This window comes from Chaetodon trifascialis, chromosome 17, assembly GCF_039877785.1.
Source record: "Chaetodon trifascialis isolate fChaTrf1 chromosome 17, fChaTrf1.hap1, whole genome shotgun sequence".
Taxonomy (NCBI): domain Eukaryota; kingdom Metazoa; phylum Chordata; class Actinopteri; order Chaetodontiformes; family Chaetodontidae; genus Chaetodon; species Chaetodon trifascialis.
The window spans coordinates 8,339,521-8,453,729 of record NC_092072.1 but is presented as its reverse complement, the minus strand read 5'-3'; the positions used below and the strand labels follow the sequence as shown (position 1 = coordinate 8,453,729).

At 43.2% G+C, this 114,209-nt stretch overlaps 6 protein-coding genes across 12 annotated transcripts; 4 read left to right on the top strand and 2 right to left on the bottom strand.

Moving 5' to 3' along the window:
- Positions 1-33,393: 33,393 nt before the first annotated feature.
- efna1a (ephrin-A1a) lies at positions 33,394-47,727 on the top strand. Of its 2 annotated transcripts, none has more exons than XM_070985247.1 (5): positions 33,394-33,728; positions 44,293-44,588; positions 45,570-45,635; positions 45,752-45,847; positions 45,974-47,727. In XM_070985247.1, the coding sequence occupies exons 1-5, from the start codon at positions 33,631-33,633 to the stop codon at positions 46,099-46,101; spliced, it is 684 nt and encodes a 227-aa protein (XP_070841348.1). In that variant the 5' UTR covers positions 33,394-33,630; the 3' UTR covers positions 46,102-47,727. The 2 variants fall into 2 exon arrangements, with proteins under 2 accessions (XP_070841348.1, XP_070841349.1); XM_070985248.1 differs by having other exon boundaries at positions 33,502-33,728; positions 45,977-47,727.
- A 4,854-nt stretch (positions 47,728-52,581) lies between these two features.
- On the bottom strand, positions 52,582-53,966 carry dpm3 (dolichyl-phosphate mannosyltransferase subunit 3, regulatory). Its single transcript, XM_070983955.1, has 2 exons — positions 53,921-53,966; positions 52,582-53,706 (listed from the first exon to the last, which is right to left on the bottom strand). The coding sequence occupies exon 2, from the start codon at positions 53,658-53,660 to the stop codon at positions 53,382-53,384; it is 279 nt and encodes a 92-aa protein (XP_070840056.1). The 5' UTR covers positions 53,661-53,706; positions 53,921-53,966; the 3' UTR covers positions 52,582-53,381.
- Positions 53,967-64,215: 10,249 nt separating this feature from the next.
- Positions 64,216-79,023, bottom strand: trim46b (tripartite motif containing 46b). Of its 5 annotated transcripts, none has more exons than XM_070985464.1 (12): positions 78,589-79,023; positions 75,548-75,809; positions 75,051-75,240; positions 74,346-74,544; positions 72,710-72,856; positions 72,266-72,361; positions 71,239-71,492; positions 70,288-70,409; positions 69,714-70,052; positions 67,907-68,136; positions 66,391-66,458; positions 64,216-65,654 (listed from the first exon to the last, which is right to left on the bottom strand). In XM_070985464.1, exons 1-12 carry the CDS (start codon positions 78,646-78,648, stop codon positions 65,213-65,215), a joined length of 2,409 nt encoding a protein of 802 aa, XP_070841565.1. In that variant the 5' UTR covers positions 78,649-79,023; the 3' UTR covers positions 64,216-65,212. The 5 variants fall into 5 exon arrangements, with proteins under 5 accessions (XP_070841565.1, XP_070841567.1, XP_070841569.1 ...); XM_070985466.1 differs by having other exon boundaries at positions 78,601-79,023; XM_070985468.1 differs by having other exon boundaries at positions 79,004-79,022.
- A 7,049-nt stretch (positions 79,024-86,072) lies between these two features.
- LOC139346417 (protein S100-A1-like) lies at positions 86,073-87,823 on the top strand. The gene is made up of 3 exons (XM_070985471.1): positions 86,073-86,196; positions 87,292-87,437; positions 87,562-87,823. Exons 2-3 carry the CDS (start codon positions 87,297-87,299, stop codon positions 87,721-87,723), a joined length of 303 nt encoding a protein of 100 aa, XP_070841572.1. The 5' UTR covers positions 86,073-86,196; positions 87,292-87,296; the 3' UTR covers positions 87,724-87,823.
- Positions 87,824-91,702: 3,879 nt separating this feature from the next.
- On the top strand, positions 91,703-94,000 carry LOC139346419 (ictacalcin-like). 2 transcript variants are annotated; one of them, XM_070985473.1, is made up of 3 exons: positions 91,703-91,782; positions 93,216-93,361; positions 93,673-94,000. In XM_070985473.1, exons 2-3 carry the CDS (start codon positions 93,224-93,226, stop codon positions 93,814-93,816), a joined length of 282 nt encoding a protein of 93 aa, XP_070841574.1. In that variant the 5' UTR covers positions 91,703-91,782; positions 93,216-93,223; the 3' UTR covers positions 93,817-94,000. The 2 variants fall into 2 exon arrangements, with proteins under 2 accessions (XP_070841574.1, XP_070841573.1); XM_070985472.1 differs by having other exon boundaries at positions 91,712-91,782; positions 93,213-93,361.
- A 2,006-nt stretch (positions 94,001-96,006) lies between these two features.
- snx27a (sorting nexin 27a) lies at positions 96,007-107,653 on the top strand. Its single transcript, XM_070984290.1, has 13 exons — positions 96,007-96,454; positions 99,591-99,816; positions 100,033-100,225; positions 100,603-100,667; positions 101,410-101,514; positions 101,778-101,856; positions 102,157-102,320; positions 103,779-103,868; positions 104,772-104,921; positions 105,029-105,157; positions 105,442-105,501; positions 105,693-105,741; positions 106,787-107,653. The coding sequence occupies exons 1-13, from the start codon at positions 96,144-96,146 to the stop codon at positions 106,855-106,857; spliced, it is 1,692 nt and encodes a 563-aa protein (XP_070840391.1). The 5' UTR covers positions 96,007-96,143; the 3' UTR covers positions 106,858-107,653.
- Positions 107,654-114,209: the final 6,556 nt, after the last annotated feature.

The following is a 114,209-nucleotide window of genomic DNA, read 5'->3' as shown; positions in this document are numbered from 1 at the left end:
TCCAGACACTAACTAAGGACGACATCCCATTAGCAAAAGGAGATGACCTCTTCTCCGTTCGCAGGCATATTATCGTTTTCTGAATCATTTACTGTGAGATAAGCCATCTGTAGCATGGGCTCGCCTGTGCCGTCGAGAAGAATTCCCCTGACAAACTGCGCCGTCTGGCCCAAACAATGAAACAGATGCCTCCTCCTCAGAGAACTTGTTATAGCGCAGGACATCAGTGAGAAAATCAGTGAGACTAGCGCTGCCTTCAAGTGCTCCTTGCTCTCAAGGTTGGGAGTCATAAAAATGAGTTGTGGCGCACTCAAATGCCTCTGGCCACAAGATGATGTAATTGACAGAATCTGGGATTTTTAAGTGTTTTATTTTTGGAATAATGCAGCGCAAGAAAAGAATTTGGCAGATGCTTTCGTCCAAAATGTTCCCCCTACACGCAGTACACACATATCAGTGGTTGCTGAAATGTGAACAGAAGGAGGCGGGAAGTGAACTCTAACTCTATGGTTTATGAGCAGCCACCTGAGCTACTGCAAACCAGGAAATCTATAATTTGTGCAGGTATAATGATTAGTTTTTGCTCAAAGCTTCTACATGTTCGACAACTACACGTTGAAAACAGCCATCATGAACACGTACATTAACGCCAGTTATTTGCCCATGACTTCAGGGTCTACTTTCTTTGGAGCTCAGCTTAGATACGTGACATTTATTTTAATTGAAATGCTTTGCAGTCGAGAACAGCTGCCAAGTCCCTCTCTGTGTTCTTCATGTCATCAGTGCCTCAATGCCTGTGGACATATTAAATATGTTAATTCTTTTCATTTTCTTTTTTACAGTTTGTACTGGATTCTTGTTATTCTTGACAGTACTTTAAGGTGGCATATGCACGGTATACTACATGTGCAAGCGTGCGTTTATCATGTGTAACAAGTCCGTTTTTAGTTTCGTGTGCTCAGGTTTTCCAGCCAAAGACAAAAATATCATGATGTGGAAAACAGCTCTCCCAGATAACATGTTGCAGGACAGCAGATATTATGAGAATACTCCATACTTAAATCAGTGTAACCACCTGTTCTACTTTCCACCCATAGGTGTCGCCAAAGCTGTCTTTCAGCCGGCATCCCTGCTGGGGAAATTTCCAGTGAGATGCATACGGGACATCTGCAAAACATTATGCTACAGATTTACTGTAAGTATGTTTGCCTATGAGATAAAAAGTGAATTCACAAAAATAACAGCACCCGCTTGGTTTGTGTATTACGTGGCCTGTGTTCCCTGAAGATTTTACTTTATTCATCTAAGCAGGTCTGAATGCAGGTTAAGCTGCTGACGTTCAGTGGGACTAAAATTATTGTGTTTGATCCATATGAGGTTGCTGAGGGACACTCAGTCCTAACAACATGATGGAATATGGAGAGAGTTGAGAAAAATGGGCAAAGAAAAGTCGAGATAACTTCACAGAATCTCTTATGTAACTGCTGAAAGGTTGAGCTGACCTACTGCACTAACATTTGCTCTCCACATATCTGGATTATATTAGTTCAGGGGTGAGTCATCGCTGATTAAGAATAAATTTAGATTTCTACATGAAACATTATAATGTCAGCTATTTCTGATTTTCAGGGAAATCTAAATTTTTTCTTCTCTTAATCTGTGCATATTGGGACAGGTTTGTTGATGTTATTTTTTAATATTATGCGCAGACAGAATGTTGCCATGTGATTCTGTCAGTACAACAAAGTGCAGTACACAGGGCTGCACCTACTACTGCAAATGAGATCATGTCCTGAGTTTTCCTTCTGAAGATTCAACCTGAGGGGAGTTCACACTGCATATTTTATAAGCTGATTCCAGTATATTTTAGACTTTACATAATTTGTTTACGTCAATAAATCCTTCAATATTTTCCCACCACATTTTCCGTCCTGGTGGTGAGGAAGAGGCTTTAAAACAGGCATCATGTGGAAATGGGATGTTTATATGATGGATTAAATGTGAAAATCCAAATAATGAAACATGTTAGGGCCTCTTTTGGTGTCTGGTCAACATTTTCTTTGTATTCTTCAAATCCTGGCCATGACTCTGATGGTACTGTCTGAATTGTTTACCATGGTGAAACACAAAAATCTAGCAAATATGCAAGAATTGTTGTTTTGCAGTTGGTTGAAATGTTTGTTGTTGTCCCCCACTTTTTGCCCATCTTTCCCTAAAAGTTACCGTGAACAGGTACTGAAGTCACAAAAATCTCGTTTTTCACAACCTGCCTCAAATACCTTTTTTTCTGGAAGTTAGTTGGTGAGACAGTCGATACTCCTCTCATAACTGACACTAAAAGAAAACCCTGATCCAAAAAAAAGTTGGATCGCTGTGTGAACATAAACATAAATGCAATCATTTGCAAACAAACTGTGTTTACTGACAGCGGTTTTACAAAGTGCCCCTTTCAAACTCAGTCATGATACTCTCACCTGTCACCATTGAACCTGTTTACCTGTGGAATGATCCAAACAGGTGTTTTTGGAGCACTGCACAACTTCATATTTAGCATACAGACATAAGAATCAATATTTTCATCTAACTCTCAGCAAGAAAGCAAATAAGCACCTATCGAAACCCCAGGGTATTCCTTTAAGTGAAGTACTTGAGTAAATGTACTTATGTTGCATTGTTTCGTTTCAAATTTCTCCAGTTCTGGATTATCTCCAGCACTGAGTGAACTCTACTGACTTCAGTTCCACAGCTGCAGTATGTGTCTGTTCACCTGGTCACAGGTGGGATCTCACATCAGTGTCTCATCTGAAAGCATCCTAATGGGACCTTTTCAAATCTTGCCAGGATTTTGGATTCAACTTGACACTCGTACAGCTTCGGGTCACTGTGAGTCAACACTCCTCCTCTGCAGACAGAAACTGACCCAGGTGGGGGTTTGAGCTGAGATGAGGTGAGGAGGCATTTTGGGATACAAAATGACATCATTTAAACCTTGGGGAAATGTGATGCCAGCTTCTGCTGCAAAGACACTTCATAGCATAGGGGAGGATGACGTGACGGGCCGCCGGTGACGTGAGCAAGCCATCAAGGCAGGTAACGAGTGTGATGTGTCTGTGTTGATTTCATTATGATTCACAGCTGCTGATCTGATACATGCAGCGCTCAGGGTGAAAAGGATCTCAGGGGCTGGTATGCAATCTCATTAATAGTCTCTTTGGAGCTGATAATTGGCCCTCAGAGCAACAAGTCGTGCTACAATCTAAGTGTGTAATCTTAATGTAAGAACAATGTGGCTTCCTTGAAACAGGCAAAAACTTTGATTTACCAAACAGTCCAATGGACTCAAATTATATCAAAACGTCTAATTTCATAATGACAGCCCACTAATTTAAGGTTTTATGAGGCAGACGTTCTTGGACATGTTAAGAGAGGCAGGAAAATGTGAATGTGCATCTTAATTAGAACAGCGTTAAGCTTCCTAGAGGGCTTTGCTTTTGCGCACATTAATTTGGGCTCTTGCCAATCCTCTCCAGATCAGTTGACTAATGTGTTGACAAGTGGAGAAAAGTTATCGCAGAATATCAAACAGACCACATTTGCCCTCTGCAGCAGCCTGCACTCTCACACCAACGGTGTGTGTATGTGAAACTGTTTTGAATATTAAAGAGGGCAGGATTTGAATGTAACTCTGGGCTATAAGAAAAAGAGGTAAATATCAAGCTGCAAATGGAATAAGATTTTATTCCCTTTGAGTTGAGTTCTTCAATATGTATTTACATTTATAAACATATCACTGAAGTCTGACTCATATAACCTTTTTTCCGTGTAAACCGTTATCTGTTTTTCCATTTAACAGGCTAAAGCTTCTTATGAATTATAGAAAACACATTTGAACTCTCTGAAAGCTGCACTGTTTCTTTGCAGAAACTCTGTTAGCAAAAACATCCCTGGCCATCTCCCATGTGTGAGTATATTCATGGATGTGAGATTTAAGACGCTTTAACTGCAGCTTCCTCTTGCTGGCGTTGACACAGCCTTCTCGGCAGATTTGGGGGAAAGTTGAAGAAATCAATGAATTTGTAATCAAATAAGAAGAAACTTAAATAAAATGTGTGACAGCCTCACACATTCCCACCATGGGATAGTTTTTCTTCTTAACAGCAGTCTTTTTTCACCCCTCCAGCTTTCACTTGTTAAAAAAAAAACGTGCCTCTCATCTCTGCTTTCTTCCTGTGTTCTTTTGCTTTGCCACATTTTCTTGCATTTACTCTGCATCACACCGTACGCTCTGCCTGTGGCCTGTCAGGCATTGGGTCTAATCTTTCTATCATCAGGTTGCGTCTCCCATAGCCCCTCTTAACCCTTGTCTTCATCCTTTTAGACATACCTTCCCTCTAGTCTCCACGCTGTTCCCTAATCACCCCCACCCTCCTCCTCTTCCTCTCTCCCTCTAGATTTAGCTGTAATCCCTCATTTCTGGTTGCTACATCTGCACAGCTTTCAACAGCTGGGGACCTAGTCACACACACACAACACATAGACTGTGTGCTGTGCTCTGTATTTGTGTGTGTGTGCAGACACTTTGGGCATCTGGTCAAAACTTAAGTCCAGGAATAGCTAATGCTTGTCTCCTAAAAAGATGTTGTGACAGAGTACTTATGCCGGGCCGTTCTATCCAGGATGTGGCAGACTGGCACAAATAAGTATCAAAGGAAATTGATAACACCGTTTGGAATTAAAAATTTACAGAAAGCTGCAAAGAGAGTACATCTCGTCTGGTTTGTAAACAAATCTTAAAAAGGAAGTCTGGTCGAAAGATGACATGTTTTATTAGCAGGAACTCTGATTTCTCACTTGTGATTCGCGACTCGAAATAGCACTGTTTCAAAGTTTACCACAGATGAGCTGACATCACTTCATATCGCCATGAAAGACAAATTCTGTAGCTTCTTCACTCAAAGAGAACAAGAGACTTTCTTTGTAGTTCAAATGCAAGTCCCCAAGTGGTTTAATGTCCGTTAAATGTTGCCATTTTTTTACTGTGCTAAAGCAGCATTAAATAAATAATACTCATTCAACTCACTTGGATTGGAACAGGAGCCTACAGCCACGCTAGCAGCTCTGTGAGGCTGTACCTGGGCAGTATGTTGAGCTACATGTTAACTTTTGCATGCTAACATGCTTACAATGACAATGCTAACATGCTACTGTCTAGCACATATAAAGTTTACCACGTTCCAAAAAAGTGCCAAAAACTGCAGTTCCCCAAATGGCCACTTGAGGCTGGTTTCAAAAGTGAGTCAATCCCCATAGACCCCATATTAAAACGCTGAAATTTACAGCAGGAATAAAGATGGTTACAGCCTGATACAAAAAACTGTTTTGGTCTCTGTAGCTAATTTTCCCATTGATGACAACTGTACGGTGGTGAATTTATATTTATCTCACTCGTTTAAATTATATTATGTCTTAAAGTTATGCAAAGTTCTGGGCATGGCCAATATTACTATCCATAGAGTCATGCTGCTAGCATGGCTAAAAATCCTAGGATTACCAATGTCAAGATTCATCTTCTGGGAATCATACATGGTTCAATATTTCATGGCAATCCACCCAATACTTGTGGTGATGCTTGAGGAAAATCATCAAACTCAGTAGGCTTCATAGTTGATATTGTTTGGACAAAATTTCATGGTAATCCAATCCAATAGTTTGTTATCGAGATCATTTATTCTAGGCCAAAGTGATGTACAGCCCTATGCACAGCCATACCACCATCATGGGAAAACAAATTAAATTCACTCGGATGTCCATTACAGGCATAAATATGAAATAGACTGCATGAGATCATGTAGCATGAATATTTCTTGGGGGATTTTGGTTGAATGACACATTGGTTGTCAGCACCAATTTTGGACATTTCATCTGCTGAGCTCCTCAGCCTGATGACGAATCACCGATATGAAGGGGTATTTTATTAAAAGGTAAAGCGTGTTACACTTCATAACTATATTTTGTACCTTGTGTGAGCATGTGTCAAAGCTACTTACTTCAACTCACTGCTCAGATGTCACAAGGTATCTTGACTCACTTCCCACGGGGAATGTTTTCCCAAATGTCATATTGACAAACTAATTTTGCAACCGCCTTTCAGTTTCGTATTTTTTTTCTGGTCTTTGCAGCCTTTGATGCAAACTTAGACTGACACATTGTGTGGCTTAAAAATACACATTCAAAAAGAAACAGAAATATGGAAACCGATTTCATGAAAACATTCGTGAGTTCACAAACAATCTGTGTTTATAGGTTGTCAGCGTTTTCATCGTGTTTCATTGACAGCTATGCATTGGCTTAAACAGAGAAGTATTTCTTATTCTGGAGCATAAATAATCTTTGAGGCTGAAGCCAAATACCCGTTCACGGCACATAAGAGCTGTGCGAGCACCACATTACACCAGCAGGCTGCAGAGTGTTAATGGCCACAATGATAGATGAATTGTTAACACAGATTGGTGAAGCAAATGAAGTGAAAAAACAGGGTGACATCTCGTCGCTAGAACTTGAAAGTGTTGGAAATGCACACACTGAAAGTTATTTTTACAAATCAGCACATGCAGCAAGTCATTTTTTGTACAGCAGGCATAACAATTTCTGTAAAGTTGGACATAGAGTTTGCAGTGTTCACAGACTGCGTTGCACATTGTCCTCATAAACGAATGCTTTAGGTCGAGCCCTTAACAAGCTGCACCTGTGCCCAATCAAAGCCCTGACTTTATATCTTGAGTTTCAGTAAACACTGAGGGAGGCTGGAACTGAAATGCAGAACGACCTTTACTTTAAACACTACATGCAAAACTGTGGCACATGTGGTATGTTTCAGATGATGCAACCCCTCCAGAGTTAGCCACAGTGGTCTGCACCAGGAGGCTTTATACGAAACAATTAACCAGTAAAAATCAGTGCAAACATTTAACATTCATTGCCCTTGAACCCACTCCTTTAGCTGAATATCCTGCTGATGTACACTTTTGAAAGACTGACCTTCTTTCAGCAGGACATTTAAAATATTAAAGAAGATAGAAAGCTGTTGAATGGTGCATCAGTGATGACAAATGTTGAAGGTCTGTCCAGTCAGGGTTTATGTGGGTGGGTCATCCAGTAGGCTGCTAATCCCCTCTACGACCATCCATCTTGAATGTAATTTGATTCTGAATGGAAACAAAGCTACAGCTGACCAGCCTGCAGTCTGAAAGGCTGCTCAGACTCACTTTCTCCCTCAGCCATAAAAGGATCAATAATGTAGCAGCAGTAGTGGGTGTAACGTGTCAGCACTGTGATTGAAAAGTGTTTCACTGATGCATGTAAAATGTAGAGACACATAAAGGTTAATTAATGTCATGAGCAACATGCAAGCAGGTGATTTTACAGAAGGTCAGATGATGCAGGAGATTTAGATTAATCTCTGTTAAACATGGTTGAGATCAGATAAAGTGCATGTACGGTATATATTTGAGTCTGGTGAGTCATTGTTGATGCTTTTGAAAGAGCCAGTAAGTGAGCTTTGAGTTTGGATATTTTACCATATGTACATGTGTATGTGTTTGCTGCAAACACAAACCTTAAACCTGCGGTGACAGATTTTCTCTTCAGTTCAAATGTTCAAAGCCAACAGTTGCTTATTTACACATCCAATAGATATGGAGCAATATCACAAGATATTCCATCGATTTAGCATTGCACTCCTATGAAACTGACTCACAATGGACTGATAAAAGTCATTGCAGTGGAACCATAATGTCTTTTTTTTCCCCCGTCAAAGCTTGATGCCTACATACCTTGTGTTATGCTTGAAGCCCCTAACGTAGCCTCAAGCAGCGATGAGGAGCGAGCTATAAAGAGCTTGCTTGCTAAAGTAGATGCTGACTCATGTGATGTCAATTGAGGCTTTTTTTAATCAAACTTATCACATACGCTGTAGCTTAGACTTTAATGCGTAAAATCAGTGAATTGTCTTTTTAGTCTTGACTTGTTTTTAGCTCTGGTTATAATACTCCAGTATGCTCACCAGCTAGTCCTTAACTCTGTCTGGTCTTCGTTTGGTGCTGGGCAAGTAGGGCACAGTCTCAGAGTGACACTTTGAGAGCGGTGAGAGAGACTCAAAATGGCAAAGTTGAAAAGAAAAAAAAAAAAAAGAACATTGGCCTGAAACTAGCTATAAAATTATTGTCATTGTGAACAACCAGTTTCGTGTGCAAATTGATTACCTTGATGGCCAGTTTATAATTAACTTTTTATGCTGTCGATTAATGCCACTGGACAGTAGATGTGCTACACTTTGGTCATCTCTGGCACGTTGAACGCTGCACACGCTGATAAAACAGCTTATCAGTTAAACCAACAGGAAGGTCCTGATGAGTAAAACCTGACTGCCTGCAGGGTTGGAGGTCATGGCATGTTTTAGTTCCCATATCCATATTAATAACCACTAAAACGGGTTGTAATCCCAACCCCTCCCATGGAGCATTGATACAGCTATCAGATTATTTTTTATCACTTTTATTTCCCCCTTTGCATATGCACTTGATAGCAATAACACATCTTCATATAAATGGACAAATTAGATCACGGATGAGATGATTAACAGCCTGTAACTCACATGGGAAGTGCTTAAAATTAAGGCAGCACTTCCCATAAGTGAATTTCCCCAAGGTGAAGTGAATTCCCCTGGTGTGGGATCAATAAAGTTTATCTTATCTTATAAACACCTGTTTCCCATCGCAAAGGATGCTGCTACTTGTGGGTGTGTGTTTTCTTTCGCTTTCACTTCACTGAAGGCAATTCACATCCAATTTTTCTTTCTCTTGTTGCACCAGCAGCCATTGTGAGAAACTCTGACATCATTAGCAACTTATATGCTGAAAAGCTGCGATCTCAAAAGTAATTTTGAAGATTAATTGATGTTAAAATGCTTGTTCACAGTTTTCGCAGTCTTTAATGGAGCCAACTTTTTTTAATCTTAACATATCTTATTTCGCTTATATGATGGATGATAATGAGAATTTCTTATCCAATACATTTCTATGGGATTTACATAAAAAAGAGTTTTAACAGAGATCATGGGACTTCAAAGCTCATTTCCCCTTAAATGACCCAGAACAAGCTTCACTCCCACTGTGGCATCAAGGTCCCAGAATGGGCATGAGAGTCAATGCTGAGACACTGATGACAGTTTATCCCCCTACCACTAATGCTGCTATCCTCAACTACACCCTATTAACAAGAGTTTGAGAGCATTTTTGTTAATGAAAAACCTCGATGTGGAGTGATTAAAAGACCTTTATCCATAATCAACTAACCTATAGGAGGGAAGTCCGCAGTTGTGACCTCTGCCCAGACATGTGCGGGGTTAAGCCCTCTTAGGCCATCACGAGGTGTTATGAAATGCTGTTGATTTCACTGAGTGGGATCAAACGGAGGTAAAACTTACGCACACATCTGGAGCATTGTGTTTAAATCTATTAATGGAGAGCGAAAGAGCAAATGAAGTAGATGAAGGATGAGTAAAAAAGGATGATGTGTGAGATGTGTCTGTGTCAGTGGGGGCTCGTTTGACGGAGATGAGTGCAAATGTGGAAGTGCATGCGCGTTTGTGTGTGTGTGTGTGTGTGTGTGTGTGTGTGTGTGAGAGAGAGAGAGAGAGAGAGAGAGAGAGAGAGAGAGAGAGAGAGAGAGAGAGAGAGAGAGAGGATACATGCTTTAGGCTGTACTTATTCAACAGAATGAAAACAAGTCAGAACATGGTTACATGGTTCACCTGTCCTGGCAGTGCTGTTACACAATCCCTGCTCGGTTAAAAACACATCGCAGTGCAACAGAATAAAAACGAAACAGGCTGAGTTATTAGGCTTATTCATATCATATCATTATCACTTTATTAGGGGTCCTCTTTGGCGGTGGTAAATTGAAAATTTGTGTTAGCTTTGCATAGCAAAATCCCCTCCTTGCATTGCTCTCTATCGCAGGTTGTTTTTCTTTTTGAGGTGAATTTGTCATACTTTGGCGCCGCCCACAGAGGGATCAAATGATGCCTTGAAATGGGGTTGTATTTATTGTGTTAATCCAAAGACTTACTTACATTTGAACAAGTCAGTGATGTGGTATTCATCATTTCGTGAGTGGAAATTTTCTTATAGCTTAGTTCATTAGTTGTGACACACTAGTATCAATGGAACTATTCAAACATTTAAGCCACAGTATCTTTGTTGATCCCCTTGTTTGTTGTCTCTGAACTTGCTAACTAAAAAAGCAGTGTACATTCAATGTTCCCCTGCAGCTGACTTGAATGACAAAATGTGAACTTGACATCCCATGGTAAAAGTACAAGTTCATCTTGAAGGTTCATTTCACAGGTTTGGCTGCAAAACAACATTCCCAACCACAGACACTTCAGCCAAAGGGAGGCTTGTTGCTTGAACTCTAACCAGCTAATAACTGGCTGGTGGTAGCTTCATATTTAGCATACAGATATGAGAGAGGCATTGTAGTTGACCTTGTAGGGAACAGAATGAAAATGCTGCGTCTTGAGATCTGCAAGTGGTCAACCAAGCTTCCAGCACCACCTTGTATTTCATAAGCACACGTGAATTAATTTCACCATGCCACTTTCAGATGTTATTTGGCACTTTACCCTGCTGCCCCAGACAACAGGCTCTGCTGCAGTGAGATCACCAATCCATTAATAGCAGATCACCGTCAAGGAAGGTCTATCAAAGCTTCATGGTGCCCACTACCCCACTGGCCAACATGGACACTGATTAATCCTTCACTAATACGATTTTTCACTGCCACAGTGAAATTTGCCAATAGCAATAGGGTGATTTAGAGCACCAGACTGCGTTGAGCCTCTCATATCTCCTGAGATGAGCATAGCTTACTGTACATGCACTAATGCCTCCTTGATGCCTGGTGGTGGAAATCCAAATGAGGGCACATCATCCCAGATAGCATCCATATGTATTAACATACCAAGGGGTCCAGGCGAGGCTGCAAACAGACCATCCAGCTGTTGTGCCAGTTGTGTGGTAAACACAGCAAGGATTAGCCCCTGCTCTTAAGCTAGGAGATAATGATTCAAAATGGCCTGGGGTCAGAGGTCGATTGCATGTGTTCTGTTCTGTGGGCGGCATAATATGCTCCCTGTATCCTGTCTGCATTCTGAAATAGAAGGACCTCTGCTCCGTGTTGGCGCCTGAGTATCCGCCCTCACACCACAACTGCCAGGCTCAGATGGACATTTTGGAAGCACAGAAATGATACACTAATACATATGGTGCAGATCATGTGCACAAGCAAGCAGGCATACGCAAAACGATCATGTATATACATTATACAGCACATCATTGGCACCTTTTTCTCATTTGTGATGAAAAAGCCGAGAGTGACTTTACAGGCGCTCTAAACCTCTGGATAAAGTTTATAATTCACATCAGGGCATAAGAGGTCTTGAGAGGCATAATAGACATGAATGACTGCTCTAATATATGAGTACAGCTCAGGCCGTTAAGGTCAACTGATGAATATGACCTTAACTCTCCTAAATATTAAATGCTATTGCACAATATCAACAGACTGGAAAGAACAGTCTCTCTCCGCTCTAGTAGCAGCAGCTGTAGTTATTTGATATATTCATTGTCAAATTGCTCTGGTGCAGAGCTCAGAGAAATCCACACAGGGCTATAATGTACCTTTGGAGTTCAAAGCTGTGAGACGCTACAGCAATTGTTGATGGTGGAAAGCAGAATTTTGTCCCAGAATAAGGCCTGCTTCAATGACATCCCTTCTTTCATAATATCATATGGGCACAAAATGTTACAGGTTTAACAGGATTAGATTCACAAACTGTTAACTGACCCCATCTTGATAGTTTAATGATATTATCTGTGGTTAGCAGCATTTAGGTTAGTGCTGCACTACCCGTATTACATTAACACTGACTGAATTCATTCCAGTCTCTCCTGGCTGCCTGTCAAGACCTAACTTCATCTCAGTATTCTGGGTTTTAGCAGGGAATTTGTTTTCTGTCTACTTCAGCTCAGCCTCAGATTGAACTGTCTGTTGAGTTTCTGTTGCTGTTCAAACCATCAGGTTCAATCAGTTACTTACAAAACTAGGTCCACGTAAGCCTTGCTTTGCTCAACAGCCACCTGTGATTGTTTCTGTGAATTTGTCATTTCATAATTTTCATGACTGGCGAGGCGTAGCAATGCAGAGAGCTACTGATTCAGTGGTGATTCAGTATACTCGGATCAGCTGGAGGATTTAATGAGTCAGTTGTTTACGTACTGAATACCTGTAGAGTGTTAAGAAAGGTCATCCATCTCTTGCCAAAACTAAAACAACTCCAGCTCAAGGTCCACTCACCAGCATTTTCTTTTCATACTTTGGAGATGACTCTGTTGACGTGCCTGCTCTGTAGTTGTTTCATCCACATCACTTTGCCCATGTTGTCTTAAAAGTCAAATATCAAAGTCAGTTTTTGACCTTGGGAGTAGTAATTTGAAAACAAAAACAAAAAACAAAATTTAAAAGAACTCCCTCATCCAGATCCATCTCTATGATGAGGATCATGTTCTGTGGTTGAAAACCCTGGAAAAAAACTAGCACTTATACTTTGATTTATGACCTTCCCCTCAGCCTTAGCTGTATTTAGTGTTTGTTGCTAATTAGCGAATGTTAGCATGCTAATGTGCTGAATTAAGATGGTGAACATACTCCACATTATACCAACATATTAGCATTGTTACTGTGAGTGTGTTAGCATGCTGACATTAGCATTCAGCTCAAAGCTCTGTTGTGCATAAGTACAGCCTCAGAGAGCCGCAAGCAGTGCTGCAGACTAGTCCTGTTCAATCACTTTTTGTTTATCTCTTACTGTGTTTTTGCAACATTTACATTGTTCTCTCTTGTTTCACTATTAATATAACAACTTTTTTTTTCTGATTATTTGTGTATTTTTATGATCCAAGGTGCTAAGGAGGATTAGCAACAGCATTAACATAATTTAGTGCGAATCCTATAAACAATGAGAGACGTGTTAATATGATGATGTTTGGTTCCAAAAGGTGCACAACATATGGGAGTGCACCTCCTCAACAGCGATGACAAATGGAGGAACAGATGAGCTCTTTGTCTACTCTGTCATGTCCAGTCACTTTGTACTGAAAAACCTGTTCAACAGACAGGACTTGTCTCGCACTCCGCTCACACAAACAGCCTTCCCTGCACAAACATGTTTCTTTTTAAAGAGTCTCCTGTTCCCCTGAGGAGATAGTAAGGGAGCATGCATATTCATGGCGGGTGCATGTATTGTCGTGTTACAACTGCAGACAGGAAAGCAAGTACCCACTAACTCTTCCTCGGGTGAATCACTAACAAACACACAAAGTGCAGAGTGGTGAGGCTGCACAGGAGGCCATGCAGAAAGATAGATTTCGACAATAATGGATGCGTAGTGCCAGCAGGAGAATGCAGCCTGTTTAAGAATGATAGCTGAAAGCCAAGCCATTTTAAGGGGGCAGATCCATAATGCAGAAATCCCAAGGGGCAGCACCTGCCTGCTTATACAGGCAAGAACACACACGTTTCTTTCCCTACACACACATACATACACACACGCAGCATGCAGGGCCAGTGGAGGCTGTTGCTGCGGTGGTGTGAGGTGCAGAGTGGGGCCCCTCTTGGGCAGAGGGTCTTTGTTCCTCTTTCATGGGCTCTGCTTCCCTCTGATGATGGGCCCATTGTCCGTGCTTCCAGTGGACCTGCACCATTCAGGCCTGCTGATAAAGCCCCTTTTCACAAAACCAAAGCAGGGGAACAAGGAGGGAAACAGGGAGAAAGGGGAGAGGAAGGCGGTGATGGAAGTGTGGAAAGGCAAAGGAGATGGGAAGGAGACGAGAGGGTTAAAGGCAGGAGAGAAAGGGTTGTGATGGAAGAGAGAGTTCTGGAAGGGTGAGCAGGACGGGTGAGATTTTAAGAAGCTGGACTAAAAAACCATCAGTTTAAAAAAAAAGAAAAGAACAAAAGAATAACTGGATTGGAGTGGAGTATTTCAAAGTGGGTGAAAAAATGAAAGCCTCCACTCGCCTCCCTCACCGGCTCTTCATCTGTTGATCTGAGATTAGCCATCAGGCGAACAGAAGCTCTTGTCTCTCCAGTTGTTTCCAGCCTGTTAGATCACACACTGCGCAGTCAAAAACAGCACATATCCAGTGTGCAATGCATGACCCTGAATGTTTTTCCATCGCTGCAATCCTTCTGAACTTTGAGGGAAGCTTTGTGCCACCCTTGATGAGAGCTAGCATCAGCGCTTGACTCGCAACACTCTTGGCTGCCATTCAGCAAAACACCACTTACGTAATTATGCAGATTTATTTATTTATTGTGTGTAACCATGCGACTGAACCAAACATGCCCTTTTTTTTTGCTCGGAAAAGCTGGGGAGAGGAGGAGGAAGAGAAGTGACCGCTGTCGCTGTCATGCGGAGCCGGAGGGGATGCTGCCGAGAATGTCACACAGCGTTCGGTCATACCAGCAGGGCTTGGCCTTGAGGCAGCCTCTCCCCTTTCTCCTCCGCAGGATTAGAGGGGTGAGTGGTGAGCACTCATCATGGTCATGCGTTTTTCACCAGCTCGCTACACAAGCACACACAGGGAAAACGCACAAGCAGAAAGCAGTCAGAAGTGGTAAACAGTAGCCAAGTGCCACAGGAAGACATGGATTGGGGCCACAGGCCATAGACGGACAAGGAAAGAGTGAGGCAGCAGGCCACTTTAGATGGTTAATGACGCAGTCGCCTTTCGCTCAGGCCAGAAAGCAAAGGACCAGAAATAACAGACGTGAGCAGAGAGAGATATTAAAGCAGATTTTACCCGAAGATTTAATGAGATCTTTCACCCGTCGAGATCTTTTTACCAAGAAGTCCATTAATCTGCCCTGAAAAGTAATAATCTAAAAATAGCTGCCCTAACGATGAGAAAGTGTCAAACAGATTCTGTGTACTATTTTTGGATAAGCCTCGTGACGTGATGCATTGCAGTGGAGGTGGTCATCATAACATAATCTGTACTGAGCCTGTCCAGAATGCTTCATGTCAGAGCGGAATAGCATCACGCATTAATGCCTATGTCTGGCTATATAAGCGCACTCTGTACGTAAAATGAGTCCTCTGAGAGCAAGCTGGTCTGTGTCAGTGCGTAAGATGAAGATGCCCCTCCAGATACTGTAAAAAATAAATCAGAGCTGGTGACTCAGTTTGACAGCTCGAGCACTCTCATTTGGACTTTTTAAAGCTTGAACGTTAACCACATCTGTGAGAGAAAACTAACAAATTGCTTTGCACATCCTCATCAGAGGGAGCTCAAAGCAGCCTGGTACGTCATGGCATTTAAGGTCAAAATAAAAAGTTTTTGAAATGTTAAAAATATTCAGTGATGATTACAAAGCAAAAGCCTCTGAGGGCGCATTAGTGTGCCAAAGCAATGAGCCATTTCAGAGGTGCAGTGTCCGTGGAGCTTGAGTTTTCGCTCTGTCGTTTTAATCCAGTGACTGCAACTGTTACATGTCTGATATCTCGCAGACTCGTGTGTGTGTGTGTGTGTGTGTGTGTGTGTGTGTGTGTGTGTGTGTGCGTGTGTCTGTGTGTGTGTGTGTGTGCACGCAGGGTCATTCACAAGGCCAGAGTAGAATTAACAGGTATCAGGAATAGAGCTGAGTAATTATGTAAGCAACGAGACCCACTAAATGAGCATTTACATAAATCCTCACACAAATACACACCGTCTGAAAAAATAAAAACCCCTGTCGCTCACACTCAGATAAAAATACCCTTTTTGTGAATGGAGATGGGGGTTGTAGATCCATAGGTTATGATGGTAATTACAGGCGGGTTAGAGGGGGAGACAGGAAGCGCTGAAACTGAGCGGCGCGTAAAGCCACAGGGAGGATATGTTTTAAGAGGGGACGTGGATGTGTTCAGGACTTCGGTCCGCACAGCAACAGGCACCGGGACAAAACAACAAGAAGAGAAAACAAGAAATGTGGAGGGAGGAAAAGGAAAAGATGAGATAGAGTGTGAGAGGGGAGAAGGCTGAGAGGAGCATGAAGAAGTCGTGTGTCTCATGACTCCAACGTCATCCTGGCAGCTGCGGTACTGTCTACCACTTGGATCTAAATGAAATCATAGTCAACAAATAAGGCCGAATCTATGTTTAAATTCAATTAACCAGGATGCAAAGTATGGAGACAGAAAGATTAATGCCATTGGAGAAAGGGAGGTATAGAGAGATGGGGGAAGTAGAGGAGGGTGGAGGGAGAGGGACGGAGCAGGAGGGGTAGGTTAAGTACAAATTTGGAACCGCACAAGCCAACCACACTCTGAAAGACTGTAATTTGGATTTTCCCAGAATAGCTAGTAAACGAGGGAGAGAGGAGGGACGGAATAACATAAACTCTTTAGCAGCACGCAACACGCACAACAACACACTCGCCGGGACAGTCATCGTATCTCACACACACAATCATGTCATGTATATAAAGGCGAACATATAAGCAGTGCATATGCCACTGCACTTATACTTCTACGTGCACCCACATAGTTAAGGATTAGAAAGTTACACACAGAAACAAAACAGTGTAGACAGTGAAACACTCCTCTCACTGCTGAAACCATTGAACTAATATCTTGATATTTTTAAGAAATATGCTTCTTGTCGAGAGTTAGATGAGAAGATTGATGCCACTCTCATGTCTGTACAGTAAATATGAAGCAAGAGCCAGAAGCCAGTTAGCTTAGCTTAGCACAAAGGCTGGAAACTGCGAAATGACTAGCCTGGCTCTGTTAAAAGCTTAACAAAATCCAGCTATGAGCACCTCTAAAGCTTAATTTAATCCTTGCAAAAACCAATGCATAAAAACAACATGTTTTATGGGGGACTTTTTCTCGGCCAGTGACTTAACTCTAAGTCAAGTGCCCGCACTGTGGGTATGCTTTGGTTTTTGCACAGATGACTTATAGCTTGTCAAGTAGTGAGCTTTAAAGGTGCTGGTAGGTGCTACGCTAACTCCCTGTTTTCAGGCTTTATGCTCAGCTAAACTAGCTGCTCCTGGACGTAGTTTCACATTTCAAATTTCAGACTATTCCTTCGATCGTTTGTGTACTTTAACTCCAACGTGACTTTGAACTGGGTTTTGAGTATAAAATCTCCTTGCAGCCTTCCATTCAATAAAATTGTCCCGCATTGGGGCCCCAGTAAAGGAAATGATGTCAGAGTTCAAGTGAGCAGCATGAAATATTAAGGAAAATGATCACAATCTGTACAGTGTCTGAGATGCACCACTAAAATAATAGTTTCTCTTGGTTTTTGTGAAGTAAACAAACAAGATATTACATGCTAATTAGTGAGCTTTTAGAGGTGATGGAAGGCAGATTTTGCTACATAGTACCCAGCTGTTTCCACTCTATATGCTAAGCTAACTGGCTGTTGGGTTGGTTGTGGCTTTGTACTTGGTATAAATCTTCTCCTGCCATGAAAGAAAATAAGTGTGTTTCCTGAGACGTGAAACTTTTCCTTTAATATTTAGGTGTTTTCTCTTTTCTGTTTTGAAGTCAACCCCACAATATACCTGACGCTCAGGTCTGCACAACGTGTTTTTATAGATTTGGGAGGTGTATGTTCGTGTTGGCTCCTGTGCAGTTGCTGCACTACACCCTTCACTAAATACACCCATGGAGATGTGTATTATGTGTATAGTCAGAGCAGCAGACCCGGAGCCATAATTCCAGCCATAGATGTCCCAAGGGTGGTTGCTCTAAACCTAACAACACAATTGATTTAATTTCAGTATTTCATTTTTCCCCCTGTTTTCTTTGTTTTTTTTCTTGCTGTGGTCATTGCTGTTTCTTACTGACACACATGTCTCTGCAAACGATCGCGCCACTTGTACAAGTAACTAATACTTATGGTACTTCCCCAAACAGCTGAAACCAATAATCTCATCAGCAGCAGCAGTAGTGTCATGGCTGATTTATGACTTTGCATTTAACACTTCTACACAGGCCTGCAAAGCACCGCACACAGTGCACTCTGGATATCCATGTCTGTGGAGGTTATGTCCTCATTTAGACACCTTCAGCTGTATGCCAGTTATGCAGACAATGCACAGACATGCGCACTTTGCAGCAGCTGTCTATCAAACCTATAGTTTTAAATACACATGCATTCAGCGTAACTGGACACAGATGTTGTCAACAACTCAGAAGGATCTGACATGCTGACTAAAACACTAACAGCATGAATTGCAGAGAAGTATAAACAAAGTGTCACTCATCGTGCAGCACTGAAAAAAGTAGAAAAATCAGCTCTAATATGTCAGACCTCTCCATATTTGTTTCACATGCAGCTTTACTTCATTATCACGGATGTTACAATAGCACGATTCTGACTGGAAGATGGCTGGTTTCAATTCTGGCCCTGCTGGGAAAATCTTAATGGGGAAGAATAAAAACCGATAAAAAGTGCTCATTTTAATTTCAGCAACTGCTGCTCAACTGCTCAAGTGCCCTTGAGCAAGGTATTACTGCTTAATAGTGGTGCATTGTGGGTTAATGAGGCAGCTGTGTGAGCAAGGCTGCAAAACAGTGGCAAGCATTGCTTTCACCGATGAAGGAGTAAATCAAAAGTAAAAGATTTGTATTACTGCTTTGGTGTTTGACTCTGCCGTGTGGAGACTGAAAGACTTCTGGACTTTTCCAAATGAACCCTGCAGGGGGTATGGACATGAAACTCTGGAGAAAAAAATATTGTCCTGGTGATGATTTGACCCTAACCTCTGGAGGCAACGACCTATGTTTCAGGGCTTCAGGTGTAGCTTGGTCCAGACCAAGACTTCCTCTGCCGTGCGGCGGTCAGTGTTTACAGTCCGATTAGCAACTTGCATTTCAAACTCAACAACAGCTCTACATTTCGGCTAATCTCTATAAACAGATATCTGCAGTTTAATGCAGATAAGTTTAAAAAAGCAAATAAAAAGCCATCAGATGATAGCCTTTGGGATTGTTTACCTGCATACAACCAAAGTCTGCTCAAACATGATTGGTCAATACTACTAAACCAGAACACTTCCGATAGTAAACCCTTGTTCCTTGCCCACAGATTCTGCATTCATATGCAAATATCTGTTGAGAGATTATAATCACAGTGAGCATTACTATAAACCTCATCATGCTAATGCCGGAAATCCACATCCGTGAACTTGAAATTTAATGTATTCTTGATAACTCCACATCTATGCCGCAAATGTGATAAGCCATTTATTAGGAAGAATAGAGAGCTCGCTTATCTATTTTCAGTGTAAATGTTGGCTTCACATACTGGCATAAATATTTACGCAGTCACCGCTGTGCTCTCCCTGGAGTACAACCTTTTATTTATTTTCACCTTGTCTGACTTCTTGTACATTAACATCTAATCACTGGTTTGGACGGAGAATGAAAACAGCGAACAAAGCTCAGTGCGACTGCGGCGATGCCGTCAGCCCTCCTCATCACGTTCTGTTACAGCAGGTCAAGCGGAAGATGTAGGTCAGCTCTTGATTGAAACTAGGTCACTTCGGCCTATTGCTGATGGCCCTCGGGCCGACCAGTATGGGTATTAAGTGTACACTGCCCTCATTAAAGGACAATCATTTTCACTCTGGGATTATCACCCTATGATCCTACTTGACGACTTAACCTCAGTGTCATTTTGACTGTTGACGCTAAAGACTTGCTCGAGGATGGAAAGAGATTGAGGTGCATTTACTTTTTTAGATTTGAGGCATTTAGCAGAAGCTCTAAAGTGGATCATCAGAATAAGCCTCAATTCATAAATCAGCAAAATTACATGCAGCCAATAGTATTTCCTGACAATATTCTTGTATGACTCAGATGGGTTATGCTGTATTTACAGCAATTTATTTATTTGTTTATTTATCTTTAGCAGGGATTGTATGTAATATGTTATATGAATCCTAGTGTTTAGAATTAATTTACATCAATTTAAGAGGTTTCACTGAATTTACATTGCCGCAATCTGGATTGTCCTGATTCCAGTACTGAATGTCTTTCATCTGGTCCTGAAAATAGGTTAAAGATATACAGTGGTTGGAAGTTTTGGAGTTAGATGAGAACAGTGATGCTCCTCTGCTGGTAGGTGGGTTTTGCTACGTTTGGGCTGGGCCGAACTAGCCAGTTGTTATGCTATGCTAAGCTAACAGGCTAACAGACATGAAAGTGTTATCAATCTTCTCATCCAGCTCTTGCCAGAGAGAAAATATACTTATTCCCCAAAATGTCTATGCTACGTTTTTAGCCCAAAGTAATGTTTGGAATGATTATCTGGACAGCGTGCGGCTTGAGCTCTAATCAGCTCAGTATTTTCTCCACGAATTCAGGTCGTTGTTCAGATGTCCTCCTTCATTAATCGGTGACTTCAACCACTGAGGAAAGCCTTCCTTCCTGTGGGATAGTACTCACTTGCTTAAACACATTTGTGATTTTTATTGGCTGGGAGTGTGTGTTATTACCGCAGTGTTCTTCTTCTCTATGGTTTCTGAAAAAGCAGCCTGGAGAGCTAGTCACTGCTGAGATGAGTCAGCCCATCAGAGAAAACCAGGATCACCACCAGCCATGTGTCATCACGTATTCCCTGAACTTCCCTGTGACGGCTCTGCGGCTGTCCTTCATGGTGTCTCCAGATTTTGAACGACATTCGACACATCTGTGATTTTCATCCTTCATTAAGTAAAGTAAATAACCCAAAGGTAGAGCACCGGGGCTAAGCCACAGAGATGAGCAGACATGGCTTCACTTGTTTGGTTTGATATGATGTGAGATTGAATTTCTTACCAGCAGTAAACAAGCTCCAGGGCACACTTGACATCACGGGGGGAAAAACCTTGGTTGTCATGATAAGTCATGGAGATGGGCTTGATGGCATTGTTTTGCACAATGCGTGGGGCATCATCAGCCAAAATGCTGGCAAGAAAAACTAACATGTGGTTTTTCCTTTCCTCCATTCAGTTCTGCATTTCTATGATGATTGCTCTTTTGCCATTATCCCAAAGTGAGTGAGGGGTCACGGTGGGTAAGCCAGATCATATTTTGCTTTCTGTTAGTCATTTAGGCCACATTGCACATTTAATAGGGATGACATCTACCCTAATTGTCGCTGAGGAAACTTTGTTTCCATCGTTCTCCTCATGTAGATTTGACCACATCATTTTGCTGTCTGTGAATGCAGTGACATTTTGTACTCCTGCTAATACAAGTACCTCATACAAAGCCAATTATTTCAGTTCCCAAGGTCATTTCATCCTTCAGTGCAGAAATAAAGACATTTTTGGCAGGCCTTGAACCACACTTGGATATGAATAAATCATTCCAATAGTGTATAGTGACAGTGAGGATCTTTTAGTGGCTTTCATGCAGCTTTGAGCCAAATGTCCAAGCTAATTCTATTTGATCCAAGGATCCCTTCATCACACGTTTGTCTGCTTGTGAGAGTGAAAAGCGAATAGGACATGATGAGAGATTGTTATCACCAAGTTGAATGTGCTCAGGTGTGTTTGTTCTGGCTGCAAAGGTGCTGCAGGCCGTTAAACACGCCCATCAAGCGTGCATGCATGCAGACAAAGCAACATTTAATCACACGAGATGTGCACGCATGTTCATACACATGCCTGTGAGCATGCACTATTTGTCATTACATAGAGGCACATGATTTATTATCAGCCCTTGTTTAAAAAAATACCCATGATTAAATCAATAAATATTCTTTTCAGTTTCAAAAATCCCTTTGCCGCAAACTGTTTAGCCGGTTGGATTTCTAAACCGTCACAAAAAACTGAGGTTATTCTTGGCAAAGGACCAAGACTCATTTTTCCACTCAACACATGCCAATGCATCACTTTGATACTGTGCACAAAGGCCATGTCAGTTGCTGGTGTCCTAGTCGAGTCCCACTGCAAGTAACTGTTGGCTACAGTCACACCCAACAATCTCACCAAATCATAATCAACAGATGAATTGAACCAGTTTTTTGGGGGCACTCATTTCCATCTATTTTTCTCTCGCTGATTTCCTCCCCCTGGCAGTGTTGAGTACTTTTAATCTGATTAGTATATTCTCTGTCATGTCAATAAAGTTTTAAAAGGCTTTAAAGAATAAATCACATCTAGGGAGGCCTAGGGGATCCTCTGTGCAAAAACAACAAGAGATTCTTGGAAAAAAGGCCATTAATTGATGCCTCTTCCACAGAACTTGTGCAGAATTTTCTTTGGGCTATTGTTCATCTAAAAGCACACTGACCTGTTTTCTAATAAGACTGAACATATACTCCCCCCTGATTTTCCAGCAGAATCAGTTTGTGTTTAGTCGCCTAGTGACACCCCCGTGTCTTTGTTGTTGAGGATAAACCAAGCCATTTTGTCCTGACCCATGACTGTATTTAGATGAGTTGGTTTTCAGCGTTTCGTGGGCTTTTGTGTTTGGTATCATTCAGTGAGTGTTTTGTTTTAGCATTTGTAATGTGGTCAGCACTCACACGAAAGAAATGTCCAGCAGAGGGTGGTTTGGTGATGTTTGAGAGCGTGTGAACAAAGCGGGCTACTGCTGCTCAACCTGCAAGTATAGGCCCAATGAAAAAACTTATTTTTTGTGTTTAGGTTTGTCCAAAATCTTTGTGTCCCCACATATCTATATGCACGTGTCTCTGCAGTTCTAAGAAGTCATTCCGTCTCTTTTTTCTCCTGAATTTCCATCTGCATGTGTTTGTATATTTGCATTGGGAGAAACCTGGGAAGGGCCAGCGTCTGGACAAACCAGGCAGACAGACGGATGAACATGCCAAAATGTGACCAAGAGAGAGGAAGGCACTGTTGAAAACAAGGGAGGACAAGAGGCAGAGAGACGTTGGACGGTGGAGAAAGTGGAGAGAGACGGGCCCCTGACCTGACCACACTGACACACTCGGGGCTCTCTCGCGTTGCCAGCTGTGCACTGTGGTTGATTCAGAGAGGACACACTGACACACACATATACTTATCTACGCATGCTGGCGATGAGGACATACTTGGCCCGTGTGCATGTGTGTGCCTGTGTGTGTATTTGAGTGTGTTTTTGAATGTAACAGCCTATCCATGCGTGCTAAAGAGAGTGTGGACGCTACCAAAAATCTGCCGTCTGTGTTTGTTTTGCTTCCAGCCTTTGTGCCTTTGTGTTCATGTCCCTGAACCTGTATGCACATCTGTGTGTGTATACGTATATTTACACGTCTGCTGGAGTGTGCTGGTGCTCATTTCCATCTGTTTTTCTTGCGCAGCAGCATGAGCGAGCAGGATATTGGTGTGCAGTGCGTCTCCATGTACCACTCCATCATATCAGCCTCTTCGTTGTGTCTCCACATGTGCGTCATGTCTGCGAACCATTAGCAATGTCGAGCACAAACGGAGTAATTAGGAATAAGTGCTCAAAGGTGCAACAGTTAGACCCCGCAACCCCCCAAAGATCCCTTCCCACAATGCTTTGCCGCATTCTGAGGCCAACGTTCCCACCGCTGGAGCCTGACTGTTACCCAACGTGCACATCTCCGCAAATAGCAATGGTGCTGCTAACAGGCAATGTGGGCACCCTGTGTTTTCAGAGCGGGCCCCGGCGAGTGCTGACTGGCCCTCGGAAGGGGTTATTTATACCGTGTGTGGGGTTCTGTTGGACTGGCAGGAGGGAGACATGCAGGAAATGCAACATGGTCAAAGAGTCAAACAGGGGAAAGTTCCCTCTTAACACAGCACTTTGTCCTGTCTGCGTATCATTCTGAGTGTGTGCAGTGCACATGCTTATGTTTATGTGTGTCTGTGGGTGTGTATGTGTACATTACTTTGTAACCAAATGCGGGTGGGCTTTTACAGTATGTGCGCGCTGTGTTTAGGCAAAGAGAACTGTCTGTTTGTTTGTATGAACGTTGTGTGTGTTTGTCTCTCCATTTCTAGGAAACAGGCTTTCCTTGGCAAAGCAGGCAGCCAGCAAATCTGCTGTAACCTCTGTAACCCACACCCACCACCACCATCACCACCACCACCTCCACCCTTCCTCACCCTCCAGGAGAGAAGCTGGGAATCGATACTCCGCAATCTGAGGGAGTTGAGCGTGCCAGCATCCATAAGCTGAGGTTTGGGCATGGAACATCAGTCAGAAACGTGCATGTGAGCATCCAAACAATTACACATAAACACACACGCATGCATGCGCACACACTGTGCACACATGTTAATGTTTGCGTGGACGTGGGGACTTCCCACACAGGCTCATGACATCTTAATTCAGCGGCACAGAGTGCAAAGTGGTACACTGTGGAGGGGAAAAACGAAATGGAAAAACAGTATTGCTCCAGCTGAGGTCAGCTTTGGAGGCAAACCCCTTGTTGAATGAGCAAAGCAAAAACCTGAAATATCTGCGTTAATCGCTGTCCTCACTCTGCCCTCCAGCCATGCGTGCTCCTGCCTGAGTCAAACAAAGGACGAAGAGGGAAATCAGCACAAACATATTTGCATATGCTCACAGTTTACTCCTGAGCGAGCGCAAATGTTGTGTGGAAAATGGATCCAAATAATCATTGGTGCAGTCTAATAAAGATAACGCTTTTTCTATTGGTTCTAATCACTTACACATATAAACAAATCTGCTTGCTATGCATAGCTTTTATGGATAAACACACGCACTTACACACACACACGCCCATACGCACAAACGTAAACACACGGAGGCCACCATAAATTACAGTCATCCCATCTGGGAGCATTAAGAAGCTGTTAATGAATAGGGTGCTGGAGCAGCAGCCACAAGTGGAGCAAGGCAGCTGGAGGAGGGAGGTGTGGTGGAGGCAGGGAGGGCAGGAGGGGGGGGCTGGGTAGCATCTGGGCAGCAGATATGTGTGTAGTCATGTAAAAGAGGTTGCGGTAACAGTGCACGTCTTGAGGGAAGAGAGAAATCAAAAGAACTGTTTTGAAGCCAGTGCTCTTTGTGACCTGCCTGGTAGAAACTGCAACATATACGAGTGCAGCAAAAGCAAATAATACTCATAGCCATAATCATGTTTCTTTTTGAAACAAAATCTGTGGAAGGTCAAACGAAAGTGCCCACATTCTAAACATTTAACATTGTATTAACAAGATCAAACAGCCAGATAAACTCCCTAACCCTTCACACTCCCCGTACTGCTGAATGGACTCACGCAGAAACGCAGGCTGCAGCGAAAAGGCAGCCCAGCTCCAGACTAATGGCTTCACCTTATCTGTGGGAGGTGTCGGAGGAGGTGTGGCAACAGAAGGGCCGGTTATCTTAAGTGACCTTTTAATACCCTCAGCCCTTTCACAATACCTCCACTGGCTTGTGTTCAAAGTGGACACATGGGCAATATACAGAGCAGAAGTGTGCCTCAGAGGAGACAAAAGACACCACCTGTATGCTAATGCACTGTGAGGCTCTCAGAGAGGCAAGCGCCGCAGAAGCAGAGGGATGAAGTGTGCCCCTGCTTTGGAGAAGGCCTGAGGCTGTAAAACGGGGGAAGCAGAGGCCAAAAATTGATTTTGGCCCCTGTTTCTTCTGAAGAAGTAGACAGGGAAGAAACAAGAAAAATCTGAAGTGTGCCACTTTATGGGGGAGAGGGTGCTGTAAAATTGATTTTCTCCTTTAAGGCTGCAAAGGAGAGAGACAATAAGAGCAATGTGGATGAGTGACTATGGGACGGTGCTGGGGAGAGAAGAAAGGGCATGGGCAGTAAAATTCATTTCCAATCTTTGTGTTAAGTAATGAGAAAGAGAGAGAGTGGCGGAGTGTGCCACTTCCGATGGGAGGCAGGGGGCTGTCTGAGGAGACAGATACGACCAAAGGCTGTAAAATTCATTTTCCTTTCCTCTCTTTAAGTAATAACAGAGCAGGAGTCGCAGAAGGTGAGCTTGGTGCCTTTGTCAATAAGCAGAGGGTGGGAAAATGGGGCAATAAAATTCATTTCCTCACTCCTTATTCTGTATTTTCTTAAGAGAGAGAGAGGTTTGACTAGCGGAGTGTGCCGCGGCAGAAGGACGGCTGTTCATATGGAAAAAAGGAAGCGAGGTCAGAGGCTGTAAAAGTCTTTCACTTGTTTCCTCAAGTAATAAGGCAGAGTGGTGGCGTGTGCCGTCTGAATGGAGGGTGGAGTAATTGGTATTAAGCAGATTTTTTTGCATGGCCCACTTGCACAGAGACAGACATTTCCACCTTTTAGAGCCCTCAGACCACATGAGCGTCCTCTTTGCTCATTCATAAACAGACTTATGTAAACACATCCTCAGCATGCACACAGGCACACATTCATGTCAGCTGGATTTACCGCTATCTCTGTGCTCCTCCACACTTTGGAGCAGCAGCTTTTTTTTTTCACACTATCTCGTCTCAGCTGAGGAGCCCCAAGCCATCTATTTACCACACTGTCGCTCAGTGTGTATACATCCAGACCTCTGCACTGCATCTTTTTCACACCATCTATTGCTGCGTTTCAGCTGCAAAGCCCGGAACCATCTTCAATTATATAACACTGCATCAATGCATGTTTTTTTTTTTTCGTTTTTTTTTTTGTCGCCTTCACACTATCTGCAAAATGTGTTGCAAAAGGCTACTTCAGAGTTGGAAAGTTCCATCAATACTACTTCCCATCTGTCGGCACGAGTCAGCAGCAGTGCCACTGTAGCTGTTGAGCGAACGAGCATGTAAAGTATAACCTCTTGTTAGCAATGGTGTCACTTGCTGTTGCTGTCAGCGTGACAGTCAGGATGGCACTATTCTGGGCACGCCAACCATCGATGTCTCCACTCTCCCTCAAGGTTCCCCCGGGCCTATCAGTGCTGGGATGGTCCGGGCACACCGGACAGATTGCTGCTCTACAGGGGGAGGCAGATCATGTCACTTTCATTTCAGCATATTTCAGGGCGTAATGAGCATAACGTGGACAGATTCAGCTTCCTTGGGATTGACAACTTGAGCACAGGCTGTTCTCTCTCAAATGTGGTTATGCTGACCATTCTCGGGGATCAGGTGCAGCTAGCCTACAGCATCTTCCACGCACAAAAAGCACGGCCTTGCAAACGCTGTCATTGCTATTCAGCTTCCCTTCTACCTATTTCCTCTGGAGAAAGGTGCTCAGCTGGGCCCTGTGAGTCCGTTTGAGCTTTGTGTTTAAAACCCCTTTGCAGAAGTGGAATGTGGCGCTTGGCTGTTTACCAAGCGATGTGATTCTGGTTTCCTCTTTCACTCCAGTCTTGTACGTGTTGTAATGATGATATTGTACTCGGTTGTAATTTAGTGAGCAGGTTATTCACACTGAGCCTCCTATACGCTGCCAGACTGTTGTGTTGTTGTGTCAGGGAAAAGCAGGGGATGGTAAACAGAGCCTCTGGGTGGTCCCCTTTCTCTGGACTCCCTGGACACACTGTAAAGTCTGCTGACAGGAGAGGAGCTCTTTCTTTTCAGCACAACCTGCGTTGCTGCTCTCCTCTCCTTTCTGTTCTGTCGCTTGTTTGTGACTGCCGGAGTCTATGGAAGTGCCCTCATACATATTGAAGGGGCTTTTGAGGAATCCACCAGTGCGCGGCTTTTTCATCCAGTCTACCCTCCTCTCCCTATTTACATTTGAGTGTCAATCTCTCCCTCTTTTTCTCTCTCTCCGAATGTATCTCTCTAAAAAGTACTTTTGCATTCCACTATTCACTTTCCGTTTTTCTCACTCTCCTCCACCTGCCCACTCTGATGCAGCCCCCCTCCTCGAACCACTTAAAGCCAAATTTTTCTCTGCCTGCATTTCTTTTTGCCTTTTGTTTTGTAGATTAAAACTCTTGTGTGCATCTCTCAAAGCCTCCCTATCTTAACTCACTTCCTCCAATGTTTATTTCAGTGCCTTTCTCGCTGTTGCCTTAAAACTTGCTTGAAAAGTATACCTCTTATGCATCTTTCAAACCCTCTCTTGCTGAACATCTCAGATATTTTCCCTAGATCGTCTTCCTTCCACTCCAAATTTCCTCCAGTAAATACAGTGATAATCTAATTCTCCTTGTCTAAATCATACTTCTCCTCACTTCCTTTTTATTATTTTGTTCCATCTCTCCAGCCACACTCCCATCCTGCCTCCCTGTCTTTATGTTTGCATGCAATGGCTCATCTGAACATCTTATTACATCTTGTGCCTCTCCTCTCTCCCTCTGTCCTTCTTGTTTGTTTCCTGTCTATTTCTATCTTTCTCACTCTCCGCCAGCCCCCTCTTATTCATTTGGCGTCCCTCCCTCCTTCCGCCTCTCCTCTGCACTCGCTTTCGCCTCAAGTATATTTATGTTTATGCATTAAGTTTCTCTTCACCTTTATTTTAAACCTTCCTCCTTCATATCTCCCCCTTGTTATTACACTTCCTGTGGATTTCGGTCATGCATGTAGAATGTTTAAGACTGTGAGGGATGGATGAGGTGGACTCCCTCCAGTCCTTTCCAAAATGACTCTGCATTTCCCAAGAGAGGGCACTGCATTGTTCATTTGTTTGTCTGTGAGTCACCTGCAATATCTCAGAAAACACTTACTAGATTGTGATAGTCTAGGGGAAATGATGCATCTCACCTCTAAATTTCAATTTGTTGAAGGGCTGGAGCCATAATTACAGGTTAGTAAAGGTAACATGTTTGCTAATTGCTGGCCCAAAGGTTTCCCTGCATCATTTATCTGTGAAAATGTGTTTATTGTTGCCTTATGGTATATCCCTCTTTTGCTCTATTTCTCCTGCATCTTTTCACTTTGCATATTATCCCTCTTAAATACATCTTTTTTAAGCTCTTCACTCTCATCTCGCACGCCTCCTCACTTTTGCTTTCATTCTTGGTCTTACGCTCTTGTTATCTAACATTGTGTTTGCATTTCTCCTCATTCCTCCACCTCCTCATCCGCCTCCTTCTCAGCTGCTCTTTGTCTCTCAGTTTGGCTCGTATGGTGGATATGCAGGCGTACATATTTGTGTGTCTGTGTGTGTGGGTGCGTCTGAGTGTGTGTGCTTCCCTGAATGTCTAAGCGCATGAAGCGACTGCCAGGCAATCAGCAAGGCCGCTCACTGAGATGCCGTCTTCGTAGTCTTACCTGACCTCCAATCTCTCAGCCGACCCACTGATCATTGGATACGGCTACGCATAATCAACCACCTCTTTGTTTACCTCCGATAATTAACCACAGCTAATTAAGAACTGGCACTCACCACTTCATCTCTTTGCTTTAACGCTATGGTTACTCACTGATTACCTTTGTTTTGCTTTAAAATTGCTCCACCTAATCATTAACTTTGCTTTTGCCTCAGGAGAGTCAAAGGAAAAGGTTGTGCGAGAGCAGGCAAAAACAAGCCCATGAGCAAACATGTTGTTCACAGGCAAACTACTCAGGGGTGGATGGTTTTGCGATCTTTACAGAGTCTATTTCATAAGAGGAGGTAAATCCGTGCAATGCTAATTACAGGAAACACTTCACTTCCATTGTTTGCAAAGAAAGAGCTCATAAGTTCAGGACCTGCTCCTGCAGAGGAGCTGCACTGACTAACAATGTAGAATAGATGTTGGCCAGAATAAATGTTGGCATTGTACCTTTCTGCAAACCACAGATATGTTGAAAGTTTACATTCAAACTTTACATGTCTTTATGTTTCAGTTTTCAGTTTTATGTTTTGACGGTGCTTATGGTCTGGTTAGGGTTAGGTACAAAATCCACTTGGTTAGGCTTAGGAAAAGATCCCGTTTTGGCTTAAAATACCCAGTTTTCTTGCCACAAACCCAGCTGGAAAATTGCAAAAAATACTCGGTTTTGTCTGTCAGAAGTCTGCTGTGAAGCTGTCGTCTCGACTAGCTGTCACGCCACCACCATCCTCTCCTCCTCCTGATGAGAAACTCAGCTCATAAGCATGTACCAGTATTCTGGATTATGTCACTTTGATAACTCATGCAGAAATGTTGATACGATGCATATGGCACATTTAACGTACCTGTAGTTTGCAGAAACGCACAACACCAACATTTTGTTCTGGCGACTGGCGCTACAGTGGAGCACACAAACCAAGGAGGCCCATCAAAGGAGGCGCACACACTGGACTGAGCACTGCTGGGCTGCCCCACAGTTCACACGAGCACAGTTCACTTATGTAAATAGATGGTGGGGTGTTGTTTAGGGATGGGAACATGATGTCAGTCTGTCATTAAATCTCTCATTTGTATTCACAGCAAAGAGGCCAAACACTTACTTCTTTAATGGCCATGCTGAGGACAGCAAGAAGGAAGTGGCAACAGTCTCCAGCAGAGGACGAGAAGGCAACTCAGTGCATATCTGTTCAAAGCTGCTCAGGTCATCGAGCTGCACTGGAAGAGCACACGCAGCAGATTCCACCTGGTCTGAACATGATAAACAAAGTTTAAATCTTTCAGCAGGTTATAAGAACGTGACAGGTAGTTTCATCTTACGCAGAAGTAGATTTCTTGTGTAATTTTCATATATTTTAGAGGAAAATATCCTCCATGTTTTGATTTATGTTTTCCGGATCACAGAAAGTGCAAACCTATGACATCATCTAATTACTCTGCTTGAAATGGTTGAAAAGACCAAATTATGGACAGTCAAGTTCCCATGCCTACATGAAACGCTTTTCCCTATCATTTTCCTATATCTTATTTTCATGCCGCAGAGCAGGCTCAGTGCAAATTCTGTCAGGATTTGAGGTGAATAGGGTTGTGTTTATGTGTGTATGTGCGCCCGCGGTTGTGTCTGCGTGGACGTGCAAGCCTGCAGAGAGCCATGCATGTGTTTGTGTGTCTGTCTGTTTGCTGTAAGAAATATATATATACACACACATATCAGGGCTGAGCTGCAGCTTTGTTCCACTTCATCTTTCTATTTACTCATTCAGCATTTCAGGATGGTATGAAATTAGAGGTCTACTCATTTGGCTCCTGATAGAGTTTTGACATAAATGTCTGCGGCGTGGTGAAAGCTTTTTCCACAACAATTTTCGATTGCAATGCAAATGACAATTATGTTGGCAGTCTCTCTCACCCTCTTATCTTCCCACCGAGCCAGAAAAAACAATTGGACTAAAAAATTGATCCACCGGGATGAGCGCTCTTCATGAATACAAAACACATTATTTCGGACGACCTGCTTGACACTGAATGGCGCACAATTACCGTGTATATGTGCCTTTGTGCGTTTTCGCTGTGAGATCTGAAATGGCGTGTCAGTTGTTGGACTGAATTTTTAAATGCAGATTGCATGAATGGTGAATACTCAGATGTGCTGAACACAGAATTGTCTATAATATACAGAGGACTCCTCTTGAGTTTGGATCTTTTGCTGCATAAAGTAAATAATTAGAATAAAGCCTTTATGTAAACCACTTGATGAAACGGTGTGGGCGTCTCATGGAGATGATTACTCAATGATAGAACAACACAGTGCAGAGTTAGTTCTGCGTTAACAGGGGCTGCAAATAGATATTAGAAGTCGCTTTAATCTGCTTGCCGTATCAGAGTGGGACGTCGCCTTGTGACTATTAAGCTGTCAGATAAACTACCTGACAGCTTGATTATCTTGTGAAACTGTCTGTCTTACTGTGACGCCTGCAACATTATTGCAATTTCATGCACTGTTTTATCAATCAAGATGAGACGAATTTAAGCAAAAAAAAAAACTATAAAATCTTAAAGTTTCCAGGGCTGCAAAGAGCCTCATGTACTGTTTCTCTGGAATAGGATACCTTTCAGATTAAGTGTTACATTCTAGTTACATCAGGAGTGCATTCAGCGCTCTCTGCATTCCTTCACCGTTTTCTTACACATGGACCAAATCCCTGTAGAGTTTATCAGATCACATCCCTGAATCTTATCTGAAATGGAGTCAATCCTCCAAACTCTTTGCAATTGGCTGTTTGAATTTATTATCCAGGCTAGCTTTCCCTCTTTCTTTTTTTTTTAACTTACTTTCTGTTTGTGTTGTTTGCTGCGATGAAAGCTGTTATTCTGCTAAGCAGGCACAGCAAATAAAGTGCCATGTCAAGCAGAAGCAGGCTTGAAAACCCCCTCTGGCTGTATGGCTCACTAGGCTGAACAAGCAGCTCGCGGTCCAGATTATCCATGTCAATGGAACAGAAAATGAGAATCAGGATTTGCAATGTATCTGACAGCATGGAGGTGCTTCCAGTTGATGGTAGAATAATATTTGACTATCTAGGGTTGTCTTGATGTTTTATGTATATTTTCAAAGGCTTGAAAACTCATCACACTCAAAGTTGAGGCGGATTTTAATTTCACAAATGAACGCCCTCAGAATAAATCTAAGATTAACACCGAGGCCACTAATGGCTGTCCTCATACAAAAGAGGCATAGAAAACCTGCAAGATAAAAATACCAACTTCAGTTCAAGAAATCACTGTGCAAACACACCAAATGTTGCCCAAGAGTGCCTTAAGTAAGGGTGGTGCACTACAATGACAGATAAGGCTCAGGAGAAAAACTTTACAGTTTGAACACATTCAATATCAGATAAACTAACTGGAACAACTATACAATGTAGTGCAATAGTCTTTTGCAGCTTGCAATGTTCAGGTTTCATTTACGATGTGTCAGACAGGTGTTTAATTAACCCCAAGCTAATTCGTCAGGCTGTATTTGGTGATGTTTTGTAGACTCTCCTGTTAGAGTCCAGTGCAGAAGGAAGTCATATGTTGCAGGAGCAATGGAAATGTTTATTTTGCATGAAAGCCAGTGTGTATAAATCATTGATTTCCTCTTTTACAACACTTGTTTTTAACCTACTGGCAAAACAGTAAAGGCAATGACTTCTATTATCGCTGTAGCTATTCTCAAAGCATGATCTGCTTATCTTTCTGGAGCTATAGTAAAAGGTTTGCAAGGTATAGTGCTTGAAATTATATCAGGAAATCAGTAAAAAGTGACCTTTTTTGCATTAAAAAACATGCAGTATAATGTGGTCACTGCAAACACACATTCAACAAGTGACTGCGGATATGATATTGCACAACAGGAGAAAAAAATATGTGACAAAAAAATTCCAGGTAAAATTTTTCAGAGTGGCTTTTACAGACCTACTGTACATGCTGTAGTTGTCATTATGTGTACAACAAGTAAACATACATACAGAGAAACCTGCGGAGCTCGCGTCTCTCGGACAGCCCTCTGATTGGTCTCCTCTCGGACAGAAGGCGGGACTCGCGGCTGTGGGCGTTTCACAAAACCAGCCACCACGCAGCTTAGGCTTTCATTCACTACGGATTTGTCGAGTTGACCTGTTCTCTCTGTGGTTTTTTTTATTTTTATTCCAGAGAATCTACTTGCTTTTTTTTCCTTATAGAGCCTCTGCGTGCGTAAAGTGTTTTTGTACGTCTCCAGGTGCGCGGACGAGCTCTTCTTGGTAAACTTTTTTGGGTTTTTTTGCACAACATACCTGAGTTGCGTTTCCTCTGCCGCCTCCACTCCTCTCCACCATGGATTTGGTTTGGATTGTGGGCTTCGTTGTGAGCGTCTGCGCCTGGTTTGCTTCAGCGGAGCGGCACAGCGTCTACTGGAACAGCACGAACCCAAAGTAAATACCAGCTCGAATCTGTGTTTTCCGATGTTAATTCAGGTGCTCTCGAACCTATCCCTGCACTCTTTATGTCTCCATGCATCGATGCAAAAAAACTAAATTGTTTGGCGTCTTAAATACAGACGAACTTTTAACCAAATTATCAGCGCACGTTAGATCATTAACATCTATTTTCTGACGCATTTGAATAGTGGCAGCTCATGCATATTCAGCGAGCTTGTTGTGATGAATTTGTGATGGAAGCGACTCGCTGCTGTTGTCATGATAATGCCAGACATTTGGGAGTCTCTCTGCCTCCCCCTCCCTGCCTTTCTAGGCTCGAACCTGTTATTATGGTGCTGTTTACCTGTAATACTTTGTCTAACCTGTTCAGATTTAATCCATTTCGCAATCTGTGTACCCGTGCTGCCTGATCAGTTACATCAGGTTGTGTCATCCATTTATCTCTGTGACCTGACTGTGAGCAAGTGAAACAGCTCGTACTTTTGAGGGAAGGTGGCTCTTTTTAAATGGGTGCGTTCATGGACAGAGAAATGCAAGGATGAGGTTACATTTAAGTTCAGCGTTTCATTTCAGGGCAGAATCAGGTGTGAATCCTGATGAAAATACATCTGCTTATTGGCCCCTTTCTTTCTTTTCTACGTTTATTTGAGTTTATTTATTTATAGGGGTGCATCAGTAACTAAGCAGTGTAGTGCTCTGTTTAATTTCACCGTGAAAAGTCAGTGAATTTGTGTTCCCCCTGTTATTTTGTGTCTCCGATCATGAGCTGAAAACCTATAGGGGAGGACTTTAAATTTCCCATGACATAGGTTATATTTTTCACAGGTCTGACTCACAGCCTAACGTGTTGAAATATCTGTTGCAATCTGACAGAGTCCTAACCCCTGTGCAGAGTGGGAGGTTGCTGTATCTACTAAATCAAGAGATATCACACAGGCTTTAGGTGGCTGTCAGGGAGACATAGGGGTGTTCATATTTCAGGTGGTAAGACGAGTAATAATGGTGTATGACAGAGACAGAGGAGGTAACTTGAGGCCTGCCCGGTAGGTCACGCTGTAGGAGAGAGATGGATTGCTCAGGGAGGGAGAAATTTGAGCTCAAATTGTCGGGGTTAGGGGCCATTCGGAGTAAGTGGGGGTCAATTAGAATTATGGTTGATGATGGCTGGGGTGAAATGGCTCGGGGTACGGGGAGGGTTAAATCTGCACACCACAAAAGGAACTTGTACTTGCATCCACACATAAAGACACCCACTCACACACTCCAGGCAGGCAAGCACAAACAGAAACTCCTGGCAGACAGTCGCTCAATCACAAGCCAGGACGCTCAATCACACCAACCAACGCCATCTCAATCAATCAGTGCCGGGCTCAAACTCTCTCTGCTGTGCAAACACATGTTTTATCTTGGTCGCAAACACCCAGATATTCAAATGTCCTCCCGCAAGCTCACATTCAACCACCGCTTCCCTCCTGATGTCCCCTGTGGTCGCAGCTACAGCATTTACTGTTCTCAGAAAGGCCGTAATTATAGTGACAGAGCCTTTCACTGAAAATCAGAATGAAGTCAAAGTCCCAGATAGAAAGGCATTTTGTTGTGTCCCCGCTGTGGAACAACAGTGATCACTCCTGTATATATACTGGTAATCCATCCGTATGCACTTTTATTTTTTTCTGGATGACTGTGCTAAATCTCTCCCGTTGGCTACTCTTAATCCCGCATTCGCAGAAAAAAAGCACAGAGTTTCTGAGATGTTTTCATTTGGTGCTTTTCATCATTCCCCGCAATCTGCTCTCCCCTTTGACCCGTCACTTGATACAGTGTGTTGACGTCCATCTTTTCCCTCATGAGATGTGCTTTTCCTCTTTTTTTTTCTCTTGGCCCCAGTTTATTGTTCCAGCCAGTCGGTCAGAAAGCTGCCATTAATCAAATTGATCTCACATTGATCACTTTGGTCCATGTGATACGGGCTCATTTCCTTTTTCTCTTGTGTGTTTGTTGAGGGATTTAGCAACACACACACACACACACACACACACACACACACACACACACACACACACACACACTCATGCATATACATGCACAGTTGCCCAGCTCACCACTAATTTGTGCATGTGTGTGCGCATCTATTCCTGACAGTGTGCATTCCACCACCTCCTGACCGCTTCTTAGTACATTTGTAACCTTTCTATCTCACCAGCTTAATCACTGGTTGGTTCCCAGAAACGAGGCTCACCAGTGTGCCCAGTCAGCTTGGGTCCCTGCATGCCACTGTGTGTACGTGTCTTTTGTGAAGGGAGTGTCTGTGCACAAGCCTTTGTGTTTGTGTGTGTGTGTGAGCACTCGCTTGTACAGCATCGCCAGATTCGAGTGACTCACATGCTCTTGTACACATTAACGGAGTCATCCACACACACATACACACACGTGTCACACGGTTGTGATTGATGTTAACATCGTCCCAGGAGCCCGCTGGACTCTACAACTCCAACGTGAGGCAACAATCTGCTCATTCACTGCTTCTTCCTCCCTTTTCCCTTTTTTCCCTGCTGACAGAGCATGAGTAGACCACCGCCTCCACCACCCACCCCCTCCTCCTCCTCCTCTGCTTTGTACCTGTCTCCCCCTCTCTCCTGCACCTCCCTCCCCCTCTTCTTGGCCAGGTTCCCTCTTCAACTTGGTTCTGTGGTCTCCAGTTCTGTGAGTCTGTTAACTGTTTCATGGCCCTCGCGCGCACACATCTGTTCGATGTTTATTTTAACATCATCATCATCACCTTTTCTGTTATGACACATTTTTGAGCTAATCTGCCCAAATTCTGAAGTCTTTGTTTTGCTATGTCTTTCCAATGAGAGCTTTGATTACCGCAAAAATACGCTTCCAGATTGCCTGAGCGCGGCGCAGTCATTTAACTCGTTTAATTGAATCTGCTTTTTGAGCTGTGCTGGCTCAAATGAGGGTGTTATTTAAGGTATGTTTCACCCACATGAAGGATTTTTCCTTGGTGTTTATCCAATCGGTATTGGTGTGTTGTGATGCTTCCCATACAAATTGGGGCATGGTCTTCACGGTGAGCCACAGAGAAAGAATAGTAACTGGTGTGACCGATTGGGGGTCAGAGTTCACTATGTGATGAAGTGGCACAGCCTCTATCAATCTGTCAGTCATTCTGTCACGGCGGTGGTCCCTGAATACTGGCTGCCACTCAGGCCAGCCCCTCTTCACACGGCCGTGGCTCTGCCTCTGGGAAACTCTCATTCTCGCCCTCCTGTCTTTTCGGTCCCCTTCGCTCCTCCACCAGCTTTTATCTCAACTTTACAAGCTGTCCCTTTTCAGTCTATTATTTCCTCAACTCCAACTCTGGCTCTCAGAAAAGGGGGGAAGGAGGGAAGCATGCTAAGAGGTGTGGAATTTTTTTTATCGTTCTTGGCACCCATGGCGATCCGTCACAAGGCACTTTGCCCTTTCCTTCACGCTTTTTTTCCCTCCTCGGCTCTCTCCCTTAAAGCTTCCTTCTTCTACCTCCCCATGAAAAGCCACTCTAGTCTCTCCAGCAAACCTGTCTCTTTTCCCCCCCTTCTTCCTGGTCTTTTCACTCATCTGTCCATGTGTGCTTCTCCCCTCTTGAGTGTGTTGCTGAAGCAGTGGAAGTGGTAGAGCCAGTCTGGGAACTCAAACCATGAAAGGACAGGATTTAAATGAAGACAGGAGTAGGTCAACGCATCTGTTTGCCTTCCGTGCGTGCGCACAAGACAAACTGAGAGATGAAAGATGAGACTGGGTCATCACATCGGCGGGTGTGATTAGGTGGACACAATAGATAAGGGATTTCTGCGATTTCCAAGTAATCTGAACTCAAGCTATTTTCCTCGAAAACATCCAGGTTTCCCACTTCACTTCTTAATCCAGCCTTCGCTCTACCCCCCCCCCCCCCCCATCAGCCTTCTTGTCAGTAAATTCCTAAATCCATTGCCATCTTTCCCTCGCATCGCCTTTCCCCCTCCCCCCTTAATCTGGCCTTGTAATCTGTCTGGTGAATTCAATCTGGGGGACAATACTCTGGGAGATTGTCAAACGGATGGTAATCGCCTCTCATAGGCTCAATGATCAGTCAAGTGTGTTGACGCCTATCGTTACAGTTGGTAATCTTCTGTAAGAAGACAGTCACCATATTGAGCTTTTTTTTTTTCCCTCTCCAAAAGCTGATTTTCATCCTGTTCAATATTCCCACTTGTTGTTGCGGTGTCAGAGGCAGGAGGGCTTGTTTTATTGACTGCACTCGCTAGAGAATCAGGCCAAAGGTTTTAACTTCCCGCAGGCGTACTGTCAGCGCTACCCAAGTCTGCACGCTGTCTGCTGTGTGTTCCCCTATGAAGTGCTGCACTTCCTGGCTACGTCTTTTCCCGGGAAAACAGCGTATCCTGTCTGCACAATAAACAATACAGTTCTCACACACCAACACATGCGAGGCTGTGAAGGTCTGGACTCGGGGGTTGATTGAATTTCCCAGGCTCATGTGAGGAACAAATGCGTTTAAAGTCTGAGAATAAGTAGATTAGCAGTGATTAATAGTGATTGTTTTTTATGAGGGATGCGCTCAACTTGATCCCAAATCATCCTCAACTTGAGGATGATTTGGGATCTGCCTCGCCGCCTGTCCTGCTGTCAAATCTGACTGTCTCTATTTGGGATCCTCCTCTGATCGGTGTCACCCTGGTCAACCCCGGCAGTGTTTCTCCTCCCCCCTGCTACCCATCCTCATACCTCTTCCTTATCTTCTCAGCAGACTTCCCCGGCTCCTTCCCGCCCTGATCCTCCTCTCTGTACTGCACAGAAAATTCACAGAGGAAGAAAAACTCTATTTGTACTCAGATTTATGATTATGATATGATAATAAGCAGAGCCTGCTCTTTCTTGTGATGGCGTGTGTGATGGAGAGATACTGAGTGTGTGTGTGTGTGTGTGTGTCCTCCAGACTTGTTTGTCAAGTCTTGGTGGCATTCAGTGCACCAACAGCGTATATGTGTTTGGATGAGGAAGAATTACACAGCAAGAGTCAGATATTATCTCTGAAAATGAACCATTGTGTTTGTTTTGTTGTGTAAATAAGAGTCATTGTGTAACTTTTGTTTTGCTCTTGCCTTTTTACTCTTGTTTGTTGGATGTCTGGGTTTAGTGTGTAAACATGTCCCCACGGCAATTACTGCCTCCCCCTGGAGGCCAGTTGTAGTATTACCATTATTACAACTAGGTGTCTGTAAGCAAACAACTACCGACTCCTTTTACTTTTAAAAAATCAATTTCATAACGGTGGACTGTACTCACATATTGTAAATTCCCCGTGGAATTCATTAAGCCACAACCTCAGAGAAAAAAAACACCGTGCATGAAAGTTTTACCTTGCAGAAATCAATCCAGCAAAATCGATTTTCTTGTACAGATATTGCCTCCTGAGAAATGTTATGTCAGTGTTGACCTTTCTGTTCTGGCCCTTATAAGATACAAATGGCTCAGGGGATGGTGCGAGACAGTTGGAAAGAGCATATGTATTCATCTAAGCCTCCTTAGTGCGGGAGAATCAGCCAATTATTTCTCTGCTGGACTTAAAGCTTTGTCGCTTTGCTGGGTGGCAAAAGGAGCTCAGCTAGTTCAGCCAAGAACGCCGACAGAATGACCAATGATCCAGACAGACAAAGGTTGAATGACAGGCAGGAGAAAGCTGATTGAGATGGATGACAAAAAGTCACACGGTGCAAAGGAGGAGGATGAGGAAGGCTGGAATATTAAGTTAAAAGCAGGGAGAGGAAAAAAGAGTTGGACCATATTTGTTTCAATGACGACCCCAGCATACCCACTCCTTATTGTGCGTGGCTCTGCAAACAGTAGGTCAAAAAGTTGCATATTTGGAATACCACCAGGGCAGGTTGTGATTGGTTCAGCAAGTCCAGGGTGGGGGGAGGGACAGACTTGACATGAGGATCTGGTTTGCTTATTGAGTGATGAAAGATGGACAGAGAGTGGGAGGGGACGGCTGACACTGATGGATGAATAGATGGACGGATGAAACAAAGAGTCCAGCTTAACTAAGCTCATGATGCACCTCCGAGAGGCTTCACCTCTCTCTGACGTGCCACCTCCCTCGTGGAGTCATGCACCTTTCACAGATATATCTTGAAAGCAAAAGCTCCCATGCGTCCAGTGTCTTTCATTATTCTGTTCTCACTTTCCCCTCTGCAACCACGGACACGCACAGCCAGTTTGTCTCTTTTTGAAGTCCAAAACGCCCGTCTAAAGGAGTAATACCGCTTGTATGTGTCAGGACAATAGGGGTGGGGGAAAAAGCTCCACCCTGCCTGTCTCGCCCCTAACTCAGCCCCCAGCCCTCAGCCCCTGCTCTGGGCCTCGCTGTCCACTCTAAGCCCCTGTATTAAGCAGGGTCTGGTGCTGATGAATGGACCAGAGCTCAGCCTCTGCTCCACCCAATAATCCAGGCTTGGACGAGCCGATTAGGTGGTCCCCGCATTCCGGTGCACTCATCTGTGACGTAGGCTGGTCACCTTTTGGGTCGCATTAATGGTGTGTGTAAAACCCAGGAGGAAAACGATCATGTTTATGTGGTTAGGGTGACTGCGCAGGGGGCCTCTTAGGGACAGCACAGGTTAGGTAGACCAGAGCTCCTGTTTTTCGGTTGCGTGGTCATAAATATGGAGTTTGTCCTGCAATGGCCTTCTTGGACCTTAAAATAGATCTGAATCGATCTTCACAGAGAGCGATTCTTGTCATGGCACAGGTACATGGAATTTAAAAGCACAAGCCCCCCTCTTGCTGGCTGTTCCTGTATAAAATTCTCTGGTGCTGACTTGGCGATTGTCCGACCTTTGATCCACATTGCGGCCCCTTCACCTCAGAGGTCCGGCATTCCACAGGGCGATAGAGTGCAGAGATGAGAGGGTGATGGATGGATGAAAGGAGGGGGTAGAGGTGGAGAAGAAAGCAAAACGCTGGCCAGAGAGATTAAAGAAGAGAGATTAGACTCCTGCTCCTGAAGAGGCTCCAATAAATCAAGAATTCCTTCTTGCGAGAGGAGGAAGAGTAGCTGGGAACGTCTGTTTTTCACCAGATTGTGTGCCCACATACACACATTTGACCACTTAATTTTCCCTCGCTGGTATCATTGGTGTTCATTATCTGTATTTATTATCCACCTTATCAGGACCGAAACACACTCCCAGATTCCTCTGAGCTTCACAGACGCAAACGCACACATTCAGACGCAAACAATAACACATTAAATGTCAGGCTGAGACAGACACCCATGCACGCAATCCTCGCCGCATATCTGCCATAGCTCCACAAATCATCCTTAAGTAGAGAATACGTCAACCACGCTGTTGCTTCTGCTGCAGCTCCAAGCGTCACTGTCATTAAAAGAGAGAATTCTGGGATAAACAATGGGAATAAATGAAGACAGCCTATTGACGGAGAGAGCGAAACAGTCTCCAAAGAGGAAAATAACAAGGGACACACACTGGGGGAGACGGAAAGAAAGAGGATTTTGTCTGCTAAAGTGGAGGTGGCATGATTTGACTTTGTTAGTGAAACCTTTTCACACGGAGGCCTGAACTCTCTCAGAAGTGCATTACTCCAATCAGTTAATTAAGCTGATGATGTGGAACGTTTCAATGCAGAGGCATTAGAGGGGAACAAAAGGCGGCAGGATAATTAAAACTATTTGCCATTAATAAAAGGGGCTAGCCAGCCTCCCCGGGTGCGTATTCAGCCGCTGTTCTCTCTGCTAAGTGAGGTATTCCATCAGCGCAGTCACATTGTGAATAGAGACACTGTATGAAACAGTGGCATTGATAAAGCAACTGTAGCACTTGCATAGATACTCTAACTGAGAGAGACTTCAAAAGCCATTTCCAACTCAAGCCCTTTGACCCCCCCTGCCCACGCCTATTCATGCCCTCTGTCTCCCCCCACACTCTCAGCTAAAGGGGCTGGGAAGTGGGGAGCAGGAGGGCATAATTACCCCCCTCCGGGGCAACTTTAATACCCTTTTTTGTGCTTTAATTGCACCCCCCTTCGACCCCCTTTTGATGAACACATTGGGAACATACCACAACCAGTCTGTAATCGGGGCTCTGAGTGAAGGAGCGATTGGGTGCAGGGAGTCTGTTTGTGTGTGTTTTCAGTGTTTGCAGGGGGGTGATAACTCTGTCAGGCAAAAGCAGACAACAGTGTTTGTTCAATAGTGTTATCGATTCGACTGGAATTGAAAGTGGCAGGGGGAAAAAACACTTTAGCGCCAATCTGGTAAACAGAGCGTGGCAGGCAAACTGCAGATAAGCACTAAGCTGTCTGGACCATGGCAAAATGATAATTATTGCTCTCCCCCCCTGCCGAATGTTGGCTGCAGCACAATATTATCAGTGCAGTTAGATGGAAGTTTCATCGGTATACTAAAAACGTTCTTGTTTTCCAGTGGCCCTGTGTTGCAGTTGTAATGGTGTTGCCAGCTAATCTGGTCATCAGTATTGAGGGAATGCAGTCAAGCGGAGAGGGGTAAAGGGAGGGGGGTGGGCAGGAGTCAGGGTCCGGTGTTTGGAGCCATAGCGTCTGTCCTTTTTACCAGGGGGTACCAGGGAGACCCCTGCCACAAACAACAACAGCAGCTAATGAGCGACGGGGGCCTGAGCCTGTGCACTTTGATCGTTAGTCACACATATGGACCATGTCACACAAACACAAACCCCCCAAATGCTACTTGTTGCATTTAGGGGTTTTTATGAGAAAAAGACTCAAAGAAAAATCTAACGGAGGAGAGAAAGGGCTTCAGTGGGGAGGTTTTTTTCCACGGTAAAGGTGTCCGGTTAGCGCCCCGTGGGCTTTTAAGAAGTCATAATTCTTTAAGATGTGTTGATCTGATTAAGTAGCAGCCAGTAACTTTACTCACACACTGGCTGGCTGCCCCCTTTTCTTGGGTCGTTGAAAGCCTCACGAACCATCCATGTATTCATTGCAAAAGCAACAAAACCCTATATTAGACACACATTCTCCTCGTGTGTTGTGAAAATATTTAAGTCTGTCAAATTTCAGCCATTCTCAGGGAACCCACGGTGATCCAGAACAGTAGGAGACAGTAAACTGATAGGCATCGCTTGGGAGCTCGGTACCCGGGGAGGAGGAGGTGTCTGTGTGTGTGTGAGAGTGTGTGTGTGTGTGTGTGTGGGTTCGGTGGGTGCAAACAGTAGGTAGTCACTGCTTTAGGTTGTTGATAGATGGGAATTACTGGGAAGTGTGTGTGAGTTTGTGTGTGCTGCTAGCGGCCAGCCACCGCTCCAGGCCGGTGATAGATGGCTTTGGCTGCGAAGAGAGCATTAGCTGTGAGCCGCCCCTGGAGCAGTCACTCAGTCAGGGGGAAGGGGACAAAGCTGAAATACCTTTAGTGACAATTCCCCGGAGATAAACTCATAATATCTCTGAAAGAAAATCTGTGAGAGGGAAGGCTTCATGGACAGTTGAGATAAGGCCAATTCAAACTGCCTCAGAGTGTGCTAAATTGTTATTTAAAGTCCCTGGAATAACTCAATGTTGTTTGATTTGAAGCAGGTGAAAATGTTCTAAAAAGTTTTCTGCAAGTGACCCGGGTCCGAGAGGAGTGGGAGGACGCGTAGTTTACTCAAAAGACCATCGTAAAGAGGGTGGAGCAGGCGGAGGAGTGTAGGGAGGGATGCAGGGAGGAATGGAGGGGAGGCAGACAGTCTGTCTGTCTCTCCGCATTTGTAATGAGAGGGAATGTGGTGGGAGACAGTTACAGACTGTCACCAGAGTCGTGTTGTACGCGTCTGCCTGTCTCTCTGACCCTAATGAAAGGGTTAAAACATATGTGACTTTTATTTATATCCTTGTATCTCGAGCAAGCTCAGGTGTGTTTCTGCTTCTCTCCAGGTGAATTTTGTCACAGTGAATTCTGCCTCTCTATCTGTGTGTGTGTGTGTGTGTGTGTGTGTGTGTGTGTGTGTGTGTGTGTGTGTGTGTGTGTGTGTGTGTGTGTGTGTGTGTGTGTGTGTGTGTGTGTGCGTAGGCCTGCAGATGTCAATACTCATCTCCGGTCTTGACGGGCTAACTGACTGCTAATGTTTCTCTGTAAACACCATTCAACTCCTGAGGGACATGGGATCAATGTGCACTCAGTGCTAACTTGCAACGCAGCAGCAAGCAGCAGCAGCTACACTTGCTTCACGTTCATCCATATTTATGTGCATGTCCTCTGCAGATCGCTCTCGTCCTTATTGCGTTTTCCCTCTTCATTCCACTCCAACACACACACACATCCTCCGTCACAAACACTCTCCCCTTCTCCTGTTCTCTATCTCTCATTCCCAGGCCTCTCAGTCTTTCCTCTGATTTCCCTGTTGTACACGGGCGTGTGGCCGATCAATATATAATCACAGGATTTGAGGCTTATATTTATTACCGCTCCGATGCTATAACCACGGTTATCAGTCTTCTGCCACTTGCATAACTGTCCTTCTCCGCCTCCTCCCCGCAGGTTTCTATGGGACGACTATGCCGTGGAGGTGAAACTCAATGACTACCTGGACATCGTCTGCCCTCATTACCCCCAGGGTGAGGTGCCACTGCTGGATGCCGAGCGGTACGTGCTCTACATGGTGGAGCGCGAGGACTACGAATCCTGCAAGCCCCAATCATACGATCAGATGCGCTGGGAGTGCGGCCACCCGTTTGCTCCTCACGCCCCTGAGAAGTTCTCGGAAAAATTCCAGCGTTTTACTCCGTTCACTTTAGGGAAGGAGTTCCGCCAAGGAGAAAGCTACTATTATATCTGTGAGTGTCACCATAGCGTTCTCTCAGATTTGTCACTGTGTTTTCTAATGAGATTTAGAGTCCAGTATTTTCACTAAGCCTCTGCAGCCACACTAGCAGCTCTGTGAGGCTGTGTGTAGACACAGCAGTGCTTTGAGCTTAATGCTAATGAGGGCATGTTCTCTCAATGACAATGCTAAAATGCTAATGTTTCCCAAGTTGAGAATCTTAATTTAGCAGGTTAACATGCTAACATTTGCTAATTAGTGCAAGTTTTTCCAGGCATAAATCAAAGTGTTCTGTATTCTATAATCGACAAAATTATTCCGGCTCATCTTGAGGGGGACACAGATATCTGTACTGAAATTCAATATAATTCAATAATAGTTGTCCACATATTTCACTCAAAACCACAAAAAGTCAGGGGTTCATCAAAGTCTTTAGGATTCATCATATTCATCAACCATTAATGCATATTTAAAAGTTCATGGCACTCTGTATAAGAGTTGTGGGGGTATTTCAGTCTCACCTGGCCGACCTGTCATCTCACTATCCCGAGAGTCCTTCTGCAGGCATGGCTAAAAATCTGTCTTCATAATGAAGAGAGACGAGGGTTAAATGTTGCTGTATTTTTCTACTAACTGAGATATGCTGGCGCTTTGTGGTCACTCTTTGAAGCTTGACATGGACATCAACTGGGGTGTTGGCTCGGTTTGCCAAGTTTATGCAACATTCACCCTGCTAGAATGAAACCACAAAGAGCAGGCAGTGTTGTCACCCTGACCATGGCTGTAATTAGATAAACGGCGGGACAAGACACACTTCGCCTGGTCACAGATGGCGTCCTAAAGCTTTGTCCCAGTGTCTGTCTGCCTGTCTGTCTGTTGCCAAGTGTGTGTGTGTGTGAGTGAGCGCATGCATGAAGGTGAATTAAGGGGCCAGTGGAGGATAAGTGCATTAGTTAGGATGTTAACGCCTGTGTTTCTTCCCTCTCCCCTGCAGCCAAACCTTTGCACCACCATGGACAGGAGTGCCTCAGGCTCAGGGTGGATGTTGTAGCTGCTGATGGTGAGTTTAATCACGCTGCTGGCTGTAAGGAGAGCGCCACAATGACCTCTGAAAGTCGTGTCAGACTGTTGCAGGACCCACACAGAATAATTGATGGCTTTTTTGTCTTCTGTCAGGCTCTCAAGAGGCCAGAGTGGCTCAAGGAGGCACAGGTGGGGCTGGAGTTGGAGCTGGGGGTGGGGTTCACAACCCGTCCAACAGACTGCCTGCAGGTATGTTGACCAAACCTGTGTCCTTTCTAATTATCCCTGACCTGAAAGCAATCCAGTTACATTCAGGATTACGTTGGGGTGTAAATATGCGGCACTAATGTTTCTTCTTTATCTCCCATCTTCAAGCAGATGACCCAGTGGTAATCCTGCCAGACGTCCAGAAGAGTGCACGGACAAACTCTGCAGTGGCAGCTACATCCCTCTCAATCCTTTCATTGCTAGTCCCATTTTCATTACTGCTATTGTTGCACTGAGAGTGCATGAAAGGACTGCTGTTGGCAGACATTTTTTCAGGGACTACAATGAAAACAGTCCGTGGGGATGAAACCACTGACTCAAAAAAGACAGTTTTCAGTGCCCAGTGCTGGCCACAGGGAGAGACTTTCAAAGCGTGTAAAGCGCAGATGGACTCGCCTGCTCTACACGAGCTGAGTAACTCTGAGCGTTTGCAGCAAAGAACGCGTGCTTCGTCTTATTTTTCAAAAGGTGACAGTATTTTTTCTTGGAAAGACCCAGCTCTCCTTGATTTGTATTTTTAGGGCTCTCTCTCCAAAAACCATGAACCTCTTTGGATGAACGCCGTAGAAGAAAATATGAAGAAGTTGAAGAGGAACCTAAAGTGGCCGAGGAACAATCAAGAGCAAAGACACCAGCTCTGTGTGAATTATATAGATACACCCACACTCAATGGAAAAGTAATCTCTTACCTTTTGAGCCAAAGATCAGTCATCTCTCCAACTTGTACACTATTCCACCCTTGAGCATTGTGTACTATTTGTTGTATTGTTATTGTAATGGTATTGAGTGGCATTGATGTCCCAAGTGATGACTTTTTCTAAATGTAGCATTGACAGACACGGGGGCCGTTCTCATGACTACCATTCCTTTGCAAACTCGACCATGTGCTTATATACTGTAGCACTAATACTGCACAGTACAGACACACCAACATACACTGTACAGTACAGATGCACCGACATACACTACACTGCACAGACACACCAACACACACTGCACAACAGTGTTACATCAGATGACATACACTAACATGAAAAAAACACTACATTGAACTGTTACGTGTACATTCTGTGAAGATAATTTATGACATTTGCAGCTGAGAAGTTTTACTGTATATACCATGTGCTCACGAAAAGAAATGTTTACCGTTGGTAGCGGGGAGAGAGCTTTTTTCTCGCTCTCCTGGTAGAGTTAGTACTGGTGTGAAAGGGAAAATGTGTGAGTTTTAAGTGAGAGTCAGGAAATGTGTGCAAGCAAGGGCGCGATTGGATGAAAGAGTGATGAGACAAAATGTTTTTTTCTGCCAAAAGCAAACACTGAGATGCTGTGTGCATCGCAGAGAGGCTGGACTTCTCTGTTTGTTGGATCTTGCCCCTGTATTGGTTTAACTGTCTGACATGGAGAGCTGGTATCAGATCGTTATTACGACAGGACCCCCAGCCCCGTGCGTCATGGTGCTTTCCTTCACATTTGCAAGCTCCATTGGAAAACAAGCATATATTTCCAAACACAAAGCGAAACAATCACCTTTTTTAGACTTTCAGAATGATTTTCACAGTTTTGAGCAATTTGAACATTTATAGTCACCAGTTCAAGACAAGACACGGCATCAGACCGAGTTGCCAAGCACATCTTCACCTGACAGGCTGGCTTGATCAACAAAGCACAACAGTGTGTAACTACCATTGAAGTCTTTTTTTATCTGAATTCTTGTTACCTAATTTTGTACATGTGTAAGTAAGAGAGGTGTATAATATGTATGTATATATATATATACATAGAAGATTATATAAAGACCTGTTTGATAAATATGCTAAATGTGAAAATTTCATGTGAAATAAAAAAAAGATATTTTTGGAAAACCAGAAGAGCTTTCTTTTGATTATTCGTAGGGTGTGATACTATTGAATGCACTGGCACAAACGTTCATATGGACAGCCTTGGTTACCAGGGGGTTAATCCTACTGACTTTTAGTGATCATCTCACTTTTCCTCTAGTGCCACTGTGTGGATTTGAGTGAAATGTCTCAAGAACTATTGGGTGGATTGCCATTAAACTTGGTTCCCATGTTCTTGCAAATGTTAGCCTGCTATCATGCTAAATTAAGATGTGGAACATGGCGAACATTATACCTTCAAAACATTATGTTATACCATTATGTAATTGCTCTGTCGTCATAGTTCAGTGATCTACCCTCAGAAAGACCCAGTAAGTGTCCCAGCATCATCCTAAATGAAAGATCATTTTTTCCCTTGTAGCTAAGATGATTTTGGTGCTAAAAAGCTGTCAGGAAACCCAGCCCATTTCTCCTTTTGATTACACCGGCAAGATCTGCACAGAAGTAGCCAATAGCACAGATAATGACTCACACACACTAATGGCAGGAGTTGAATAGAATCAAGGCCAAAGCGCCCACAGACGGGAAAAAGCTACAATAGAGAGAAAAAGGAGAAAGGATGAGATGGCTATTTATTATTCCCATAAAGGTTGCCTTTTGGCATGAAGATTGAATGCACAGGTGTGATCCGTCTACTGCCTTTATCTCAACCTTCTGGCGAGCCTCCACCCTGAGCTACAACACCCCCCCTCCCAACATAAACACACGCACACCTCCTCTTTTCTCCAACCATGATACTCGTCTGCAAGCTGCATGACAAGCCATTGTTCTCATCTCTCCGTCTCTTGTCTCTCCCCTCCCAGGGGAGCTTTTACGGCCGTGACAGTAAAAACAGCTGTAGCACCAAAAACTGGTGCCACTGCCTCACAACTCCCTGATGTTTTCAAAGGGAGGGCCGTAAATTAGGGCCAGCGGACAGGTCCCGTAACCGCCCAACCCCAAGAAGAGGCTCCACTGAGAAGTAGCTCATCAAGGACAGACAATTCCTTCTATTTACTCACTTGCTCTGTGCACTCGCTTGAGTAAATGTGAACAGCAAGTGTGAAAACTTTAACGTTGTGGTAAATGTTAAGGCCATTCAGATGACCGGAACAATCGTGGAGCACGGAAAACAGGAACATCCTGAGGGCGACGTTTTTACAGGCCGTTTATGTAAGATTTTAAAGCCCAGATTCATAGATCAGACGCCTCACAAGCAGCAGCAATGACAACATGAATCAAAATCTGTGAATATTGAGAATATGATCAAAGAAGAAGAAGATGTTTTGAGAAAACATAATGCATAGTATTAAATCTTGCCGCAGTTCACGCCTCTCATGCATTACCATTACATTTGAATTACAAAGGTACCAGTTTTTCTGAAAGTAAACAACTGGCCATCTTTTAATCCTAGAATATTACAACATCTACAGCTGTTCTGAAAGTGTTTCCCGAATCTGTAAAGACTCTTTTAATCATCTGGATGAAAGAAAATGACGTCCTCTGCATGATAAGAGAGATTTTTATCCCATTTCCCAAGTTGGTCACGCTATATTTCGTATCCAGGTGGCCAGAAATGACATATCTCCCTGCTTTCTCCTTTTGTACGATACAAATATTTCAGACTCTGGGATATTTTTTTGTCATGCTAGCATCATGGCAGTATGGATGGCAACATCAGCATGTTGGTCCAGTCCTTTCAGCAAATACTGAGTGTCATTTCCCCCAGAGGATGAATCCTACTGACGTTGGTAATCCATTGACCGCTCATCTAGCGCCACCAGCAGGCCAAAGTCTTCACTTATGCCCCTCTAGTTTGGAGCTTTAAGTTACTGAGAACCAATTATAAAATCCCAGTGAGAAAATATGATAATTTATTAGGATGATTAAGGAACAAGCGAAATTAACATAAAAAAATGCCTGGAAATATCTTGTCAGACAAAGAAGCAGAGATATACTGTATTTGATTTATTACATTTCATCGTGCTTGGATTTGGCTTTTTGCAGTGTAGCTCAGAGACTGGCGATACACGAGAGGCACAAACCGGGGCTTTATTAAATCAACCATTTCCCAACAAGCAGAAAAACAAGGCATTTATCAGTCGTCGGAGTTTAACAGAGCGAGAGATGAGCCAGCAGTGTGTGGCACTAAAACCTGGGAGGAGGCCATGAGACGCAGCAAGGAAAAAAAATCACATTTGAGAGTAGGCTTGGCACGGCCAGCTGGTCCATCTCTGCATCTCCGGACTGAGTCAGGCCTCGCTATCAGCAGGACGCATGACGACCAGCCCGTCTGTCTTCTAGCGTATGCTTCTCAGTAAAGCCAGGGGTATCTGTCTTACGGGGCCACTGGGAGGTTACCTAATGTTATTGTAGCTATTTGTAGCATTTATAAGCTTCCACGCTGCCCTAGAATGGGAACCCGGTGTCCTGTAAATATCAAAGCAGCTGTTTATGAGCAGCGAAAGAACAATAGGTTGACCCATGAGTGACTTCTTCACCTCATTTCAAATCATTTTTACGCAGTGATGATGCACTGCATGTCCAGATTAAATGGCATTTTAATACAGCGGCATGTTTGGAAGCTCCTTTATTCCCTCTTCTGCTTTAGTGCCTGTGAAAGCTTTAGATGACAGCAGGGTCAGACAAGGCTGACAGGAAGGAAACACCTTGGATACACAGCATAAGTTAGAACCTCTGGTCCAATCGGGGCCCATTTTTGGTCCTCTGCCATCACCGGCGGTCGGGGTGTGGTCTCCTCTCCCCGAAAAAGTCCTGTCACACACTCTCAGCCGTCGCCACTGCCAAGGTCATCTGTCTTGTTCCAGCTCATGGTTTGGTTTCCTGTCCGTGTCACTTAGTCACTTTCCTTTATTTATTCATTCTCACTTACACTCTTCTCTCGCTCTGCCCCTTTAATTCATTCTGCATCTATCTCCTGTTTCGATTCATCCTCGGGTCACTCTCTCATCACGTAATTACTGTTGTCCACCCATTTCTGTATCTGAATCCAAATCTCCATCGCTTTCAGCTCTGGGCCTCGATTACCAACTCCTCTCTCTTTCTGTCCGTCTCTAGATGGTTTTGAGGTTTTGCTGTGAAATGTGTGGGTGGGAAAAAAAAAGTCTTTTCTGTGCAGAAAAATGATAACCTATCATTTTTCAGTCTTGGTTCCCAGCCTGTCGAGATGGATTTGCTCCCAGCAATGTCACAGAGTGTCTCTAGAAATGGTTTTTTATAGTGACTGGAGGTCTCAGTGGGGCCACGCTGCGGGCACAACCTCGTGGCCTGACCCTCTCACTGTCTCTGTCCCCATTACTGTTTCCTCCTCAGCTCTTCTCCCAGTTTAGCTGATGTCTCTCACCTTGGCACATCAGAGCAGACATTTTAGATGACACACGAGCAAGTTTACAGAGCATGAATGAATAAATTATTTCGATAACTTCGATAACAAACCAGCATCGTATCTCCAATGTGAAAAACAAGGGATTCTCAAATGTGGTTCTGTATTAGGGCTGCACGGTGGCGCAGCAGGTAGTGCGTGTGCCTCACAGCAAGAAGGGCGCCGGTTTGATTCCCGGGTCCCTATTACAGTAAATTATATAATGAATTATAATATGAAATTATATAATGAAGGATGTCACCAGGATAACAAAAATACATCAATACTTGGCATGATTAAAAAAAAATAAATACTCAATAAGAGATACTGCATAACCAGGTCTCAGTGATTCAAGTTACTGCATCCTCTCTTGCAAATACTGCCTCTGATCCAACAACAGCGGCGGACACGCACGTCATCTCACATTCGCTGCAAACAGAATGCATGGAGATGTTTAAAAAAAAGAAAAAGGCCTAATTATGCGAACTCGATTGTGATGGGACACCTTTTGTTAGGTCTTGTCTGCGCGTCAGATTACACTTGCTATTTAGTGAGTGCAAAGGGTTAAGGCTGGGATGAAGTTTATGTACTGTATGTTTGAAAAGAGGGATTAAAGGGGAAAGGAACAAACAAGCGTTCACTGTTCATATACACATGAACTGTATGTGGCCTGTAATCTGATTTATACTTTTGTCTGATCGCCTGCAGAAAGAGAACAAACAGATGGGTCTCTTCAAAGTTAGATTTGGGCAGAATGATGACAAAGAAAAGTGATTAACTAGTTCACATGTGGCTACGAGTAAGAACATAACAGCCTACCAAGGGAAGCCTTTGGTGTAATTGCCGAAGTAGAAGATTTTCTGGTAAATAACAGGTTGCCTTTTATCCAGTCTGCTCTTGCAACAGCTTGCAGACATTCATGGGGGGTGACGTTGCAAGGCATTGTGGGGCTGCAGCCAAACGGCACAACAGGCAGAGCTTGCACACAGAGAACTGTGGACTCTTTTGCATTTGTTCTGAAGTTATGGGATCTTTTGGAAGTCTATAATGATGCCTTTGGCCAGGCTATGCTTTGTTTGTGCACAGCGGGGAGTCACTGAAAATGAGCATAGGCAGCCTTTTGGCGCACACAAAAAAACTGCACTTGCCAACATCAGATTACTTCAGAACAACATACTTATCTTACATTTTCTAATTGGAACAAACCTCTGTGAGGGAAGGAAAAAAATGCAGTACAACGTATATTTCATGTAGTTAACTACAAAATGGCACAAAAGAGGTCTGTCTCCGGCACAGAGCGAGGCATTGAGAAGCTGATATAAAGCCCTTGGGCCATGTGGGTTATGCTTGGAGAAGGAATGCATCATGTATGCAAGCACTCGTGCACATACTCGCATACCTCCTGGCCCTATCCGAACCCCCAAACCACAAAAACACACACATTTTGTAGGCAGAAAAACTGAAGAAAATAGACTCCAATTTAATTAAGTCCCAGCAACAGCCACAGGGAACAAGTCTGCAGTCGGACCATGGAATGTACACTTCTTTACAGATAAAATCTAGTCAATCTATACTGACGAGCAACAATCTCCAGACACACACAACAAGGTCCACATTGTGTCGTGCTATTTTGGATCTGATGCTGATTGAAAGCATCTGAGAACTCTCAGTGGAAACAGGCTTTCGACAGATTTCTCCAGTGTGACCTTTGGGGTTCATTTGTTGGCATTTCTATATCGACAACTGGTTACAGATGATAACTTAGCATACCAGTGATTCTCGGGGGGTATTTAACTGTGTGTAGCGCGCAACCAAAGACGACACTGTGTGTGTTCTTCTTTCATCTGGTTCGTGGTGTGCCAATCAGTAAAGCCACCTGCTACAAACGGACTCAGAGCAGAATCTGGTTTTGAGTATCGCTCAGTAACTTTAAATGCATTTTAAAGAGCTCTTGCTCTGCTGTAAGTTATGAGAAACCCAGACAATCATTCATCAGGACAATAATATCTAATTTCCTGAAGCACTGTACATCTGATCAATAGCTAATGTAAAGCCATGACTGTATAAAAACAAACACTGCTGGATGAAGGGTTATTGTATTTGATGTTTGCATCAGGTCTGCTGGAAACAAAAATGAGGGGTCAGAGTTCAGTCTCATCCTAAGAGCCACGCCATTTTCACGCGACTCCAACATCACAAGTACAGACACTTGTTTGTGTGTGAGGGTCCGGGCATCCCTCTCAGTCTCACAAATGTTCTACATCTTCAAGCCCTTTTTCCTCAAGTCCTCTTTGGCTTCTTTTATCTGCTCCTGCAGCTCTTTCGCCGCCTCCTCGCAGTCGTTGAAGGTGGCCACTCTGTATCCCACCGTGGCCAGGGAGTAGCAGCCAAACGACACCAGCAAATAGAGAGGCATCGGCCAGGCAACCTCTCTGTAGGTCTGCGGCAAGCGCAGGTCCAACAGGTCGAAAGTGACCAAAGCCCAGACCGCGCCCACCAGCGACACACCAAACAGCCACTCCATAAGTTTAGTCATGATGAGAGGTGCCGCGGGGATTTCAGGTGAGCAGCCGGAAAACAACCTGAAGGAGAACCGGACGGTTATTCGCTCAATTAGCTTAGCTTTGTAGCACCGCGTTAGCTATCTAGTTACAACACACGAGGAAGACAAACAGCAGGTGAACGATGTGAGTAATACAGTGGTACAAAAGTAAAGGATTCAACGAAATTATCCATTTGTTTAAGTGTTTTTTCATTCAATAATCAGTTCTAGAAGTAATAATCCGACATGTTTACCTCGTCTCAAACGCCACCTCAGCTCTGCGCAGCTTGATGACGTAGTAAATGTGACGCCTTATGGGAAATGTAGTTACCGTGACTGCTGGCGTTTCAACAAATCGCCTGATTTCCAAATCCTAGTTAACTTTTTGTAAATATCACTCAAAATTCAGGCAAATCGGGCAAAATTCTTTATTCAAAGGCAAAAAATTAAAAGACAATCTTACTGCCTGTTCTGATAATTGTTTTTATATACAAACTCTGAACAATTTAGTTACATTCTTATTGATTTATTATATTACTCTCATTTTATTTGTTCATTTATTTTTACATATCGGTGTTGGTATTATCTTCTATATTTACTGTTTTGTTGTAGTTACCGTTCCCTTATTTGTAAGGGAAGAGTGAGAAGACAGTGGTCAGACAAATTAATTTGTACATTTCCTCCAGCATTTTTTAGACTTCTCAATAAATCTCAATGTTGTAGCTCTGCTTCTCATTAAAAGACAGCCCGAGACTGTTTTCTGATATATTAACAGCACCAATACCCCGTCAGATGCAAGAGAGAAAACAATTTGTTTCAACTGAGTCTTTAATGAGGCCCAGAGTCAGGCTTACACACATTAGTCCTAACTGTTTCTCTGTGTCATCCTCTTAATTTAGAAAAGCCATTTTGAAAATTAGATCACCATTAGCCCAAGCTGAAAGCTATCCATAAATACAAATGTTATTCCAAAGTGAGGAATTCAACAACAATTTCATTAGGGGCCGCCGGGAGAAACACTGGTGTTTGATCTCAGTGTCTCTTTAGGTGCTATGGGGCACGTCCATTCATTCAGAGCAATGAACTGTCCAGGTGCAGAGGGCACAAAGCTCTCCAGGGTGAAATCAGGAGATGTGGGAGATGTAAACATCATTCAATTAGCTGGAGAAAGGGACGAGCTAAAGAGCCACTAAGAAATAAACATCATTCTTTGGGGAAAATGGAGGGTTATTCTTAGGGCGACGGTGTTTATGTTGTCTGCACCAGCGTTCATAGTGTGAGTGACGATATGCATGCCTGCTGGAGGGGTAAAGCCTGTTTCTTCTGATTATAGAGACCGTTGTGTGCAAGACTGGAAGATAGTCAGGGTTTATGTGTGTTTGCTGAAAGCATAAATCTTCAAACCCTGAATCAACAACTATTTTTTTTAAGTTTGCTATGTAGTTCAAGAATGCTTTATCTTGTGAATGGCTCTGAGGCTTTGTACAACAGCCATGTTATATGCTATTGCCTCAATGTCTGTCCATGTTTATTGCATTTGATTTTCCCAACAAGGAGCTGCAGCACAAGAAGCTGCAGCTAATGTTTGCTTTGATTATTGGTTGATATGTTGGCTAGTTTTTTTTTTATGCAGAAAACACCCATTTCTCACAGCCCAAGGTAACATCTTTACATTTAGAAAAACGTAAAACCCAAGGATATTCATTTTACAATGATATAAACAGAGAAATGCAGCAGAGTTTATTGATTAATTAATTATCAATCCTACTATCATACCCATATGCAAATTTGTCTTTGTAAAGAAAATCTTCTGAATCAAAGCAGATACTGCTATTTTTGAATGATATCTTAATAAGATGTGACGCATGTCAGACTGTGCAGGTCAGGTTACTCCACTGCGTCGATAGAATAAACTCAATCCAGGTGGGATTACCCATGACATGCTGCATCATTACATACATCATAGCATGTGCTGTGTCCAGCCTGTGTTGCACTGGTATGAGCTGCAGTGTGAGCGTGCGTGACGCTCAGTGGGAACAGTGGAGCTGGCTTTTCTCAGTGTATCTCCCTGCCAGCTCCTGTTCCGTTCCAGCACTCAGGAAACCTGCGCTCCAGCCGAGAAGGCCTGGCAGACACAACACAACAGCCTGCGAGTGGGAGGGGCGCTGAAACAACAGAGAATGAGTGAGACACCGAGAGAGAAAGACAGGGTGAGAGAGGGACACGCAGAGTGAGATGAAACAAGAGAGAGGGATGAAGGGAACCAGAGTGAGAGAAGGGGTGAAGCGGTGGTGGCAGTTACTTTCAATAAAGTACCAGAAAAGAGAGGGTGGGATCTCATAGCTGAGAGGGCAAGAGAGAGAAAGCTGAGAGGGTTAGGAATGAAAAGAAAGGGTGACCGAGTGTGTGGACGAAAGAGGAGAGGAGGGAGGGAGCAGACAGGGGAGAGTGGTTTAGACAGGGGGGTGAAATCAGGGGATTTGCAGGTGCAGCTTGAACAACCAATGACCTTAATGGTGCATTAAATCCAGCTGTTGCTTATCCAGACTTTCCTTCAATCCCCCTAACACCTTCAACTGCGCGATAGACCGCATGCAGCACCTTGGTTCCCACAACGAGGAGCGAGTATGGCAGGCAAAAGGAGAAAGAGGGGAGAAAAAGCATGAAGACGGCGTGTGTGTGCGAGGGGTTGGCGGGGACAGAGCGAGGGCGGAGAGATGCTTGATCCTCAAGTGCAGAAATAGGAGTGACTGTGTGTCTCCATCCAGAGAACAAAGATAAGAGGCATAGATAAAACAGGAAAAGTGGTAATGGAGATTCGTGTTGACTCTATCTTTCCGGCTTTGTCAATATTAGTAGAATGAAAGGCCCAGATAAGAGTGTGTGCTGCTAAAGAGCTATATAGGGATCAAGATTTGGCTAGATAATAATTGTGTAATATCTCAAGTGTGTGAAGCAAGAGCAGGAGAGCAAGAGAGAGAGAGAGAGAGAGAGCATGTACTATCAAATGCTCTTTCAGATAACAATAGAGCCTGGACTCAAAAACAGGAACCCTCTGTTTCCTGAGCTGGAGACCAGAGCTGTGCCTTGTGTTGTCATTGGATGTGTTTGGGAAAAGGAAAGAGTGACTAAATGTGTGTCACAATGTCCAGGTTCCAGTATATCGCAGGTCGAAGAGCGAGAAATGATACTCGTCTGAGACCCAAAGCGAGGCAGGGACAAGCTCAATCCGGGTTCAGCCTGGCAGCTAAATGCAGACCGGTTAGCAAACTGTGAGGAGTGGTTTAAGAAGAGGCAGCCTCACACAACTCCTAGACCTTGACAAAAATCTGTATAATTGCTGATGAAAAATGAAGCATTATCTTGCAAGAGCACGGCCTGCAAACTGATTCTAGATGATTCGGGAGAAATTTCACAATCTAGCCACAGGAAATCCGATGATTTGACTAGCAACAGAGCTCTTTTTAAGTCTTTTGGAGCAAGTCCAATTAAGAAGATTTTCTTCAGCCTTTCTTGGCTGAGAAAAGTCACGTATAAAGCCTTTATTTTGTCAGGCACAATGGCTTAAAATGTCAACCAGTTTCAGCCTCATGCACTCTTCACCAGAGAGATTGGATTAAAAAAAAGTAGAAAATTAAACCTGCTTCTCTGTATAAACCATCGCACCAGAAGTAAACATTATTCTATTGGCCGCAAACATAAAGAAAACAACCATCACAATAATATTAAATGCTATTATCATAAAACAAGCAGGCTAATTAAGTCCAGTGCAAGTTAATCAGGCCTCTGAATGCTGAAAATGACACAGCATTTGACCACTTTCCCTTCAAAGAGTGTCTTTTTGCATAGACCTGATATCATCCCATGCATAATTAGATATACCCATCTTGCATAATTAAATATGCAAGATGTGTGGCTGTGCCAGGGCTGCTGCTTTTACTGCATCAAACTCGAGTCTTGGATGTGTTTGCTTTCTCAAGTCAAGCTTGAAGGGAGTTAGGTCTGAAATTCAGTTCTCATTTGTGGTTGCTCATCTCCCAACCAAGAGTTTGGTTAGTGCCGTCTCCTTGAACCAGAGTACTTCTCTATAATCCCTTGCACTTCCATCTTGAAATGGAACCCGCCCCTTGCAGTTTCCTTTTGTACCTGAGGTTTGTGGCATGACTTTGCAAGTTCAAGAAGAGGCTCCTCAGACAGGTGAGGTGACCACGAATCAAAGTAGAGGCATCAGGGTGGAGAGTCCCCGTGATGCAGCTCATCGGGGGTCCGGAATCCAAAGCAGGGCGGCTGAAAGTTTTGACGTTGATAAGCAGACGGCTCGTAGATATCCTTGAGCCAAGATCATTTACGGACAGGGAGAGTCTGTATTAAATTGTCGAGATAATAGTTGTGAGACCCCTGCGCCACTTAGGGCCTTCTTAATGAAGTCTTGAGCTATTCAAGTGGGTGTAAGGTCAGAGTGTGGTCAAGTGTGACCAGTCTGAACCATGTGAGAATAGCACTTGTCTCGCCCTCTGTGCCCCGAGTAAAGACACACACCTGTTTCAGCTGCTGCTGTGACGGCCGCAGTGAAACGGCGGAGGAATGCGCAGCCCCCCCCCATCCACTCTTTCTCCCTCTCCACGCTCTCAATGCTGTCCTAATGAATCTCATCACACGGCCTGTGTTTGTCCCACTAGTGCTTTGTTTGTTGACCTTTATAAGACGTCATTACTTATTATCTTCATGGGTTGTGTAATTCTGCCCCATAACACAACCCCTCAACATCCACGGCCCACAATGTGTGTGTGTGTCTGATCAAATGCTTCTTGTCAGTGTAACGGCCATTAACAATGAACAACGGGCATAGGCTTGATGATGTCTCCCTCCTCCCTCTATCTATCCTCTCCTCTCACCCTGGAACACAATGTCCTTTAGCATTACCATTATTGACAGTGGAACTAATTGGCACATGGTTATGAAAGTTCCCCCTGGGCCATTTTAAATTGGACTGCACAATTTCCTCCAACATCTGATAGGCCAGTCCGCTCACGGGACCCGAGGTGGTATCGATTATAAATGTATTAATGTGGGTCAGTGCTGTGTACTCAGCAAGGGGCGGATGATGTCGGGCTACATGTCTAGACTGGAATAAACTGACCACATCTTGTGTTTACATAAAGGATGGTAATAGGAGGAAGAGGGGAGTTCTGTCCTGCAGTTTTATCCGCTCATTGCTTCGCTCTTGTTCAGTAGATCTGTTGCACGCATGGAGAAGTCGCTTCTTTGCAGCTGAATTAAATCTGACAGCGGGCCGTATCCAACAGGAAGACAACATATCTATTGCTATTTGCACATTGATTTCAGGGCAGACATTGCAAACTTTATCGACTCATTTCACTGATCTAATGAAGGGGCTGTGGAGAAACTAGGGCAGGCATTAGATGGCCGAACACGCCGACCTGAACATGAGGTTATATACAAAAACTCATTAAATCCAGCACCACCGCCTGCATGCAAGATACTACCTTTGGTCTCTCATTAAGCCACAATGTCCTTTTTTGCTCCACCGGATTCGGTCCGGCATTTAGGGCCGAAATCACTTTGCTTCGCGTGATCAGTTCTGGGCGCACATCAATGTGTTGTCGATTGACTCTACAGACTAATTACAGTGCAGGCTGCATTTAAACAAGCTACGGAGCTGAATTATTGTGCAGTATGTCTCACAGGATCAATAACTGTCACCTGAAAGGTGCAGCCACTTATTTATTTCACAGCTACAAATCAGGTTTGGAATTGAAATCACACAAACGCAGTGTACATTTGTCAGTGTCATTGTGACTGCCATTGACTTTATGTAGAAAATGCAAAAGGTCAAGGATTCCAGGATTATGGATTTGTGGTGGGCACTGGGTAATACCCTGAAAGCTGATTGTGGCCGCCCCAGGCAGGCGTGGCTGACTGTCATTGCCCATAAATGAGGTTGATTAGATGAGACTGCTGCCCTGTGGTCCCGTCTATCTCCTGCTCTGGACAGCAGCCATATTGTCCCCCCACCCACCCCGCTCGTTCCGCCCAAAGACCGCGACTGCTTGACCTCTCAGAAATCTGACCCCGAGGCTCCTTGCTGCTCCCCCAGGCACCTGCCAACCTTTCACCCCTTCACTGGGTGAGCATCTGGAAGGTGAGGAGGGACGTGCGAGGAGCCCAGGGTGGGCTGTTGTGAAGTATTGACATGGTAACAGATAGGACTATGGGGTTGACTTCAGAGAGACAGTCAGACTGTTTTTCTCCTTCACAGATCAACTCCCCCTCCTCGTATGGGGTGTATGTTTGTCAGTTTGTGTTGTTACACCTCTGTCTCGTTTTCTGTCTAGATTTCAGTCTTTCCCTCAGTCTGTCTTTTATTTCCTTCTTTAACTGTACACACAGATCAGGCAGACTATGATGTATGCACAGCTGGTCTTGACAGAGCCGTCCAGGAAACGTGTGGTTTACAGATCCCCTGTTGACACACTGATTTGACTTGCCTTTCACTTTTCAGAGACCTGGAATTTTAACTGCGCAGGGGCTGTTGAGGTCCGACTCAGCATGTTTGACCACGGCGGAAAACCACTCAAAATCTGCTGCATCCTGACTGACTGACTTACTGAATGGATTTGTCACATGATACATAAAGCTCAATCAAAAAATCATGTGTTGTAACCACACGTGCAGTGGTTCCACACCTGCTCACACCATTTGTTACAAAGAATTTTGAATCATTAGTCTCGCTAAAATGCTATTCCACACTTCGGTTTTATGGAAACAATAATATCCGAGCTGTTAAGTTACAGACAGAGTGTAGAGACATATATCTGAGGTTACGCCAGCCTCAAAGTTACACCTCTGGGCTAAAAGCTGTGTAATATAGTTTGGTCCACTTGACACATGTAATCCGAAAGACAGGATTTTAATGGTTCGAACCAGTTTGGGTTCAGAATGAAATCGTCTCTAAAGGACGGGATCCCCACATTCTTGTTTTCTACTGTGTTTAAACCTGCAATAACTTGTTTTTTGGCCACTTGGTTGCAGCAGAAACAAACTGTGAAGGCAACATTAACATATCATCACCTTTTTATGCTGATGTGGTGAACTTGTTAGCAAATAGCTGCCTATTTGCACATCCAGCAGTTAGGGAGCGGTGTTCTTCTTCATTTGGAAATGTGTGTCTGGCTACTAAATGAATTGAAGTCCAATATTGACTCCTGATTTAGCTTTTTGTCTCTACCCGCTCCACAGGGAAATATCTTTAGATGCTAAAGCTCCATTATGTTTACCAGCCAGCTGCTAATTGTATCTGTCTGCTGTCTGGTGCTGAGCAGGTAGTGTACAATGGCTTTTTAGAGCTTTAAAGCTGCACAGTGTGAGAGAGGGCAGGACAGCTTAACAATGAGCTGAAACTTCCTATAAAGATCAGTACTGCCAAAGGGAGCTGCAAGTTCAGGAGATAATTAAGGATAGAATTAATTGATTGTTTTCATATTGTCATTTTAGAAATATTTGCATATCTTGGGAAATATGCTTATTTGCTTTGTTGCCAAAGATAGTTGAAAAGATGACTTCTGCTCTCGTATCTGTCAGGTAAATGTGAAGCTACAGCCAGCAGCCAGTTAGTTTAGCATAAAGACGAGGAAATAGTCTGGCTCTGAGCTTGCTGTTTCCCCCAGTCTTTATGCTAAGCTAAGATCTGCCGCTGAATGGTGTGGCCTTATATTTAGACAGACACAAGAATGTTATCAACCTTCTCATAAAACTCTAAAGATGCTATTTCCCAAAATCTTGAAGTACTCGTGCAGTTTCGTGTTTGGTGTCACAGGGTGCGCTAACTGTGCACTGTATGCAATTTATTTCATGCAATAAACTTCGCAATTATTACATAATACTCACTGCATCATTAAACAGAGAAAACAAAGTGCAGTGTAGAAATCCAATAGTAGGACATGCCACTGGAGTGTAAATGTTAAACTGAATTAGCCATGTGTCTTCTCTCACAATGGCAGTGCATTAGGTTACAGTTTGTGGCCATATGGGCTCTATCTAGCATTACTGTCACCCCTCATTTATTATAGTGAGGGAAGATGGCCCGGCTATGCGCCTCAAATCCTCTTAGCCAACATTTAGCTGATTGATTTTTTTCCCCTCTTCTTCTATTCAGATTATCAATGTGATAAAGCAGGAAGTTGTATATTATTAATGCTATTCAGTCTCACGGGTGGATGGATGGACGAGAAAGAGAAACATAAATGTTTCAGCAGTGGCCACGTCTGGAAGAATGATATCGCGGCTTCGTTATTGAATTTAAAGGCAGAGCAAACTGAGTAAAAGAAATGAATGTGATTCAATCCCTTCAGCAAATAACCTGTTACACATGGAGAGGGAGTGGATGATGAGTCAAATTAGAGTCCTCACGTCTTATGATTGTAATGTAGAGGTTTGTGCTTATGAAGATTAATAATTAATCTCCTCCTTCGATCAAATGAAAATTCCAAAGCTATAAAGCGTAGGTAGCAGCCGTCAGAAACTGAGCTTGCAGCACAAAGACGTTTTATTCACGTCTTTTTTTTTATTTCACCCCCTGCCCACTTAATTCCTACTGCAGGCCTCCATCGCAGAGATCCAGGATAATGGTTTTGACTCAGCAGAATAGTTTAAAGCAGGTTCCCCATAAACAATGTATTCCACTTCAGGCTATAGAAACCACAATGCAGGTTCAACCACAAAAAAAAAAAAAAAAAAAATCTGGTCTTTTGAACATGTGGTTCAGCTTCATGTTGCTCAAGACAGTTGGGTTAGCGGATTCAAACAGACTCTGTCCTATGTGTTCTCCAGATGGCACTGCACACTGTCTCTCACAGATTGCATATAGCTCTGAGATCCTTCATAAGTTCAGATGATACCCCCCACCCCCCCCATCCTCTCCCTCTGAACTATACTAAATGATGATCGTGGAGATTATGTATTGGTAATTCCTGCCAGGTCTTTAAAAGAATGCCCATGCTGTGTGCTTAATACTCAGTGGAAGGATTATGCAGACCCCTACATGTGGTGTTGTGGCTGCATACCTCCAGTCAGACTAAACCCAATCTGTTACAGATTTGCACTAAAGAAGAGAGGTGCAGTAAGCACAAGAGGGTGGGTGGAGGGCTGTGCGGTGCCTTATTCATGCTTTACACTACATTCCACTTCTTCTATATCATGGGGGATCAGAGCTAAACCTCCCTTTGGAGGCCGTATTTTTATCTGTGTGTATTAGGACGTTAAGAAGAATCTTGGCTTGTGTCAAGGCTGTGTGCTTTATTATTTCTTTTTCTCAATTCTCTCTTTTTTTTCCCCCAACAATTTTATTTTCCCTTTGTGGTGGAGGCAAACCCAAATCCCCCTCTACAGCTTCCCCTTGAATGTGGGTCCAATTAAACACACATGTGGATTTTCATATTGAAGCTCATAAAAGGTAAACTCCAGCGATTTACATTACATTTACATAAGGAATGCTAAGTACCTACACATGTGAGGTGTTAATGTCTCTATCAAAAGCAGATGTCATCACTGTTCCTCATTCTCACTCGAGGTGTGTCATTGAGCAAGAATCTCAAAGTCAGGCATGATTTTTGATAGGTGTAAAATTCCATAACTGTATTATTTCCCATCAGGAAAGGGCAAAAAATTCAGCATTTGGAGGTTTGACAGGTCTGCCAAGTCTCTTTAAAAATGTGATTTGCCAATAGGTGGCGTCATTTACACTTTACAAAACTAAACTCCCGTCATATTCAGTACATTAGAGGCCGTGTAGGACTGAGGGGCAAGTATCTTATGCCTGTTATCATGTGAATTTTTTATTGCATGTGTTTTAATGGTAAAGTTTGATTTACTGGTTCTTATACAGCCCCTTATACATACAAACCCATACATAAATCTAAGAGACCTTTTTGGCAGTAAATGCTATTCTGTAGAGTTCAAAACTTGGCACGAATTGTCCAGTTTCTCTTTACGATGCTTGTCCCGATCAGCCAACATGTGTAAAGGTTTGTGTGCTGTTATATTAGTAATTTATGATCATGGCTATAAGGGACCAATCAAAGTGTAGCAATGCATGTATTGTTAGAGATAAAAGAGCCAGAAACTTTCTTGAGAAGATAATAAGAAAAAAGGCAGGTGATATATCCATAAAAGCAAATCTGTAGCTTTGGGAGGTGATTTGGAAAATGGTGCCAATTTTTCCAGTTTTCAATTTTTAAAAGCGTATTTCAAAATGTATGTACCCCAGTGTCCTATAACAAAGGACTATTTGTATGAAAAGTGTCCAATTATTCATCTCTCTGTATGAAAATACTCTGACCCTTGAAGTAGCTGCAGTGTGTGCAGAGGAGGCGTTTGTGTTGTGCGCCGCTGTGTCTTGCTGCACCCTTGTGGTGAAACAATGGTAATGATTCATCCTCACAGAGAGGTGGCTGATTATTAACCTTTGAAAGACCGGATGAAGCAGAAATCCAACAGAAACAACAAGAAAAGGAAACAGAAGGTGTTTTTTGTAATTTAAACAATTAGCATTTATTCTGTGTTTATTTCCTTAATCCATTTTCTTTTGCAAACATTCTGCCAGCAGGTGAAGTTTACATGAATTTAATCTGCTACTCGTTTCATAAGAAGCTCATTAACTTACAATCAAGCAAGGTTCAAAAAAATCAAAATTACTGTTTGCAAGAAAACAACTTTTTACTGGCAGCCAGTGAATCAATGCTGTTATCAGTCAAACCACACACATACCCATGCACACAGAGAAGTAAACACACACATGCACGCTTAGTCACACACGCACACACATACACACAGACATCGCCCTCATGTATTTGAAATACAAAACAGCAATGCACAAACAGAACTGCGGAAACTAGTGATTAGCTGTGCAGCAGAGGTATAATTGGAGCGCCTAATTACAGTATTGCCTCATTGTTCCTCTCTACCTCTAATTTACCACATTTACATCCCAGAAAAACAATAACTTTGGTTGGGCTCATAATGGGTGAACAACTAGAAAGTTTTCACCAACAGCAAAGAAATCTGTGTGGTTAAGTTCAGTTATAGACGCAATAAAATAGTCGAGGCCTTTTTCCTTCTTTTACTCACATAACGTTCATATCTTGAAAGCATAAGCTTAAGCTTTTAGCATAAAGGACATGAAATGATCTCTACAGGGAGGACAAACTTTGTGGTGCTGTATCTAGATTAGCTTTATAAATGTATGCAATATAGCCTGGCTACAAGTGCAAGCATCAAAGATATAATTACATATAAGTGCTGGATATACCAGACACTACTTAAGCAATAATTCTTGCAAAACTGCATATAACAAAAATGTAAAAAACTTAATTACATTGCATATTTGTTGCTATACAAACATTTCCTTATACAAAGAAAATTAAATACAAAACAAAATCGCTGAGATATCTACCTTTTTGCTCTAGCTGAGTAAATACTTCACAATTACCAGTTACATTCCAAATTACCACACGACCTCAGATCAGCCATCAGTTGTTATTCAAATTAGAGACACGGGTTTGAATCGTTACTCTTCTGACCGGAGTCTGATCTGCATTGCGATTGGCTACCAGCTCCTGCAGCTGCAGCGCCCCCCCGCCGATGAAACAGAAAGCCGGGCACACGGGTCCGGAGCAATCCACGTGACCTTCCCACAAAGGTCGCAGAGAGTGGGCATCGTAGAAGGTGACGCGACCCTTCTCAAAGTCAAGGCACACACCGAGCCGGGGCGGCAGCGGGTAGGTGAGGCCTGTGGGCGAGGAGGGGCCGTTGCTGACGGGCTCTCGGACACCGTTCCCGTGATTGCCGTGGTGATGGTAGCTGTGCTGGGGCAGGTAGATCTTACCCATGCCCATCGTGAGGAAGCAGAATGGTGGAGCGGAGTCCAGGGCGTCCTCGGCCCCGCTGTCGTGACCACTGTCTGGGTCGTAGCTGGAGAGAGAGCGCAGTTTGAAAAATGAGCATTTAAACAACTATTTTGGATCAGTCCTCTCCTTGTTTTGCTTTTCCTCATTTCTAGCAAATGAGTATTCACATCCTTTACTTAAGTAAAAGAACCAATACAACAATGCACTACTATTGTACTACTTAAATAAAGTACAGAAGTACTTTTACTTTAAGTATCAAAGTACAAGAGCTTGTTCTGCAGAGAAACAGCCCCTGTGATTGATGCTGTTATATAAGGCATTATTAGACCCTAGTGCTGGTGCATCAGTGTGTTACAATAGCACCATTTTCCTGTGGCAGTTGGTCAAGGTGGGGCTATTTTTAACTACTGTAGATACTGTAAGTATAGTGGGTTGTGAGTTGATTACCTATACATGAGCTTTGGGCCTCAAATAGTTATTTAAATGACCATTTTAAAAATTTTAGAGAAGGAATGTCTCTTTGGTGACACTGCTAAAAGCCTGAAATGTGAATGTTTTTTTAACGCAAACCCTTAAATTGAAGAGTAACAAGTAAGTCCAGCTGCCAGATAAATGCTGTGGAATGGAAAGTAGAATATTTTCCTCTGAAATGTAGTGGAGAAATAGAGAAAGGACATTAAAATACTTTAAAATTGCACCAAAGTACAGCGTTTGAATAAATTTACATACACTTCTGATGAAACACTGCTATTTCTTTTAATGCCGTCGGTTCATTTCTTTTTCATCTTCCTGCTACTCACCGGGGACTGGCCATGTCCTGTGGAAGGTGAAACCACTCCTGCAGTTTGGATTCCAGACCAACTCCCACCTGTTCATAAAAGAAAGAAAAGAAATGAATTTGCAACCGACTAAATATTTCTCTTGTAGCAAGTCTCGCTCTTTTTTTCTCATGTACATTTATTTCAAGGGAGGCAGAAAAACAAACATCTTTACAGGTGATAGTTCTTCCTCTGGTGATTATTACCTAAACAATTAATGAAAAATAATTGTGGTCATAATCCTCACATCTGTAATCACTATTGTCATATGATTCATACTACTAACAATAAAAAATGCAAATTTTACAGTCTGCAATGTTACGATGCACATATGGATATTAAGTTAAGCACACTGAAGTACAGTATGTGTATATATATATGTATACGTCTTCTTGATGCGATTTGTGTATTTGTGTTGCTCTCAGTGATCTGAAGAGGGCGCAGCTCAGTTGGAGAAAGGTGATGTTCTATAACAGTTGGGAGTGTTGTGTTGGCAGCTGACTGTAAACTGACAAACCTGTTCAAACTTCATCACGCTGTTATGATCTGCATTGTTTAGTACCACACCCCTCGTGTGTCGTCGTTTACTTCCTGTGTTTTCCCGTCCTTGTGATTGTATGATTGCGTTCACCTGTGTCTGCCTACTTCTCCTCCCCTGTCTGTTTAAGTGGGTGTGTTTCCCTTTGGGCGCATTCAGATCAGGAAAGTCCTTTGGTCCGCTGTCTTTGGTTCAGACCAAAATACAATGTTTTTTATTATTTGTTTTTTTTTTGGTGCGGTTCCTTTTCACATGGCAATTTTCCCCAGAATTTGTCACCAAACCCACATGTGTGCAAAGTTCGTTCAATCATTGGACCAAACGGTCGGGGGCGGGGTAGCGCTCGAACTTCTTCTCCCCCATCCTGGTACTGAATGTATTAAATGCATCAGCATTTTTATGTGTGTTTTCCAGCATACTTTTTATGCTGTCCTCTGCCCAAATCTCTAAAAGACATTTCGTCTCCTCTTCATGTCTGCATGTTGAGCGCACCGAGACCACCTCTCCGGCTGGATCTCGGTCCGGCTGTTTGGTCCGCACCAGAGTTCGATGGTTTGTGTTCACACCAGCCCAAAAGGTCCGCACCAATGATTTTTTTGGATTGGCTCGAACCAAACAAGGCAGGTGTGAATACGCCCTGAGTCTCTGTGAGCTGAACTGCTTCCATCCTGCCTTTTGTTGAAGTCTGCATCATTGGGTTCACTTCCTTGGTTTTTGCCCAGCCACTTAAACGTAACACACACACTCCTGATGAAGCCGGTCAGCTGAGTTAATTCTTAAGAAATGATACTTAAGGATATTTAGTTTAAAACCTTAAATATGATTGTTTCTTATTTAGCCAGAAATATTGATAGTTATCAAGAGATTTTAGATAAACCAAGCCTTTCAATCAGCTTAAATGTCAAAATCTGACAATCTGACAGGGTATAACATATGTACAAAGTACGAGATTTATGTTACCTTCACTAGGTAAGACCCAGGCTCCACTGAGCATGCCCAGTAGTGTCGTCCCTGTGTAATAGCCACATCCCCAACCAGGAGGTCTGAGGTCAGGTGACAGGAAGTGAGGGCGTGGTCAGCGGCCTGCAGCAGAGAGAGACCGGGGACGCTGCGAGCACAGCGCTGCTCTTTACTGACCACTAGCCGGTCAGCATGGAGACCCCAGCGAGAGTCCAAGTAGAAGTTGAGCACTAGGGGGAGACGGGGAGAGGAGGCACAGAAGAGGAAAGGGAAGGGAGGAGAAGTAGATGTGAGGGTAGAGGGAAGACAAAGAAACAGGTGCATTCAAAAATGACATATAGGGGTTTCAGAAGCGACAGGAGAAGTTTAGGAGGCAACAGAAGGGAAGTGTTACAGATTTACAGTCAGAAAGCAGCAAGGAGAAAAGAAATGAGGAGAATACAAAGCAACTGAGAGGAGAGACTAAAGGGAGAGGAACAGAGAGCAGGCATGCACCTCCTCCCACCAGCACTGGGAGAGAAAAGGACAACGATCCATAAATTGATGACCCGGGGAGTAAAATACAGCAGGTATCACAAAGACGCTCTGGCTGTGGGGAGTGCAGATTTTTCCAAAGGAGGAACAATTTACAGAGGGAACATACGCAACAGCAGGAAGGAAAAACAGCCTACAGGGACACAAGTAATTCACCAATCACTCAACTCGACCATTAAAGAGCCCTGGATCTGAATCCGATCCATGTTGTTAAGCCCCACGTCTTAACAAACTGCAAACCTCACCGGCGCTGCGACAGATCTCATTATAGAGCGAGAGGCAGAGGGGTGAGTGGGTGTCTAGATGGGGGAGGGCGGGGGGCCGAGGAAGAGCAGAGGATGCATGGGATGACCACAAAGAGAAAGAAGAGGAGATTTATGTTGCATGGGGTGCAGCGGGGTGGTCAACAGCTATGAGTGCACTTCTTACGTTCTCTAGGAGGCATGTAGGTTGGCAGCGTGGAAGTAGCGCAGGACAGGATGACAAGTACAAAGCTGTGAAATGGAGATAATGCACGAGAGGAGGAAGTGGGGATGTGTTGAAAGTGGATGAAGAGTTGGAAAAAAATCAGAAAAGGAAGATGGGAATGGGCAGAAAGGAAAAAGAATGAATTATTAACTGCTCAGCACGGTCACCATCCTAATGCTTTCACCGAGTCTGATAAATAATAGTAGGTGTGAGGAGATGAATGGCTCCTGGATGACAGCAGCTGTGGCTTGCTGCGTGGATCTAATGGGATTTTCTTTTGTAGCTGTCGCACACTTATCTCTGATTTAAGTGGCTTTGAGTCATTAAGCAAAAATAGTAAAAAGACTCTTGCATAATTGGAATTGTATGAAAGAGACACTTTATGCAGGTGGAGGGTGATCCTCTGACTTCTGTTCTTAAGCGCAGAACAAGTTAAAGGACGATGCAGTTTATTGTGTACTGTCATTTTCATAGTTTTTGCTCATTTTTCCTAGGATTCCAGAGATATGGGTATATATCGACATTAAAAGAAGTCCAATGAGGAATTTTCCTGCTCTAACCAGGCACCTGTTATGTCATCTATGCCTCACCCTGAGGATGCAGACAACAATGTGCTGCCTCTACCCGATTTTTTAATTTTCTTCTCCTTTGCAAATGTTTCATGAATTGCACGCATGAGTCATAATCATTAACCAAGGTGTTTGTTTTCCCACGAGGCAGTAAATACCTAAAAGTATAATTAAGTTGACGCATTTTCCCCTGTGGCAAAATTTGTTTACTTGAAATGTTGTGTGTGTACTCTCACCAGGTGCAGGCGGGGTGTGCAGGTACACCTCCTCACTGTACTCCCCGTAGCCCGCCTTGTTGCAGCCTCTCACACGCAGCACGTACACGCTGTCCATCTCCAACCTGTCGATCACAGCGCTGCTCCCACTCACTTCATCCAATCGCTGCCAGCCCCAGCGGGCGGCGGCCAGTCCTCCTCTGATGCCACCTCTAGAGGCTCCTCCTGGTACTACACCCCGACGGCGATACTCAACAGAGAAGTTCCAGGCGGGTGCCGAGTCTTGGGGGAGTCTCCAGCACAGGAAGAGCTGATCGTAGGCCAGGGTACGCTGGGTATCGATCACTGGAGCCAGGGGAGCTGTGACAAATATGGTCATAGTTGTAGCATCTACACTTCTATCAATACCTGCATAACATGCACTTATTATACTTCTATGCATCTCTGCTTCATTAGACAGCATAAGTGAGATAAGATGCTCTTCAAAATTTTTCCATCCTCCTCCCTTTTGCTCCTTCTTTACAGGTCCCCTTCCACTATCTCCATCTTCATTCTTTCCCTTCCTCCCCCTGTCCTCTCATCACCCCCCTCTCACCCTGGATGAAGTTCAACTCTGTCAGGAGTTTGAGCTCTTTGGAGACATCCAGCTGGAAGTGTCTGAAGGATGGATCAGCATCCAGAGTGAAATGCTGGAGATTCTCGATAGCTTTGCTCAGCCTGGTGCAGTGAAAGACAGGGAAAGCAGTGTAAGAGGAATAAAGGAGGAACATTGTTCACATGATGCTTGCATCCAGATGATAGTTCTGACTGTAGTTTTTAGCAAATGTTACTCAAAGAGTAGTAAAGTCTTCATATCTTGGGGACTATTTTCTGCTGTGGATTAACACACATTTGGTGCACTAGTGAGTATTTATGCAAACAGGAGAGCGTTGTGGGATTGACTCTAAATCACTGGTTCCCTACCTGGGGGTCCTGAGCCCCACTCAGGGTTGCCAAAGCTTCACCAGGGGTCGCAAGGCTTTCTTGATTTTAAGAGGCGTAGGACACCTTTTTTAAAAATATACAGTAGGCCTACATCTTAGTATTTAATTAATTTCTATAAATAAAACTAAATGACATTTTATTTTTAAAGTTTTGATGACTTTTTAAAATATAAACTTCTCACAGCAAGAGCTGAACACAACACACACTTTTATGTAATTTAATAAGGGAAAAATATAGAATATCATTATTGTTTAACATTATTTCTGGTGTGTATGATTTTGTAAAAGTCAATAAATTTGCAAGAAAAAAAATATGTAGCCAACAATAGCATATATAATGTCCCATCTAGTGGTCTTTTATCTGTCATAAACAATGCAGAGATTAATGCAGAACAGCAGCTGACTGAATTGAGTTTGTTTTGGACAGAAACTAGGTGTGAGCAAAACCTGTTTCAAAAATGAAAGAAAAGAAATGAAAACAAACTTACAAAGAAAGCGTGAACTAATCTAAGATCTGTTCTGTCAAAACAGAGAGCAATGCCAGAGACAAACAAACAGAAAACCTGTTATGAGTCTGGCGTGAAGCCTGTACAAAGCAGGGCTGGTCTGTTTCTTTCAGCAGCTCCTGGGTGAAGGCCATGAGCCCTGCGTGTTCCATCAAGCCCCGTCTCTCCGCCACCTGAGCAGCCAACGCCTCGCCCCTCTTCTGCCGCGCCGCCTCCAGGGCCTGGGTGAGCGAGGAGTGGCGCTCGGCCAGAGCGGCCGTCAGATCCCTGATGCTCTGAGCCAGCTGTTCTCTGGCAGCCACGCTGTTTACCTGGTGAGGAGCGCACCAATAAGTTTAAGCGCTTGGAGACGCCCAGCCAATGCCAGTTGATAAGACCTTTATGTCAGATTCATTCATATGGTCTTTTATAGAAAGCACAGTATGCAAAGTGCTCAAAGTACACATAAACAAATCAAATAATGATGGCCTCAGATTCCTAACAGGAATGTTACAGTGGACAGATCACTGCTGTGCACTCTCTCTGCACTCTCGCTGTTTTCTACACATTTCCTTGGCTGCATGGACTAAATCTTAAAAAATGTGAGGTGTGTTCAACCATCATGAACACACCTACAACAAGCAATTATCTGCTACATAGCAGGACTTGTTAATCGCGACCACACCTAGTTACAGTGCAAACAGCACCGTGTGCACAGCAAGTCGGATGCTAAAGTTGTTGGACTGCTTTATTTGTTTATGCATTTGGATTTCAAGAAATGCCACTACACACTGCTGTGACTCATTACTGAACTGTTTTTTCACCAGTTATGGATGCTTCAGAGCCCAACTGTTGATAAATAGAATGATAAAGACTTAAAAAAAATGTCCTTATATCTGCTTACAACTACATTATATTGTGTTATAACTTGTTTATTAATCATTTATGTACTGCTTAGCAATGGTAAATGAGTGTGAGTAAACACAAGCTGGCTGGCTGTCTGTCAGTGAAGCAGCCAAAAAAACACCATTTTTATGGTATTTTGCTGCTGACTGGTGTTAATTCCATGTTCAGCGACACTTTGCCAGTCCAAAGTATTAATCACCTCAGTCTGAGTGATGGAACTCTCCAGCTGGGTAATCTGACCCAGAACTGTGTCCTGGTTGGACAGAATGTAGTTCATCTCCTTCGTAATCTTCTCCTATAATAATAAACAGCGAAAACACGACACACAAGCAAACACACAGCCTCACATTAACTCTGTATCAAATTTCAGTCACTCAATAACTAAATTTTAAAGGTAGAGAGGAAAATACAGACATGCAGACTGTGGAGCAAATATAATCCACTTCCTGAGATACTGAGATATCTTCCTTTACTTGGATAAAAGTATCATTGAAACTATTTAAACACAGTAATGTATGAATAGTGGGCATAAAACCAAGATTTTGCCTAAAAACATACTGGAAGGTGTGTTTTTCTGAACTATCCTACATATTAAACCTTTCATTTTGCAGGACATTTAGAGAAACCCAGTCCAGAGTCGTACCTTCAGGGCTTGGTACGCATGGGCCACTGGCAGGATTTTGTGTCCAGTGTGGACGCGGCGCAGTTTGCAGAGAGGGCAGAGCAGCCGCTGACAGGACCTGCAGTAGAACTGAAGTTTCTCCTGGTCGTGCTCCGGACACGTCAGAACCTAAGGACGGGAGCAGAGTGGAAACTCACTGATCTATCTGAAGGACAACTTATCTCAGGGGAGAGAAAGAGCAGCATGTGTGTATGAAACGTCACAGCGCCACAGGGCCTTCTTCTGTTTAGGGAGAGGAAGGAAACGTTCTATTCAACAGCAGTCAGAACACAACAGCACACAGTGTTTTTGTCCCTGTTTGTTGCTTCATCGCTGTGGCTGCATGATCAGAAATTAAATCTTGAACATCGCCCAAAGCTCATCTGAAAATATCACACTTGTGTGCTCACACAAAAATAAAATCTGCGAACGCTGTTACAGTTTTACATGCAAGGATTGATCCCACAATAAGTTGTAATTAATCAATTAATTAACTAATTTATGAAGCTTCATTGATCAGTTATATGAAGTTCCTCTCATCCCTCACCCTTCATCCCCTAGTCCATCATCCCTCCATTCCTCACTCCTTTATCCCTTGCTTCTCATCCCTTCATCCTTCACCCCTTATCCCCCGGTACTCATCCCTTCACCCCTCAATCCTCATCCCGCCTTTCCTTCACCCCTCATCCCTTCATCCCTAGATCCTCATCCCTCCATTTCTTCATCCCTTGATCCTCATCCTAATGTATCATCCTTCATCATCTACGCTCTCCTCCATCCATAATATGCATTAAACAATTATAAATCCGGATTTTATCAGCGTGCTATTACGATGCTTTTGGGTTGCCAGATTGTGAAAAATCATCCTCCTTCGGGTTGACGCTTGCTTCAGATAAATGATAAATGCACTTTATTGTTTTTGTAGCTCCTTCACATACACACAAATGATAGTGAGTGACCATGCAGGGTGCTGGCTGGACCGTCGGGAGCAATTTGGGGTTCAGTGTGTCGCCCAGGGACATTTTGGCATGTGGACAGAAGGAAGTGTGGCTCAAACCACCAAACCTGTGATCAGTGGACAACCCACTCTTCCTCCTGAGCCACAGCTGTTCATAATAATATTCTAAATATCTCTTTTATCCTGTGATCGGCTGGCGACCGGTCCAGGGTGTGCCCCGCCTCTCGCCCGTTGACAGCCGAGATAGGCTCCGGCCCCCCGCGACCCCGAAAGGGATAAGCGGCATAGAAAATGGATGGATGGATGGATCTCTTTTATCTAATATTACTAATGTAAATACCCTTATTAATAACTTAATACCCTTTATAACTGCAGAAAGTTTTACATTTGCAATTGCATTTTTAACACACAGTAAGGATCACAACCCCAATCAAAGAGATTTTTTCACAACCTAGAAACCCCAACATTGTTTTATGACTGGATTATGACTGAGTTGTAAAGCATTACTTGAGGATTTAAACCATTGTGATGTGCACATTCATTATAAAGGGTGCAGGGTTTCATTTAACTGTAGATACAGTATATTTTACTCTATTTTTTGAAAGGTGGTATGAAAATCATTAAATACATGCATCAAAAGTAAGTGTCCCAATGTCTTACCTTTGGTCTGAAGTTGAGTGTAGGCTGGATATGTTCATGCTGTGCCCGTGGCGTCCCCCACGGGTGATACAGCTTGAAACACTCATTACAGAAATTGGCTCTGCAGTCGGCACAGCCCTTTGTGGCCTCCAGAGCTTGTGGAGGCTTACAGAACTGGCACATCACAGCCACACTGCCCAGACTCACTGTGTGTCTGTACCTGGTGGGGGTGTGAAGGGAGGGCAGCAAGGGAAGGCAGAAGAGGAAGACTGCTTTAGCCTATAACCTTTTATCAAGAGGGATTTGCCAGCAAGCAAATAACAAATAAAAAAGTCAAAAGAAAACAAATATGGAGCGAAATTTTCACTAAACCGAATGAAAGGTTGTTAAACATTGTGAGAGAATGAGACAAACAGTATTGGATAGCTGATAAAGTGACCACAAAGCTGCTATGGAAGCACGCAGTCAGCCATGGCTGCTACAGTGTGTTGCAGTGCACGCTCTGCAGGATTGTCCAACAGCTCAGCTGCTGCTGAGGAATTACAATCAGCGCTGGACATGTTCCCACACCTTCTGTTGTTTTGTCAGGCTCAAGACATCTATTCATGTGCATTTGTCCCCAAATATCAGAAGCACTGATGGACAGTATCAGACAGTATCACTGTGTGTATATCTTTGCATTTTCTCACTGTTTTTGGTGTGTGCATGTGTGTGTGTGATACCTACCTCTCAACTATACGCTCCAAGGTGAGGTTGCGCAGACAGTCAGTAAGGCCCTTCTCTCCCAACTCCACATCTCGGCCACAGGGGACACAGGGGAACATCATGACCAGCGGCGGGCCCTCTTTACGGCGTCGCCCCGGATACGTCCCATATCCCGGAGACCGGGGCATGGATGGCGAAGGCGGGTGGGGACCTCAAAGAAGAAGAAAGGCCAGTTATGAGCAGTGGGAGACAGAAAATGACAGGAGATGATCTCTTTTCCCAACATAAATCTTACATGTTGAGCATGATCTCAGTGAAATCAAGAGAAGAGTTTAACTACAATGTAATCACATGGTTTCTGTCCCCTTTTCGCCGTGTGTCAAAATGCAATGCACTCAAGCCAAAAAAAAAAACATATAATCTTTAAAGTAGAATGTTTAATCCACACAAGACATATTTAGCTATTCCCCATCTCGCCCCCCTGAACAGATTAAATCAATGTGAAGGGGAACTCAAACCTGCACGCAGCACGCGGTCAATAGGTCGCTGCTCAGCTTTAGGTGTAGGCCTGCGGGCCTGGCGGGGTGAGCGGGTGTTGGGTGTGGAGGCTGGGGAGTTTGGCTCTGGGGGAAGCTCTGGAAGGGGGTAGCCGCTTGCGACCAAGACCTCCGAGGCACACATGAGGCAGACGCTGTGCTGGCATGGCAGGACCACGGGCTGTTTGACTATGTCCTTACACACAGGACAATGCAGCTCACGCTCCAGACTCTTCATGTTAGACTGTCAGAGGAAAAGAAGGCAGGGCTTGTGATCTATTGCTCAACATTACTTGACCTTCCTTGCAGAAAACGGAGCTGAGTATTCAGCAAATTCCCAACCAGAATGTGTTGTTGTTGTAACATATTGAGAGAAACAAATGTGCAAAAATAGCCTTTAATCCCTGAAGGTGATTCTGGGAACCATTCGAAATGTTCTGATACTGAAACAATACTTTTTAGGACCTTACTATGAAACATGTTTTACAGAAAACCCTTTTTTTCATTTAGCAAAGCTTCACAAACAGCTATGCAACAACTTAATAGTGTAATATTTGCAGTCTGACCAGGCACTCAAAGCCCTTTCAGTCTGCAGCTACAGAGCATTGAGGCTACCCAGCCCTACTTGCCACCGAGGAGGCATAGCTTCATAGATCATAAAGAGACTGAACTCAGAGAGAGAGAGGGGGCAATGAGAAGGGTTGTCAAAGACTGGTGACATAGGCCATCACTCTTGTTAAATATGGATAAAAAGCAGGCATTAATTATTCAACTGCTGTACATGTGCAACCGTTACATTAGAGTTACAAGATGTGCTCTTTTGCCAGTATGCTTTTGTTGCACAATGACATGGTCCAGTGTTTTTCTGATTTTTGACACAGTATTCTTTACTCATCATCATTAACACACATACTGCAGAGTACATAGTGAGCCATGGCACAACAGGACATAGTAGCACAAAGACACAGTGTATTACACATATAGAGTGAAAATGGACTTTTCAGGTCATTTAATCATTTTTTCAACACAATATACAGATTACTGGACCAGTTCCTTTGTATTCTCCATCTAAGGGAGCGCAAGTATACCTCGCTGCTATGTTCAGTCTACATAACCACAGTGGTCAGAGCTGGGGTGGAAGGGTGAAAAAGCTGCACCTCTGGAGCAGTTGGTGTGTCACAGTCCTGCTCAAGGACATGGATTTGACAGGAAAGGGCACACTGGCTGTTGCAGGAACCTGTGACTTCACAGCTACGGCCCTGCCTCGTAAAGTATGGTCACAGGGTCTTGTTCCTTTATCCACTGCTCTACACTGGGATGTGTGATGATCAGTTTTTGTGTTGAGTCAGTATTTGTTAGTGCAGCACTGGGGGAGTGTATTATATTTTCAGCCATGCTGCGAGTCAGGATGGCCTGCTTTGGTTTGCTTCATGGATGTCCTTGACACACAACCTCAAACCTGCAGCCCAAACTGTTGCAGGGCCAGCTGCAGCACATCTACATCACTGACACTCTGAGTTAACTTCAAAACCAGGACAAGAATAACTGACTGATTGTGCTGCATAGGGGGTTTGGGGATTTTGTCACCACGATTTGATGTGATGCAGCATTGGGACAGCTCATCACAGCGCACCAGACACCACTGTTACAATCACTGGGTTTAGACACATGTGGATGCAGAATCAGTGGGGATAGTGTATATAAATTGCTGCATGTCTACTTGATTGAACAACTCACACAGTACCATACAGCTGGAAGACACACCTCACACACAAACACAGTTACGTTGACTGATGAACGCAGCATTTCTACACATCACATAAAACAATGCAGCTGCAGACACGTGCCCCATAAGGGCCAGAATTAGGCTGCTGCGAAAAAAACACGAGACCCATATTGAAGCGTTACATTGGAATAATTGGATTAATCAAAATAACCTACTTTCTCCTTCAGTCCACCTCAGTCTCTCTGTGTCATTCTCCAATGTCAACCCCGGCCTGCCTTTCTCTCCTCCTCTCGCAGTTTAGCCTATTGCAATTTCAGGCTTTTGCGAATCCAGCCGGCCATGAACCTACACCACGGAAGACTGTGGGCCTGTTGTATCCACCTCAAATGAACAGTGCGCACTGCTAATGCTGAGCCCGGCGTGGTGAAGGCGCAAATCAGGCGCTGCGACAGCGCATCCTTACCTTCACCTGGAATCTAGGCGCCATGGCAGTAGACTACGTGTATATTTCCAGCATCAAGGCAGCGCTGTCTCTTGAAAAGAGGGGAGGGGTTTGGGGCATTGCATCGCGAGCAATGAGCACCCCGCGCCGGTAAGATCGGGGCTTGAGGAAAGGATTATGGTGGCTGCTTCGACTGCATGAAAGGATGTGGTACGTGCACGAGACCTCCAGACCTCTCCTCTATTGTAAGCTTCCCTGCAAATTACTCATATGTTTTAACCCCATAGCGGCCGATGCTACCAGCAGCACCCACACGCGCTTCTTCATCCCTTGCCTCAGCAGCAGCAGCAGCAGCAGCAGCAGCCGAAAGTCCTGCATCCCGTCTCCATGGAAACGACTGGAGAAATCCCGTGAGCCCAAAAAAGAAACGTGTCCTATCGGTCTGCACCTGGACTGTTCTGTCATTTGATAATGTTTGCAACATCCCTGATATATGATCAAAGAACGAGCATATTAATATAGCTTGAATCTGGTGCATCGAGGCATTTCAGAACCTTCATTAGCACCAAGGTAACATAACGAACCTTAGGCTTTTGATTTTCCAAAGAAAATATGTGAGAGTGGCTCATATTCTGTCGTCTATAGACTGTTTCTTTAATTTTATTTCAACGGCCTTTAAACGGGGTGCAAAAAATGAAGGCGCGTTTTACGGAAATGGGACGTGCCATCCAATCCGTTCATTCGGTTGTCCTCTTTAAAAAATAGAGTACAGTCTGTAGTCCTTATAAAAACAAAACAAAATATACCATATTTCATGTCCATCCACCGACAACACAAACACAGACATATACTCACACTGATACGAACCAATGCTTCCATCGTTGACGTGGCTGTTTTTACATCCATCTCAGCCATTTTAAGAAAATAGGCATGTTTTCATCATCTGGATATAAATCGCGATGTCTCTGGACCAAACGCCATATGGTACATATTAAAAACTCAAATATGTGCAATCATCTAGATAAGTCAAATTCTGCGGGGTTTTTTAAAATGATTTTTTTTTTTTTTTTCAAAGGAAACTCGATCTGAACAGCACGCAAAACCAAAAGGCTGACGGGCTCAGTAGCACCCTCCCAGTAACCATAAAAGAATGAAGACACCGATTTCTAAATTTTGTCCTTAACGTCGGTGTATATCCTCACGAACAGATGCCTGTGGCTTTTATTCCTCACCCAGACATGCCGCCCCCCACCCTTCCCCATCCCCTCACCGGATGCCTTCAAATGATGTGGCACACAGCAGGGTGAAAGCTTGATGTCATAGGAGGGGGAAGCGGTCTGAATCCTCTGTTATAAAACGGATGAGGATCTCAGATCATGGGATCCTGGGTGATGCAGGTCTATCGACGAACATCCTCGACCGTTTACCTCCTCATGTATATGCCTATGGCAGCCCTGTGTTGCTGTAATGGTTTGCAAATGTCCAGGCGAAAGTGGAAATCATATCTGGCTCGTGTGTTGCTCTATGCTTTGGATAACCCATGCACAGTCTACTTCTTTATTATGCAGGAGGGCTCTATTGAGAGCACTATGCATTATCATATTTCTGTGATTACTGCTGTTGATAAAATGACATTTTAATGTTGTTGAACTGGCATGCAGTTTAATCTATAACACTGCATTGTATCCTATAAAAGGATGACATGGTAAAATCTTACTATGCAGTATAAATTGTAACTAAAGTTGTTAAATAAATGTAGTGGAGCAGGGAACAATATTGCCAATATTGCCCTGTGTCCTATAGAAATTCCATTTATATAATTTGTATTTATGTTACGCTGACAAACATATTGTGCAGAATGAGACCTAAACGCTGATCCTGGGAGAAACCTGTAAGGTGTTGGTCTATTGAGACAGCCTGCTCCTGTTAGCTGACATGGTATTACACTCATTAATGTTGCTGCTGTCGCTGTCAGGGACTCAGGTTTGAGGGAGGGAGAGTAAAAACAGTAACAAGCATTATCAGGAGTTGATTCTTGAATGAAAACAGTACAACCTCTATGCTTTTAGCAAAAGGTTGTGCCGCTGGTTGTTAGTGGAAAACTGCTTTGTCCCTGCAAGTCTGGAAAAGTCTTGAAAATCATTGAGTTCAGTTTTCTAGACAACGACCTGGAAGGCAATGAAAAGTCCTAGAGATTTCTTTTGCAAAAGCCTTAAATGTGTTTTGTTGCCTTGAATATAAATTAATTAGTCATATTGTACTGGTTTCATCTAGACACTTATGGGTCCAGGTTGCATTTAAATAATTAGAGAACTGTTGTAACATGTCATGGCATCTCACAGTACCACCTGTTGTTTTTTTTTTTTGTTTTATGGGTTTTTGTTTGCACCCTGTTTCCCTCCTGTGCTCCTCCCAAGCCTGTTTTTACCTCCACACCTTCCCTGTCCTAAAATAAACCACATTAGTCCTGCCCCGTTCCCTGTGTGCTCCCCAGCCAATCAGCTCCTCCCTAATCTGCTGTTTCGTTCACCTCATTCCCCTCCCTGTCCTTCTCCACCCATCTCTCCGCCTGCACCTCCTCACCTCATTAGCTTTGTATCTCAGTGCAGTTTCAGTTCAGTCTCTCTCGAGCCATTTGCTTTATTTACCTGCTCCTGTGCCTCACTTTTGTTATTTTTTTAATAAAGAGTTCAGCATTTGATCATGTCTACCTGCCATTTCCACCATTTGAGTCCACCTGCTCTGCTCTCATTGTGACACTATAATCTGCTGGGCAGTACTGAAAAAAGTGATATTATAATTATCCCAGGACATGTCATTCCTGCTGGCTTTCCATTATATTTTCATACTGTAGCCGGCATGATTGTGAAAAAGGTTTTAAATTGCATTCTATATGGCATTAAAATGTGTTAAAAGTCTTCAGTTTAACATAGGTTGTGCTCAGAAAGGACAATCTAAAAAGCTTTTCTTTATCAGTTTCTTCCACAAACTTAATTTTTTTTAAAAATAACAGAGAAACAAGCAAGATTGGAAGAAAAAACTTTTATTATTGTGATATGAAGCCATATGTCACATGGTAATCACTTTATGTCAGCGGTTTTACACATTTATCTTTGCTGCTGCTGTTGGCTGGCCTTTTCAAGGGTGCTATAGCATCCATAGGCCACTGAGGAGACGAGTAAGCTGAACTCCTTGAAGTCCACAGACCCGTCGCTGTTCATGTCCACTTGGGCAAAAATATCGCTGTCTTCTTTCTGCATGGATGGAATATGAATATAAGTGCATGCAGTTGTTTCCTGAAATCATCTGCTGCTTTCTCACAAAAAAAGGAAATATACTAACCCGCTGTGCCTCTGTCATATTATATAAAGAATTAACTGAGTCATTTATTTGAGTCATGAGCAATAAGCAGACTCTTTCAGCTCCTCTGTCATAAAGAACGTTTTAGGAAATTATTCTGAACTTTCACCCTAACATCAAACCACAGCTCAAATTTGTGTGACAGGTGATCACACGACTGCACTACCATCTGGATTTTTATCAGACATATATTGCATGTATTAGTCGTTTTTGCACACTTGTCCTTTTGCTCTTTTTTCTCTTTATAATACTGTTTTTAAACATTTTGTACATAACTTTAGAATCAGTGGCATGTTCTGTAGATCTGCAACTCTCTTGGTAATTTTGATTAGAAGGTAAATCTGTTATTGTAGCTGCTTGCAGTGTTCACACAAAGTACAATGATTCTCCTTACCATGGGAAAATGAGGCAGTTGCTCCTTCAGAAGGTCCAAAAACTGTTGTTTGCTCAGTTTTCCATTGGACCCTTTTTTTTCATCAAAGACTTTGAACATTGCAACCACAGCAATTTCCAAACCAGTGAAATCCATGTCTATCTTCAGGGTGTAGAGATCTAGACAGATATTCCAAACATCAGTAACAGCAACAATGATAATCTGCATTATATTATTATAATAATAACAGGAAGAGGAAGAAGAACAGGAATGCAGACTGACTGAATTGGATGTAAGATTTTTACATACTTGTCAAGAGGTAAGAAGGCCTCGATGAAACAAGTACCTGTAATCACAAAACATGCAATTAAAGGTATTTATCAAAACCCTGCTGGCATTAGTTTAACATCGGCAGTAGTTCTTCAAGTGCAAGACTTTGAGTTTAATTCTTGAAGAGTTACGCTATTTAATTGCAGCAAAACGGGTATGAAGTTTACTGAAGAAACAAAAGTAATGCCTGTATGCATATATGCTCATTTCATTCCACCCTGGTACGTTAGATTAGATTCAACTTTACTGTCATCGTTAGAGTGCAGCACAGAGACAACCAAATGCAGTTTAGCATGTAACCAGAAGTGCAAATATGCAAAAACAAATAGTTCCTACCTGGATTCCAGAGATGAGCGGAGTGAGGAGAAGACTGCCCGCGTGGGCTTAAATAAAGGAGACACTCCCATCGTGCCGTTTGAGGCACCCTGTCCCACAAGTATTTGTGGGTTGGAAAAGTATTGAGAAACCCTGATACCGCGGCCTACTAAACAGTCATTTAGTGCACAAATTTCTACAACAGGCAGGTGAATGTTACTTTTATTACTTTAATTAAAGATTTCAATGCTTTCCTAATATCAGAATGCACTAAACAAGTTATTGAGGGAAAGCAGAGTATTACATATCCAGTGTTAGTCCTCTCCAGCAGGGTGGGGGTACCTGAATGTTACAAATCTATGTCGGTATATGTGGTTGCAGATGTACCTGCATGTTAGCATTCATCAGTTCAGGTGTAGCTACAATTTGGAACCATATTTCTAGATGGATCAAAATGTTTGTCCGCATGAAGTGATAAAGTGAGTGAGAGTGCAAAGATAGGCAGTCAGACTGTGTGCGCATAACACTACATCAACAAGAGGTCTCAGGGAGAATCTCAGCAGTTGCTCAATAATGTTGTGTATTCTATTCGTGTTTATGGTTTGATGAACAATAGATGGCGAGCACAACACATCACTAGAACGTGATTAATGATGACACATGGGGTAAATCCAGCCGAGGCACAGCAGACAGATAAAAAGGAAGCCATTTGTGGTACAAGTTGCATTGATTTTATATCAAATCATAGACTGCATGTAGAAACTCAAAGAAGAAAGCACTGTGCACGGAGTGCAAAAAAAAAGAAAAAGTTTAGCTCAAACCCGTCAGTCCAGTGGTCCAACCCAGTTATGTGGATGACGGCGACACAAAGAGACCAAATTATTTAACCATACAAATGCCAGGAGCATAATGAGCATGTTTATTCAAAGAACACTTTGAAGAAACATGCACTAGGTTGTTACTAAACACGCAAGACTCCTGACAGCAGTTTGCCAATGGTGGAAGAAGTACTGTAACTTCATTCAAGTTATGAAACGGAGTATTATGCTATGAAAATATTCCATTACAAGTAAAAGTACTGCTTTCAAAATTTTACTTAAGAGCATAGACATGTTAAGAGCAAAATAAAGTAGAAAAGGCAAGAGACCTCATCCTAGAAAATGACCCCAGAACGTCATATTATTGACTATATTACATTACTGAATTATTACTGTTGCTTCATTAACATGTAAACATACTTTTGCTGTTGTGGCTGGTTGAGTTTGGGTTAATTCTCCCTTTATATACTGTTGGGTTGTTTCATTTTCCAATCAATTGATCATATGTTTTGTGTGTAAGTTCATGTGTGTCTGTCAGATAAATGTAGAGGAGTACATGTCCCTCTGAAGTTTAGTGCAGCAGAAGAATAAAGCATAAAATGCAAATACTCAATTTGAGTACAAGTAACTCAAAAGTGTTCCACGTTGGAGCTGAAACAAATATCACGAAGATCAGACCTCACCTTCACTCTCAATCAGAACCTTGTCAAAAAGAAGGAATGCGGAACGGGCCTTTATGTACAAATATGCATGTGCAATTACATGACTCACACGAGTTAAGGTTTGTTTTTACAGACACGGAATCAAAGAGAAATCTGTCTTGTCTTATCAAACCGAAGTTTTCAGAAGTACAACACAGCGTTATAAATGTATAAATGAGTTGGAGTTAACTCCACTTTTACCAGACAGGACATTAACATGAACCTTGTACATTATTGCAGTAATAATAATCAAACATTATAGTGAATAACAAGGCCTATTCTTCATCATAACTACTTTGATGTTTTAAGTCAGTTTTACTGATAATATCCTACTTTTTGCATGTCTTTTTTTTTTTTTTAGAATGAGTATTTTCATATTGCAGTATTTGTCAGGCTGCACCAGTTCCTTGTGTTTTCCCTGTGTTTCCCTGCCCTCTTGTGTCTTGTCTGTCTCCCTTTGTTTGTCAAGGTCCGCGCTGTGACTACACCTGTCACTCAGCTCCTCCAGCCCCGCCTCCTCTCACACCTGCAAACCATCACCTCATTCACAGACAATCAGCAGTTGTATTTAAACCCGGCTGAGTCTCCCAGTATTCGTCGGATTGTCTGCTTCCCACAGTCCGTCCGTTCCTCTGCCTGAATCGGTCATTTTGCCTTGCCTTACCTTCCACTCACCTGTGTGTTGTTTCCTTTTTTTTTCAGGAGTCTTACCTGCCTGTAAGCCCTCTGCCCAGCCCAGCCTGCCTGTGAGAGGAGTTGGAGCTCATCCTGTTCAGAGTGTTTTCTACTCTTGCTTTTAGTTGATTCCTGTTGTGGAGGACACCTTTAGTTATTATTCAGAGTGTTTTTTGCTCTCGCCTTTTGTTGCTCCCCTTTTTGTGGACACTTTTTATTATTAAACCTTTTTGTGTTTCATACCAGCCTGCTCTCCTGTTATCTCTGTTGCCGTCACTCTGAGTTTCTCCTTTCTGGTCTAGTGTGCTCACACACACAACAGTATTGCTACTTAAAGGATTTGGATACCTCTTCCACCACTGCTATACGCCACATTCACCATTTTTCTAATCATCCACCTCTCAGTAACACAATGAGCATGAAATGAGAATAAGACTCATTTAAGAAGAGCAAAAGCAAACCTGTCTTACTCATATGAAAATGATTATTTTGACACACATGACCAGCCTCCCAAGACGAGGCAGCGTCAGTTTGTGATACCATGTTCGACCACAAGAGGGCTCATTATTCATTTATTAAAGCACAGGGAACTGAACAGTCCACTGGCAGAAGTGCTCAGATCTTTGACTTCAGTGAAATAGCAATACTGTGGTTCAGAAATACTCTATTAGAAGTAAAAGTCATGCATTTAAAATGTTACTTCTGTTAAAATACAAAAGTATTAGCTGCAGATTACCCATATAGTACCAAAAGTAAAAGTACTTCTTTTGCACAATGGCCCAGATAAAATGATGTCATCATTGAATTGTTGATTGCAGTAGGCCTAACAATAAACTGAAGTTGACAAATGAACATGGTGGAATAAAAAGTGTAATGTTTGCCTGTTAATTTTAGCAGAGTAGAAATATAAAGTCACTCAAAAAAAGTAAAACTTTTCATAATGGGGAGGATGTGCTGACATGTAATTGGTTGGTTTGTTTTGTACAATTATAAACATAGATACAGCCGCACCAAAGCAGTCCCTATAAAGCAACTCTGTGGAAGACAACACTGGAAACTAATGCACCCTACAGTATGTAAGGATCTCATAGCAACATCATAAAAAGTTTAACTGATTTTTTGCTGATTTAGCCGTCATCCAATCACTGGTGTCGCCAGTCACTCAGTCACTGAGGGACTATGCATCTAATTGATCTTGCTACTGATTGGCTTTGCTACTGAATACACTGAGCTGACTCAGTAGTCCAGCAGGCTCTCTTCTGTGTTTGCATTAAATCCTCTACCCTCTGTTTCTTACCTGTAATGATGTCATTGAGCATTATAAGGCTTGTGGTTTATAATGATAAACTTCATCAGCTCAGAAAGACAGAAATCACGTGCTCTGCTAACATGGCGCTTTGCATACAAAAGAGAGTAAGGACATCAAATTATAGCACACAAGAACATACCATTTGTAAGATTAATCGATTATTAATCATGTTATAGCCGATACTCATTAAGATAAGTCAGCTTTTTAGAGCAATAGAAACCTGTTTAAATTTTAATGCATTGTTTTATACTATTATTTATTCTAATGATTGCTTCTACCGTTATTATTGTTACAGTAAAAAACCTATGGTGGTTTGTTTATTCATTTCCTTGCTGGATAACTTCAGTGAAGAAGAACTGAAAGTTAGTCCCTGATGTTAAACTGTGGCGTACCCGCCCCTCGCCGTCCGTCCAGACGCGCATCCAGGCGTCAGGGTCCACGGTCCAGATCCAGATCACAGCTTGACTCATAGCGCACAGCAGCCAGGGCGGCGCCTGCCTATAAAATCCCTGCCGCACTCATTCCACTACTTCTGAACATTCCCACTTCTCCTCGGCCGACCACGTCCCAGCCCTACACACGGTAAGACATAACGGTGCTGCTCGTGTTTAACTTGACTTGACTTAATTCATGAAGCCTGAAACAGCCTGCAGGCACAGCCGGCTGGGTGTGGAAGGATCGTTCAGCCTTATTTACTCTTATCTTCCAGTCAAAGAGAGAAAAGTTACTGGTTAACGCTTCTTTTTAGCCTGTCTGACGGAAAGTTCTTATGCTGTTTAGTATTTTTACGCACGTCTTCTGAAGAATTACGCAGTGGGTTGTATTCATATGATTGTTTTATAGCTTTGACTTTCTATTATAAGCTTTGAAATCACACACTTTTACCTACAAGGCCTGACTCTGTTCAATCATTATATGAAGATTTGGACGTTTGGGCAACACAGGAAACACTCCAAAAACTCCAATTTTCTCCAGTTTTTCACATTGTACACATTCCCTTTCCTGTACTGTGAGCACAGTTGAGTCCATATAGTCTATAGGTTCCTCAAGGGTGTGGTTGCACTGTGGGCATGTACACACATGCATGTGCTCTGCTGCCATAGTGTCCTCTCTCATTTGCAGCATCAAATTCCACCATTTTGGGCCTTTTTTTTTCCCTCATGCAGCTTAACTTTTCCATTCCCTCTTATACAAAAAACACAACCCCTGTGCCCCCTCCCACTTCTTTTTTAACTGTTGCAACTCTGCAGCGACGAGGCACAGTGTGTTCAGAACGGTTTCAGTTTTGTTCTGTTTTCTTCGGCGTCTTTCTCTAACACCCTAATGACAGACTTCTGTCCCTTCTCATGAGTGTTACTCATCAGTGGGAAGAGTGTGAGAGCAATGAGCAAAGCGCTGCTTCCCCCTCTCTGGGCTCAAGTCATCCTACAATCCTACAAACAGTCAGATGTTGATATGTCAGCATTTGTTTCATGCAAGAAAAGGCTACCTTTTGCATTGAGAGGATCAGCTCCTCACCCCCAAATCCTGAGATAAGGTCATCAATAGAACATGCTCTTGCACAAGAGCATCAAGTAACACAATTTTTTTTTCCATTTTTTCATTAAAGTTTGCTTAGGTCTTGCTGTAAAATTGTCCAGTGGACTGTCATTGATCAGTAATATCTTCTCTATTCAGCAATCATGCCTTCAGAACTGGAGGGAGCCATGGAGTCACTCATCAAGGTGTTCCACAAGTACGCTTCCAAGGACGGCCGGAGCGGCACGCTCAGCCGGCGAGAGCTCCGAGAGTTGATGGAGAATGAGCTGTCCAACTTCCTGAAGGTGAGACGGGACCAACATGTCAAGTCGAAAATCACAGTGTCCAGAATTATAACATCACTCATCACATAATACAGTATAAGCCAAAGTTTTCTTGCTGATGCCTCACACCCCTTCTTTAACTCAGTCTCAGAAGGACCCTGCTGCTATAGACAAAATCATGAAGGACCTGGATACCAACGGCGACGGCCAGGTGGACTTTGAGGAATTTGTGTCTCTGGTTGTTGGACTTTCCATTGCCTGTGAGCAGTGCTATCAGATGCACATGAAGAAGATGGCAAAGAAGTAAAAGAGGACAGCAGAGGAGACTAGAAGAAACCAAAAAGCATTTCAATTTCTAAATGTTGTTGTTTTTTTTTTGTCCATTAAATACACTAACAAATTTCAAATCTGTTGTCTCTGGTGGTTATTGTGTATGTGTATGCACACATGTGTCATGTGTCATATTGAAAATGGACACAAAGAACCAAATTATAGCTACTTTCCAGCCATTGGTTTGTGCTAATCCCATGCCCTAGTTAAACTCATTCCAGGGATCAAAGTGTACTGACTCCCTTGGCAACTGCACTAGCAACATTAGGTGTGATGATGTAATTCCCACCTGTATTTTATGCTTCCCTGAGTGTGAAAGGGCAGACGAGCCTCTCCCTCTCTGTTTGATAAAATCCTTCTTATCGCTGTGCTGAGGAATCTGCAGAATGTTATTAGCGTGAGCACACCTTTCTGCGAAGCCGATGTTGCAACTCTCACTGGATTGCGAAGCCTTCATGAACGGATAAATTCAGCGATCGGGTGCTTTATAACTGCGTAATGTTTGTTTTATTCTATTAAAGTTGATGGCCACGGGCACTGTGATGAAACGTGGAGGGCCTGAGTCGCAGGGCACAGCGGATCAGCATGCCACTGTTTTTCTCACCGAATTCCTTTCATTGTGTTCTGGTCAAAGTTGGATTACATCAGAGAGGCTGAACAGGATAGCCCCATCCTCCTGACACACCCCACTTTTTTTCCTTTTTGCTCTGAAATTGAGTCTCCCAGGCAGCACAGCTGTGTGCTAGCACTGACATACTACCAAATAAATGTTTGAGTCATATATGGTTATGTTAGGATTTCTGCAGTTTAGGGTTTGGGTAACAGCTGCTGATAGAATCGGCCAATCCCAGTGAAGTAAGCCTGCCTGGAAGGCTAATCACAGGGCAAAACAGTCTCAAGAGTGTCTTCGCCCTTGCATACACCTCCTTGGGCAGGGCCCGCCTCGTGGCCTACCAGTGTTCATGGTAACAGGGCAAACACTCAGGTTGCTTGGTTACAACACTCTGAGGGTGTGTGTGTGGCTATGTGTGTGTGGCTATGTGTGTGTGTGTGTGGCTAGAGTTGGATTCACCCTTCAGTTTACACAAGCGCCACACCCATGTGACCCACAGCTGAGTTTACGGCCGGGAATTCCCACATTGCCGACTGTTTCCTCAATATCACTCTTGTGCAGTTGATGTAGTTTCAGGTAAAAGGAGCATTAGCTGCCATACATGCTGTGTGTGTGTGCGTGTGTGTGTGTGTGTGTGTGTGTGTGTGTGTGTGTGTGTGTGTGTGTGTGTGTGTGTGTGTGTATCATGTGGCTTCCCACAGTACAATCATCATTTGTGAAGATGAAAAAATGTCTCGAAGCATGAAGCAACAGATCAGATCTGGGAGGTCAGTGAACGAGCCAACACTTGCTCCTTTCATACAGACACTTACTAATGCTGAGATAATGAAGTTTCTCACAATCCTGCATACTCACAGTTATCTGATTTCTCAATTGATTCGCAGTGAAGGTGTGTATTGTTCAGGAAGCAGGCAAACATTTCTTGGAGACACGCGCAGGCAGAACAGCCCCCCTCTGTGGACGGTTTCATTTGGTAAACAATATCAACAATGTTCTGAACCTGCCGACCCTCCCAGCATCCGCTTTGTAGCTGCTGCCACTGGAACTGAAATCAGACTATTGTGATCTTGTTCCAGCCAATGATGCAGTTTGTAAAAATGTTCCAGAGCTTCATGTCTGTGTTTGTTTGTTCCCTTTATGCAGTCACTTAAACGAGAGCCAGCGCCTTGCTGGTTATGTCCTCAGTTTTATTCATTTTATTTTTTTTTTACCCCACCATGCAACTGTTCAAAGTCAGACTGGGTATTGTTTTCTTCGTGGGATCCCATCCTGGCTCGTCCTCACAGTGCTTTGACAAAGAGACCTGGCTGCAAGCTGCAAGTGAACGCTGAAGAAAAGAAAATATGCTTTCTTTTCCACTAGATGGCACAAGAGTATAAGTGCAGTCACAATGCTGGACATGCGCTTTTGGTAAGTTATTAAAACTGCTCCAGCTGTACTGCAAAAAAATGTCTCATGAATCACAGCTGGATGTAATACAGAATGTGGTTTCCATGGATACTCCCCAATTTGGTAGATCTGAGTGAGTAAAATGGAGAAGGAAGAAGACAGGAAAAAGAGTTTGACTAATGTGTTCCACTGAGTGAACGAGGACTCAGAGCGGGTTTGCACCATAAATTCAGCTGTAGAATAAATGAATGTTGGTCAATTCATGTGACAGTGACTTCGACTTCTAACTCCTGATCTGTACTTTACTCGACGCCGACTGAAGTTGTTAATTAGAGACCAAAACAATTATACCCTGATCAAAGTTGAGAGACAAGAAAAGACCTTTGATATCAAGTCATAAAAGAGACCACACACACACACAGACACAGTTGCCACAGTGTTGATTTTCATGTCCCTGATTTCTGGTCTCTGCAGCATGAGTCATGAGCTTCAGGGACATGACTCTGAGTCACAGCCTCCACCACAAAATTGCAAAGAAGAGAGGACCCACTCAGGACCATAACAATCAACGCACAGTGAGTCACTGCACCCAATGTTTTCATTTTAGAGTCACATGCATTTCAAACAAGTAAATAAAAATAGAAAAAAGTCAATTATATACAAAAACAACCCCACCAGAAATGAGCTAGTACAATATGCAATTAAGGTGTCCTCTGATACACAATTGGATAGAAAAATGCACATTTAACTTCAATTATGCAGAGCTGTTCATTGCTTTAGTCTTTTCAAGAAGGGCATCGCAGCTGAAGTCTCATCACATGTGGTCTTCATCATCAAAAAAGTCGGAGAAATGGTCAAAATGTATTTGTTGCACAGAAGCATGCACAGAATGACGAACCTGTAACGTGAAACAGTGAGGATAAAGTTGGGTTATATGCAAACATGATGATTCGAGTTAGTTCTTTGGGGACAAAAGAACGTCTGAAAAAGTTGTAAAACAGTTCCAACATTTGCACCTTGAGCCCTTCATCAAGTCTTGAGATTTGTTTTTTGCTAGGGGCCAGGCTGAAGTGTATTACACAAACTGTGAATTTTCTTTTCTAACAACGTGAGCTCTAAATGGAGCAGCTGTATCTGGCTACATCATAACAAAAAGTGATTCAGTTCACATAGTAATCACCGTATCCCTTCCTTCATCAGCCTGCAAGACATCATCGTCTCTCCTCAATAAACCAGGGAAATGCAGATACATACAGTTTCAAATGTTTCTCCAAAATACACCCTTTAAACAGTTTCCTCTACTGCTAACAGAAAAGCAATCGAATGAACAATAAACATAAAAATCCAAACTCTTCTAATGCATTCCATCCAAAAGCAAACAAAAAAATGCACTTGCATGACTAAACTGGCTCAAATTGTACATGTAACAAGCATGAAGCATGAAGCAGAGCAAAACATCCGCTTTTTGCTTTGTTTTTGCTTTGCTTGGTCTTAAAAACACAGCACACAGCTGCCCTTCTTCTACATGTCTCATGATGTCTTAATAGCAGTAATTGCAGGTTCAAATGCAATCATAAGCTCAAAACATGAGAAACATATTAGTGATGAACGATGCTTTTTTTTTTTTTTATCAACATTCTGCTTTACAATTTAGGATTTTGAACATCCTAAATGCAGACACCCACTATATTTGCTTCAGTGCACACACAATACACTGTTGTGGACATGCAGTGTAAAATGAGTCATAGCGGATTCCCTAACAACCAGTGTGAATAATCACCAGCTGTTTCTGATGATTTTCTAAACAATACATGGACCCAGTGTTTCTTAAAGAATAACTTGGGAAATGAAAAAAGCAACAAAGCACGGGGGGAGAAGTAGGAGTGGTTGGAGATGAAAGGAGCATTATGGAGGGAGGGATAAAGGGTGTGGTGGTGTATAAAGCATCTTTTGCATCCATTTTACCATCACTGCAGCTCGTCTAAGGCTGACTTTCACTCTCTAATCTCCTGAAATCTCCACAAATCAGCTTCGGTGAGTAGAAAATCTAAACAATGCTTTGTTTGTTATTTCGTTTACTGGCTTAAAGACAGTCAAAACTTTATCCAACAGCAAATTCCAGTGAATGCAACAACTTTAATGCCGTTTCAGTGACTTTGACTTGTGTAACATACAACTGCAAAGTGAGCAGCTCTGTTGCAGTTGGTGCTTTTTGAGCCAAGTGTGACTTCCCGTCACTGCTTGTGAAACTAAAAGTTGCGAGAGACATCGCACATTTGGCTCTGATGCCAGCGATTTGGCAAACTTTAGCATGGAATTTCCTCCGACTGATGCATCATACGTCCAAAAGTTAGCGTCCGGTTTTCATTCTTACTTTTCAGAAAAACTCAATTAAACATCGGAAGAATAATATGCTACTCGTTTTGTGCTCTATACCTCCACAATTCCCATCTGTTTACAAAACCTCTGCTGCCACAGTTTCCTCCACTTCCACACCCCAGAGAGGGAGCAGCACCATGTGAGTCAGAATGCAACCAGAACTGACTCTCTTGGGTTTATGGAGTGAGCGGAAAAAAACACTTTTCAGACATGCAGCGGAGAGAGCAGACTTCAGACATCACTACTGGGACTTAAATCAAGTCTTGACCTGCTTCTTTGCCTAATTCAACCGAGTTACCTGGAGAGATCAAGCTGTTGCCATAACAATGTCCTGTGTCACTCGGCAGAGATGCTGCGTTAGAGAGCAGTGACGGGGGAAAATAAGAGTGGCTGGGCCCCGGTGGAAACCCAGGGTTTATTTTTATCTCCAGCTCCATGGAAAAACCTGCAGAAAAACAGAGACAAAAGAAATGATGTCAGCCACTGCTTGTTGCTTAATGAATCCCTTATGTGTATATTTTGTTGTTAAATGTATACTGTTATATATGTTTTTCTCAACAGCTGCAGAACATGAATAAATTAGCCACTTCAACTGTAGCAGGAGGAAAACACAACTGGCCGACACTGGCACAAAAGTGAAGCAGACTTATGACCAGAATATCATGTCTTAAAGTTTCTGTTTAAGTCCAGTTTTACCAAACAGGGCCTGCACTCCTCTCAGACATGACCTCCGAAGCTTCTTCCCTTTTCTTCGCCTCTAACTATTCCCCCGGATTGTGGATATAAATGCTGTTCTTTGTCAACATTCCAAATTTGACCACAATGCCACATGATCTGTAATAGTGCGCACCAGGAAAAGTTGGGAGACTTTGACTCTAGATGGAGCCACAGCAGTATCAAACAAGGCATCCTTCAGCAACTTCTTCAGGAAGTCATCTGAAGGAAACAAACTGGGCCAGTCTGATCTGAACCCGTTCAGTCTTTAAGTTTTCACACTCTGATGACACTGCAACCAACGCTGGGACATGAGGAGAAATTCCATGTGTCAATATTCAATTCTTTTTTTTCTTTCTGTCCTCTCAAAGCAGCTATCATCATGTCTGACATCAATACGGCGATCGCCCTCCTCATCAACTGCTTCAGTAGATACGCTGGCAAGGAGGGGAACCCACACACCCTGACTAAGGCAGAGCTGAAAGACCTGCTTCAGAATGAACTTGCCGAGCTGCTGGGGGTGAGCGACCTCTGACCTCTCTCTCTGTCTGTCTCAGTCGTGCACAACCAACAGGACACACGCTGGCTTACTGTCCACGTGTCGCGGTGCATTATATGGAGAATGGCGAATGCGCTCAGTAGAATTTGTGCATCATCACAGTGTGTAGTGCTTTCTGGTTGCGTGCACACCCAGTGACAAGTCTTCCCAGTTTTATGACGAGTGAGAGTGATGCTGATGGCACAGCTACCAGTAATGGCTTAAAATAATGCCCTAATAAATAAAATCATGTGTATAGTCTTTTTGATTGTTAAGACTTTTCTCATCTGCAGAAAGCCAGTGACAAGTCAGCAGTGGACAAAATCTTCAAGGAACTGGACTCAAACCAGGACAACACTGTGGACTTCGCCGAATTTGGCAAGATGATCTTCTGCCTCACTGTGATGTGCCACGAGTTCTTCGTAGGCAAAAAATAGGGATCCAAGCGCCACCTTGAGGCCAGCATGGGGAGCTGCCTTCCTGTGAAAGAGAAGGGCGTCCCACGACATTTGTCCTGACACAGGAATAAATATTTACTACTATTTACTAAATTACCGCAAAGTCACAAAAATATGTTGCAGTGCACAATGAAATAAAGTTCTTTTTCTTTGAAACACTTAACTTGAGCACTTTGTGTGTTACTGCTCAGTCAGGGGAACCATGATATGGTATTTGTAACAATGTTGGATGGTGGTACAAACACGCCAGTGCCATGGTCTAAGTAAGCTTATGATACTTGAGATGCTTTCCCAAAACACTTGAAGCGGCTGTTGATACTAAGCTTTCATGCCTTTAATCTTACAGCTGGATTAAATTCAGGAAAGGATCAATATAACTGCAGGTTATGACAGGAAGGATGGCACTGATGTTGCACAAATCATGTACAGAGCTGGCAGGAACAAAGAACATTAATGAAAGCCCACTATTTAAAGCAAGACTGTTTATTTAAGGAAGAAATAACAATCTTTCTCTTAACAATAAAATGCTAAAATTCATAAAATTCAATTCTATACACTCAGGCATTTTACTATTACAGCCATGCTTGGTCTGGTATGACCAGTAGCATATGGGAGCAATGACGAGCTAATGAACTTGTCACATGTTGTTGTATAAGTAAGTGCAGCTACTGAGTCAGTTCACTAACTTTATGACTCCTCTCCACTTGTGCAACTGTTACGTTACATCTCATCATTCTGCAGCTGCAGCTTGTGACCACAGTTTGTGTTGTCAGGCGAATTTTATATAGTCTTGCTTTAGCTTAAGTTTTAATGTAGCGTCCCGTAATATTATTTGGGAAAATTAGGTTTTGCATGCAAAATATACAGTAAGGAATAAAAATGTTAAAAATGTGGTGCATGGGGCCAGTACAATGGCTCAGCGGTTTGTACTTTCACCTGACAGCTCAAAGGTGCTGGTTTCAAGCTGACTGGCTGGCGTCTTTATGTGCATATTTTCCTGAATGTGGCATTCTGGGTACCCCAGTTCCCTCACACAGTCTAAAACATATGTAGGTTAGATGAACTGGAAATACTTAACTTAGGTGTGACTGTTAATACAGTCGCCTGCTTGTGTTAGCCCTGTGAGAGAGTGGCGGTCTGACCTGGCAACCCTGCCTTTCACTCCATGTGTGTCAGAATAGGCTAACTTGATGAGCAGATATAGGAAGTGATGAACAGCATGTATAGTTAAACTCAACACAAGTAGATATAGATTACAACATGCAATAATGCAAATAGGCCTACAAATAGGCTTTAACACTGCTCATCCAACACTGATTTAAATCAGCTTCTTTCACCATATACTTTTGTGCTTGCAGCTTTCAAAACATTCATTTTGTGGACTTTAGTCCACGATCCATATTGGTGACGAGCATCACATGATAAGCATAACATCAATACTCTGTAAACGTCATACGTTTTGTCAATGGTGAGTAATTATGTGCCTTGAGGCCTGACGACCTGCAAGTTTTCATTCCAAAACAAACACAGCAGCAGGTGACTTCCGTGATTACTTTTCCTTCCCTGTTTTAAAATTAGTAATCCTTACTTCAATTGCACATGATCGCCCGTCCCTGCTTAGATGGATTGCAGAAGACAAGACGAAACAAAGCACAATAATATCAGTGTTTGGTATCGGTTTTTATGAAATAGACAGAAAACAAGAAAGAGAGAGAGAGGCTGGAAAGCTAAAGCAACAATTTGTATAGAAGTATGTAAACTCAACATGCATGAATGTTAGAGAGGAACACAGCATTTTCTGGTAAAATCAAGTGTTAAATGGAATCTGCCTTTTTCTTTATTGTTTCAACACTTTAGTTAACAGCCTCATACAGACACTTCATTATTTTGAAAGACAGCTGTGACGACATACATGTAGAAATGGAATTTAAAAAAGACAGACATGGGGGGTGTTAATTGTTGCTCACGTTTTATTTTTAAATACAACATTTAATAACAATGCAAATAAACCTGTAACTCATATTGTCACGTTAACAAATGATGAGTGTAAGTAATAGTTGGATTCATGCTCAAGTGATAAGCGCCTTTGCACTGAAAAGTTCCTTTCCACGAGAACACACCGCACTGCCGGTGACGCCTCCGGGAGGTCACGTTGTGTGGCCGTGTCTCGTGACGCCACCGAGGGGCGGGTTATCAACAACAGAGTCGGTCTGTGGAGCTAACGTTAGTGAGGGACAGAGCTCGAGTGTTGTTTTGAATTTGTTAGAAGACACCGACTGGAAGGGGGGCTAGGGCCTGTCGATAAGATGGCGGATGTAGGAGGCGATGAAACTCGGTCGACTCTCCCTTCGGCATCCCGTAACGGTCCGGTTGTCGGTTCGTCTGCGAGCACCGCGGGCCAGAACGCGCCTATGGTAACGTCGGGTCCGCGGATGGTGAGGATCGTCAAGTCGGAGTCCGGCTATGGTTTCAATGTTCGCGGTCAAGTCAGCGAAGGAGGACAGCTGCGGAGCATCAATGGGGAGCTGTACGCTCCTCTTCAGCATGTCAGCGCTGTTTTGCCCGGAGGTGCGGCAGACCGGGCTGGGATAGCAAAGGGTGACAGGATCCTGGAGGTGTAAGTCAGCTTCTCTCCGTTCACTTGAGGCAGGTAGTTAGCAAGAAAAGCTAGCTACCCATGTTAGCTCGCGTTGATCCAATTTCAAGCATGTGTTAACATTAGCCATCTTTAAGGTATAACGCTACGTCACCTGTCTGTTATGATAACAAAAGTGTACGTTTACCTAGCTAACCAGTTATTTGTCCAGTTTACAGCCTTTCGCACCTGTCGAAACATTTGGCGATGTAACGTTAGCTACATCAAGCTAAAGCTAGGGAGTTAGCTGTAACTAGAAAGCTGACCAGCTTACATAAGTTGGACAACAGGCTGTGCATGTTGATTAGCTTTAGCTTGCTAGCGAGCCAGGTAGCTAACGTCTCGTTTAGCTAGTCCTTTGCGCAGTGACTGCTTCAGCATTTGTGTGAGGATGAAATGTAATTCACAGCCTTGTTGAAATCGCATTGTCATATGCATAATAGTAGGGAAATCTATTTTGACCCTTCCCGAAGGCAGGGGATGGCTGTGTTGTCACTCACATTCAACATCATATGGTGTGTGTGCTTCTCGTCTTGAGGAGACCGCTTGACAGACTATCCTCCACATCAGCTGTTTACACAGGACAGTACAAGATGCTGTCTGTCGTGTTTGCCCTGAAGCGCCATCATTGTACACCAGTGGTTTTGAAACACATGACTTTATCCTGGAGATGTCTTGTAGAAGTGTTTTTGTTTGGTCAAACTCTTACTGAAATGCCAAGAAAAGGCAGGGTTAAATGAACTGTCAGTCTGTCCCCAGAGGAGCTTTTGATGAACATAGCTCAATTTTTAAAGCCTCCTCTAGCTTTTACCTTTCAACAGGTGTATGGCAGTCCATTTTAAGAGAAATGAAGTCCCTCTAGAGTTCATATTTGCAGACAGGTAGATTTCTAATAATGTCATGACAAACCAAACTATCAGTGATCTGCCACCATGGTTGTAAGCTTTGGCCCTAACAACAGGTAAATACTGGAAACCATGAAAGAAGCCAGATGTTAATAGTATATAATTATGCACAATCACTACAGTTAAATATGTTTCTTAGACATCCATGTGTGTTTGTGGCCTAGCTTAAGCCTTATTGTCGGGATTTGAGAAGTTAAAACATGTTCGGGTATTACTGTGAGCTTGACAGTAGGCTAAAGTTAGAATAAGGGAGAAGAGAAACAGAAAACAAGGAACACTTGTGTGAGTCCACTTGCTGAGGCATCAAAAAGGTTTTACCCAACCTGTGTTTTCTGCCTTTTTACTCTTAAAGTTCACTCTGGTCACATGACGGAGCCAGTGCTTACCGTGTGACTTTTAAACCAGCTTGACCATTTCGTAAAAAAACTCAAAAGCATCATCCTGTTAAGTGTCACATGTCAGCATTTTACCTAGTTTTATGAGCAAGGAAAGGGAAGAAGCTTGCGTCTTTTGTGGTAACCAGCTAACATCTTCTTTTTTTATTAACTCTACTTAACAGCTCTGTGAGTACAATTTGTGTAGAACATCAGATTTTTCATTGTCGGCTGTAGAGAGAAAGTGAATGAAAACACGAACGTCATCGTGCTCTTGTGTATATACAGGAGACACTGAGGTTAAGAGGTTTCGTAAGGCTTGACCTTAGTGGTAGACCATTAGTGGATTAATAGTCTCACTGACAGGAAGTAGGCTGGTAGTATAAGCCTGTCGTTGGCTGGCTATTTCAGTGAGGCATTCTGCCTTTCTGCTACCTGTTACTGTTTTCAAAGTCCCAGTAGCTAAGTGAAATAACAACCTCTGAGCTCGCAGCCCACAGGCTGAAAATGGCAAGTTTTGACGAAGATTTTTTCAAAGCAATACAAACACGCCAGAGTTTTTTTCTTTCTTTTTCCCCATGCCAGAATAATAATGGGTTCAGCCAGTCCTTGTTCCAGCACTGGCACAGTGCTGTAGGTGTGGAGTTGGGTCTGTCTGTGCATGAACTTATGTTGTATTTTGATTGATAAAAGTCTTTTTCTCTGTGAAAGTACTCAGTATCTTACAATTTCAGTCAGTATCTGTGTATAGTTTCTTGCTGATCTCTTGTTCGTTTTATTTTTGTAACATATTATTTCATTTCTGCCTAATTCACATTGTGCCAAACCCCTTTGTTGCTTAACTGCGGCTGATGCACCTATCTGGCAGGCATTGCTTTGTTTTTGTTTTGTCTAATAAGAGGATGTTGGGATCAGAGTAGTGTTCAGGCAGACAGATGGGGTGGATGGTGGGCATACAAAGCACAGGATTTTGACACTGGAGACCAAGGTTCGCATCCTAAGTTCCCCTGAGTCCCATGTGACTATCTAAATGTAAAAAAGTAGTGTTGAGACCAAAACATCTCTCTTCCTCTCCACCTTTTTAATCACTTCCTAATTTTGCAGGCCAGTTTGAACAACTCAGAGGGATGGCGTCATGTCAGTCTCTATTCCTACAGTTACTTATTACTGACTTTATTTTCCACCAGCCTTTCTGACTTATTCCCACTTTGATCCATACACATTTATAAACCACAATGGACACATGGCACCAGACCTTTGCCCACACTCTTGCTTGCTCCCTCCTCTCCTGTGTCTGTCCGGCTGTTTCTCATAGGAGGATTAGCAGAGACACCTGATGCTGCTGCCATCTGGCCTCATCAAAGCCAAGAAGGGAGGTGTCTCACAGCACCAAAGGAAAGGGAGACATTAGAGACTGCCTGGTTATTCAGCACTCCCAGTATTTTGTTTATCAATGGAGGACAAAATGCACTGACATTGCCACACACCGTCATTGGAAAACAAACAGGATGCATATTTGCAGCACTGGTGAAATTCTTGTAAATTATTGCTATGTTTAGTTATGCATGGCTCTGTATATGTGCCAGTCCTGGCCTTGTTAAGTGGATGGGTTATCTGCTGTGACATGACCAGTCCACAGGACCAGTGCTTATCATGTGACTGAGGAAAGACACTGTGGGCTGATGGCTCATTCTCGCTCACTTGATCTTTCGTCTTTGTGTGTAGAGAGTTCAGTCATCTGCCGTGTTGAAACATACATTGATCATGCAAAAAACAATGGGAAAAGGGGGTTTTAAAACTCTTCTTTCTGTCTCTCCCGCCACCATATGTTGTCTCCAGTAATGGGGTGAGTGTGGAAGGTGCCACCCATAAGCAGGTGGTGGACCTGATCCGAGCGGGGGAGAAGGAGCTGGTCCTGGCTGTGCTGTCTGTTCCTGCTCAGGAAGCCGATGGATTGGAAGGGGGAGAGGATGTCCAGCCCAACTATGACTACAGTGACAAGCAGGCAGTGCCCATTTCCATACCCACATATAAACACGTAGAGCAGCACTCCGAGAGGTTTGTGGTGAGTGCTGATTGGATACATTATCTTACATTTGTCATCGTGTGGTTCTCCTGAGGTGTTATTGAAATAACTTGTAATTCAAGATTATAAGATAAGATATAAATTTATTAATCCCCCGCCAGGGAAATTAGGGTGTTAAAGACAGCAGCAATAAAAGCAGGAATAACTCTAATGGACTATGGTGTATCTGTCCTGTCTTTGTTTCAATGGCTGTAGGTGTACAATGTGTACATGTCAGGTAGACAGCTCTGCTCAAAGCGCTACCGAGAGTTTGCCATCCTGCACCAGAACCTAAAGAGGGAGTTTTCCAACTTCAACTTCCCAAAGCTTCCCGGTAAATGGCCCTTCTCCCTGTCTGAACAGCAGCTGGATGCTCGCCGTAGAGGCCTGGAGGAATATCTGGAGCGAGGTAGGTTGATGTGGAAAGGTCACTGGCGGAAAGACCCGCTCGTGAGTTGATTTTCAACACGAGCAAAGACAAAAGGCTTTTCTGCCCCAAATCCATTCGAGAAGAATTACAGCTCAATTTTTGAGGCTAAGGTGTTTAGAGCCATCAAAATCCTTAGTAGCCATGCATACCATTTAAACATGCAGAAGTCGTGTAGTTGGGATAGAAAACAGGCCAAGCACTGGCTGTGATCAGTTTATCACCACATACAGAAAACCCTGTAAATTGAACACAGGAGACAGGCAGAGTGACATTTAGCTGTCTTTTGTTTATTTGATTTGCTTTGACCTTCCTCTCGCTTCCTCTCCATCTGTCTCTGCCTCTATATTTGTCTCTAGTTTGCTCTGTGCGGGTGATCGGGGAGAGTGACATCATGCAGGAGTTTCTCTCAGAATCAGATGAGGTACACATCTCGATTATTGTTGTTCTGATATGCACCGTGCTAGATTTGAATGCATCTATTTCTGTGTGAATTTCTGATTCCGAGCTTTCAAAAGTTGAAGCTTTGAGTGGAGCAAGTTTTCCTGCAAATCCTTCAAAACTTTCTCCGATGTACAACTTGTGTCTTGTAAGACAGGGAATCTGCACACCACCGCAGTGCCTTATTTATTACACTGTCTCCACATTTGGATCAAAATTTAGTTTTATGCTATGCTATTGATGGTACTGATGTACTTATGGTATTGGTATTGGTATGGTATGGTATTGATGTACTTACTGAATTTGGTATTCTGCATCTGATTTTGAGTCTATTCAAGAGAATTTTGGAAAATTTATGCTTAGATAAAGTCATGAATACATCTGTTTAACTTCCTCATCATGGCTGCCATTATGGAGTTTAAATGATAAAGCCAAAGCAATCGGCGAGCTAATTGCCTTGCCGTTGTAGTTCTTTGAGGAATGACAGCAGAGACAAATGCAGTACATCTGAATTAATCCAGCACTTGAGGAGGATTAGGATTTCTAACAGAAAAGAGTTCTGGTTAAGTTGTCTTGTTTGTTTTTTTTAATCCAGAAGTGCTTCCCAGTAATTCAGAACAAGCACATGCATTCAGCACCATACAAGCTGGCACACACCCTCGTTAATCCATCCATGTTCATGCAGCCCTGCAGCTGTTTTCATTATGTGTTGCTTTGCCGGGCAGAACTACAATGGGGTGACAGACGTAGAACTGCGGATAGCCCTGCCGGACAAGACCACCATCTCTGTCAGAGTCCGCAAGAACAGCACCACAGACCAGGTGTACCAGGTGAGAACACAAGACATCTGATGCTGTCATACAGCTACAGTGTACAATTTATTGTCCCAGTGTTTGAAATAAATGAATTTGGCTTAGCTACAAAAACAGCCTGAGATCATGTATGCTGGTAAATACATAATGTTTCATAAGAGTACAACGTACATTTATACTGAAAGGAAAAAAAAACACACTTTCTAAACATTGATGATGCAATAGAACTTCTTAAACGCTGTTTTTCTTACATAACTGACTCTGTATTGCTCCTCCTGTAGGCATTAGTGATGAAGGTTGGAATGGACAGTATTATGGCGAGCTATTTTGCCCTTTTTGAAGTCATCAACCACTCGTTTGGTAAGAACTTTATGTGTATTTGATGTTTAAGAGTGTTTCAAAGTGAAATTCCCAGAGCCTTTTCACATACTCCTGTGTTTAATTTATAAGCCCTGCACCACATTAGTTTTCTAAATAAAGAGCCGTGTTATCCCACTGGTGAGTTTAGTCCATTTCACCAAGGGGTATGTGTGCAGTTTTGGACAGCAAGGGCAGGTAATTTGGTACAGGCTAGAATTTTTTTAATTACTAAACAGACCCCCCCCCCCCCGCTTTTCATCCCCCTGTTATCCCGCTCCTTCTTTCTTTTATTTGTTGCAGTGCGGAAGCTGGCGCCTAATGAGTTTCCCCACAAGCTTTATGTGCAGAATTACACATCGGCAGTGCCGGGGACTTGCTTGGCGCTCCGCAAATGGTTGTTCAGCTTCCAGGAGGAGGAGTTGCTAAGAGACAATCCGCTGGCACTGCACTACTGCTTTCACCAGGTAATAACAATAATTGAATCCCACTTGTCGTAGACTTAAGGGAACTCAGCACAAAATTTGATCTTCTTGATTTTTTTTTTTTTTTTTTTTCTTCAAGAGTTCATGTACTCCTCTCAGAGTTGAAATTTGGAGGTGTCAGCATTTTTGGTCATGGATAATTTCTGCCATAATCAGGAAAATTTAATGTATTCTTTTACTTTTAACTACTTGTACTGGTCTCAGAATATTCCAGTTCACCATGTAGTTAATTATTCATTTACCGTTTGTAGTACGATCAGGAAGTCCTAAAAATGTCATCCTGAATGGAAAATGAATAGTCTCATTCTTTGAAACTTGCGTACTTAACCAGGAAGCCAGAGAACTATGATTTTCTATAAGCCAGTGAAACTTTTCCACAGTATAAAGTGTTAACTGGAACAAATAATCCTCTAATGCAAATGTGCTAAAAATAGCCGTAACAGCAGCAGCGGCAGCCTGCAGCCTGTCCGCTGACCAGCAAAGGTCACCACCTTAAGCATTTTAGGCACGTGAGGTTCAGCAGTGACCTATTAAAGTGATTTCTACTAGTAAAGACAGCACATGTAGGTGCTTGCTCTTCTGAAAACACCTATCCAGAATACATAAACCTGCAATAACTGATTGCTTTGGCCACTTTGGGCCAGAAGATGCATGTTGTGAACACAACGTTAGCAAATCAGCACCTTTTAAGTTGATGTGGCGAACTTGTTGGCGAATATGTTGGCGATGTGTTAACATTTTCCAACCAGCCACCGTCAAACCAAGAAACACCTGTAGCCGATATATTCATCCAATCAACCAACCAGTTGCTTTACTGTGTATAAGAGTGGTAAATAAAATGCTTTTTGATTTAAATTGCTACCTTAACTGTTTCTTCTCATCAGGCTAGTGCCATAATAAATAAAATAAGATGTTGGGCCAAAATTCATAGAGCCCCTGAAAATTGCATGTCCCCCCTAGGGATGCCTGTATTTTTAAATCCACTGAGCTTGACTTTGGACGCTTTGAGGTTGTTGCGACTGGTCAGCATGTAGTCTTTCAGCTGCAGAGCAGCAGATTGACTTAGCTTGTTAGTGAACCAAAACAGAGACTTTGTGGCCATGCAGACTGTGAGCTGAAACTCACTGTACGTCTCCGTAAAGCTGAGCAGAGCTGCACATTCAGGTGATAATCCTGTGTAGGTTTATCACTGTGAGTGACCTCTTTCATGCTGTCATTTTATACATTGTTAGAAAAATATCAATTATCGAATTAAAATAAATGTACACAAGAGTTTATTGCTGTCATTGTTTGAACTTTGTTACATGTGGCAGAAATATTTTGTGCAATGTTTTTAAAGGATAGTGATTTCTGTGCAGTGGCCTCAAATCATAAATGGTGTTGTATCTCTTCATGCCACCCCAACCCCCCCCCCATCTACCCCACCCCCTGTCTGTCTAGGCATTGGAAGATGTGAAGAAGGGATTCATAAAAACAGAGGACAAATCCTACCAGCTGCAGAAGCTGGCAGAGCAGCGCAAGATGGCCACGGTCAGTCCCACAGACCACTCTTTGTTCAGGGAGGGTATTGGGATGACTACACTTTTTGCCTGCTGACCAGAGCCATCACCAAAACATTACCAAATGAAAATGGACAGAAAAGGCCGACTCCCTTTCACGCTTCAGAATACAGTCCTCTGTGATGTAAACAAAGACAAAGCCACTGAGTTTATATTGATGCTTGGAAAACATTAACTGAAACCATCATGTATGAGTGTCAGGGTTTCTGTGTACAAACTCCATTTACAACTATGCCGCCACCCAATACAGCATGTCCAGGCTTTTAAATGGCAACCTTTAGATAAACGAATGTAAAAACAACGCTGGTTTACATACGCTTCAGCGATCTGATTGTTCCAAATGTTAGGCTCTATCTGATATCAGATATGTTCACGCAAACAGGAAACCTGCTTCACTGGGATCAGGGACTCAAAAGAAGTGGGCGGAGCAATCGAAATATTTGGTTACCATACAACCTCACTTGTATCTCGTAAAACCATCTTTAAGTCTGAATTTGCATGAAGAAAATAAGAGTGTGATTATTATTGACAGGTGTGCATCTTGTATTCAAATGTTAGGTCAGTTTTCACAGCTTGATAGTTGCCCTTTTTTTTTGTAAATTCAAACTACTCTCCTTCCACTGAATCTGGCCTTAGAGCAGTAGTGTTGCGTAAGTATTGCACTAAGTTTCTCAACAACTGAAATACTCTTACCAATATACCATTACGGTGCAGTGATGGAGTTGGGTGGAGGTGAGAACCGCAACAGCTTGTTAACTGGGGTTTTGGGGATTATGGAAAGAGTTGTAAATGTAATCTTGCTTAGATTGCCATGACCTGGTTATTTACATTATTAGTGACTAATGCACGTGCTCTGAAATACTTTGTCTGTTAGTACCTGAGTCTGCTGCGGACATGTGAGGGCTACAACGAGGTGGCGTTCCCGCACTGCTCCTGTGACTCCAGGAGGAAGGGGCATGTCATCACAGCTATCAGCATCCATCACTTCAAGCTGCATGCTTGTACTGAGGACGGCACGCTGGAGGTGAGCGTTCATCTGCGCTAGCTTGATAAACAGTGTAAATACAGGATCCAACTTATCACTGACGGCTAGCGGCTTTACTTACCGACTGTGAACCCTGTCGCCCTCAGAACCAGGTGATAGCTTTTGAGTGGGCGGAGATGCAGCGCTGGGACACTGATGAGGAGGGGATGGCTTTCTGCTTTGAGTACGCCAGAGGAGAGAAGAAACCTCGCTGGGTCAAGATCTTCACTCCATATGTGAGCGTGCACACACCTGCGCTGCTGTTTGACATGTTTTCAGCTTCTTCATTGTGCTCATCACTGTGTTGGAATGAGTGACGGACGTGAGTTGTGAAAGAACAAATTGTTCCGCTAACACATTATAATCCATTTATGATTGGAGAGTCAACGCGTTTTGCTTCCCGTGAAATCAAAGCAGCGCAAAGAGGAAGCAAAGACAGCTGATTAAGAAATGTAGCCTGCAGGCTGATTGTGCTGTATTTGAAGGCTGAATAACAGTTCTGTTTGCATTTTCCTCCTAGTTTAACTACATGCACGAGTGCTTTGAGCGTGTCTTTTGTGAGCTGAAGTGGAGGAAACAGGTAAGGACCCCTCCTTTCCTCTTTCGTTCTGGGAAGCGCATGACTCCATGCCAAGTTTGGAATTCTAAACTTAGCTTATTATTGCACCTTTCTTTACAAATACAGCAAGCCACTGGCGTGTTTTCTTCAGGATTTTGTTCTAAATGATTTATTTTGTACGTTCCTGTGTATTGATTTCTTTTTGCTGTCAGGTTGAGGAAGAGGCATCTGACAAAGACAACAAAAACTGCAGCAACAATGGTAAGCAGAAAGTTGTTTTTTTTTGTTTTTTTTTCCCCTGACAACAAAGCAATAATATCGTTTGAAACACAAACAAAGCATCAGCACTGGAGGGTAAGAGGCTAGATTTTATCTAGGGCAAATAATGGAAGGAATATGTATTCAGATGTGGTACTGAGTGGTGCTTTGAATGACAGCACCCATCAAGCACCATGAATTATGCAAAAATCTCCTGTCTGAAAAAAACTAAAAGGGCAAAGACAGGGAGAGCTTTCCAAGTATGGTACCTCCTTTTATTTCCATGTATTAAAGGTAAAAATATGTGTGAACATTGTGCTGGTTTCTTAGTAAATACAGGTCAATGACATTAAATTACACCCGGCCCTCAGAGAGGTGCTTTCATATGCGCTTGAGTTGTTTTATTATCTCTTCTGTGCAGCTACTATGACTTTATAATTGAACAAAATCAAGTCTACAAATCAACTACAAAGCAGAGAACGAGCTGCATTTTATAATTTAGCAGTGCTTCATGATGAAGCAAGGAGAGATAAATTCTCCTCTGGCGCTCTCAAAGACAAATCCTCATGTATTTGTGCATACAGTGAAAACAGTCTGCAGGATAGATGTGTACGTGTGTGCAGACATGTCGCTTGTTATCAAAGCCATCTCCTAGAGGTCCGCGCATAAAGGGGAAGTTGAAAGTATTTGCCCCACGTGAGACAGCACGAGTGCGAGACAAGTATGTGGACGAGCAACTGCAAGGCATGAGCGTGAGTGAGGAACCTTTGGAGGAACACAGATAATGAACAGCTGAGGAGAAGCCGAGAAGGTTGAGGACATCCAGATGTAAGGAGAGGGCGTCAGCATGCCACAGAGGCACATGTATCATGATCATTAACTGCAGCACAGTGGAAAATTCGCTTTCTGAGTGATGCCGTTGCTGAGACACTGACTGATCTGTGTTGTGTTGTGGCAGCATTTTTGTAAGTCACATGACATGCAGAGAGAGAAAAAAAAAAAGCCTATCATTCAGACTTGTTCCCTGAACCGTCTCTCTGTGTTGTAGAGTATCTGCCTCCTCTGGAGACACAGCAGAAGGGATGGCGCCACCTAGGGGGGGAGATTGCAACTTCCTAAAACCATTTGTCATCACCCAAACTAGAACTGGTCCACTTGCATCATCACAACCACCCCAGAGAGCGCCCATCGACAAACACAGAGCTGAGTGACAGACGGAGGCGATCTATTCCCCGGAAAACAAACCGGAAGTGGCCTATTTGGGAAATTGGGACAGTCGCACTTAACCGACCCCAGGGATACACACAGCAAGAAGAGCAATGGAAGAGAATAAACAAAAGCCAACTTTCATGTCATTTACTAGATCTCAATAGCGTTTCTGTTGTTTTCCTCCATGCATCCGCCCTGTGATGTCGGACAGGTCACGAGCAAAGTCTCGCCAGTGGTTGAGATGTAACACACACATACAGCGTGTGACTGGTCAGGGTCACCACAGCGCCGTGGCACAAAGGAGGCTCCTCCACGAACCGCCATTTGACAAGGGAGCTGACACGCGGGATCGGATTATGACGGTTCTCCAACACGACCGGCGCCGTCCGCGGCCTTCAGCGTGGCCCGCGTCTGCTGAACTGAGATGATGGAGAGGAAAATAAGAAGGGAGGGATACAGAAAAATGTGGCTTTCACTCTTTTAACGTAGTGATGAAGGAAGAAAGCAACATCCTGCTTTCCACCGATGACGGACATTAACACAAAAATTCTGTTTTCTATCTGTCAGGTCAGAAGTGTTCTATGTTTGTCAGAAAACAAAGCAACATAAATGTAACTAACGGAAAACGGATGTGGGGGGACTTGTTCATAATAATGTGTATGTTTAACAATCTTCTGATAAAATATAGATTAATATAAGAGCTATATTAATTGGTTTCTTGGTCTAACACAATGAAACACTAACTGAAGTGCGTTCAAGCTGCTCGAGCTAATCTCCATTTTTCACCTTGTCTTCTGGTCCAACCCACGCTCCTTCAGAACGTCTGTTGGCAGTCCGCCATAAATGTTTGTGTGTGTGTGTGTGTGTCTGTGTGTGCGTTTATCCCCCTCACAAGTGTTTTGTGGTGATTTTGCAGAGCTTGGAACTGAGAGGAAGAGGCTTTCTCATTCTCAGCTCTGCATAGAGATGATCTCTCGAACAAAAGGTTGACGGGCCAAAGCGTCGATGTTTTAGAAATGGCACACGTTCGATGTGAGGAATGCGTCCGGCAGATTGTGAATACAAGGACGGGAGAGTTTTTCTGTCCGCCTCTTGAGCTGCAGTTTGCTGAACGGGCAGCAGAGAGCGGCAGAGTGTAAGACAGGTTCAGTGAGCAGAAATAGAAATCTTCTCAGAGCTTCTTAAAGAGTGATCCCTCGGGCTCTGCAACTCACCCAAAAGTATCACTCCGCTGCAGTTTGTCCATTAACCGCATTAGGAGGACAGATTTTGTGTGTGTGTGTGTGTGTGTGTGTGTGTGTGTGGTGCAGAGCTGATGGTTCATGAAGTTGTGTGATAGCAACCACAGCCTTGAGCATAGATAGCAACGCAGGCAGCGGTCTGCCTCTCAGTGCACCTCAATGCGTACAGTATTAGTTGTGTGTGGTTGCACATGACGTATGATTATATGACAGTTTTACATTTGACACAGATTATTTTTTTTGTTTTTGAGCAGCATTTCAGTTTTTGCCACACGAGGATGAGATGTTTTTCGCGAAGTGTGTAGAGAGCAGGTTTACATGCTGACCAAAAAACAAAAATGCTTCTGATCTGAGACATTGTGCGTAAATGTATTGATTTCACCTGATTGCGTCGAATGAGTTCTGTTTTTCCCACTAAGGGCTACTAGTTGTATCTCGGCCAATTCATGACTGACCCGTGCTTAACTCACCTTCTGACGAGGTCCAAAAAACCTGAAACTGCGACTGATGTTGCTTTATTTTTTTCATTTCATTTTTTAGAGCACAACTTCAAGCTCCCGTTTGTTAAAAGACTTTTATTTTACAGTTGAGCTTAATAAAATGTTCAGTTCGCACTTAGGTTAAGTCAGAATTTGCTTTCAGCCAGTTACCTTGGAGCATGCTTTTGTGTGTGCACATGTGCTGCGTGTGTGTGTGTGTGTGTCCTCTATGTTTATCATTGACATTGCTGATAAGCTTTTAGGCTGTGATTGGATGTGTCTGATGAGCTGCCGGTGTGAGAGCCAGCAAATAAAGATGAGGTTTTGTATCTGTACGACAGCGGAGACGCCAGACAGATGGAGACAAATGGAAGGCGTCTCCTATTGTCTAGCAAGCATTCACAGCCCCTCGCATGCTTTTTCGGCATTACACACACACATCCCTGTCTCCCTGCTCCTCTTTGTTCATAGTTTGACTAAATTAAGTACAGCGTCGCAAGACATTTTATTTTGTCATCTAGTTGTCGCTTCCGAGCACAGTTATAGCTCTACAACAGCCGATGGCAATACATACCACATCACAGGTAGCTGCCTTGAGAAAGACACTGCGATGTGCAGATTGCTGGATGGTCATTTTGACAGCCCAAGTAATAGCCAATTCAGAGATGGATGACATAAGAATTGGAGCTGTTCAACCATGAATTTATTTTTTTTTTTTCCAAATAAGATGTAGAAGGAGAGGCAGATAGAGGTGGCGTGATTGTGTGTGCTGTCTTCTCTGGCTTCTGCTCTTACGCTCTCCAGGTTGGCCTCCCCATCATCACAGGGGGATGCGGTTGCCGTGGCAGCACCACGTTGGCTCAACACGCTCAGTGCAGCCTCTGTTCCTTTTATTCCTGTCAGCCAACTGACTCACTCCTCCCAATAATGTATTCAAAGCAGTGTTTTTTTACTGTTTGATGTTTGTTCTCTGTCCCCGTGGCTCACGCTGCTGTGAATAGGCTTTTAGAAAGCTGCTGTTTTTTCGTATTTTTTTGTGCTTTCGGTTTGTCTCGCCTGCGCCAGGTGCCATCTCACGCTCGGCTTCGGTCAGAGGCACGCGTGCGTCCTGCCAGTTGTCGTCGGTTTTGGCCGCTGGTGAGATAAATTTTATAGCGTAGTAACTGTGTAGGTGAAGGCGGAGAGACGACGGGAATGTTAAGAAGCACGTCTTTGTATGTTTGACATGTGTTTGTTTGTCAGTGTAGGCCGAGCTGTGGGCCGCCTGTGTTGGTGTTTGAGATGCTGGACAGTCTTAGCTTGTGAGTGAATGATTGCTTACAAAAAGAGGACTGAATCTCACAGAGGACTCAACAGATAAAAAGAACGACGACTGGTACAGCGAACATGGTGGCAGTAGGATTTAAAAAAAAAAAAAAAACGAAACGTGTCCGTGTGTGGACGGCACGTGAGGCTCAGAAAGTTTGTGTTCGTCGCAGCCGCCACTGAAATGCTCATCTGGATGATGCTGTTGCTATAGTAACACATCAGTTTTCTGAATCTCCTGCCAAATCAGCGCTGATTTCCATAACATCACAGAGGGAAAGATACCGCGTGAGATCTTTTCTGTCAGTTCCGCGTCTACGGCGTTTCGGTGCCGTGGAGTCCAGTGTTCAAAGTGGCATTCATGAGGCCGCTCAGTCAGAGCTCTTCCCTTTGACGCCGTCGGTTCATCCAGAGCCGCTACGTTTGTCTCATCATCAGCGCTTTTGTGTAGACTTGATGTTCGTCAACCTCTGGAACACGTGTCCGACTCAGAGGGCAGTAGCTGCTGGCTTTTTCCATTTCAGCTGTCAGGTCCCACCCATGACTAACGTGAGGGGTGGATCCAAGTGTTTGTTCTAAAAAGTGTTAGCATTTGTGTGATTAATTTCTTGTTTGTTGCTTTGAAACACAGGGCTTCTCCACAGCAAGTAGTCAGTGACATTAATTGAAAACCTAAGCCTTGTTTGTCTGTCTTCAGCATAACCTGTAAATAGTTGTTTTAAAAAGAAAAAGAGAGTATCTCTTGGACAAAATGCACTCTTGTTTCTCCAACTCAAATCTTTTATTTATTTAAGCAGAAATTATAAAGATTGGGGAAATGATGGTGTACAACGCTAGAGCCACCGTTGATCATTAATTTTCTGCGTGGGGCAATGGCTGTGTGGAGGATTAGCTAACTACACAGCGAAACAAGCTGTTAAAACCAGAGTCAGTGTCTAAAGACATCAATTAACACCTGATGCAAAACTAGGCTACAAAACGGAGAGTTTTATATCTTAAAAAAACACATGAAGGTTTACTAACCAATATAAGAAAAAGGAAAAAAAAAAGGTTTGAAAATGTTGTGTAGAGTAATAAATTGTAACAATATTTTAAATAAAGTTATATATTGGGGAAAAAAAGCCTGTGAGTCTGAATTTATTTACTCTCTTTAGGGCATAAAATGAACCGTGGATTCATTTTCTTTATGTTGGCAGTAATGTGAATTAGCATCCAGGGGGCTTTTTAGCAGCTGTTCGGCTAAATGATAAAGCGCTCAGCTTGTGTTTATCAATGTATGGATTCTTCCTTTCCAGTGGGACCTGGCCAATGTCAAGACTGTCCTTCTGTAAGGACATAATGCAATAAAGCAACAGCAGGGCTCATCTGGGACCAATTAACGTCTTGAAGGAAAAAGACAAGTGTACCTAACAAGCTTTTAATGTCTTTAAATTTGAATTGGTCAAAACGTCACACCAGTGCTGAATGAATCGCTTTAATCAATGTTTCTTCTCATTCATGCACACCATCCCTTCTCAAGGTTTACTTGAAACCGTCTCGCATTCGGAGAGATGAGTCCTGTAATTTGTGTGCATGTGTGGGAAGTGTTTATGCAAATGGGGTTTATATTCAATCGCTGGTGGTAAATTTGAAGTCCACAGCAGAACTGTTTGGCACAGAATGACTGAGTTAAAGGGCTGAGGCTGATTTGACAGCATTTTTTTTTTCAACACTTCTTACTGCATTGTTACAGCCTGCTGGATGAGAAGTGAAGGAGGGCTGATCATGACGGGGAGCAGATGTGACAGTTCGCTGGCAGGAAACATTTCAGCATCCCTTATCTCCATTTCAGTAGCTTAAAGAGGTTTAAGATGAATGGAAATGTCACTTTTTGGAGCTAAACAAACGACAGAACAGACCAAAGAAAGACCACGCATGAATAGTACGTACATTTTATGGCCGTGCTTTGCTGCAGCTTGTTCATGGTTTACAGTCCACACTATATTTAAAAATGGACATTTCCTGCCTGAAAACAGCCCAGGGTCTGCAGGAATGGGAGAACTTCTATACAGTACATAATAGGTCCCATGACAGGGAGCACGGAGGCTAATAAAAGGTCCACATTATTCTGGCACAGGAACAGGCACGGTGACATTTTGATGGTCACATACTGCACAGATCTTTATGTTTGTTCGCTGTGTTCAGCCGGAGCTGTTCTGGTCCTGTTCTGCTTTTCCCTGCTTAGGAGGGAAACTGAGGTGAGATATTATTCAAACCAAAAAAATCCAGGGCCTCTTAATGCACCCTGTGGAACCAAGCCCATAAAACGTTGTGTGCATTGGCACTGCTGAGGTGAAAATACTCATCTCATTAGAGCTGTCTCACGTGGGCGCTATATGCTGACTGCAGGCTGCCAACAGGACCTCACCACCTGCACCCACTTTCCATTTTTCTTTCAAATTCAGAGAGAAGATAAAATTAAACTCATAATCTATCAGGTGTGACTATTGGTTTATTGTTAATCATTATTAGCACAACTGTAGAGACTCATAATTAGCATCATATAAAGTCTGGAGCCAACATTAGCAGCTGTGCTAGTCATTAGCAACCATGACCACAGAATTCACCTCTAAGCCCCAGAATTATCTTTATTGTAAAACTCAACTGAGAGTTATGATACTAAGCTGATATTTGTTGATTTGCAGGTCGACACACGTCCAGATATCTATGTCAAAACTGGGATTAGCACGTGGTTACATATAACTGTTGTTTAAATGCATTTCACTGACTATAAGAAGCCTTCGCATCGAAATATACTGTTGGCTGAGTCATTAAAATGCTGCTGAAAGTGTCTAGAAAATGTCTAAAAACACTTGATGTGATCTGCAAAATCACCAAATCAGTTCTCAATGGAGGAAAGTAACAAAGTGTGCGTGACCCATAATTGAGTTATGTTAAACCCTAAATTAAAAGGGAGGACAGCGCAAAATTAAGCAGAAGCAGAACTAGATATCTATGTTAAGTCAGGGCTAAATTCAGGTGTCAAACTTTCATATAACCATTGTTCCAACAGAATTTCCAATGACGACAGGGGCAGGGCTTGCGGGCAGGCAAGCCAGGCAGTTGCTTGGAGCCCCCGGCCACTAGGGGGGGCCCCAGCCACTTATTTACAACAACAATTATTGATAGGCCTGGGCTTTCAGGGACCTCTGTTGGTCCCTGGACCTCACTTTGAGAACCACTAATCTATTTTTTCAGCATTCATCTCAAATGTCCCAGAAATTGTGCATTTATGTGGGCAAAAACCAAATGTTTGCGATGTGCAAGGGGGTGGGGGCCCCAGGGATTTCATGCTTGGAGACCTTAGCAACGCCACTGAATGACTATTTTTATGCCTTTGCACCAGTGACAGCCATCATCCATCTGTGCGTGCGTCCCCTTCTTGTGAACACAATATCTCACCTTGAACTTGAAACTGTGGTGATTGTACAGATCTTCTGTGCTGGTTGAAGATGCGTGTGAAGCAGCCACGTGTTGCAGTTTGTAGCGACATCCATATTTGAAGAATTGTAGTCCAACGCAAGCTCATTGGTTTTGCTGACACTGAGCTTCAGGTGATTGTTGTTGCACCATGTGATGATGTGATCAGACCTCTGTACTCTGGCCTCATACATGTCATATAGTGATAACTTCCCTTTTCCCTTTTCCCAGAAAAATACGATCAATACTTTTTATTTAATTCCTCCTAAGTCTTCACTACATGTACGAGTCTGGATAGACGTTGATGTAAATGCACCTTGACTGGTCTGCGGAGGCAGTTCTAATGTTCTAATTAGGCTTTACATTTGTATTTTGTCATTTAAATGAGCTTGTTTTAGTCTAAATGTTTAGACATCTTTCGACCTGGAAATGAGCAAATCGGTGAACAGTCTAAATAAAATGAGAGCAGAGAATTAAGACCTGTGGTTAAACAGCCACTGCTTGAACACTTGTCCATGCAGCGGGGAGGAGGAGACGTTGAACCCTCTGGTCGTACCATAAGAACACTCCTTCATGAGCAGTCGACCGATTTTAACTGTCTGCTTGAAATAATGTCTTCAGACCCACAGAGTGGCTGCTTACCCACTGGTCACACCTGAGGGAAAACGTGTTAAGCTCACTTAACGTCCACTTGTGTTGAGACGTCGGTGGAAACAGTGTGGGAGTCTCTCCAATGTGCCTTTCTCAATTTTACACAGTGGCAGCTGCGGTGGCCTTC

What these genes read in the sequence shown, in the direction of transcription:
- trim46b (XM_070985464.1), bottom strand. Translation starts at nt 78,648, where the DNA reads ATGGCTGAGATGGATGTAAAAACAGCCACGTCAACGATGGAAGCATTG. An exon ending in TTGGAGCGTATAGTTGAGAG is followed by an intron (nt 74,545 to 75,050) that starts GTAGGTATCACA and finishes CACCCCCACCAG; the next exon opens with GTACAGACACACAGTGAGTC. An exon ending in ATGCGTACCAAGCCCTGAAG is followed by an intron (nt 72,362 to 72,709) that starts GTACGACTCTGG and finishes TTATTATTATAG; the next exon opens with GAGAAGATTACGAAGGAGAT.
- dpm3 (XM_070983955.1), bottom strand. Translation starts at nt 53,660, where the DNA reads ATGACTAAACTTATGGAGTGGCTGTTTGGTGTGTCGCTGGTGGGCGCG.
- LOC139346419 (XM_070985473.1), top strand. Translation starts at nt 93,224, where the DNA reads ATGTCTGACATCAATACGGCGATCGCCCTCCTCATCAACTGCTTCAGT. An exon ending in AACTTGCCGAGCTGCTGGGG is followed by an intron (nt 93,362 to 93,672) that starts GTGAGCGACCTC and finishes TCTCATCTGCAG; the next exon opens with AAAGCCAGTGACAAGTCAGC.
- efna1a (XM_070985247.1), top strand. Translation starts at nt 33,631, where the DNA reads ATGGATTTGGTTTGGATTGTGGGCTTCGTTGTGAGCGTCTGCGCCTGG. An exon ending in GGATGTTGTAGCTGCTGATG is followed by an intron (nt 45,636 to 45,751) that starts GTGAGTTTAATC and finishes GTCTTCTGTCAG; the next exon opens with GCTCTCAAGAGGCCAGAGTG. An exon ending in GTCCAACAGACTGCCTGCAG is followed by an intron (nt 45,848 to 45,973) that starts GTATGTTGACCA and finishes CCCATCTTCAAG; the next exon opens with CAGATGACCCAGTGGTAATC.
- LOC139346417 (XM_070985471.1), top strand. Translation starts at nt 87,297, where the DNA reads ATGCCTTCAGAACTGGAGGGAGCCATGGAGTCACTCATCAAGGTGTTC. An exon ending in AGCTGTCCAACTTCCTGAAG is followed by an intron (nt 87,438 to 87,561) that starts GTGAGACGGGAC and finishes TCTTTAACTCAG; the next exon opens with TCTCAGAAGGACCCTGCTGC.
- snx27a (XM_070984290.1), top strand. Translation starts at nt 96,144, where the DNA reads ATGGCGGATGTAGGAGGCGATGAAACTCGGTCGACTCTCCCTTCGGCA. An exon ending in CCACAGACCAGGTGTACCAG is followed by an intron (nt 101,515 to 101,777) that starts GTGAGAACACAA and finishes CTCCTCCTGTAG; the next exon opens with GCATTAGTGATGAAGGTTGG. An exon ending in CAAAAACTGCAGCAACAATG is followed by an intron (nt 105,742 to 106,786) that starts GTAAGCAGAAAG and finishes TCTGTGTTGTAG; the next exon opens with AGTATCTGCCTCCTCTGGAG.